Source organism: Engystomops pustulosus, chromosome 10 (genome assembly GCF_040894005.1).
Source record: "Engystomops pustulosus chromosome 10, aEngPut4.maternal, whole genome shotgun sequence".
Classification (NCBI taxonomy): domain Eukaryota; kingdom Metazoa; phylum Chordata; class Amphibia; order Anura; family Leptodactylidae; genus Engystomops; species Engystomops pustulosus.
In genome coordinates this window covers 32,132,156-32,234,282 of record NC_092420.1, presented here as the reverse complement: position 1 = coordinate 32,234,282, position 102,127 = coordinate 32,132,156, and the positions used below count along the sequence as shown (strand labels likewise).

General features: G+C 42.0%; 3 protein-coding genes across 8 annotated transcripts; 1 reads left to right on the top strand and 2 right to left on the bottom strand.

Annotated features, from left to right (window-relative positions):
- Nucleotides 1–15,397: 15,397 nt before the first annotated feature.
- DMC1 (DNA meiotic recombinase 1) lies at nucleotides 15,398–47,484 on the bottom strand. Its single transcript, XM_072127897.1, has 15 exons — nucleotides 47,264–47,484; nucleotides 42,989–43,077; nucleotides 42,251–42,295; nucleotides 40,699–40,845; nucleotides 38,400–38,482; nucleotides 35,018–35,070; nucleotides 32,010–32,051; nucleotides 30,540–30,583; nucleotides 30,397–30,441; nucleotides 28,998–29,118; nucleotides 26,342–26,415; nucleotides 23,203–23,317; nucleotides 20,811–20,871; nucleotides 17,499–17,615; nucleotides 15,398–15,889 (listed from the first exon to the last, which is right to left on the bottom strand). Exons 2-15 carry the CDS (start codon nucleotides 43,043–43,045, stop codon nucleotides 15,820–15,822), a joined length of 1,074 nt encoding a protein of 357 aa, XP_071983998.1. The 5' UTR covers nucleotides 43,046–43,077; nucleotides 47,264–47,484; the 3' UTR covers nucleotides 15,398–15,819.
- Nucleotides 47,485–51,735: 4,251 nt separating this feature from the next.
- On the bottom strand, nucleotides 51,736–92,643 carry FAM227A (family with sequence similarity 227 member A). Of its 5 annotated transcripts, XR_011850279.1 has the most exons (15): nucleotides 92,510–92,584; nucleotides 90,162–90,291; nucleotides 89,701–89,786; nucleotides 88,447–88,552; nucleotides 84,205–84,308; nucleotides 78,539–78,682; nucleotides 76,352–76,450; nucleotides 74,983–75,087; nucleotides 72,974–73,103; nucleotides 72,515–72,610; nucleotides 70,744–70,853; nucleotides 62,948–63,032; nucleotides 61,982–62,046; nucleotides 59,623–60,818; nucleotides 51,890–51,963 (listed from the first exon to the last, which is right to left on the bottom strand). XR_011850279.1 is itself a non-coding variant. In XM_072127667.1 (14 exons), the coding sequence occupies exons 2-14, from the start codon at nucleotides 90,283–90,285 to the stop codon at nucleotides 51,784–51,786; spliced, it is 1,434 nt and encodes a 477-aa protein (XP_071983768.1). In that variant the 5' UTR covers nucleotides 90,286–90,291; nucleotides 92,510–92,584; the 3' UTR covers nucleotides 51,736–51,783. The 5 variants fall into 5 exon arrangements, 4 of the variants coding, with proteins under 4 accessions (XP_071983768.1, XP_071983769.1, XP_071983770.1 ...); XM_072127667.1 differs by lacking the exon at nucleotides 59,623–60,818 and having other exon boundaries at nucleotides 51,736–51,963; XM_072127668.1 differs by lacking the exon at nucleotides 59,623–60,818 and having other exon boundaries at nucleotides 51,736–51,963; nucleotides 92,481–92,550.
- Nucleotides 92,644–92,926: 283 nt separating this feature from the next.
- CBY1 (chibby 1, beta catenin antagonist) lies at nucleotides 92,927–96,896 on the top strand. 2 transcript variants are annotated; one of them, XM_072127741.1, is made up of 5 exons: nucleotides 92,927–93,085; nucleotides 94,073–94,210; nucleotides 95,003–95,108; nucleotides 95,671–95,783; nucleotides 96,591–96,896. In XM_072127741.1, exons 2-5 carry the CDS (start codon nucleotides 94,133–94,135, stop codon nucleotides 96,669–96,671), a joined length of 378 nt encoding a protein of 125 aa, XP_071983842.1. In that variant the 5' UTR covers nucleotides 92,927–93,085; nucleotides 94,073–94,132; the 3' UTR covers nucleotides 96,672–96,896. The 2 variants fall into 2 exon arrangements, with proteins under 2 accessions (XP_071983842.1, XP_071983841.1); XM_072127740.1 differs by having other exon boundaries at nucleotides 92,934–93,154.
- The last annotated feature ends 5,231 nt before the right edge of the window (nucleotides 96,897–102,127 follow it).

Genomic DNA, 102,127 nt, shown 5'->3' with positions numbered 1-102,127 from the left:
GCGGGACCTGATAACTCTATGGAGAAATCTATAAGTAACTCAGCCTTATGTAGTTTACTGCATAAATACATTGATGTGAAATATATCATTCACAAATATTCAACATTGAGAGTTAAAGGGGTTGTCCTTATGGGGGTTACCTTACCTTTTAATCACCAATATTGAGTTGATGTATTTGGTCTTTGTTGATTATATCATTACAGTTTATTGGTTTTATCTCCTTCGGAGCGTCTGCTGACCTTAGATTAGTGATGGGAATTCCGGCTCTTCTGAGTGAGCCGGATCATTAGGCTCCACTTACTAAGAAGAGCCGGCTCTTCTGGCTTCGCAGCCCTATCAATCACCCACTCCACTTTTAACCTGATTGTATAGGGCTAAAGTAGGCGTGGTGAGACGGTTAGAGGCGGGGTTAAATAACCCCTCGACTCATTGACGGGAGCCGATTCCCGTCGTTCCCAAACTACACATAACTACTTTAGATGTCAGTGAGTGCAATACTGAGTCTGCAACGTCGTCTTTCATTGGGGCAGGAGCGGGGCTTCAGCCATCAGACAAAGCTGGAGACCCTAGGGAGAAGGCAGGAGTGTTTTATTACCGCTTCTGCCTTCTCCTTTCTTCCATGCAGTGAATAGGCAGGTCTGCAATGGTCTAATCACACCCAGTACAGCTCTGATAAAACATAAACCCCCACGGGGTCACTTCCCCTTGTAACTGATGTCTTATACAGAGGAAAACTAGTAAGTGAAAAGGAAAAAAAGGTGGAAATGTCCCCCCATGGGTCTTTTATGAATTCAAGTGAGGAGTAAAAAGTAAAAAAAAACACAAAAAAATAGTAATAAATATTAAGAAGAAGCGCTGACCCCTCCTCTATAGCACACCTGCCGTATTCCCGACCAGACCCAAACTGACCCATTGATTTTAACGGGAAATACCTTATATACTTGTGTATGAGCCGAGTTTTTCAGCACAAAAAAATATACCGAAAAGCCACACCTCGGCTTATACATGAGTCAATAAAAAAAATTAACTTACATACTCACCTTCCGGCGCCCCCCATGCTTGGCGCAGCACCTCTTATGTCTTCTACACGATGCTCCGGTCCCCGCAGCCAAGCGCTCTGTCAGCCGCATCTCTGTCGGCTGTTACACCAGACACAAGAGGAGCCGCGGGGACCAGAGCATTGCGGAGAAGACAGAAGAGGAGCTGCGCCGAGCATCGGGGAACCGCGCCCAACATCGGGACCACCCGAAGGTGAGTATGTAAGTTTAATTTTTTTAAGTGCTTGGCAAACTGGGGACTGGCTGACTAATAAAGGGGGCTGGCTGTATACTACAGGGGGATGGCTGTATACTAAAGGGGGCTGGCAGGATATATACTAAAGGGGGCTGGCTGTATACTACTGGGGACTGGCAGGCTATATACTACAGGGGGCGTGCTGGCTATATACTGGGAGGCTGTGACCAATGAATTTCCCACCCTCAGCTTATACTCAAGTCAATAGGTTTTTCAAGTTTTGATAGTAAAATTAGGGGCCTTGGCTTATACTCGGGCGGGCTTATACTCAAGTATATACGGTACAACTATGTATCTGATCACCATATTTCTCACCGAAACGTGAATGGGCTGTCAGACCGCACTGCGGTTGCGCCATTGAAGTCTATGGGAGTGCAATGTAAACGGTCTGGGTACTGTGCTCTGTTGTACTTTATGGGAGGCATCTAGATTTTTGTCCAGCTTCTCCCCAATTCTGTAAAATAGTTTAAAATTTAACCAGCAGTTCCGAATATCCGGATCCCTCCCCATGTACAGAGGGATTTGTGGAATCTTGGGCAGAGAAGTGTCTAATGATGGTTAATATATTTATATGAGACACTTTTACGCTGATGTCCTTGTCCTTTTTCATGACCTTTTATATATTTATTTGCATATAAAAAGTTTATTTTATAACTATGCTAATTTTCTTAAGCCTTACAGGACTCAGCCCTTTTTTTTTCAATTCTGTTTTTTATTACCCTCATTCCAAATGAAACAAGTTAGGGCTTGTTATCTACTTTACTTTTTAGTGGCACCATTTAATATTCCATGCAATGTACTGAAAAGCTGGAAAAAGTGCAGAGATATTGACAAAAAAACACACTTGTAGCGTTTTATTGTGGGCTATGTTTTTACAGGTTTTATTCTGCAGTCCACATGACACTTCCCCTTTATTCTGTGGGTCGGTACTATCACAGGGATATCAAATTTATATATATTTTATTAGATTTTAATAGGTTTTGAAAATAAAAATCTTTTGTACATACCATATGTACTTGAGTATAAGCCGACCCGAGTATAAACACCTAATGACTTCATACGCAAAGCCAATAAATCAGAATAAAAATATACAATAAAACATGGTAAACTTTATTACTGATAATCAATGTTACATAAAATACAGTAAATCTGCAGGCAGTGTGAAGGGACAGACAGACAAAAAAGAGTACACACAGTTCAATCAAGGTAACAATAGACACCAAGTGTTCCCAGGTAAGTATGGCTACGGAAAGTAAATGGTGGACACAAATAACGTCACCCACACCTAAATTCGCAGTAAAATAACATAAATCCAAAGTGGAGGCTTAGGGAAAACAAATATGCAATACAGACCAAGAGCGTGTGTACCACCCCACACGACCCGAGTATAAGCCGAGACCCCCAATTTTACCACCAAAAACTGGGAAAACCTATTGACTCGAGTATAAGCCGAGGGTGGGAAATGCATTGGTCACAGCCCCCCCCCCAGTATATAGCCAGCCTGTCCCCAGTAGTATATAGCCAGCCTTCCCCCAGTAGTATACAGCCAGTCCATTCTGCCCCCAGTAGTATACAGCCAGTCCATTCTGCCCCCAGTAATATACAGCCAGTCCATTCTGCCCCCTGTAGTATACAGCCAGTCCATTCTGCCCCTTGTAGTATACAGCCAGCCCATTCTGCCCCCTGTAGTATACAGTCAGCCCATTCTGCCCCCTGTAGTATACAGCCAGCCCATTCTGCCCCCTGCAGTATACAGCCAGCCCATTCTGCCCCCTGTAGTATACAGCCAGCCCATTCTGTCCCCTGCAGTATACAGCCAGCCCAGCCTGCCTCCAGTAGTGTACAGCCAGCCCATTCTGTCCTCTGTAGTATACAGCCAGCCCTTCAGCCCCCTGTAGTATACAGCCAGCCCAGCCTGCCCCCTGAAGTATACAGCCAGCCCATTCTGCCCCCTGTAGTATACAGCCAGCCCAGCCTGCCCCCTGTAGTATACAGCCAGCCCAGCCTGCCCCCTGTAGTTTACAACCAGCCCATACTGCCCCCTGAAGTATACAGCCAGCCCATTCTGTCCCCTGTAGTATACAGCCAGCCCAGCCTGCCCCCTGAAGTATACAGCCAGCCCAGCCTGCCCCCTGCAGTATACAGCCAGCCCATTCTGGCCCCTGTAGTATACAGTCAGCCCATTCTGCCCCCTGTAGTATACAGCCAGCCCATACTGCCCCTTGCAGTATACAGCCACCCTGCCCCCTGTAGTATACGGCCAGCCCATTCTGCCCCCTGAAGTATACAGCCAGCCCATTCTGCCCCTGTAGTATACAGCCAGCCCACTCTGCCCCTGCAGTATACAGCCAGCCCAGCTTGCCCCCTGCAGTATACAGCCAGCCCATTCTGCCCCCTGAAGTATACAGCCAGCCCAGCCTGCCCCCTGAAGTATACAGCCAGCCCATTCTGCCCCCTGAAGTATACACCAGCCCATTCTGCCCCAGTAGTATACAGCCAGCCCATTCTGCCCCCGAAATAAACAGCCAGCCCAGCCTGCCCCCAGTAGTATACAGCCAGCCCAGCCTGCCCCCTGCAGTATACAGCCAGCCCATTCTGCCCCAGTAGTATACAGTCAGCCCATTCGGCCCCCGAAGTATACAGCCAGCCCAGCCTGCCCCCAGTAGTATACAGCCAGCCCAGCCTGCCCCCTGCAGTATACAGCCAGCCCAGCCTGCCCCCTGCAGTATACAGCCAGCCCATTTTGCCCCAGTAATATACAGCCAGTCCATTCTGCCCCCAGAGTATACAGCCAGCCCAGCCTGCCCCAGTAGTATACAGCCAGCCCATTCTGCCCCAGTAGTATACAGCCAGCCCAGCCTGCCCCAGTAGTATACAGCCAGCCCATTCTACCCCCTGTAGTATACAGCCGGCCCGGCCTGCCCCCTGAAGTATACAGCCAGCCCATTCTGCCCCTTGCAGTATACAGCCACCCTGCCACCTGTAGTATACGGCCAGCCCATACTGCCTCCTGAAGTATACAGCCAGCCCATTCTGTCCCCTGCAGTATACAGCCAGCCCATTCTGTCCCCTGCACTATACAGCCAGCCCATTCTGTCCTCTGTAGTATACAGCCAGCCCATTCTGCCCCCTGTAGTATACAGCCAGCCCAGCCTGCCCCTGAAGTATACAGCCAGCCCATTCTGCCCCCTGCACTATACAGCCAGCCCAGCCTGCCCCCTGTAGTATACAGCCAGCCCAGCCTGCCCCCTGTAGTTTACAGCCAGCCCATACTGCCCCCTGAAGTATACAGCCAGCCCATTCTGCCCCCTGCAGTATACAGCCAGCCCAGCCTGCCCCCTGAAGTATACAGCCAGCCCATTCTGCCCCCTGCAGTATACAGCCAGCCCATTCTGGCCCCTGTAGTATACAGCCAGCCCATTCTGCCCCCTGTAGTATACAGCCAGCCCATTCTGCCCCCTGAAGTATACAGCCAGCCCATTCTGCCCCTTGCAGTATACAGCCACCCTGCCACCTGTAGTATACGGCCAGCCCATTCTGCCCCCTGAAGTATACAGCCAGCCCATTCTGCCCCTGTAGTATACAGCCAGCCCACTCTGCCCCCTGCAGTATACAGCCAGCCCAGCTTGCCCCCTGCAGTATACAGCCAGCCCATTCTGCCCCCTGAAGTATACAGCCAGCCCAGCCTGCCCCCTGAAGTATACAGCCAGCCCATTCTGCCCCCTGAAGTATACACCCAGCCCATTCTGCCCCAGTAGTATACAGCCAGCCCATTCTGCCCCCGAAATAAACAGCCAGCCCAGCCTGCCCCCAGTAGTATACAGCCAGCCCAGCCTGCCCCCTGCAGTATACAGCCAGCCCATTCTGCCCCAGTAGTATACAGTCAGCCCATTCTGCCCCAGTAGTATACAGTCAGCCCATTCTGCCCCCGAAGTATACAGCCAGCCCAGCCTGCCCCCAGTAGTATACAGCCAGCCCAGCCTGCCCCCTGCAGTATACAGCCAGCCCAGCCTGCTCCCTGCAGTATACAGCCAGCCCATTCTGCCCCAGTAATATACAGCCAGTCCATTCTGCCCCCAGAGTATACAGCCAGCCCAGCCTGCCCCAGTAGTATACAGCCAGCCCATTCTGCCCCAGTAGTATACAGCCAGCCCATTCTGCCCCAGTAGTATACAGCCAGCCCAGCACTTAAAAAAAAAAAAAAAAGCTTGCATACTCACCCTCCGGTGGCCCCGATGCGCAGCGCTGCTCCCCTGATGTCATCGCGGCTCCTCTTTTGGCTTCCCGGCTCCTCTTCTTTCTTTCCTAACAGGCAGCAGGACGCGGCCATGTTATCTGCCAGCAGATACCTAACATGTTTATGATTTTTACTGTTTTTTTACTGTATTTTTTTTTTCACACTATTTCAGACCCTATTTCAGGTACTTTAACCCTGCAGGGTCGGAATACGCATACCATATACTGCAATACTACTGTATTGCAGTTAATAGCAATTTTACTGCTAATTTCTAATAGCCTGCCATCTGCTGGCTACTAAAAATCATTACACATGGCAAACCTACAAGTCTCAATGAGATGGTGGTGCCCATGAAATGGTAAGTTAGGTGCTGCGGTCGGGTTTGACCACTGCACTTAACAGGATTCCTGCCAGCACCGACTACAGCAGTAACAGGCAGGTGTCAGCTGTATTATACAGGCAACACCTGCTGTATATGGAGAGAGCTCAGCCTGTGAGCCCTCTCCATACACCCCCTGCAGTACCAGGAAGTTATAGTACTGTACTATAGTTAGTACTGTAGTTATATTACTTTGCAATATTCTTAAGCAGCCATTGTAAGACACATAAGGAACTTGGAGCCACAAAGTCTGTATCAATTAACAATTCCATTCGAGGGACAGAGGAAATTAATTAACATTTTCAATTAATGGGACAGAAAAAAGACAGAGGGGGGGGGGGCAGTTAGTCTACGGACCAAGAATTAATTACGTTATCTGACAAGGCAAAGGTGATTTCCCCACAACACATAACTAGCAAAGAAGGCGCCTCATAACCCATAATTTATTACAGTAAGTGGCCAGGTGGGGGCTGCGTAAAAAAAATTAAACATTTACTTACCTCCGCAGTTCCTCCCGATGTCCTGCATCCCCTAGGTTTACAGTTTAGTATAAGAATAGCTGCATTAAAATTTCATTAAAACATACAAATACCTGAATGTCGAGTACAGAGCTTTTTCTAAGTACTCTGTATATAATGATGAGGAAACCTTTTCCTTGACTTGCACACAATTTAATAATTTGGTTGCCCCTGGATACGACCGAAAATTTTCTGACTATGGTCAGAGTCTTATTAGGAATAGCTTCTCTTGTCTGCACACTGCAGTGCTCTCAGCCTCCTTCCGCCCCTGCATTACAAGACCAACTCAGACACAGGCACTTCCTGCCCGCAAGCAGCAGGGTGCAAAGACTTACTCTAAAAATTACAGGCAAGATGAGGTCTTTTTCCAGGAGGGAGGCATATAGCAGAGCTGACTCTGTGCATGTTATAGATTGCTAGCAGAACTGAGAGTGTCATTGTGTTTCATATGCATCCCATGGATCTCATCATCTCTGATCTGTCTTATCTCTTTTTTTCTCTGTGTCAGATACTAGTAGAATGCTCAGAAGCTTAATAAAAGTGTATATAAACCCCATACCCTGATTATCAAAGCAAATTGACTGCAAACAGCATCTCATAGCACAGAGGAATCATGAAGTGTCTGCTTAGAGAGTTCCTTCCCACTCCCTGGAATTTTACACTGACCGTCACTGAGTTCATAGGAGCTAAAACAGCAATAAAACTAAGTAAAATTGTAAAGTAACGGGGTTACAAACGATCTTTATTGTGTAAACATCACTAGGGGATTTAAATGTGAGAACTTTCTATTATGGAAGCATGCATGCCTATCACATCTGAATCAGGGCTGTAACTAGTAGAGGCTGGGCCCCAAAGCAGGAACAGGAAACCCATTCCCCTTAAAAATATAGAGATATTAGTTGACACACATTTATTTACACACACATAAAGCTCTACTCTCATACACATACATTTATACACTCATACATACAGTGAACAAACTCATACAGTATATACACACAGAACTTACACATCCATACAAAGATACAGTATATACGCATCAAGCACATATACTGTACACAATGACCAAATATGATGGGCTCACTTACCAGCCGTTTAAAGGAGCACACCAATCTAAATACTAACCAAAGATGACTGTCTGAAACCCTAATAGGGAGGGACGATAAAAACCCATATAACCCCAAACAAATCATGGCGCCAACATCTATAGCCCAAATACCCCTGATGAAGCCAGTGAGCTGGCGAAACTTGTGACAAGAAAATAGATAGGAGATTAATACTGACATCTAGTGTCAATACTGGGGAAGTGTGTCACAGTGTATCCAATAACATAATTGACTAACTCTCTTACACAGTGATTTTCAACCTTTTTTGAGCCGCGGCACACTTTTTATACTTAGAAAATCCTGAGGCACACCACCAACCAAAATAGCACAAAATGACACTAAAACAGTCATAAAAGGCCCCCTTTACTAATAAAAACCCCCTAGCGCCCTCCCTTTACTAATAAAAACCTCTAGCGGCCTCCCTTTACTAATTAAAAGCCCCTAGCGGCCTCCCTTTACTAATTAAAAGCCCCTAGCTGCCTCCCTTTACTAATCAAAAGCCCCTGGCGGCCTCCCTTTACTAATTAAAAGAACCTAGCGGCCTCCCTTTACTAATTAAAAGCCCCTAGCGGCCTCCCTTTACTAATTAAGAGCCCATAGCGGCCTCCCTTTACTAATTAAAAGCTCCTAGCGGCCTCCCTTTACTAATTAAGAGCCCCTAGCAGCCTCCCTTTACTAATTAAGAGCCTGTAGCGGCCTCCCTTTACTAATTAAGAACCCGTAGCAGCCTCCCTTTACTAATTAAGAGCCCCTAGCGGCCTCCCTTTACTAATTAAGAGCCCCTAGCGGCCTCCCTTTACTAATTAATAGACCCTAGCGGCCTCCCTTTAGTAATTAAAAGCCTCTAGCAGCCTCCCTTTACTAATTAAGAGCCCATAGCGGCCTCCCTTTACTAATTAAAAGCTCCTAGCGGCCTCCCTTTACTAATTAAGAGCCCCTAGCAGCCTCCCTTTACTAATTAAGAGCCTGTAGCGGCCTCCCTTTACTAATTAAGAACCCGTAGCAGCCTCCCTTAACTAATTAAGAGCCCCTAGCGGCCTCCCTTTACTAATTAAGAGCCCCTAGCGGCCTCCCTTTACTAATTAATAGACCCTAGCGGCCTCCCTTTAGTAATTAAAAGCCTCTAGCAGCCTCCCTTTACTAATTAAGAGCCCCTAGCGGCCTCCCTTTACTAATTAAAAGACCCTAGCGGCCTCCCTTTACTAATTAAAAGACCCTAGCGGCCTCCGTTTACTAATTAAGAGCCCCCGCGGCACACAGGTTGAAAATCACTGCTCTAACACACAATAAATGCCTCCAGTTACATTGAACCATATAAGTGAACATCACAAAAAAAGAAAACTCTCCACACAACATTGGGTTTTTTAAAATGTTTATTTGCACCAAGTAGCTAATTAAGTTTTAAATGTCACAATAAAAGTTATATTTTATTGACACCTGGATATGGGTAGTCTAATTTTGCCAGAGGCAATATTCTGTAAAACAGCAATATCAGTATAACATAAATTAATGGTGCATACATATGAATATAATATAATTATGTTATTATACTGATATTGCTGCTACCAATCAGATTGTACGTAGCCCCTTAAGAGTGATGCATGATTGCACGTCGGTAAGCCCCAGAAGAAGACATCCCGGGGTGAGGTACAGAGCGTGCAAAGAAGTTTTTGATACTTAAGGCCTTTTTACATGCAAGTTTTGTGAGTATTTACAATAAAAAAATATTACAAATGATTGCAAACCCTGTTGCACTATTGCAGTCTTCCCTTTTTCTTCGGGAGTGCGAGCAAAGGTGTCCTGGAACTAGAAGTGGAGAGGTGTATTACCTAGGTCAGGAGATCTTGCATCCATACCAGAATCACCGGCGAGACCAGCCACCCCAGCAGGATGGACGCCGCCCAAGAGAAGTGAGATCATAATAGGAGACTGGAGTTACAAAGGTTCTGTCTTATCCTTACTATCCTGACGCATATCGGAACATTGGAGCACGTAGAAGCGGAAAAAACATTTATTTATTTGATCATTTGGTGGTATTTTTTGGACTTTTCTCCATTTTATTTCCTGCACCATTGCCTCCTAACCTGCTTTAGGGTTTGTAGGTATATTAGTGTGTTTTTTGTCTATTTTGGGTTCTGCTGGTAGCCACTAATCACCTGCCATTTTGTCTTTTAGGCTACTGACAAGTTTCTATCTGCAGAGGGTCCCAAGCTCAAGTAATATAATAAATAAATTATAATAAATAAATGTAATCTACAGGAATAATATTATAATCCCGAGACCATCATATGTACATTTGGTGCAAATCCCCCCACCAATCTTACTTACTCTAATGCTCCTCGTCTCCCTGCGGTTTCCCGGTAGATGGCCAGAGGCACTTCTGTGCCCGCTGTCACTGCGCGCACACTATGATGCGGCCAATTACAGCATAGTGTGTGCACACGGCAGGGCACATAGAAGTGCCACTGGCCATCTGCCAGGAAGCCGCGGAGGAAGAAGAGCCTGTAGCCACAGGGAAAAGAGGAACGTTGGAGGTGAGTATACAGTTTTTTTTTATTTTAAGGTCTTTTAAAGAGCGGGTGTTGGGCCACAGTCCGGTGGTTGATCCTGGTGGTTCACCACTGCTTTAAAGAATGAGCAGAGGTACACAGAGAGGTAGTTATACAGATACCAACCATTAGTTCTTTCTCTAAATATAAGAGACCAACATCACAAGCATTTCTATACAAGATAGAAATTTGGATTGGACTAAAGATATGTCAATCATTTTTACCTGAATAAGAAGCGCAAGAAAACGGGAGCGAACACCCCCAGAGGAGGCCACATGGAGGCTGTAAAGTTTCATTAGGGCAAGAACTCTTGAATGGATACATTAGGAAGTAGGCATAGGACACTCTGAATCAATATCCAGACAGAACGAGAGCTTATCAGCACAATTATATCACTAGTGCTATTAATGTGAAACTAGTACACGTGAGTGCAGCGACTAAGAGAAACGTAGAAATTGAAATAACTGTGATAAAAGATTGCAGTATAGAATAGGCACACCACTGCCGCTGGCTTGATGCGGCTGATACTGGAGAGCTGTGATATAAAGTACGAGCTAAACACTGCAATCTATTGCTGTATATTAAAGAGTTACAAAATAGGATACAGTTTCACAACAAAACTACAATGTATTTAATGAAGAGATAGGTTGTAACAACATTATCGAAGTGCATAGATCTGTGGAAAGACAAGAGGAAACTCCTATACTGCAAAGACATTACTAATAGAAGTGGGAATTTTGCCTTAAAATATAACCACAGAGTATAAGTCATGTGTGGACAAATAAATTATGATTCTAGAGCTCCACACTATAACAAGAGGAGAAAATAGCACTCTTAATTTATTCCTCTCATTAAAGGAGTTTGCCGATGCAAAAAAATTATCAAACTACAATCCTCTTGTGATATTTACACAATAAAGATCATTTTTACCCCTTACTTTTATTTATATTGCTGTTTTAGCTCCTATCACTCAGTGATGGTATGTGTAAAATTCTATAGTGTGGACAGGGACTCTTTAAGCAGACACTTCATGATCCCTCAAGTGCTGTAAGATGCTGTGTGCTGACAATGTGGTTACATTATCAGGGTACAGGTTTATATACACTTTCATTTAGCTTCTGACCATTCACTAGTATCTGACACATTGAAAGAGAGATGAGACAGATCAGTGATGAGAGATGATGAGATCCATGAGATGCACAACGACACTCTTAGCTCTGCTAACTCACCTATAACATACACAGATCTGCTATATACCCCCCCCCCCCCTCCCCTGGATAAAAATCTTATCTGTCTGTAGCTTTAAGCCCCTTCTACACTGGCGTTTTTCACGCGCGAGTTCTGCGCGTGCATTTGACGCGCAGAACTTGCATTGCACTCTGTCCCATTGTATTCAATGGCTCTTTCTCCATTAGCGTTGTTTTTGACGCGCGTGCTTGCGTTAGTTTGCACGCGCGTCAAAATCGCAGCATGCTCTATTTTTGCGAGTCACGCGCAATTTTCACGCCCCATTCAAGTCTATGGAGATGCATCAAGAACGCATTGCACTCGCAATCATTGCAAGTGCAATGCGAGTGCAATGCGTTTTAAACGTAAGGGTTGCTAGGTGACCAGAATAACAGTATTTCCCCTGCTCGAGAACGATCATTTAATTAAAAAAACACAATGAAGAACAGTGAAGAATAGAATAAAAACAGTGAACACAGTGAACACAGTGAACACAGGATCATTTAAGAGAAAAACACAGTGCAGAACACAGTGCAGAATAGATTACAGATGTTCGGCACATCTGCTTACTTGTCGGGAGATACGCGCGGAACGGTGCGGCCAAAATAGCATGTGAAGAACAATATATATGTGTGAAGAACACATTGCAGATGTATTTAAACATCTGCAATTTGTTCTTCACACACATATATATTGTTCTTCACATGCTATTTTGGGCGCACCGTTCCGCGCGTATCTCCCGACAAGTAAGCAGATGTGCCGAACATCTGTAATCTATTCTGCACTGTGTTCTGCACTGTGTTTTTCTCTTAAATGATCCTGTGGTCACTGTTTTCACTGTGTTCACTGGTTTTATTCTATTCTTCACTGTTCTTCACATCTGCTAACTTGTCGGGAGATAATATACACGGGGAACAGTGAAGAATAGATCGCAGATGTTTGCAACTTATCAGAAGACATTATTTTTTAATTAAATAACCCATTTTAATCCCAAACCATGGTCCCTTTGAAAAATGCTCGATTCTCCCATTGACTCGCGCGTGAAAAATGCGCCGAAAACGCAAAAAAAACGCTAACAACACGCGCGTGAAAAACGCAAAAACGCTAATTACTCCAAGGAAAAATGGAACAAAAACGCAGCCAAAAACGTCAGTTTTTCACGCATTGCACCCTGACGTGAAACGCAACGCTAGTGTGGAAGAGGCCTTACTCTCCTCATGATGTGTTGCTTGCCTGCAGGAAGGCAGTGTGTGTGTAAGCTTGTCCTGCAATGCAAGGGTGGGGCTAGAGGCAGAGAGGAGATCAGTGCAGCCTCAGACAGAAAAACAAGAGGTTCGCTCCATCGTCGGGTCTAGGGGCAACCAAAATTTACAACAGGACTGATAGAGACAGGTTGGAATTATACCTGTGAAATTATGACTTTTTGTTAACATTGAATTAGAGAATGTGTTATTTTGTTATCCTGAGTACATTTAAGAAACTTGTCTTCATAGGAATACCTTGTTAAGTAAGGAGAAATATCTATATATTTTTTAAAATATATAGTTATTTCATTTTTATTTTTTCTTGTGTGTATACATTAAAAGAAAAGAGAGATTTTAAGCATAAAACTATAAAAGTTATATTTTATCCTTCTGAATATAACCCCTTCCCCTACTGTGAATGGCCCTCAAGTAGGCCTCCCCTGCCTTTCTTGACTGCTCATAATTCTCCATCAGGCCGCTGCTTGCAAACCATTAAGGCAGCATGCCTGTGGAAAAATTATCATCAATGTCATCTGTCTATGCTGTACTCCTCCTACAGTGTTGGGAGACCATGCCCTCCTCATGGCTCCCATGAGCCTGATGTAATTCTCTGTGGTTTGACCTGCCTCATGTAGGGTTGGTCCCCTTCCTTATGCCATTGGATTTAATACCACCTGAGGAGACTTCATTACCTCCATTTTCTCTACTACAACCCTTCCGGGGCTTCCTGCATATTGGGTTACTCGACTATGAGCCCCTTCCAGAACAAGAAGTATAATCCTAGCCACAGGGCAAGGGCCAGAAAATCCACAAAGACCCTGTCTTCCTCCTCCCTGCCTCACAACCAATCCTCACCATCTTCCTTCTTCAATTATCACACTGACTGCTTGGACTCCTCGCCACCAGTTGCGCCCCCAGGTTATGTTAAGTAAGTACAATTTTCAGAGGAGCACTATACGGCACACTACTTGCAAGCAAATTAGGAAAGCTGTTAAAAAATAATCCTACCCCTGCATTTACAGGAATAAGTTATGAACTAGCAAAGAAATACCAAGCTAGAAATTACTGTACAGAGGAATCCTCCTTTTATGGGGATGAACATCTTTCTACATATTTAGCAACACAGATCAGAAAATATTGCTGTGTGCTAGCTTCCAGGTCTGGGCCAGTGAGAATGACTTGAAATCTCATGCTTTGTCCTGGGTCCTGAAGCCTTATGTATAAAAGGAGCTAATTCCTGCTGCAAGTACAGGCGGACCCCTACTTAAGAACACTCGACTTACATACAACCCCTAGTTACAAACGGACCTCTGGATATTGGTAATTTATTGTACTTTAGTCCAAGGCTACAATAAACAGCTCGAACAGTTATCACAGGCGTCTGTAATGAAGCTTTAGTGTTAATACTGATTCTTATGACAACCCAACATTTTTAAAATCCAATTGTCACAGAGACCAAAAACGTTCTGGCAGGGATTACAATGATAAAATATACAGTTCCGACTTACATACAAACTCAACTTAAGAACAAACCTACAGACCCTATCTTGTATGTAACCCGGGGACTGCCTGTACTAGGAACCAGCAACTGGAGAGAACAGTGTAGCAGTGATTACTCTGATCAATGCAATGTTATGTCTGGAGCAAAAATAGGAGCCAGGAGAGATTACTGTAAAGTTGGGTCTGAATTAGTGATTGTTGCTCTGTCTGGGGTCTGTAATAAAGTTTTTTGTACTGTCTAGGGTCTGTTTTATTACCTTTTGTATGGAATAGGGCATCTTTGTTATATATTGCGTTGGGATGTTATTTATTATATGGTCTGGTTTTTGGGTAATGAATTGTATTATCTGTTTGGTGTTGCTGGGTTGTTACTTCATGCAAATCTATTTTTTGGTGTTTCATTTTGTGATGATGGATACATGTGCAGTTGAGCACAATGACAAATCCAAAACAAAGCACCCAGGATTTACAGAATATGACACAAATGTCAGTTTGATGAGGGTCCTGAATTTATCTCTACAATGAGATACCTTGACCACCTTCACCTCTGGTGAAGTGACTGCTGTGAAAGGGGAACTGGTCTTCGGAAATTTCTCCTAGTGTATATGGTAAAAGGCTACCATCACTTAAGCTCTGTTGAAGACACATCTGTTGTATATATTTCATATATGTGCCTGAAGATGCACGCAAGGAGAGTTCTTAGAGCACTATCAGCCACATGATGCAATTCATGGTGATACCCCACGCCATAGATCCTGCTACTGCAAATGTACATCTGATTGCATTGCTGTGTGTAGCTTTAATGGTCAAAAGCAGGAGTTTAATGTTCCACTGCATACCGCCATAACAACAATGCAAAAAAAAATGTTTGACTTTCTTTCATTAAAATCGATCGGAGGATTTATCACCATGCCATGTTGTCTTTTTTTGTACTACATTTTGAAAATTTGTCTCAACTGAGACAAAAAAAGTTTAAAGAAATACTACACAAAACCAGAAAATGTAATAATAATTCCTTTATTTATATAGCGCCAACAGATTCCACAGCGCATCACTGAGCTTGCAAGATCAGACCTTGTCCCCATGGGGCTCGCAATCTAATCAACCTACCAGTATGTTTTGGAGTGTGGGAGGAAACCAGAGGACCCGATGTGGTGATAACCACCCCCTTCCCCACCACACTTAATTTTGTCCTAATCTTACTTTTACACCATTGCAACAGAGCTGTGATCACCCAGCTATTCTACAATATCCCTTTATGTTAATTTATATGTGAAAAGCCCAAAAGAGACTGTAAATCATTTGCCAGGCAAAACTTTTTATTTTAACAATTTTATATATTATGTATATAATATTTATTATATTTTATCAGTTTACCAACAATTGTTTTAATAATTAAGACAAAGAATCTTTAACAATCCCAAATACCTTAAAGCATTACACCTCCTAATAAATAGTATAGACTTCAGTCAAAAATCTATTTATATTAATTTAATTTTAATTGTTTGGTTACTGAATTCCACAGCTTGAGTTAGTAACAATTAGTAATTTTACCAAAGCTTTGCTGGAAAACTGCAGCATCCATGGCTAAACAGTAAGCGAATGTCTGAAAATAATTTCTACGTAAGGTAAGAAAACAGAACCAATTCTTCACATTACCTTTAACATTTCTGCAATGGCTACATAGATACCAAATAAATTATTTCAAACCAGGTATTAGATACTAAACATGTTTTTGTTTTTCTTTTGATTTTGTGGATAAGGTATCACTCCTTTGCATCGTTAATACCACCTGAGGTGATCGCAAATGTGGCTTCGTTTTCTGGCATCTCAGGGCTGTTAACAAGAAACAAAGTAAAATTTTATGATAAAATGTTTTTATGTTACCTCGCAGGAGTGAAGATTATCTCATAGGTAGGTAAAACACTTGAAAGAGTTGTCCACTTTAAGCACACAACAGTAAATACCGTATATACTCGAGTATAAGCCGACCCGAGTATAAGCCGAGGCCCCTAATTTTACCACAAAATACTGGGAAAACCTATTGACTCGAGTATAAGCCGAGGGTGGGAAATGCATTGGTCACAGCCTCCCCAGTATATAGCCAGCAAGCCAGCCCCTGCCCCAGTGTATATAGCCTGCCAGCCCCTGCCCCAGTGTATATAGCCTGCCAGCCCCTGCCCCAGTGTATATAGCCTGCCAGACCCTGCCCCAGTGTATATAGCCTGCCAGACCCTGCCCCAGTGTATATAGCCTGCCAGACCCTGCCCCAGTGTATATAGCCTGCCGCCACGGCCGGACAGATCGCACAGAAGATATACAGGGGTCGCCGGAAAGGTGAGTTTAGATATATTTATTTTTTTGACCCGAGTATAAGCCGAGTTTGGGTTTTTCAGCACATTTTTTGTGCTGAAAAACTAGGCTTATACTCGAGTATATAAGGTAATTGATATTGTTTGTTTCACAAAGCTTGTATAGCTTTATTCCATATCGTGCCAGTTTGGAAGGGAGATATTGGAGGAAGCGGAGTCTGCCATGAAAGCTCACAACGAAAAATGTCATTCACCTGTTCAACAAATATTTTTTCACCTGTTAAGTTAAGTAAACTACACCAAAAACCACCTAAAAACTGATTGTGATGCAGTTTTAACTGAAATGTGTGACTGCACCCTTAGGGCGATGCCACACGTTACGTTTTTGCACCTTTTTTAAAGCATGTGTTTTCAGTCCGCATGCGGTTTACTGTGTGTGCAGTCATTGACGTAGCGCCGTAAATACATCATACAGTGGACTTCAAAGACGGCGGGCTGTTAAAGTATCCTTTATGAAATTCAATAGTACAATACCTATAAAGTATTATTTTATCTTACAAAGTCTCAGCGGATGGGGTGGAGCTCCATTGCTCCATTTAATTGCTCCATTAGGGCATATGGATATAACAGACCCCTTGAAGGGAAATCTACCATCAAAACCAGAGACATTTACTCATTGATCCAGGCACTGTCACTGTGATAATCTTCTCATATTTGTTATCCATTGCTTTCTTTCTTCTAAAATCAACTTTTATAATTATGGTAATGAGTCAGAGCCCCTTAGTTCTAGATTCACAGGCTGTTACACTGTCGACTTCCCCCCTCAGACTGTGTGAAATTATAACAGGGAAAGGGAGGGGCTGCAGGTGAAAGGAGGAGATGGAATCCTGCACAGTGTAACAGCCTGGAAGGGCTACAGCATGGAGGGGCTCTGATAACACCTCCCATTGCCCATCTGACTCATTAGCATAATTGCAAATGTTGATTTTAGAAGGAAGGAGATCAAGGATAACAAATATAAGAAGATAACAAGAGTCACAGCGCCTGGATCTATGAGTAAGTGTCTCTAGTTTATCTTGCTTGATTTTAATAGTAGATTTCCTGTACACTTCCTGTGACACCTCTGATAGTACCTGTCATAAATTTTAGCTATACGCAGTTCTCCTCTTCCTTTTCTTAAGCTGATTCTTGTTGTGGAAGCATGTGCAAGTATGTGACCTCCAATAGGTTTTTTGGGATCAGCCTGAAAACTAGAACAAGACAAAAGGAAAAAAAAGCTTTAGGGTTTAGATAGCTCCATTTGTGAAATGCGGGTGGTTACAGTACTAGGAAAAACTTTTGAAATTCACATGAAAAACATATTGAATAAGCTGTGGAAGGCCTTGTTTCTAGTGTTTTGAATGTGGTACCATGTTTTAATATTTCACTTGGAGTGGAAGGAAACTTTCCTTTTTATTACACTTTTTATGGTGTGTGTTCATCATACAGATTATGGGGCAGATTTAGTTACCCGGTCCATTCGCGATCCAGCGGCGCGTTCTCTGCGCTGTATTCGGGTCCGGCCGGGATTTAATAAGGCAGTTCCTCCGCCGTCCACCAGGTGGCTGCGCTGAAAAGCATCTGAACCCAGAGTTCACCGGCTCGGGCTGAGTGAAGGTAAGCGCGTCCCGAGCGACACATTTTCCGTTCTTAAATGCGGCGTTTTTTCCAAATACGTCGGGTTTTCGTTTGGCCACGCCCCACGATGCGCCACAATCCGATCGCGTGCGCCAAAATCCCGGGGCAATTCAGGTACAATCGGCGCAAATCGGAAATATTCGGGTAACACGTCGGGAAAACGCGAATCGGGCCCTTAGTAAATGACCCCCTATGTGTCGTTTAATTTTTATGTTTAGAGTCATTGTAGAAGTAAAATACACTGCTCAAAATAATAAAAGGAACAATCAAATGACAAAACCTAGATCTGAATGAATAAAATATTCTCATTGAATACTTTGTCCTGCACAAAGTTGAATGTGCTGACAACAAAATCACAAAACTGGAAATGTAAGGCCTCCACATGCCTGTATGACCTCCCTACAATGCCTCGGCAACCCACACTAGTTTCTCAGGTAGTGCAGCTCATCCAGGATGATATATCAATGTCTCTGCATTTGTGAAAGGAGGAACCTGAGGAGCACTGCCAGAGCCCAGTAAAATGGTCTCCAGTGACCACTTATGTGCACATGTCAGTTAGAAACCGACTCCATGAGGACGGTATAAGGGGCCGACGTCCACAGATGGGGGTTGTGCGCACAGCCCAACACTGTGCAGAATGCTTAGCATTTACCAGAGAACAGTGGGGCTCATTTACTAAGGGTCCGAATTACGTTTTTCCGCCGGGTTTCCCGAATTTTTCCGATTTGTGCCGAATTGCCCTGGGATTTTGGCGCACGTGGTCGGATTGTGGCGCATTGGCGCCTGCTTTCACACGACAGAAATGGGGGAAGTGGCCGTCGGAAAACCCGACAGATTCGGAAAAGCTGCGGAATTTAAAAAAAAAAATTGTGTCGCAAAAATAGCACTCACATACACCGTGACGCAGGAGGTGATCTCCGGCGGACTTCAGCGCAGCAGCACACCTAATGCTTTCTGGACCAAACACTTCCCTGTGACCCAGTCTATAGCATTAGGAGTTCTGGGTATAAGAAAATAATCTCCAAAGTAGGAGGAAACAGAGGCACTCACCATAAAAAGTTAAGCCTTTATTAAAAGGGGTTGTCCACTTTCAGTAAATAAGTGATATTATTTGTGTATTGAAAAGTTATACAATTTTTCAAAATACTTTCTGTATCAATTCCTCATGGTTTCCTAGATCTCTGCTTGCTGTCCTTCTATAGAAAGCTTCTCTATTTACTTCCAGTAGTAAGAATCTGTCTATGGTCATGTGATGGACATGCAGGTACATGATCCTTTATTATCACAGAGAGTAAAAGGAGATGTGTGATTATAGCAGCTATGCATCTGCATGTCCATCACAAGACCATGGACAGATTTCTATCCACTTAAAGTACAGAAACTTTCTAAAGAAGCACAGCAAGCAGATATCTAGAAAACAGTGATGAATTGACACAGAAAATATATTGGAAAAATGCATAACTTTTCATTTAACAAACAATATCAATTATTTGCTGAAAGTGGACAACCCCTTTAAGCCTTCTTTAACATTTCCATGCAGCTTTGAGGAACTGCAGGAGGAAAGGAGTCCACACAAGCGACAGCTGTTTCTCGCACAATACGCTTTGCTCCTGCGCCATCTCCCCATAGCTGCATCGACGTTTTAAAGAAGACTTCATAACGGCTGAACTTTTTATGGTGAGTGCCGCTGTTTCCTCAGAATTTGGAGATTATTTTTGACTGAAAATTCTTTCATAATTCAGTAATGCACCACCTTATTTATACACCATCTGTGTTGGATCCGGTACAGTTAAAGAAGGCTTCCTTCGCTGTTTGCATAGTGGTGGAGTAGTGCCTCTAAAAAACATTATGGGGCTTATTTACTAAGGGTCCCGTGGCCGTATTTCCATCGGGTTTCCTGACTTTTCGGGGATCGAGCCGGGGATTGTGTCACATGTGATCGGATTTTGGCGCATCGGTGCCGTCTTTCATGCGACAGAAATCAGGGGGCGGGCCATCCGATGGATTCGGACTAAGCACAGGATTTAACAATCAAATTTGTGTCGCATCCAGTCCACTTACATATACCGGGAGGAAGATGGTGAACTCCGGCGGACCTGATCGGGAAGCGACACAAGCAGGAAATCGGGCGCACAATCTTCTTGAATCGCGGCAGGTGTTTCTGGCACACATTCCGTATCGGGGATCGTGCAGGACCGGGTAAGTAAATGTGCCCCTATGTGTGTTGTTCTGGGTAGTAGTCTGGCGGGACTCCTTTCTCCATAGATGACCTGCACAATATTAGGTCTATTTTTTGTTTCGCTAGTCCTTATAGTACTGTTTTTTCAATAGGACCTACTATATCTTTTGCAGAGCGGCCATTCGGCTTTGTCATGGTTAGCTGAGACAAGGTGTAAGAGACCTTGAGGGGGAGCTTTGATCTGGCCACAATATGTGCGATCAGATCATGGCCACCAATAACGTCATTTTTATGTAGCCTCAGTATGATAAGGCCATGAACAGTATGACTACAAACCCATTCAAATTCCCTTCCTGGATAGTTGATTTTATTCTTACATTTTTATATTTATGTGAATTGTACATTACATGAATTGTATTTTTTAAATACACATTATGGTGAATTTATATAGTTTTATATACTATCAGAGAACAGTAAAATCAATTTTAAAAGCCTATTATCTGTGCCAGCGTCACATATTTGTTAGTTGTTCTCTTATAATACAAATGTGGCATGTGTCATTCTAGTTGGAGTAACATTTGTTACTTACGTCATTGTCGCTCCAGGATCAGCAGTCATTTGATTTGTAATAAATACAGCAACATTGTACTCTAAGGAAATATATAGTGAATGAAAATTAGAAGAGAGGATACACGGTAGCAAAATCTCAGTTTTATATTAGCATACGACTCAGGTGCATAAGTTAGACATGAACAAAGTGACCCTTAAAGGCTGTACGTATAAGCTGTATAGATCACTAGTAAAGGATATGCTGGATAACAGGCTCTTTGGGATGGCATATGTATACAACCTCATAATACACACCTCAGCTGCTGCTGCAGAACCTCACTATACACACCTCAGCTGTCGTACAATATAGACTTAAGAACCTCATTATACTGACCTTAGCTTCTGCAGATCCTCATAATATACACCTAAGCTGTTGCAGAACCACTTAAATCACCCCTTTCTTTAACATCCTTCAAAAACATACTCCTGTGCCTTCCAGCCCACACAGCTTTATCTGTTCACACGCAGCAAAAAGCTGATGTTCCAGCTTACCAACCTCCAGTGATGAATATCTGCATGCACGGATCACCCTACTGCCAGGGCACAACAATATGGAAAAACAAATCGGATCCAGCTCGGAGAAGAAAATCTTCTTTATTGCGTTTGTAGTGATTTTCTGATGCTCTGCGGCATCAGTGTCCATGGAAGATGGATACTACTGATACTACTGATGTACTAAACACAGCTGTGCTAGCTGAAGTGATTGGTGATATCAGTCATCAGGGCCACATCTGCCATGAGGCGAGATGAAAATCTCGCCTCAGGTGGCAGAATGCAGAGCCCTTTGGTAAGCGGCATTATTTTCAACAATATGGTGGGCGATTTGGGCGCCCTTTAGCGCCCTAATCGCCCACCAGGTAAATCCATTGCACCTGTCTCAGACAGCCGGAAAGGCGCTGCGTCGTTCCGTATGATGCAGTGACACAGGTGCGGGTGATGACGTCACTCCGCCTGTGTCTCTTTGCGGAGCCAGGAGAAGCCGGGAGCGGGACAATACGGTACGGAAGACTGGAGCCGGGCGTGGCGTGAGAATACGGGAGCCGTAGAAGACGGGAGCCACGAGTGCCGGGAGAAGACGGGAGCCGTAGAAGACAGTGTGGGAGGAAATGGAGTGTATGTAAGTATAAGTTTTATTATTTTTATTGGCAAAGGATGTATTAAAAGGGGGGTATGGGGTCTATATATATTTATATACACCTTAAACTGGATATTAGACTTGATGGGGGATTTCTATTTGGCTCTAAATAATATAAATAAACAGGTGGCTGTACTTTAAGCTATATGTATATATACTTTGAGGGGGGTACTGAATATAATAACACTAGGGTGGGAGAATATGTATGGGGCAAGTTAATTAATCTAGGGGGGCTATATAGCAGGCTGTATATAGTAAAATTGAGGGAGGATCAAAATATTGGGGCGGCATATTAATTAAACTGGGGTACTATATGGTAGGCTGTATATAATTAAACTAGAGGGGGGCTATATATTAGGGTCAGATACTAATTCAGCTGGGGTGGTGGACTATATGGGAGACTGTTTATAATTAAACTAGTGATTTCTGCATATGGGGCAGGATTTTAATTAAACTAGGGGCGTCTGTTAATAGGGCACAGAATATTAATAAGCTGGGAGGGCTGTATATGTGGGGTCAGATTTTTATTTAAGCAGGTCTGTATATAATTTAATTGGTGGGGGTATATTTTGAATATATTAGAGGGGGGCTGTATATGCTATAATTCCAGTTGAATATATATATATATTCTAGGGATGTTTTATATGTGTGGGGAGTGTGGTCAGTTGTGTTGTGAGGGGTATATATTATTTAGGAGCACAGTGTTGTTATCCAGGAGACTTTATACTGTAAGTGACAGTGGTATTTTTAGGGACTCCAGGTGGAGATTCTGCACGGAGCTAAAGGTATCTGCCCGTGAATTTAGCTGTGATACATCATGGATTGGAGAACCCAGAATAAAGTCCTCCTGATGGAAGAGACTGTCATCTATAAGGTACTAGACGCCAATAACATTCATTAACATAATGTTAACACATGCGTTCACTCAAGCGTTAACATTTGCGTTTTGTAAATGCAAGTGTTAACAGCGGTTTAATTAGGTAGATCTTTCTTCAGCAGTTGCAATGCCTTTTTAAATGTATGCGTTAAACGCAACGTGTGACCGCACCCTCAGTGATCCTGCCTGTGGGGTTGTTAATTGTTAGTAAAGTTTTCAGCATTTACTGAACCTGGTGTGGATAATGGAACAGGAGAGGCTACTGAAAGGGGGGGGGGCAGCATTTTAGTTTTCGCCTCAGGCAGCAAATATGCTAGAATCTGCCCTGTCAGTCATTGTATAGAAAATGTAAATATTCACCTTCAGAAATTTTCTGTAGTCTGGACAACATCTGAGCAAGCTTCTGCTGTCTCTCAGCCAACTCTCCACGTCCACTGAAATCCACTCGAAAGAGAGCCATTATAGAATCAATAATCTAACAAGAAAATAATCTTTAAGTATGCAGCATTTCCTATCATGTTAATATATTATTATTACCGTATATACTCGTGTATAAGCCGAGTTTTTCAGCACAAAAAATGTGCTGAAAAACGTCCCCTCGGCTTATACACGAGTCTATAACAAAAAAATTACCCACTTAAAAAAAAAATAAACTTAAATACTCACCCTCCGATGTCAGCGCGGCTCCCCGATGTCGGTGCGGCTTACCGATGTCCCCGATGTCAGCGTGTCCCGTCTTCTTTCTTCTCCGCGGCTCCTCTTCTCTCTTCTATCTTCCGGCATGGAGGCGGCCATGGTTTCTTAGTGGCCGCGCATACTATGACGTCAACAGCGGCCGCGTCATAGTATGCGCCTGCTAGAAGAAGAGATGGCCGCGTCCATGCCGGAAGAATGAAGAGGAGCCGCGAAGAAGAAAGAAGACAGGACGCGCTGACATCGGGAACATCGGTAAGTCGCGCTGACATCGGGGAGCCGCACTGACATCGGAGGGTGAGTATATAAGTTTCTTTTTTTAAAGGCCGTGGGGGCAGGCTGGCTGTATACTATTAGGGGCTTGCTGTATGCTACTAGGGGCTTGCTGTATACTACTAGGGGGCTGCTGTATACTACTAGGGGGCTGCTGTATACTACTAGGGGCTTTCAAATATAATATACTGCCTGTATAGAGGAACATTTAAAACCAAATTTTTATTAAATAATCAATAAAATTATGTGTGCTGGAGCTCACACTAACAATAAACATGGATGCCCAACAGACATCTAAGTGTCAAAAAAAACAGGCTTGGATATATTGAGAGCCACTACTTCCATACTGTCAATGGTCTGCCATTTCTTGTTAAATTTCGATGGTGGATATTGGGATCACATCCACCTACCACAATATAATCTTTTAGGCAGAGTATTAGGGAGTTCCTATATTTGTAACACACTGTGTTGACAATAGGAGGGCTCAAACATATATATCCACTAATTTGGTACACGACCAATTTCTTAGTGTGTCAGGGGGTAATAAGGGAACATCGGTAAGTCGCGCTGACATCGGGGAGCCGCACTGACATCGGAGGGTGAGTATATAAGTTTCTTTTTTTAAAGGCCGTGGGGGCAGGCTGGCTGTATACTATTAGGGGCTTGCTGTATGCTACTAGGGGCTTGCTGTATGCTACTAGGGGCTTGCTGTATACTACTAGGGGGCTGCTGTATACTACTAGGGGGCTGCTGTATACTACTAGGGGCTGCTGTATACTACTAGGGGCTTGCTGTATACTACTAGGGGCTTGCTGTATACTACTAGGGGGCTGCTGTATACTACTAGGGGCTTGCTGTATGCTACTAGGGGCTTGCTGTATGCTACTAGGGGCTTGCTGTATACTACTAGGGGGCTGCTGTATACTACTAGGGGCTTGCTGTATGCTACTAGGGGCTTGCTGTATGCTACTAGGGGCTTGCTGTATGCTACTAGGGGCTTGCTGTATACTACTAGGGGCTTGCTGTATACTACTAGGGGGCTGCTGTATACTACTGGGGGCTGGCAGGCTGTATACTACTGGGGGCTGGCAGGCTGTATACTACTGGGGGGGTTTGACCAATGCACTTCCCACCCTCGGCTTATACTCGAGTCAGTAGTTTTTCCCAGTTTTTGGTGGTAAAATTAGGGGTCTCGGCTTGTACTCGGGTCGGCTTATACTCGAGAATATATACGGTACATATTGTTATAATACGTTATTTTCCTTCAAACTTAATATTATTATAATGTATTATTATAATGATTGTACGTATCAAACCACCCTCAGGACTTTACATGCAAGTAGCTGGAATAATTATAATCTGTGTCTTATAACTATGTTAAAAGTTTAAGAGTAATTGAGAAAGAACTCTGTAGGGGTTTGAAATCTCTCTTACAAATAAAGATTTAATGAACTTTTAAAACACTCTAAAAAACATTAGTTATATGTGATGCATATTTAAGAAATCTCCCAACCGGAACCAAAAGAAAAAGAGGATCCAGAATAGCTCTGTGACAGCAGGTATCTAATAGAATACTTACCAAGAGAATTTCATATCTACTATACTGTTGTGTGAAACAAGGTAAGCGAAATGTACACAGAATTGTGTTTCGACATGCAAAATACAGCCGCAACACAATACTAGGGCTGGCATTTTATAAATACATGTGCAACTATGCAAATAGGGTATAATGGCTATATATTAGGGGGCTGCTGGCTATATACTATGGAGCTGCTGGCGATATACTGGGGGACATGGGCTGCTGGTTATATACTGGCCTAGATACTGGGGGTCTTGTGCTGTCCGGCTAGATACTGAGGGGCATGTGCTGGCTGGCTAGATACTGAGGGCTGGCTGGCTAGATATTAGGGGGCAGGAGGCTGGCAAGCTATATACTGGGGGGGGAGACTGAGACCAATGCATTTCCCACCCTCGGCTTATACCTCAGTCAATAGGTTTACACAGTTTTTTGTGTTAAAATTAGGTGTCTCGGCTTATACTTGAATTATACGGTAAGTAATTACGACAGAATAGTTATATGTTCTCAATCTACAAATTTTCCTACTCAACCATTGCTACATAATATTTGAGAGTGTTTGGGAGTATGTATGGACTTTACTCCCCTTGTTGCTGCATCAGGTGCCTAACTCCAGGGGTAGCAGCCATAGCTATACTATATGCAGCATAACAATGCACTTCTTCTACAAAACACACCCGAGCCAGCAGCACCTATAATAAATGTACAGGAGGGGACAGCAGGGCTAGGAATCTCTCATCTCTACTTTCTGCCATCTCCTTCTCACATGTGGTCAGCATCTACTGGGCTTTGTCATAAGAAAGGTACACCGGCTTATCCTTTTAGCTGTCCAAGCTGGAACCTTGCTTTTCCTTATTACAGATAATATAGTAATTCCAGAATACAAACAGAGCTTAGACAGACAAAACATTCATAGTTAGACTTGTATTTAATTTTAGTCTTAAACATCATGCTTACCAAAAGCTTAAAAACACCTGGTTCTTCATGAAATTTAGCTGCTACATAATCCAAAAGTTCCATTTGATGTTCGCCTATAGGAAAAATCAATAATCGACCAACTGTTGCTAAGCACTTTTACATTATTACAGTGGGGAAAATAAGTATTTGATACACTATCAATTCTGAAAGTTTTACCACCTACAAAGAACGGAAAGGTCTGTAAATTTATAATTGGTGGATTTCAACTGTGAGAGACTAAAAAAAAATCTGTGAGAATCTAAAAAAAATCCAGAAAATTACATAAATGATTTGATAACCTGCCAAACTAGTACGAATTCTGACATTCTCAAACTTGTTAGTTTTTCTTTAACCCCTTAATGACCACACCCTTTTACGTTTTTACATTTCCATTTTTCACTCCCCACCTTTTAAATTCTATAACTTTTATTTCTCCATGTGAAGAGCTGTGTGAGGGCTTGTTTTCTGCGTTACAAATTGCACTTGATGGTAGTGACGGTATTTAATATTCCATGCCGTGTACTGGGAGGCGGGAAAAAATTCCAAATGCAGTGAAAAAAAGCATTTGGGATTTTACAGATTTCACTTTGCGCCCCAAATGACATATCTCCTTTATCACACAGATACACAATTTATATAGCTTTTATAATGTTTTCATACATTTACAAAAATTAAAGTATAAACTTTACGGAGCTGTGGGTGGGGTCATTCTTTGCAACTTTTGATGAAGTTTTCAATGCTACCATTTTAAGGACTTTTGATCACTTTTTATAGAATTTTTTATATTTTTAAAAATGGCAAAAAAGTGTCATTTTTAATTTTAAATTTTTCGTTACGGGGTTCCCGAGGGGAATTTAACCCTAGGTTGTCTGATGGATCCCACCATATACTGTAAGCAAGATCTATCAGGCATTTACTGTCAGCAGCCTTGGGGTCCTTCATAGGACCTCAGGAGTACCATGAAAGCAATTGGCACCTCCGTGGTCACCATGTTAACAGCAACTATGAGGTTAAACTGCTGAGTTTGCAAGTATCGCAATCTAAACTGTTAGTGCGCTAGCCTGGCTTTCACATACAGTGTGGGCATGGGTTCTAAATCTGGGCAACCACGGAAACGTACATGTATGACCGGATGCAGCAACGGACCGCATTCTCGGATGTATATGTACGTCTTATTGCGCCAAGGGGTTAATCCTCTGCTGCAATATAAAGTTCTAAAAGATCAAATATTAGGAATCAGCCCAGAACTACACGGGAGCACCTGGTCATCTTTTGGCATATGAACCTTTATAAGTGGTCTTTTTTTGCAGGACATGATGATGACATTTACATTGCTACCATTTTGGGGACTTTATGACCTTTTAATCACTTTTCATTTCAGACATTTGTGCACTATTTTCCGTTAAGGGGTCCACTGCCAGGAATAACTGTTTTTATACGTTGATAGATTAGGACTTCTGGGACATGACGATACATGTTTATGATTTTATTTGTATATTTTTAAATCAGTTCTAGGGAAGGGGGGGATGATTTGAATTTTTTGTTATTTTTTTAATTTTATTATTGCTTTCACTACTTTTTAGACCCACTATATACGTTAATACTACTACGTATTTCAGTATTTGGAGAATTTCCTAGGCATCTATAACACTGTGCTTTGGTTTTATAGATTTTTCCCAATGACAATTCCTGGAATGTAATACAGTCTTCAGGCTGCCATGGGAATGGATCGACACTCCCCAATGATTTGATAGGGAGTTTACATTTACCTGCCGCCCACAGCTTTGCTTTGCATAATGCAGCCAACAACCACCATGTATGAAGAAGGGTCACCCCATGAGCCCTCTTTATACATCCTTAATGACATTAAGGCATACATCTACATGCAAGGTCCCCCTGCTCAATACAGCACATGTCTAAATACCATCTGGATGATTCAGAAGAGGCATGGGAGAAGGTCATGTGGTCAGATTAGACCAAAAAAGTTAAAGACTTAAAGGTATGTATGCATGTGTCGCTTCCCTGCTCAGATCTGACGGAGTTCACCTTCTTCTTCGTGGTGTATGTAAGTGTTTGATCTTGCAACACAATTTTAGTTAAATCCCGCGTTCAGTCCAAATCAATCGGATTGTCCGACAGCCAGCCCCCCCACCCCCATTTCTGTTGCATGAAAGCCAATCCCAAAAAGGTCTGAAAATCCGACAAAAGTGCGGCAGCGGATCCTTAATAAATAAGCCCCTCAGTCTGACAGTTGAATTGTACCTATGATGAAACAATTGCAGACATCTCCATTCTTCGTAAGTGGGAAAATCATCTTTGTATCAAATACATATTTTGCTCTTATATGTGGCAGAAAGTTCTGCTAAGTGACTCTCTTCTGCTTTTTCCTAACTGATAGAATAGGACAGTCAGGAGAGGTCTGACTCACCACGACTGCCCCCTTGTCAAAATTTAATTCCTGGAAAACTTCTTCTAAAGTGAATCAAGTGTCCAGCCTCAGGTAGGTTATTCAAATTCAATAGAACAAAGCACTTATTCGTGATGCATGTGGTACTTCGCTCTTGTCTGTATGTAAGGTGCCAAACAGCATTTATATTTATATCTATACTAAAAATTGCATTTTAGTATAGATATAGTTTAGTCATTTGTTACTTACTTGTATAAGCTCGGGCATATAACACATTATCGAGCATTGCATCATGGTCTACTCCAAATCGATCAGCTATATCTCGGAGACGATCTGGTCGGCTAGACACATTATTAAGGAAAGAGCATTTCTAAGAGAATATTATTATTACAATAATAAATAGAATTTATAATATATGTAACAAAATATCTCACTAAATGATTTGGACCAAAAACAGAGGAATATAACTAAATTGTGTGAAAAAATTAATTGAAATATAAACCTTAAAAAATACTCAAATACAAGAATTTTAAACAAAATAATTACACCTGTAATATTTCTGCGTTGTTTATGTAAGGAATATGCAATGAGGGGACCATGTTCAGGAACATAGATAAGATAGTGATAAACCCCCAAAAATGGACCCCCCAAAAACCAAAAACTCTACCTGCTTGCCTCACATACCCTAGGTGGTATGGGACAACTGGTCGACAATACCTCTCTACACCAAAGTGCAAAACATGCAGACAAAACAATACAATTAGATAAGAATGATTGCAAAACCAGGTCGCAACAGTGAGAGCAAACAAAATACAAAATAACCAATACAGAAGGGAAGTCTGAACAGGAGCCGTTATCATGATACCAGGAACGAAGTGAACAAGGTCCTAAAAAAGGTATGGAGCTATCAATACCTATAACAATTCTGAGAAACGAACAAATATCACTTAGCCTTGAATAGACGCAAGGATTCCAATACTAAATAATGTAGCCAACCGAAGAAATCCAAGACAGAGCACAAATTACTTTGTTAGTAAAAGCATAAGTTTATTAGATAACAAACATCTAAACCCACATAAAAAAGAGGAACAACACACAGAATATACAGGGCACACATTGTCACATACAAGGTCACAATGTATACTAACAAAATATATGTGGAGACTCACTCCTATGACACTGAATCCAATAGCCTACTACACTGATTCCTGTATATCAGCAGAAATCCTGCTCGGTAGACAAAATCAAACAGGGCTGAGCAATAGGGCAGTGTGAAAGTATATTAAACACTATTAAACATAAAGTTATTACCAGAAATGCAGTTTTTTTGTCTCACCTCCCAAACAATAAAATTAAACAATGGTCAGTAAGTGGCATGTACTCTAGGATGGAGTTAAAACATGCTAGTAAAAAAGTGATTTCTGAGAAAATCAAAGGATTGTTTGTGCACCTTATAGTCCGAAAAATACGGTAATCCCCATTGTGTACAGTTTTGGGCACCAGTATATAAAAAGGATATAGTTGAACTGAAACGGGTTCAAAGGAGAGCAACCAAGCTTCTTAAGGGAATGGGTGGACTTGAATACATTGAAAGATTGGGGCTATTAGGCTCACTGTGAATGTAATGGCTGATAATTTGAACATATACCTGGTGCCTTTCTGGAGAGTAATAACTTTTAATACATGAGGTCTTCTGTGCAAAAAAAAAAAGAAGTCGTGTCACAGCATGTAACATAATAATTTCCACTGCTATAAAGGATTCAATGTGTTTTCTGTATCCACAAATATGACCTTCCCTCCAGAGTATCCATTGTGTCCTGAAAGCTGGGCAGTCACTGGGGATATGGAAATAATACATTAGTATAAGACTAAAGAGATTGGGTACACTTTAGGCTTGATGTCTTAATGTCTGGCTAATTAATCCAATGTATGCATTGTAAAAAGAATATTTACAAACTTTAACATTTTTATAGGATTCTATCTTAACTGTTCACATAGCTACAGAGTTGGTGTAACCACACTGTATATCCATATAACCATGATAGCCAATCACTGGCCTCACCGTATATTGTAGTCAAGATGGTATAAATAAGTAGAGACCGAAGCTGTGGGTAAGTGATGCTTCCCTAAGGCAATTGTAGTGAGTGTTCTCTATGACCAATCGTGATAATAATTAGCACTGTTTTTCACTGTTAAAATATTCCAATCCTTGGAATTGACCACCAGTTTGTGCAGAAACTTTAGGTGTCTGCATCTTTCTACTTGCCATCTATTTTCAACTGAGTGTATTTTTTATACATCTTTTCACATCAGCTCTCATTGTGTTATTGCATGTTTGATCACATATTGGCTACATTGGAGGGCCCTGTTCTTCTGAACATTTTTCTTGCTGTTTATTAGATGGTGTGGCTAGGATTTGTTACTATATTATACTGATTCATTGTGGCAGGGAATGGGGAGCATATATGTGGGACATTGCCTTGTACCCTTCTTTGTCCCCATGTAGGTGCTGATGGTTTGTGCACCTTTTTAAGGGTTTTTATAGTTTGTGTTGTTGTATTGTGTGTACTTCATGATTTAATGAATTTTCATATAGGTCACTTTGTGCATCACTTTTTCTTAGGAAATTTTTGAATCATGGTCTGATGCACGGCCTTTTCCATTTTTCAGCAGTGCCTGCCTCACATTGTATGTGTTGAAAGGTCTATTTTATTATTATTAATTGTCTGAACTGAGGCGTGTATTATAATTCTGGTCTATCCTGAATTCTATATTATAATTAATATTGTCTGGTATCTGTATTATTTATTGTCTGACATTTCAAGGGTGTTGTTGTGTGAAGCACTACATTATTTATCATTTCTACAAAGGTATTTGGTAGATATTGTGGTGGTTAATGATAAAACCCATTTAAGATGAAAAATATGATAATCTGTCCCTCAGGCAAAAAAAAAGTTGTACACCTCTGCCCAATATACAGTACTAGAGAAATCAGCAATAGTAGGAAATGAGCAGCACTGTGACAACAATGGATCTTTGCTTAGGGGTAGGGTGCACACTTCAAAAGCTTCAATCAGCCTCCAATTTGTGTAAACCACAAATTATGTATGAGAGGAAGCAGCACTCCAGTAAAAGGTGATCAGTTTATTTACCAACTGTGAAAAAGATATCTCTTTTTACTGGGGTAGCTTCCTTGGATTTCTCATCAGGGCTAGATAAATATATTTTTTTAAAGATAATGTAAAAAAAACCAAAACATACCACATAGTGTATGTGACAGCTGCGTTTTCCCAGTTCGGAATTCTACAAAATTATATGAGAGAAATAAAAACTGTTGAAAGGTTACACTTGATTAGTAATAGTTTCATGTGATTTTTGAACTATTTTTGCGAAGGTGTAAAAGTGGCCATAAAGACAAATGAGGGCAGTAGACTTTAGCAACAGCTTATATCTCACAGAACAAAAGAAAAAGCTAGATGACCATGATCAAGATAATACTTCACAGAGAAAAATGGACGAGTTGCATCCTTTTTAGTTTTAGGTGGGCCCCTGGTCGCATTAGGCCTTGCTACACTTGTTCCTGTCCAAGGGTATGGTATAACAGTTAATATGATAGCGATGCTGACACTGATACTGTAGCAGGTGCACTGCAGTGGTCGGGAGAAACTGCAGGCCTCTGTACAAAAAGATTCAACAGTGACTGACTGTGCCATGAGTAAACGGGAGAGATGAGAGTATAAGCTGTTTATTATTTTTAAAGCCTCCCAGCCATATATAAAATATTTTAATATCTGGACAACCTCTTTAACTGTATGTGTTATGGATGCCTTTCTTGTTGGTTTAGGTTGCAAAGACAAATAGGTTTTCACATTAATGAATGTGTTTCCCTAGCCTGTGAATAGGGGAAAAATTACTGTTTGTGAGGAGTCTGATTGCCAGGACCCACTGCAATCGGCAGAACAGGCGCCCCCTATTCTCCCTTAGCTCCCGTGTACTGACAACTTCAAACATAGGCCTGTCCCATAGCAGTCTATACAATGCTGTACAAAACATTTATGTGAGCAATATAAGACAAATAAGGCAGCAATTGTTACCATGAACATTCAAGTTTAGATTTATACAGCAGGCAATAAAAGGACTGAGATAAAATCATGTTTAACCCCTTAAGGACGCAGGTTTTTTTTCCGCTCATTTCTCGCTCTCCACCTTCAAAAATCCATAACTTTTTCATTTTTACGTGTACAGACCTGTGTGAGGGCTTATTTTGTGTGTAACAAATTTTACTTTCCCGTATTGTTATTTATTTTAACATGCCGTGTACTGCAAAGCTGTAAAAAAATTCCAAATGTGGAAAAATTGAAAAAAAAAAACGCACATCACGTTCTTGTGGGCTCAGTTTTTACGACTTTCACGCTTCGCTCCAAATAACACGCCTACTTTATTCTTTGGCTCGGTGCGATCACGGTGATACCAAATTTATGCAGGTTTTATTATGTTTTAATACATTTTCAAAAATTAAACGAATGTGTACAAAAAAGAAAAAAAAAATTGCCATCTTCTGAAGCTAATAACTTTTTCATACTTTGGCGCACAGAGCTGTGTGAGGGGTCATTTTTTTGCGAAATGAGCCGACGTTTGCATTGCTACCATTTTGAGGTCTGTGTGACATTTTGATATTTTTTTATTCCATTTTTTATGTGATGTAAAAAGGTGTAAAAGTCGCATTTCGGACATTTGGGCGCCATTTCCCGTCTCGGAGGTCACCGCCGGCCATAACTGTTTTTATATTTTGATAGATCAGGCATTTTGGGACGCGGCGATACCTAATGTGTCTGTGATTTTTACTGTTTATTGTTTTATATCAGTTCTAGCGAAAGGGGGGTGATTTGAATTTTTAATATTTTATTAATTTTTTTTATTTTTTAAACTTTTTTTTTCACTACGTTAACCCTAGATGGTCAGATCCCTCCTACCATATACTGCAATACTTCTGTATTGCAATATATGGCATTTTTGCAGTTCATTCATTACAATCAGCCACTGGTTCATTGTAACGAATCTGCAGAAGCCAGATAGTCTCGGGTCAAACGCAGACCCGAGGCTACCATGGCAACTGATCGCCGCCCCCCGCTGACGTTCGGGGGCGCGGCGATTGTAATAAAGATGGCGGCACCCACGCGCCGCCGTCTTTTAAATGCCGCCGGCGAGTTTGCCGGCGGCAATGAAAGGGTTAATAGCCGCGAACGGTGCAAGCACCGACCGCGGTTATTAGCGGTGGGGGTTTGCTGCAATATACAACAACCCCCACCTTTGTATGAAGAGAACTCAGCCCGTGAGCCCTCTTCATACATTCCCTGTACCTCTGCGCCGTAGAGCTACCGCGCAGAGCGTTAAGGGGTTAACACCTTGTAGTCCCTTTCAGTCCTAAATGTGATACAGTTTATGATCATAAGGCTCCATGCACACGAACATGTGTTCCTGTGGGATGCAAACGCAGAGCCGTTGTTTGACATAGTGTCAATTCCGAGAGACTAACTTCACTGTTCACTGTAATAATTCTTAGACATGGACACTGAATATATCTGGATCTTTCATCCATGCTATAATAAAAGATTAATCACGCTAACTACAAAAGCTTACTTCTTAACTACCACAATTTTCAGCAGTAGTTTCCCTTATTGACAGTTCTTGAGCCTATGTTTATTCTTTGGCTGTATTAGTATACCTATAAAACATGCAATTATGGTATCCCACAAAATACTACTCTGCACTGAGCCCACATTGTGATCATAGAGCTTTTGTTTTAAAGGGGGGCTCTGTGGGCCGCACCAAAAACGTGCTGAGACACCACATGCTGCCATGATGTTGCGCCAAGTAGCTGCTGACACAACCTTTTGGAGACCTAAACTGTAGAAGGTGTGAGTGAGCTGGATGCTCAGATTGGTGCTGCCTCTGTGTAGCGATCATGAAACGAATATGTGTCAGTGGATTTTATTCGTTAACAATAACATCCACTAGAACACCCAATGATGTTGTGGTTATTCTTTTACACATAGGCAACGCCACGCTGAATACCAAACTTTTTCAGCCTATCTACAATGCACTAATGTTACCCCTGCAGATTTTGGTATGTAATCAGTCCATTTCTGCAATGGAAAATGCTTTCAGTTTTGTGCCATATGTAATTTAGGTAAAATTACATTTGACATTGTTTGTATGAGTTTATTAACCCAAACACATGAATGCGTAGTTATTTGTTAAAAAGTTACCTCCAAAGGTCTCGGTTATTGCCATGCTTTCAATACCCCCTCCTAATAGCTTGCTGAAAGAAATCATAGAGATGTGACATGAATGTACTTAAACTTGTGTAACATAATACGATGATAGTTTAACACTTTAACAGACATCTATCGATTTTCTTTTTTATGTCAGCTGTAACTTCCTAGTCATATATAAACAATTTTGCTGCAGCAGGTCAGATGCCAAAACAGCAAAGCACCTGTTAGAGAAGGCAAAGGAAAAGTTATAACATTCAATCTCTGTATACTCAATGGGGCACATTTATTTTGGCTTGGTTTTTTCTTTATTTGCCCCTTTTTATTGGCACATGTGTACTTTTGTGAATTTGTTTGCGCTAAAGATACTCTCACATCAAAGTTCATCATGGTTGAGTTCTCTGCAGTATTGGCTGCAGTGCGTGCACAGACTTCTACAAGCTACAGATAAAATCTTGTAGCAGGGGAAGGAACCATGTAGCAGGGCTGTGTGTGTTATAGCTGACTTAGCAGAGTATCATTGTGTTATATCCATCTCATGGATCTCATCATCTCTCATTATCTATGTGTCAGATACTAGTAGTATGTTCAACTAAAAGTGAAGATAAACCTGGACCCTGAAAATCTAACCAATTGTCAGCACACAACATCTCATAGCACGGAGGAATCATGAGGTGTCTGCTTAGGAAGTCCCCGCCCACACTCTGGAATCTTACACTGATCATCACTGAGTGATAGGAGCTAAAAAGCAATAAAACTGAGGAAAATTGTGAAGTAAGGGGTTAAAAATTTTCTTTACAGGCAGTCCGCTACTTACAGACGACCCGTAGTTACAGACAGACCTCTCTACACACTGTGACCTCTGGTAAAGCTCTTTGTATGGTTTATGATCAGCTGTAAGGTGTCTGTAATGTAGCTGTATTGATAATCCTTGGTCCAATTACAACAAAAAATTGTAAAACTACAATTGTCACTGGCGCAAATTTTTTTTTATCTGGAACTACAATTATAAAATATACAGTTTCTATTTACATACAAATTCAACTTAAGTACAAATACAGGAGGTCCCCTACTTAAGGACACCCAATTTACAGACAACGCATAGTTACAGACAGACCCCTCTGACCTCTGGTGAAGCTCTCTGAATTCTTTACTATAGTCTCAGATTAATAATCAGCTGTAAGGTGTCTGTAATGGAGCTTTATTGATAATCCTTGGTCCCATTACAGCAAAAAATGTTTAAACTCCAATTGTCACTGAGGCCAAATTTTTTTTTGTCTAGATCTACAATTATAAAATATACAGTTTCGACTCAAATTCAACTTAAGAACAAACCTCCGGACCCTATCTTGTATGTAACCCGGGAACTGCCTGTACTTATCTTGTATGTAACCCGGGAACTGCCTGTATTGTGTATACATTACTAGGGGGTTATAATTTGAAAACTTTCATTCATGGGCAAACCCCTTTAGGGTAGATCTGCTGGTAGGTTTCCAGTAATATCCCTAAACCCTAACTATGCTTCCCTAACCCTATACCACTTTCTAACCTAATCTACAGTTTATCTAGCTAATATGCTAATTTTCCAGCAAAGACTACTAGGGCATGGAATAGCCTCTCCGAGCAAAGGCTACTCCAAACATGTGCGTGGCCATGTCAAATCTGGTGGTCGGGCGGCTCCTAGAGCTTTGTGCTTGTACATTAGCTCTGGCTTCAGTGTATATAATCACTCCAGCTAGAGCGCAGAATTCTGGAAGTTACATTTTAAGCTTCTTCTACCTGTGGAAGGAATAGATGGAATGTAGATAGCGTAATTACTTTGGTAGCAGCCATAGAAGCTGTAATGGGGTCTGCAGTGTCAGGCAACCCCGGCATCCAACCTGACACACTAAAGAATGGAGGATGTGCACCACTATATACGTATTATACTTCAAATTGTACAGTATAATAAGTATATAACAGTTCACATCTTTCACAGTATACAGCACATACTTGATACGCACACATTTATACACTCATATAGTATATACATATAATATACACACATACAGTATATACACATTGACTTTGACACATACTATATAGTACATACACATTATATTCACATTTATAGTATATATACAGAATTTAATTAGACATACAAAATATAGACAATATTTATACACATGCTACAGTATAAACACACCACACACTCATACTGCATATACATAAATATAGCATACACACATACATACAATATAAAGACATCATACACACATACTTACAGGATATGCACAACGTACATCATAAACATGCACACACAGTGTATGCACAAACATACAGTATTCACACACATATTGCATATACGCACATAAATAGCATGTACACATTATATACACACACACATACAGCATATTCACGCATATACACTCACAGTATTTACTATCATACAAATATATACACACATACAATGTATACAGAATGTAAACGTATGCACACACATACAGCAAATATACAGCATTAACACACCATATACACTCACACAGCATGCACATACACACACACATAAAGCATATTCACACATATAGCAGATACACACACATTTATGCACTCACACCAGTATGTATCTACTTACTGTCAGGCCGGCTTCTGGGGCCCAGTAGCTGCTGACCACATGGAGGAAGAAGACAGCAGGAAGTAGAGTTGAGAGCTTCCCAGTCCTGATGTCCGCTCCCTATACATTTCTTATCTGAGCTCCTGACTCAGATGTGTATTATGGAAGATGTGCACTGTTATATACATATTGGGGCAGATTTACTTACCCGGTCCCTTCGCGATCCAGCGGCGCGTTCTCTGCGCTGGATTCGGGTCCAGCCGGGATTCATCAAGGCAGTTCCTCCGCCGTCCACCAGGTGGCGCTGCTGCGCTGAAGTTCCCTGAAATGCTCTGAAGTTCACGATCCTATCCTGGATGAAGGTGAGTACAAGCTCCGTGACACAATTTCCTTTTTTTTTCCGAATCCGCCGGGTTTTCGTTCGGCCACGCCCCCCGATTTCCGTCGTGTGCATGCCGGTGCCGATGCGCCACAATCCGATCGCGTGCGCCAAAATCCCGGGGCAATTCGGGTATAATCGGCGCAAATTCGAAATATTCGGGTAACACGTCGGGAAACCGCAAATCGGGCCCTTAGTAAATGACCCCCATTATCCTGTACCATATGCAGCATAATATATATGTAATGGTGCACATCCTCCATTTTTAAGTGTGGCAGGTCAGGGGCTAAGCCCCCTTACACTGTGGGCCCTGTAGCAGCTGCTTTGGCTGTTACCTCTGTTGTTACGCCTCTGCATGAGATAAGTACCTAGAGTGAAAAAACCCATCAAAAGTTAAAAATTACTCAAGTTCCTGGCTTCCTGAAGATATATGAAACACCATCTTTCTCTTCATGCTGTATTCAAAGGCAGTAAGAAAACCAGGCTCCTAGAAAATATAAACAAAGAATACTATGACAATTATTTTATTAAAAGGGTTATTTGGCATTATACATTTTTTATATATATAGATGGGGGTCCCAGTCTCCCACCACAGCGCTCTTCACTGCTGGCTTCTTATACAAAGGACGGCAGCAACGTGCGTCTACAGCTGCTGTTTACAAGCATTGGCTGAAGGTGATGACCTCTTTGCCTCATGTTTTTTTGTAAAGCCCCGGGTTAAGACATATCTTTTACCTCATCAGTTGTCCTACCTGCCTTCCAGGATCTTAAGTGTATATTTATGAATACTATTATAATGTCCTAGAAGATCCATCATGGACATTTATAGATATATGACCATCCATCTGTGGCCATTTTTATGGACAGCAATAGTAGCTGATGAAGAAAGTGGTGTAGAACATTTAGATGTAAATCACACACCAGTATAGTTATAACAAAGTATTTTTTAGAAAGTCACATATAGACTGAGCCATCAACAATTTAAAGGAAATCTACCACTCAGGTAAACACGATTTAAACTAAATACACTTACTGGCTGGCCTGTTTTCCTGGACTCCGGAACATATTTTGTTTAGCCCGGAAACACCTGTATAACGCAAAACATTTAACTTTTTAAAATATGCTAATAAGTGTCTATTGCTCCTGTGGATGACACACAGGGAGTTCCTACCTGTCACGGGCACCCCCCGGTGCGAGGTATGGATCGCGGGTGCACCCGTGCCCCTCTCCGCTGCCCCGGCCCCACTCCTGTGCACTCATCTCCCCTGGCTCCCGCTCCCGTCCGGACTAGGGCGCGCGTGCGGCAGTGCCTCCAGATTTAAAGGGCCAGCGCACAGGTGATTGGCGCTGGCCACTTCCTGTTCTGTATTTTAACCAATGGCTCCCATCATTCCCTGCCGGATCTTTGTGTGTATTCCATGGTGAAAGCTCCCCTGCGATATTCCTGCGTTCCTGTCTATTTCTGCGTTCCTGTGTTTCCTGCGTTACCAGAGTCCCTCCGTGTTGTCGTGTTACCTGAGTCCCTCCATGTTGCTGTGTTACTGTGTCCCGTGTGCCTGTCCTCCCGTTCCCTCTTGCCTGGACCTCCTGTTGCTGACCCCGGACTTGGACTTGACTTTGCATCTCTGCCGCCTGCCCTGACCTACTGCTTGGACCTGACCACGAGTCTGTCTTCCGCTAAGGTACATCAACCTCGGCTGCCACCGCGGGCTATTCACACCTGTGGAATGACCTGGTGGTATCCTGCCCCAGCAAGTCCATCCTGCTTTGCGGCGGGCTCTGGTGAAAACCAGGTGCAACTTGGACTCCGGTCCCAGGTGTCGGCTAGTACCATCTCCCGCGGTGGTCCAGAGGATCCACTGACCCTGACACTACCGTAATTATGCACGCCTACTGCACGCCATCATATCTACCCACTTCCATCCCTCTATCCAAGAGGCAATGGCGTCATCCGGCTCGTTAGAGCGCCCCGGCTGATTAACAGGGAGAAGCGCTCATGAGAATTCTCTAGAGCTGGGTGATTTCACTGACTCTTGGGCAGGGGGATAGGTAGATATGATAGCATACAGTAGGCGTGCAGGGGAATCGAAAGAGCGCTGAGTGTCCGGCAGTAATTAGCATATTTTAAAAAGTCTATTTTTATTTTTGCGTTATACAGGTGTTTCAGGACTGATTAAGATATGTTCCGGAGTCCAGGAAAACAGGCTGACTAGTAAGTGTATTTACCTGAGTGGTAGATTTCCTTTCCTGTGTAAAATTTTTAATACATACATAAATATGATGGGAGGCGTATCCTCATATCTTAGTAACCATATACAACAGTCTCATGGAAATAAGTGAACCAAATGCAGAGAAAAGGTCCAGCGACCTTACAAAAACCAAAGCATTACCAACCAGAGCACAGCACAGTGTAACAGAATAAAGTGAGGGACCAGGATTACACGACTAACACAGCACACAGAAGATTGTTTCTCCATCAGTTTCCCCAAGGGTGTCATTAAAAAGACCACAGGCTAAACATGGAGGATCCTGGTGATCTGACTAACAGAGATAGCCATCCACTATCATGTGGAGAGACACTAAACTTTTAAACACTGAATCTTTATTTAAAAACACACAGTACATAATAAAACACTGTAAGCATGGAAAACATGTAAGAAATGACTGTATATGAATGTTCATTTTTATAATCCCACAACTCACTATTAATTTGTTGGCTGCCTCCTTTATCTTGTCAACTTTAGCTTCAGAGAGCCCCTTGATGTTGCACAAAGCTTTTTTTGTTGTCATCTGAATACCTTTTACTGTACATATTCCTACAGATTTAAGTTTTTTAATATCTGCAGCATTCTGTGAAGCAAAACCATAGTGAAAATAAGCAAAGGAAATATTTAACCCTGTCCCAAATAAAGAAAAGAGTCTTTATAGCTTAACAAGATATAACAGGAAGATTAGTGTATATAACCCTTCTCTGAAACTCCTAAATTAATACAGACTCCTGAGCATACACAGACCTTTGACTAAAAACTCTAAAATAATACAAACGCCAAATCAGGACCATAACCCTAAGTAAATACAGACCCATCCTCTCTATATCAGGGATATTCAATTACCTGTATATACTCGAGTATAGGTCGACCTGAGTACAAGCCGAGGAACCTAATTTTAACACAAAAAACTGGGAAAACTTATTGACTGGAGTAAAAGTTGATGAGGGGAAATGCATTGGTCACAGCCTACCCAGTATATAGGCAACAAGCACATGCCCCAGTATATAGCCAGTAGCCCTCTGCCCCTTAGCATTTAGCCAGCTCCCTTGTATATAGCTAGCAGTCCACTTGTATATAGCCAGTAGCCCCCTTCCCCCAGTATATAGCCAGCCAATGCCCCCTAGTATATAGCCAGTGCCTGCCCCCCAAGTATATAGCCAGTGCCTGCCCCCCCTATATATGCCCAGTGTCTGTCACTTGTCTATAGCCAGTGGCCCCCTGCCCAGCCTAACAAACCCAAAAACACTGTCCCCAGCAGGTCCTCTTCTGTCTTCAGCTCCAACTCGGTCTTCGGGTCCCGTAGCATATACCAGGACATCAGCCACTTGCGGTGTGTGGCGATGGCGGTGACGTACACTATATGATGTGGGCAAGCGGCTGGCGTCATGGTGTGTGCGACGCAGCAGTGGGGACCTGAAGATGGAGCCGAGCTGAAGACAGAAGAGGACCTGTGGTGGGGCGTCGGAAAGGTGAGTACAAATTTTTTTGTTTTTAGTAGACTCGAGTATAAGCCCCATATGTCCCACCATTTGAGAATCCATACCCAACATGAATTCAAATTCCTGACCGGTCCCACTAAAAATAATCCAATAATATACAGAAATATCTAAAAACTAGCAATATATACAAGCCAACTGTGGCCAGTTCCCTTCTCATTTATTTTATCAGTATTTTTGCAACAATTATTGTAAACCAAAGTCAAGTGTGGAGAATACACAGAGATAATAAATAATGCAAAGATTTATGCCTGTTCTGGTGGTAAACCACAAGTGGTGTTGGTTCAAAATAACCGGTGCAAAAAAAAAAAAAAAAGATGAATGAATGAATGAAATAAGATGTATGTTTCACTACCAAGCACGTGGGATTCCTACAATACCCATTCAGTTTACTGTAACAATCCAAAATATTATGGAATGTTTCTATTTGATCAGTAATTTTTGGTATAACCAAATACAAATGAGCGAAATTAAGTAGTAAATACTTACAATACCATGCTTTTGTAGCATATCAATATCTTGGAAAAAGGACTCCTAAATAAAATTCAATGGTTATCATTTTTTAAAATATTTTATAAACATACGTTTTTTTGTTTTTCTTTATTTATAAAATGTTCAAAGACAGAAAAACAACACATACAATGTACAGCATAGATAAATATACATAACTATAACAAAATATGCCTGAAAATAAAGTCAGTGTGTAAAGAGTCCAAGACACGGGTATGTCGATACAGCAAAGGGAGGTAACTCCAACCTGGGAGAGAGCTAGGTGTAAGGTCAAGGACCCCTACTGTGCGCTGGAACTTCCTCTGCTGCAGTGAGATTGCATCAGATAGAGTGAGGGGGAATGTCAACAAAAGCAGGGGACAGGGTGAGATACTCTAACACCCTGTGAATCTGTAGCATGGAAGGGCACTTGGGAACTTTCGGCTCATATGCATAATTATAAAAAACTGATTTTAGAAGAAGGAGGTCATGGATAATAATTATAAGAAAATCCCCACAGTCATGGTGACTGGATCTATGAGTAGATGCCCCTGCTTTATCATGGTAGATTCCTTTTAATATAGAAGTTTATGGGCAAATACAAATTTAAAAAATTTGTATTGTTGCATATTTCATGCAGATTGGTTTAGCACATTCCGGGCATATACAGCAAGAATACACCATATATTGGTCTTATGTACTATAGTAATTTTTTAAACAAATATTAAACATAGTTACCTCATCATCGTGAAATCCTATTTCCTCATCCACTACTTGATCCTCCATTGATTTCATGCCAGCAAAAGAATAAAAACAGATAAACAGACCTGTATGAAATAAATAGATATAAGTAAAGCCTGTATTAGTGATAGAGGTGCTGATGTATCGTGCCTTGTGTGCCAGCTTTTTGGCATAAAACACATGAAAAAGTCACAATTTCTCACCCATGTAGTCTGTATCGTATGCTACATAACTCTGCTATTGTATATGCTGTCTAGTAGGAGTAGTAGAAAAACAACCGGGTAGGTGCTAGACGCGCTTCCCAATTATCCACTGCTGTCTGGCAGGCTGTGCGCTGTACGCCAGGCAGCAGTGGACTACAGACCAACCAAATCCCCCTGTTGGTCATAAGAAACATCACCATACTTACCCTCCTAGCCCTGCCACCCAGCATCCCTCACGGACCTGATGAAGGGAGTGGACCACCCCCGAAACGCGTAGTCCATTTTTACCTTATGAATAAAACCTTTTAAACCCAAGCAATATTTGTTGGATCACTCAATAATTGGGAAGCGCGTCTAGCACCTACCCGGTTGTTTTTCTACTCCTCCTCCTCGATTTCATCATTCGGCACTACCCAGTACCGGAATCCGGATAGACGCTGCATACCCTACCCATAAACACCCGGAAAAACGACAATCTCGATATCTGCTCTATACGCACAAGACACAAGGTGTCCCAAGGTGAGCAGATATCTCTTTCAGGACTTAACACCTAGAAGTAACATATTGCACTAGGGGCGCCGCCTGTGTTTTCTTTTTATTTTCCATTGTATATGATGGACATGTGTCTTCAGAAATACATTAAAAATGTTTGTCTAAGGCCTCTCCTACACTTGCGAGTGTGATGCGAGTTCAGCCAGTTCTGTCCTGGGGGGTCCTCTCTACACAGTGCAGGTGGTAGCTGAGAGGAGGACACTGTGTAAGTTGAAGTCTATTCTGGAGAATAGCTCCCATTCCTTGCATGACACTGTGGTGGCTTTGGGGAGCACCTTCAGAGACCGACTGCTTCACCCCAAATGTGAAAGGGAGCGATATCGTAAGTCATTCCTCCCCGCTGCCATGAGGCTGTTCAACAAACAAGGTTCAAACAGAAGTAACCTGCGCCCCCCACCTAACCAGTCCCTGCAGGTCCCATCCACAGACTAAACATCAAACTGCCGATCATTGCTTGTCTCTTTTTTTGTCTTTCTATCCCCCTTTTCTTTTTGTTCATTTATCCCTAATATTATTGTTGTCATAGTTTGTACTTCACTCTCTGTACCCTCTCTGCTGCTGTAACGCTGTGAATTTCCCCACTGTGGGACTAATAAAGGATTATCTTATCTTATCTTATATAGGATATATATGCATCACACCCCACTTGTACACAGTATTCTTTGATAAAGCCTCTCTACATCACAAAAACATAGGCTAAATTCACACTGCCGTGAGCCCGCCGCACCGTAGCACGGCAGGCACACGGCAGCGCGAGGAGAGGAGGAGGAGGTGAGCGCAGCTCACCCCCGCCCCTCTCCATAGGAAGTAATGGCGCAGGGCGCCGTAATACGGGGAAAGATAGGACATGTCCTATCTTTCCCCGGGCTACGGAGCGGTACGGTGCCGCACGTGTGCTGCACCGTACCGCTCCCGTACAGGGCCGTGAGCCCATAGAAGTGTATGGGGGACGTATATACGTCCCCCATACTGTAGTGTGAATGTAGCCTTAGTCCGTGTGAGCAGAACAGAGGCAGAACTCTGACAGCTAGGTAACTAGTCCTCTCACAGTAGAAAACAGTAAACAGGTTTTCTAACCAATTAGGTTAATCAAAAGATTCAAGGGTGACCCGCTACTCAGACCATGGTACACCACCTCCTGTATTGCCTCCCAATCCAAAGAGGCCACTTATTGGCCTTTTTTTTTTTTCTCAATACCAGAACACTCCATGAAATAGTTTCCTTTTTCATCTTGGAAATCTATGAAATATACCCAGCTGGGTCAAATATAGTTTAGTGCATATGCACAGCCACTTTCCGTTATGGTCTATGGGAGCATTGGAAAATACCCACTGTCTATTTTGCCACTCCCAGTCAGAGGACCTCATCCTCTATATAGGTGCATCTATGATGTATTGATAACATATTCTGTGGATCTTTTGAAACTTTTTTTCATTGTGCTTTAAGTCCTCAATAACAGAATAGTAAATGTCTAACACCCAACATCCCTTTTACTCATCTTATATACAGCTTTAATCAAGTGCTGGTGGCCATGCCATGTTTTATTTCTACATCAGGTCCTACCTGGCATAGAAATAGCCTGAGCCAGCAACTCCTCAGCGGGGATAGGGATACGCTAGCATTTGCGATTATTTCAGGGCTTCTACACCAGAAGCCTTGATAAATAAGCACCTATAGCTTTGTTTGGTACTGCAGGTCAGCATTTTATGCTTTATTGGGAGCTACAAATGTGACCGATGGTTATCAAAGGCCTGTGAAAGGGAAAGAGAACTCAGTGCTGCGATTGCTTCAGTTGATGGAGGTTTCAGGTGTTAGACTCCCTCCATTCTGATAAACTATCCTAAGCACAGGTGATATGCAACAAAAAACCCTGCTTACGTGATAAAGCAGTGACTGTGGGGGCTGGATGTCCTCAGTGTAGCATCATTAATTCAACCCCAAATCTTGTGATGTCAAGATGCTCCAACTCTTGGTAGGGGGAGGCCATATGATCCTAAAGGTGCGATCACATGTACCGCTTTGATTCCATTTGCAAACAGAGCCCATGGGGGCATGCCGTTTATATGAGAACGTGTTTCTATGAGAACGCATGGTAACCAGCACCCAATGTCTTGTGCTGGTTACCAATCACATGGGTTTCTATACAAATACATATGCAGTTGGGCCATTGCATCCCCCTAGCGCTTTGATTCTGAGTCAAAGTGCTACATGTGCTGAGAGCATTACTGCCAGGCAGTGGAAAGGCACTGCGTTCTTGCTCCTGATGAATGATTTTAAAATTGGAGCAACATATAAGTGAGAAACCAGCTAGTAGAGTTGCTAGAAGAGTTGCAGCTACAGGTGGAAAGCTCCACATGGGAACTGACTGAAGTCTTATGAGTCAGAATGAGGATGAGGTTCCTCTGCTAAGTCTAGTTCTAAATCTTATACCCGCCTAGTTCGGTATAGGGTGTTGACTGATCACAAGTACCCTAATCCAAGTGTCATAAAGATCAGTGCCATAAGGGGATCAATGTAATTAAATGGTATAAATCACCCTTTAACGTAATCATGCTGTTACATTGGGCTGCTTACACACTTTGAGGGAGATTTATCATAATTCTCTTACAACAGAACTGTTTTAGTTGCCCGCGGCAACCAATCAGAGCTCAGCTTCAATTTTCCAATAGCTGTTTATAAAATTAAAGGAAATCTACCACCAGGACAAAGGATTGTAAACCAAGCACACTGACATACCGGTGTATGCCCCATCTGGAAAGATTTGCTCTTCTTTAAGCTTTTTCTGGACTTGTTTTTAAGAAAAAAAGGCTTTACAAAATATGCAAAGGAGCCTGTGGAGCTCCAAGCTCTATTAACACCTATGGAGCCTGGGGCCCCTAAGGCTCATTTGCATAATTGTAAATAGGCTTTTTTTTTTTTTTTTAAACCAAAGGTATAAGAAGCTAAAAGAAGAACATATTCTGCCAGAGTGGGAACATACCTGCATGTCAGTGTGCTTGGTTTACAATCCTTCATTCTGGTGGTAGATATCCTTTAAAGCTGAGCTCGGATTGGTTTCCATGGGCAACTAGAACAGTTTTACCTCAGAAATGTAATGATAAGTCTCCCCCTTTGCTCTTCTTCCTTTTACATTACTTCAAGCAGCTTGTAGGTAGAAAAATCACCTCAGATTCACATGCAAATAAGCCGACAAATGATTCATCTTGTGTTTTGAGATGGATGCAAGGCTCTGGCTCCATTAGCAGGCCCATGTGCATGGAAATCTAATGCCATTTTTTTGAACAAAGAAGCTGCATGTAGCTATATAGAAGGTAGAAAAGTAAAGTGTGTAATGAGCCTAATGTAACACCAAGATTCCCCTTTACATTTATTCCTGGAAGAGAAGGTAACACTGCAAGTGTGAGGCAGCACCCAGTCAAAGATTACACATAGAAGACCCCTCACAGTGTCCTTATTCTCACAACAGGAGAATAAGGACACTGCACAGACTATAACACTGCCTCCTGTGTTTCCTCACCTGAATTACAATAATTTGACTTTTTAATAATGATTTAGTAATTATCAGTGAGATGCGAGCACGGGGCTGTCCTGTACGATGTGACCGCGAAGAATGCGAGAGAAAAGAAACGTGTAACGTGACTACAGAACAGAATCTCTGCTTGGTTTTCCCGCGCTTACGCGTCACCTCAGGAGCTCTGTGCTGCGCGCGGTGACGTCACTAAGCCCGGGCGGAGATGATAGACAAGTTGTATCAGTAGGGGCGTGTCTGGAATGTATGTCACCGGAAGGGGCTGGGCTTATCGGTGCATCTTCTTACGTTAGAAGATCGCAGTCGCACGATTGTTACATGAGACTATAGGAGTGCAATGAGTGAACGCTATTCTTATCAAGATAAATGCACTGAACTGATCCATGTCAATGTCCTGGGATCCTAGCCCAGTAGCTGTAGCTTCTTCAGCTCATAATACAGCAAATATTATTATTTTCTAAATATACCTTTATTTCATGCAACAAACCGAATTATTCAAGCAATTAAAGGGAACCTGTCATCATGATCCCTTTTTCTGGCTCCCTCATGCCCCCATAGAGAATACTGTGCACATTGCCATTGTTTTTATAATAAAACTGTCTTTTTCTGATAAAAAGAAAAGTTAGCTGAAAGTTCAGTCTCTTCAGAGCAGTGTCCCATAAGATTGGCCAGTGAGAAATGGTCCCATCCCACACCCTGGGAAAATAGCTCCGTCATGTATCTATTTAAAGTTTTTAAAACGCCCATATCCCAACTATTTGAAATAGATGCATGACGGAGCAGTTTCCCGAGATGGGGGGGGGCTGCTTCTCAGTGGCCATTCCCATGGGACACAGCTCCGCAGAGAGGAAGGTAAACTTTCTACTAAGGCCGGCGCCACATTTAATGCAAAACACCGGCGGCTTGTTCCTGATCGCAGGCGTTTCCATGGAAAGCGAGCCTGCGACAAAGCGCTACGTGTGGCGCCGGCCTAAGGCCTCTTTCACACTAGCGTTGCAGATCACGTCAGAGTTTGATCAGTGTGCGATCAGGGTTTGGTCAGTGAAAAACTGACATTTTGCATCAGAGTTCAGTTTTAGGTCAGAGTTTGTTCAGTGTCTCAGTTTTTCATGCGCATTTTCAGTAGAAATTTCAATGCGTTTCAGGACTCAGGACTGAGCTCTATCTTTTCTATGGCAATTGATACGTGAAAAACGCATTGTACTTGCATGTGTCTCAGAGTGCTATGCATTTTTGATGCATCTCCATAGACTCGTATGGTGCGTTTTTTACACACGTGACTTGCAAAAGTAGAGCATGCCGAGATTTAAACGTGCGTGAAAAAAATGCAAGTCTGAAAAGACCCATTGATTACAATGGGTCAGAGTGCAATGCAAGTTCTGCACGTCAAAAGCACGCGCAGAACACGCACGTGAAAAATGCAAGTGTGGAAGGGGCCTTATTCTTCTTTTTTTTCAGAAAAAGCCAGTTTTATTTATACAAATGCTTTGGCAATGTGCACACTATTCTCTATGGGGGAGCCAGAAAAAAGGTTCCTGATGACAGGTTCCCTTTAATATACTTCTTTGTCTCCACCTGCACCATGTAGCAGGTACGCTCTTAAAGTTATAGTTAAACAGGTTATCTTCCCCAGCCATGATGACGGTACAAGCGGATCTCCAGCAGGAAGGACGCACCTCCCCCCCCCCCCCCCCCGCGGTAGGGACCCACTAATCACATGGTTTGTTTTCATGTTTTTAAAATGTTGCAAGTAAAAAATACATGTTATTGAACACTATGCATCGTTGGATTTGAGCGGGATCATTTTTCATCTTTGGTGAATGGTTCTCAGGTGGAGTGAGGATCCTACCATTGGCGTTTCCTCGTGGTAGAAGCTGAACGCCACCCGATTGTATATTCCCCAGCACATGTTAAAGGACAAATACAGTATGTACTCAAGTATAAGCTGAGGTTTTCAGCACAAAAATGTGCTGAAAAACCCTAACTTGGCTTATACTAAAATCATTCTTGGGCCGTTTTTACTAAGTGCGTTTCCAGATCGTTAAAAACGCATCAGTTTTTCATTGCGCAATTTTGGAAACCGGACAAAAACGCATGCGTTTTTTAACTCATGCGTTTATAACGATCTGAAAACGCACTTAGTAAAAACGGCCCAAAAACGCCATGTGTGTCTTCACCCTAAGGCTCCAGGCCGTCATAGCAACTTATTCCCGCCACTCGATGATGTTGTAGTGGTGGCGAAGCATGGATCAAATCCAATATGGAGGCCGCAATGTAAATGTCAGTTGTCAGGCATTTAAAGGGGTTTTCCAAGAGTAGGCAAAAAAAACCCCTTGTAATTACCTAGTGCGACGCTCCAGGTTTCCCTCGCTGGCTGCCCGGAAGTTGTTAGCGCGGGACTTTAATGCTCCTGTAAGCAAACAGGGGCACGACACAGAGGGACTGTGGCGCGGAACCGCCGGAAGAGGAACAACAAGTTTATTTTTTTATGCAGCTTCTTCCTGGTCACCTTGCTAATTATTTTATACTCTCAGACAACCCCTTTAAATAGTTAACAGCCGTGGTCAGTGCTGGTGTAAGCGGTAGGTGTTTCCTGAATATGCACCCTGTATGGAGAGGGCTCAGCCTTTTGAGCTCTCTCCATATACCTGTTCCCGACACAAACGCAGTAATAGTATGGCATGTGTCAGGAAGGGGTTAATTCTAGAGTTGCAATTAGTTAATGACATGATCATACTTTATTCATGCTCTTTACTATCCACCATTTGACGTCTGAAACCTTTTCTTCTCCGCAAAAATGTAAGGTCTCACCACTCAAAGTAAAAATTAAGCATCTAAGCCTCTAAAATATTGTTGTGCCATATCTGGAAGTTGTGTGGACAACTTTAAATCGCTTCCTGCCGCTCTCAGAACCCATGCGTTCTGGGTGTGTCTAAAAAGGATAACTAAAGTGATCTTGCGTACCCTTCAGGGGTCCAAATGTCACAGTTTCCTAAACAGGTATCATAAGTGTGGAGGCGCTATAGAAAAAGAGGCATAAGAATTGAGGTTCCAGAGAAAGTGGCATTTTAAGTGGCAATAAATAAGGGGGTGTTACAAAAGTAAGGTTACAAAAAAATGAGGCTTTATAGATGGGGGGCACTATAGTAGGGGGCCAAGAAGTAGGGACTAAAATGAAGGGCAACACTATAAAATGTTTCAGGAATTTACCTCTTGTACTGTTTATTAGCGTCACTCGACCCAGGGCTGGCACACATAAGACTCTACATAAGGAATCCATGGGAGTGAGGGTATACTAAGGGTATATTTAATTAATTTTACTAGAGTCTATGCATTTGTCAGACAATGCTGCATAACAACTAGGTTTCTGGTACTTGTCATTGCACCTCAAAATGATACCAAAACCTGCCCTCCAAAAGCACATTAGCCCACTAGCCCTTCTGTCCTCTGCCAAGTGCCTAAAGTTAACGCAGTTAACGTGAATGTTTACATTTTAGGGCTAAATAAATGTTTATTACCATGTATACGCGACTTTAAACTGAGTTTTTCTGCACAAAAATGTGCTGAAAAACCCTAAATCAGCTTACACTCGAGTCAAGAAAAAAAAAAAGTGTACTCACCCTCCCCACGCGGTCCATCACAGGCATCGTGACGTCACCCGTACGCTGATATTCTATTGTATGCGCTGGCATCGGCATACAGTTTGATGTCAGCGAGCGGCTGACGCCATGGTGCCCGCAACGGACTGCGCGGGAACACGGAGCCGATACCGCGGCCACACTGCATAGGAGAGGACATGCGGGGGAAGGGCGGGCGTCGGAAGGTGAGTACACTTTTAGTTTTTTTCCTACAGGGAAAAGGGGGCGGACAGGCTATATACTGGGGGGCAGGGGCTGGCAGGCTATTTACTACATGGTCTGGCTGGGTATATACTGGAGGGGGCTGGCAGGCTATATACTACAGGGGGCTGGTAGGCTGTATACTACAGGGGGCTGGCAGGCTATATACTACAGGGGGCTGGCAGGCTATATGCTACAGAGGGTTTGCAGGCTATATACTACAGGGGGTTGGCAGGCTATATACTACAGGCGGCTGGCTGGCTATATACTACAGGGGACTGTTAGGCTATATACTACAGGGGGCTGCCAGGCTATATACTACAGGGGGCTGGCAGGCTGTATACTATAGGGGGCTGGATGGCTGTATACTACAGGGGGCTGGCAGGCTGTATACTACAGGGGGCTGGCTATATACTGGGGGGGGCTGTGACTGATGCACTCTCAGATTATAGTAGAGTCAATTGTTTTTTCCAGGTTTTTTGTGGTAAAATTAGGGGTCTCGGCTTATACTCGTTTATATATGGTAATAAAATGCTGCAGTATTTTTTTCTTATATAGAAATTGGACTTATGAAAGCAGAATAAAATAGTATTACATCTTTTTTTAAATGAACAACTTTATTTCAGAAGACATTAGTAACAATTAAGCCAGGAGGAGGACAGAAGATCTTCAGCTCTTTATGAAAGGAGACGATATCTGCTTCTGTATCTCTGTCCTGTGGACTAGAACACTCACTCCTGCTTGTCCATCCACTTTTCGCTTTTCCAAGTAATATTGGACCAGAGGACTGTGTCCACTCAGGTTGAACAGCATATGTATGGAATTTAGTTTATGACAAGCTGGCTGAGACTGAAAATAATAATAATAATAATTAAAACATAATGTGGTTAGAGAAATTCTGACAAAGCATACATTTTTTTTATATTAGTATGAGTAAAATGTCTCCATATTTCCTTGTATTTTGTTTCAGGGTACGGGTGCTGTTACACCTAATGTATGCCATAGGAAGCACCATAGGAATAAGGTGCTCTGCCCCGGATCTTTTGGCCAGTGCCCCAAATCTCCTCGGGTCAGCAGATCATCTGCCCCCCTGCCCGGGAGATTCCTTCCCTCTCGTTCTCATCACGATCTGTGTCCTCAGATCGTGATGAGAAGGAGTGCAGGCGCTGCTTTCCCCTGCAAGGACCTAGCCTCCGGGAGTTCCAGAGGCTGAAGGACCTGTGATGATGTCATGATCACATGACCTGCAGGGGAAAGCAGCGCACAGAAAGAGAGAGAGCTGCATCTGTGAGGTGAGAAACATGATAGGGACTAGGGAAGGGGGAGAACATTGTGAGGCACTTTATTTCCTGGGGGGCTGAGTGAGGCACATTATTTCCTGGGGAGCTGTGTGAGGCACATTACTGACTGGGGGGCTGTGTGAGGCACATTATTTCCTGGGGGGCTGTGTGAGGCACATTATTTCCTGGGGGGACTGTGTGAGGCACATTATTTCCTGGGGGGCTGTGTGAGGCACATTATTTCCTGGGGGGCTGTGTGGGGCACATTATTTCCTGGGGGGGCTGTGTGAGGCACATTATTTACTGGGGGGGCTGTGTGAGGCACATTATTTCCTGGGGGGCTGTGTGAGGCACATTATTTCCTGGGGGGCTGTGTGAGGCACATTATTTACTGGGGGGGCTGTGTGAGGCACATTATTTACTGGGGGGGCTGTGTGAGGCACATTATTTCCTGGGGGGCTGTGTGAGGAACATTATTTCCTGGGGGGCTGTGTGAGGCACATTATTTACTGGGGGGCTGTGTGAGGCACATTATTTCCTGGGGGGCTGTGTGAGGCACATTACTTACTGGGGGGACTGTGTGAGGCACATTATTTACTGGGGGGACTGTGTGAGGCACATTATTTACTGGGGGGGGACTGTGAGGCACATTATTTCCTGGGGGGCTGTGTGAGGCACATTATTTCCTGGGGGGCTGTGTGGGCACATTATTTACTGGGGGGACTGTGTGAGGCACATTATTTACTGGGGGGACTGTGTGAGGCACATTATTTCCTGGGGGGCTGTGTGAGGCACATTATTTCCTGGGGGGCTGTGTGAGGCACATTATTTCCTGGGGGGCTGTGTGAGGCACATTATTTCCTGGGGGGCTGTGTGGGCACATTATTTACTGGGGGGCTGTGTGCGGCACATTATTTACTGGGGGGCTGTGTGAGGCACATTATTTACTGGGGGGCTGTGTGAGGCACATTACTTACTGGGGGGCTGTGTGAGGCACATTACTTACTGGGGGGCTGTGTGAGGCACATTACTTACTGGGGGGCTGTGTGAGGCACATTACTTATGGGGGGGCTGTGTGAGGCACATTACTTACTGGGGGGCTGTGTGGGGACATTACTTACTGGGGTGCTGTGTGAGGACATTACTTACAGGGGGGCTGTGTGTGAGGCACATTACTTACAGGGGGGCTGTGTGGGCACATTACTTACTGGGGGGCTGTGTGTGAGGCACATTACTTACAGGGGGGCTGTGTGGGGACATTACTTACTGGGGGGCTGTGTGAGGACATTACTTACTGGGGGGCTGTGTGAGGCACATTACTTACAGGGGGGCTGTGTGGGCACATTACTTACTGGGGGGCTGTGTGAGGCACATTACTTATGGGGGGGCTGTGTGAGGCACATTACTTACAGGGGGGCTGTGTGGGGACATTACTTACTGGGGGGCTGTGTGTGAGGCACATTACTTACTGGGGGGCTGTGTGAGGACATTACTTACTGGGGGGCTGTGTGTGAGGCACATTACTTACAGGGGGGCTGTGTGGGGACATTACTTACTGGGGGGCTGTGTGAGGACATTACTTACTGGGGGGCTGTGTGAGGCACATTACTTACCGGGGGGCTGTGTGAGGCACATTACTTATGGGGGGGCTGTGTGAGGCACATTATTTACTGGGGGGCTGTGTGAGGCACATTACTTACTGGGGGGCTGTGTGAGGCACATTACTTACTGGGGGGCTGTGTGAGGCACATTACTTACTGGGGGGCTGTGTGAGGCACATTACTTTTGGGGGGGCTGTGTGAGGCACATTACTTACTGGGGGGCTGTGTGGGGACATTACTTACTGGGGTGCTGTGTGAGGACATTACTTACAGGGGGGCTGTGTGTGAGGCACATTACTTACAGGGGGGCTGTGTGGGCACATTACTTACTGGGGGGCTGTGTGTGAGGCACATTACTTACAGGGGGGCTGTGTGGGGACATTACTTACTGGGGGGCTGTGTGGGCACATTACTTACTGGGGGGCTGTGTGAGGCACATTACTTATGGGGGGCTGTGTGAGGCACATTACTTACAGGGGGGCTGTGTGGGGACATTACTTACTGGGGGGCTGTGTGTGAGGCACATTACTTACTGGGGGGCTGTGTGAGGACATTACTTACTGGGGGGCTGTGTGTGAGGCACATTACTTACAGGGGGGCTGTGTGGGGACATTACTTACTGGGGGGCTGTGTGAGGCACATTACTTACTGGGGGGCTGTGTGGGCACATTACTTACTGGGGGGCTGTGTGAGGCACATTACTTACAGGGGGGCTGTGTGGGCACATTACTTACTGGGGGGCTGTGTGTGAGGCACATTACTTACAGGGGGGCTGTGTGGGGACATTACTTACTGGGGGGCTGTGTGGGCACATTACTTACTGGGGGGCTGTGTGAGGCACATTACTTATGGGGGGCTGTGTGAGGCACATTACTTACAGGGGGGCTGTGTGGGGACATTACTTACTGGGGGGCTGTGTGTGAGGCACATTACTTACTGGGGGGCTGTGTGAGGACATTACTTACTGGGGGGCTGTGTGTGAGGCACATTACTTACAGGGGGGCTGTGTGGGGACATTACTTACTGGGGGGCTGTGTGAGGCACATTACTTACTGGGGGGCTGTGTGGGCACATTACTTACTGGGGGGCTGTGTGAGGCACATTACTTATGGGGGGGCTGTGTGAGGCACATTACTTACTGGGGGGCTGTGTGAGGCACATTACTTATGGGGGGGCTGTGTGAGGCACATTACTTACTGGGGGGCTGTGTGAGGCACATTACTTACTGGGGGGCTGTGTGTGAGGCACATTACTTACTGGGGGGCTGTGTGTGAGGCACATTACTTACTGGGGGGCTGTGTGTGAGGCACATTACTTACTGGGGGGCTGTGTGAGGCACATTACTTACTGAGGGGCTGTGTGTGAGGCACATTACTTACTGGGGGGCTGTGTGTGAGGCACATTACTTACTGGGGGGCAGTGTGGGCACATTACTTACTGGGGGACTGTGTGAGGCACATTAATTACTGGGGGGCTGTGTGTGAGGCACATTACTTACTGGGGGGCTGTGTGAGGCACATTACTTACTGGGGGGCTGTGTGTGAGGCACATTACTTACTGGGGGGCTGTGTGAGGCACATTACTTACTGGGGGGCTGTGTGTGAGGCACATTACTTACTGGGGGGCTGTGTGTGAGGCACATTACTTACTGGGGGGCAGTGTGGGCACATTACTTACTGGGGGACTGTGTGAGGCACATTAATTACTGGGGGACTGTGTGAGGACATTTCTTGGAGCGTGTTCACACATGGCACTAGGACGGGCCTTGGTTTGATCACATATACTTTCCAGTAATACACATGTGATGGGTAACACGCACCTGGTTTTGTTTAAATGCAAGACAAACGTGTGAGCGCAGCCTTACAGTATTTGGGGAGATTGTTAGGGGCGGCAGCAGGATAACACTGCCAGGGAACCAAGATGTAGGGACAATGAGGAACATAAGATGTGGTGATGGGGATTTCTCCTTTGTTCTCTGTAGCTGTATATACCAGAAGTAACCTTGTTATTGGCACAACCACATGTGAGGGGGTTATGTACAGAAGGGGGCATTACTGAAAGTGCAATACACATGCATTGGGGCCCGTGCCCCGGATCTTTTACCACCCTAGCAACGCCCCTGCTTTGGGACATATATCGTCTGTAAGATACGTCCCACAACAGTCGTGTGAATGCAGCCTGTTCTATTAATTGTGATGGGATTTGTATAGTTACTATATTTGTGGAAGAATATATTATGTATTTGGCGACCATTTGCACCCCATTTATTTTTTTAGGGATTGGAACCATGGTCGCTGGAAAAAAAATTGTGCACCCTTCAAATATACAAGAACACAATATTTAGAGCAGAGACAATGGGATCATAAAGTAATTGTACACAAGTGTGGATCCCTAGGTATTGCACCTGAAAAAGTAGCTGCAAAGACTAAACATAAATCCTATTGGGGAGGGTGCCATCCCGGACTGTGGAGTGCGATCCTTTCTGACCAGGGTAAGACATTTACAACAGTGTAACTTCATGTTAGGCGCATACCTGATTTAATATGTATTTCCCTTGATATCTTTGGAATGTTCGCCAACATTTAAGTGTGTTTATCCCCTTGTACACATATATCCACTGGCCTCCATGTACTGTCCGGTGATGTCCCCTTTACTCCTCCTCCCTCATCACCTGATGTTTTAATAATTTTAAATTTATTGTATGTAATAAAGTTCTTTAGATCTTTCATACACTTTTTTCAGTCTGCTTTTTTCTTCATCCTGGTAAGGGATTTTTCCTTCCAGGACAATAGGATTTATGTGTACCCTTCAAATATACCATATCTAACCCCAACCCATTTAATGTGTCATTTCCTGCAGCCCCCAATCTAAAATGCCCCCTTTTTTATGTCACCCCCCCCCTTTATAGTGCTCTCTTTTATGTAACCCTTTCTTGTTACTGTAGCCCCGTTTATAGTGCTACTTTTTCTGTATCCCCTCCCTTTTTTCTATTCCCCTTTATAGTTTTATGTAGCCCCCTCCTGATAGTTCTCATTTTTCTGTAGCCCCTTATTTATACCACAAATGCTTGAGTATAATTCAACCTGAGCAGAAGCTGAGGCACCTAATTTTACCACAAAATAAACTGGTAAACTTATTGACCTCAGTATAAGCCTAGTGTGGGAAATGCCGCCGCTTCTCATTAACAAGGGAAAAGGGGGACTTATGAGAGTGGCTCACCCTCTCCCCACTTTACTCCTTTAATAAAATAATTTAAAATACTCCCTGTTCACAGTATATTTTCTAGGTGAACAGTTTGTTATAAATGTATTTTGCAGATGTGAGTTACCTTCGTGTCAGTGCTTCCAATGTTATTAAAATCTATAATCTGCTTGGTTTGACCCCATGCAATTGCTCCAATCATAGATCAGTTACAAGACTGTGTTGAAAGTGAACGTCTTACCGGGCTGAGCCCCCTCCATACAAGGTACTTGTTTGCTGAATATTGCTGCAATCACCTACTGTTAACATCCACAATTGGTGATGGCAATGATTGCGGTTGTTAAAGGGCATCTACCAGCCGGATGAAGGACTCTATGCAAATGAGCCTGAGGAGATCCATTAATGTTAATGGAGCCTAGAGCCCCCCCAGGCTCATTTGCATACAGCCTTTCATCCTGGTGGTAGTTTTCAATAAAAAGCCAATAGTGCATGGGCGCCGCCATCTTGCCGAGGATCAACGCTCCCCGTGACATCATCAGGTGGGAGCACATTGTAATGAATGAGGAGGAAAATCCCCATATACAGTACTGCCATACTGTAGTATGGCAGTATATGATAGGATCGTACAGACAACCTAGGGTTAATGTGCCCTAGGGAGTCTGAAAAGTAAAAGTAGTAAAAGTAAAAATAAAAAAAAGTTTAAAAAATTATAATAAAAACCCTAAAAATTCAAATCACCCCCCTTTCCCTAGAACTGATATAAATATTAATAAACAGTAAAAATCATAAACACATTAGGTATCGCCGCCTCCGAAAATGTCCGATCAAAATATAATAACGTTTTTTCACTGCGTTTAACCCTGTAACGGAAAACAGCGCCCAAAGTCGAAAATGCCACTTGTTTGCCATTTTAAAAAATATTAAAAAATCAATAAAAAGTGATCAATAGGTCGCACAGTCCTAAAAAATTATAGCAATGAAAACGTCATCAAAACGACACCACCCACAGCTCCATAAACCGAAGTAAGCAAAAAAGTTATTGTCGCCAGAAGATGGCAAAATAAAAAAATTTATATTTTGGTACAGGAGGTTTTAATTTTTGTAAATGTATGAAAATATTATAAAGCCTACAAATTTGAACCCTGTAATTGTACGGACCTAAAGAATAAAGTAGACATGTCATTTGTGGTGTACAGTGAAATCTGTAAAATCCAAGCCCACAAGAAAACGGTGCAAATACGTTTTTTTACCATTTTCACTGCATTTGGAATTTTTTTCCAGCTTCCCAGTACATGGTATGGAATATTAAATACCGTCACTAAGAAGTGCAATTTGTTACGCAGAAAATAAGCCGTCGAAGAGCTCCTAAGGGGTTAACAAAAATGCAGCATTTCACAGATATAAGTCCAATCTCTCTCTATCAGTCCTGCTGTACACAATTTCAGTTTTCCCTAGACACGACCCCAGTAACTTCTCACTTAGGGTCGGCAGCCATCTTGGATTTTTGTGAGAGATCGTACAGTTGAGATTTCTGCCTCTAGCCACGCTCCCTGCACAGACCTCACACTAAGACACAGACACTCGCTGCCTGAGGATCGTGAGGAGAGAGAAGGGCTGCAAACAACAAGCTACAAGAAGATACGTGACCCGGGGGGAGGGGGATGCAGGCAGCATATGGAGTGATAGGAGCTAAACAGCAATAACACGGAGTAAAATTGTAAAGTAAAGGGTTAAAGTGATCTTTATTGTGTTAACATCACTAGGGGGATTGAAATGTGAGCATTTTCTTTCATGGGAAAACCCCTTTAAAGGGAACCTACCACCACAAGCGCGCCCTCGTCCGGCGATCCTGCCGTCTGCGGATGCGCAGAAGAGCAGGCCCGCGCCTGTTTCGGAGCAGTGACCACGCAGGCACGGGCCTGCTCTTCTGCGCATGCACAGACGGCAGGATCGCCGGATGAGGGCGCGCAGCTACGCGTAGCTGCGCGCCGAAGATGGGTGAGTAGGAGGGGAAAAGAGGCTACCGGGGCGTGGAGTAGCCACCTCGTGTAACCTCAGATGCGGCTACTCCACGCCCCAGTAGCCGCATAAGTAAATTTGAATATATATCTAATAAAAGTTATCAAAAAAGTGTGGGGACGTGAGGATTAGCCCTTAAAAGGGCTATCCTCACGTCCCATTGATCCACCTACCACCCAATCTACCTTTATAGTTGCCCTTTAAATCTTTCACTTTTTGTTTCGTTACTGCCACTTGGTAAGGTAACAAGTTATTTTTCTTGCTCATTAATGTACACTCTGAACCCCATAATATCTACATTTGTAGAAAAATTGAAATATCACATGGTCATAAGTATTCAGACCATTTGCTCAGTATTGAGTAGAAGCAAGTTTGGAGCTAGTACAGCCATGACTGATGCAACACACCTGCATTTGGAGACCCTCTGCCTCTTCCTTGCAGATCCTCTCTAGTTCCCTCAGGTTGGATGGTGAATGTCGGTGGAAGCCATTTTTAAGTCTCTCCAGTGATGCTCAATTGGGGCTCTGACTGGTCCAGTCAGGAATGGTCACAGAATTGTTCTGGGGCCCGTGCTTTGTTATTTTAGCTGTGTGCTTAGGGTTGTTGTCTTGTTGGATGGAGAACCTTCTGCCCAGTCTGAGGTCCAGAGCTCTCTGGGAGTGTTTTTTTATCCAGGATGTCTCTGTATTTGACCGCATTTCCTTAAATTGCAACCAGTCCTGCCCCTGCATCTGAAAAACGCCACCCATAGCCTGATGCTGCCACCACCTGGTGTCACTGTTGTATTTGGTAGGTGATAAGCAGTGCCTGGTTTTCTCCACACATATTGCTTAGAATTAACACCAAAAAGGTCAATCTTTGTGTCATCAGACCAGAGAATCTTATTTCACATAGTCTGGGAGTCCATTATGTATTTTTCTTTGCAAACTGTATGCAGCTTTCATACTGTATGCCGGGAGAGGCTCCCGTCAGCACACTGCCATAAACTCCCAATTGGTGGGGGGCAGCAGTGATAGTTGATTTGTGTACCTTTCTCCCTACTGCATCTCTGGAGTTCAGCCACAGTGATCTTGTGGTTCTTCTTTAACTCTCTTACCAAGGCTCTTCTCCTACGATTGCTTAGTTTGGCCAGGTCGAGGAAGAGTTGTGGTCGTCCCAAACTTCTTCCAATTAAGTATTATGGAGGACACTGTGCTCTTGGGTACCTTGAGTGCTGCATAAATTCTTTTGTAACCTTGGCCAAATCATCTGTGCCTTGCGACAATTCTGTCTCTGAGCTCCTTGGACAGTCCCTTAAACCTCATGACTCTCATGTGCTCTGACATGCACTGTGAGCTGAGAAGTCTTATATGTGCTTTTCCCAATAAAGTGCGAGCACATTACTTAAACGCATCTGGACTCCAATGAAGGTGTAAAATCATCTGAAGAAGTATCAGAAGGAAATTGATAGCATGTGAGTTAAATATAAGTGTCGCAGCAAAGGGTCTGAATACATTTGGCCAAACGTACGATAGCTTTTTCTGTAACAGATTGCAGAAAGGACATAAATTTATGTCATGGCAGTGGCCAACTTCAAACTGCTGTACCTCTTGAACCCTTGCATCTAGAAACACAAATCTGGTGTCAATTAAACAGGAGACAATCTGCTTCAGAGAACTAGAGATATCCACTATTAAATTTGTACTAAAAATGTAGATTTTTGTGTACAGCTCTCTATTGCCAATTGTAACTTTAACGGGAACCTGTAACCACGTTTTTCACAAATACAGGTAGGGGCAGGTTCCTATAGAGTCGTAGTAACTATCTGACCCACTTCTTTTAGCTAAAAATTGTTTCCCTCAGATCCCCATAAATTGCCTGGTATCTAGCGATGGCGTATGCTTATGTCATGTGACCAGGATGACATCATCACAGGTCCTTTAGCCTCTTAACATTAGCAAAGTGTATCCCATGCACACATTTGACCACAGGCTGCTGTGGTTTCATGTGATATGATATGGTGTGATTTCATGAGATATATGCTTGGGGTACAGTTTGCTGCATGCAGATAAAGCATGGGGAGTGGCTGCTGGATACACCCACCTCGACTCGCTATTGACATCCTTGGATACCAGGTAAAATTTTAAAGTAAAATGCTTTCACTTTTCATTATTGCAGAGGTACAGACACCCTCTGCATCTGTAGCTGAACCTGGGAAAGGGTGATGGAATAATGCTGCACATATTTATCACATAGCTTGGTAAAGGTTACTACTTTTTAAAAAAAACACTTGTGGGAAAATGCGAAAAAATCTTATTTTTTTCACATTTGTAGTCAATTATTGGCAAATCTAAAAAATGTAATTACTAAAACTATGGTATCAAGATAAAGTCTTAAAAAAAAAAAAATTAAATTTTGCACCGATCTTGACTATTAACTCCTCTGATGCCGCCAGCAATGCTGCTGGCAGTATTTAGAAGGTGGCGGCGCCATCTTGAATTGGATCGGATTGTCGCTCCCCCGAACATCATCATTGCCGGCGGTGACCCCCCATAACGGAAAATAGGGCCCAAATGTCAGAAACGCGACTTTTACACCAAAGTATGAAAAAATAATTAGCTGATAAACTTTCTGGTTACTTACTTGGCCAAACAATGGCAACAATCACTAGATGAATGATATCTTGTATATAACCGTGTTAAATAAAAAAGTTCCAACATAAAATGTTTCACAGACGATAAATAGCCATGTCATCTTACTACAGTATGATACGTTGCTTTCCTTTACCTCATTATTTAGGGTTTCTTTGGATCGCGTTTCTGTCTTCAGTTTTTCAACTTTTTCTTCTGAATCTATATTGTTTAAATTAAAATTAATATAGCATAAAATAGAAATATATTTCTATTTACAAAAGATCACTTACATCCCCATATATTGGAGCATATAATCATTTTTATCCAACCTCCAGATTTCATAATATCTTGTTTCCCCCATTGTCTTTGTAGGCACCCTATTTTTTTTTTTTAAAACACCGGTGGCTACACCATTTGCCACGGCTGACTCCATCCCCGCAGCCCACTGTTTTAGGACTTCCTCCATACTCAGATACTCTTTTAAAAGGATGATGGTGCAGAGAGATATTATCTCTCTGCATCATTACTGTTTCCCTTCTGCAGTTTTTTTGTTTTTTTAAAGACTCGTAGACATGATGTCATCAAGTCTGTGGGCATTACTGCACACAGCAGCAGCAGTGGAAGAAGAGAATAGGGGAGCTGCTGGTGAACGGGGATAGGTAAGGAAATAATATGTGGCCACAATATAAAAGGGGGGCACGCTATGAGGGCGGGATAAAGGAGGCCTCAGTAAGAGGGGAAGATGATGGACCACAATATGAGGCGAGATAAGAGGGACCACAAAATAAGGGGGGATACAATATGATACAGATGGGGTTTTTTTTCTAAAATATTGCTAGGCAACTGACTGGGCAGGGCAAAAAGTAGATTAGAAACCCATCAGTTTTTTTTTTTTTTTTTGCATATGTGAAAAAAAGCTTGACATTGAAAAAAACATGCAGATACAATATGGACTTCACACGTTCACAGTTTTTACAAATGCGCAGCAGACACACCCATCTGAATAAGCCCTTAGTTTTAAATAATTTGACTTTCCAATAATTTAGATATCAGTAGAAATCCAGTCCCTCTGATGTTGGATTGAAGGCATTCAACTGTATTTGTTATTTTTCATAATTACCTGACGAATGGTGAAAATGTTTATTTGAAATAGAGAGAGCCGCCTCTTTCATGTGTGAAGAAAGATGATTGGCAGCTGAAGAATTCTAAAAAATAAAATGACCATAAAATATTAAAACAAAAGGCAATAACACTAAACTAATTTGGCACAGATAACAAAAGCTCTTAAATGGAGTCTAAGCAGCTCCCTAATTACCACATAATTAATCATATGTCTGAAAATCTCATTATCCGCTCTACATGTGATTCCCTTCCTACAGATGAACTTTTTCATTTTTCTTAGTCCATTTTTTTGCTGTCATCCATAAAAATCCATACCTTTTTTATTTTGCCATGTACAGGGCAGTACAAGGGCCTTTTTTTCCCCTGTGTAACAAATTGTACTTGCTATTGGTGGTATCTAATATTCCATGGGGTATACTGGAAAGCGGGAAAAAATCAAAATACTGTGAAATTGACAAAAAAAAACCATTTTCGCCATTTTATTATGAGTTCTATTTTTGCAGCTTTCACTGAGCGCTTCAAGGTTCAAAACCTCTCATGCATTTGAGTCAGTACAATGATGGAAATACCAAATTTATATTGGTTTATTAGGTTTTAATAGAACTTTTCATACAAAAGGTTTTCATTTTTTAAAGTCTTTGTTTTTACATCTACCTGTGTAAAATGTGGGACTAGCTAGGATTTTTATTGCTGTTCATTGCCATTTTGGGGACTTTACAAACTTTTTATAAAAAATGTATGAGTTGTAAAATGGCAAAAACGTGGCTTTTTTCATTTAAACTCAATTACAGCAATTGGTGGCAAGGGGTTCATTTTTGTCATGTTATCATTCTAATCACCTCCTGTCTTTTGAGGGAGATTAACCCCTTCATGAATGAGTGTCATTGGCACTTGAATGTCCCAGTCAATTTTAGCTCTTCTTTAAATTACGATATCTTTAGGACTGCTTTATATCAAAACAACTTTTAATTATTTTTTTTCATGACATGTGAGACTTTAAATTGATAGAATAATTTTATTAACCCCTTAACGCTGAAGCCACTTTTCACCTTCCTGACACGGCCCATTTTTTAAAATCTGACATGTGTCTATTTAAGTGGTTATAACTTTGGAACGCTTTAACATATCCAGTTGATTTTGAGATTGTTTTTTCGTGACACATTGTACTTCCTGTTGGTTGAGAAATTTAATCAATATATTTAGTATTTATTTATGAAATAAATGGAAATTTGGCAAAATTTTTGAAAAAAACAATGTTTTCCAAATTCAAAATTTTCTACTTTTTGGAAAGTTGGTCATATCACTAAAATAACTTGATAACTAACATTTTCCATATGTCTGCTTTAACTTGGCATCATTTTTCAAACATCTTTTCCTTTTTTTAGGATGTTAGGAGGCTTATAACTTTAGGTGCAATTTTTCAGATTTTCACGAAAATCATCAAAACCTACTTTTGGAGGGTCAATTTAGTTAGAAGTGACTTTATAAGGCCTACATGACAGAAAACCCCTACAAATGACACCATTTCAGAAATTACACCCCTCAAAATATTCAAAACAACCTTTGGGAATTTTGTTAACCCTTTGAGCGTTTCATGAGGGTGAAAGATAAATGAAAGTGAAATTACAGAAATGTAATTTTATTTTACTATAGATTCATTGAACACTAAAATTTGCACCTTCACAATGGGTTAAAAAAGAAAATGCATTTTACAATGTTGAGGGCAATTCCTCCTGAGTATGCCAATACCCATTTTGTCACTGTACCCTGCTGTACGGACACAGTGGGGCACCTGGAAGGGAAAGAGCGTTGTTTCGTTTTTGCAGGGCAAATATGGCTGAAAAAGTTTACATGTGTCAGGATGCATTTGGAGAGCCATAATGGTACCAAAACAGAGGAAAGCCCCAACATGAGACACCATTTTGCAAAGTACACCCCTTGGAGAGTTTAGCAAGGTGTAATTTGTGTAGTTGCCCCAACAGGTGTTTGATTCAATTAGGCCCCAAAAGGGAAAAAAGGTGAAAATTTTCTCAAAAAAGTCACTTTTACCCCAAATTTTTGTAAGCCACAAGGGATAAAAGATTAAACAACACCCATAAATGTGTAAAACTATTTCTCCTAAGCACAGAACTGCACCACTTTTTCATATAAAGTGTTGCATGGGTACACAGTAGGGCTCAGAAGGGAAAGAGGGGCGTTGGCCTTTTAGAGGCCAGATTTGACAATCATCCTTTACATGTGTCAGGATGCATTTGGAGAGCCCTAGTGGTACCAAAACAGAGGGGAACCCCAACAAGTGTCACCATTTTGGAAAGTGCACCCTTTGGAGAATTTAGCAAGGTGTAATATATGTATTTTCCCCTACAGGTGTTTGCTTCAATTAGGTCCCTAAAAGGAAAAATATGAACATTTTCCCAAAAAAGTCACTAGAACGGCTAATTTTTGTATCCCACAAGGCATTAAAGATAAAACAACCCCAAAAAATGTGTACTAGCATTTCTCCCGAGTATAAAATTGCCCCACACATGCAAATAAAATGTTGTATGGGTACGCAGTGAAGCTCAGAAGGGAAAGAGGGGCGTTGGCCTTTTAGAAGCCAAATTTGACAGACATCCTTTACATGTGTCAGGATGCATTTAGAGAGCCGTAGTGGTACCAAAACAGAGGGGAACCCCAACAAGTATCACCATTTTGGAAAGCACACCCCTTAGAGAATTTAGCAAGGTGTAATATGTGTATTTGTCCGTAAAGTTGTTTGATTTCATTAGGACTTAAATAGGAAAAAGGTGAAAATTTTCTTATAAAGGTCATTGTACCCCTAATTTTTTATAGCCACAAGGGATAAAAATATGTAATAACCCCCCAAAATGTGTAAACCTATTTCTCTCGAGTGTAGAAGTACCCCATATGTGTATATAAAATGTTGTATGGGCGCACAGTAAAAGGGAAGGGGGATGTTTGCCTTTTAGAAGCCAAATTTGACAGAAATGTTTGACATGCATTTGGAGAACCCTAGTGGTATAAAACAGAGAAGAATCCGAAAAGTGACCCTAATTTTTGAACGCACACCCCTTAGAGAATTTTGCAATGTGTAATATATGTATTTGCCCCTACAGGTTAATGATCCAATTAGGCACTAAACATTAAAAAGGTGAACATTTTCCTATAAATGTCACTTTACCCCTAATTTTTGTAAGCTACAAGGGATCATATATTAAATAACCCCAAAAAAGGTGTAAAACTATTTCTCCCGAGTGTAGAAGTACCCCACATGTGCATATAAAATGCTTTATGGGCGCACAGTAGAGGAAAAGAGGGATGTTTGTCTTTTAGTGGCCAAATTTGACAGAAATCCTTCACATGTGTCAGGATGCATTTGGAGAGATGTAGTGGTACCAAAGCAGAGGAAAACCCGAAAAGTGACCCTAATTGTTGAATGTACACCCCTTGGGGAATATAGCAAGGTGTAATATGTGGTGTAGGGTAATACACATCGTGAAATGAGAATTTGAATATATAGGTGGTTTCCAAATATGATGTGCAACGGAGTCCAAGATGGAAATTGCAATTATTTCTGGAAAGTTCAGTGCCCATTATGTGGCGCCCCTTATGAAATAATGGAGGGGCATAGGGAGCAATGTGACCTAACAGTTGTTACAATTATTCATTTTACCTAAATGAATTCACAACAGCTTGGGCGTAAATTGTGAATGTGTTGCGTATAAGGAGGTAGAATATACCAGGGGACCAACTAAACTTTTGTCACACTTGGAGGTGTCGCAGGTCTATTAGTAGTATGTAGTGTCCATCCTAACTCCTCTTTTGGAACAGACTCTTTATTGAGTCCTACCTTTAGAAGCAGCAGAATTCACCGGGAAAATGCTGTCCTGGCAAAACACAGGAACATCTAAACCAGAGATAATGGGGCCCCGTCCTTCTTGTCCCAATATTAGTTTCCTAATATCTTCCTCTTGAAAACGGAGAAATGATACGGCAGGACCTGCACATTGGAACAGCTCATAAGAGTTGTACAGCGTAATCTGTACAATGTACACGGCCAGCGCTTTTGTACCATATCTTCGTTTTCTGTAGGGAAATTATCGCCAAGTGTTGCTCTTATTCACGCTAGCGATGCCCATTGTGACGAATATTGCTGCTTTTGGCTGGACCAAATCGACCAGCCAATAGCAGCAAACATGGACAGAGGGGCGCAACAAAACCCCTCTGGACCGCAAGGCACAATTGGTGGCTGTCAGGAACAGCTGCCACCCTGCCCCGATCACCGTGGCTACAGACATAGTGACTGGTATTACTGACGTCATAAGTAAATTCGCTTCTATTGGCTGGTCTGAATTGATGAGCCAATAGCAGCGATCATGAACTGGGGGTGTGGGGGGGACGGAACCCTTCTGGTCCATGGGGCAGGATGGATGGCTGTCAGGAACAGCCGCCATCTTGCCCCGATCACTGTGTGTGAACAGTGTTGGCAAGTCACTACCCGCCGCACCGTTCTATAACAACGCGCGTTGGGAATGGGCTATACAATCTTTATTTATTTTTTAAGCAATTTAGTAAAATAAGGGATTATTTTTTGCAAGACGAGATGCACTGTAAAAAAAACCTTTATTTTAGAGGGTGTTTAGCTTATCGAAGCAATTTTATTAACTTTTTACGTGTGGAGGAAAATAAAATCATCAATTTTTGTTTTGGATTTTTAGCATTTTTTTTGGGGGGTGTTCGCTGTAGCATAACAATAATATATTATCTTTATTCTACGGATCACTACGATTACGGTGATACCTCATTTATATAGTTTTATTTATATTTGTCCAATTTTATTGAAGGAAAACTAGAATAGAAAAAATTACATTTGTTTTAGTATTGCCATTTTTATAGCGGCATAACTATAGTATTTTTTGGTTGACGGAGCTGGTTGTGAGCTTATTTTTTGCGTGACAAGTTGTTCTTTTCAGTGATATCATTTTGGCGCTTATAAATTTTTCGGATCACTTTTTAGAACATTTTTTGTAAAGCAATTTGATAAAAAGTTTTAATTTTTGGCAAGATTTTTTTTTTTTTTTTTTTTTACCACGTTCACCTAGAGCAGCGATGGCGAACCTATGGCACGCGTGCCACAGACGGCACGCAAAGCCGTTTCTGTTGGCACGCGTACCGTCGCCAGTAAGCCTCTGCCCGCAAAAATTTGGTCTATGCGAGCGGCGGAACTACGCGCCGCTCCATAGACAGAACCGCAGAGTTTTTGCGCATGCGCGGTAATTTGGGAAGCGCTGAAAGTTTCAGTCGCTCCCATAGAAACCGCGCATGCGCATTAATTATCCCGGGCCGCTCCGCTCTGCTCTGCTCCCTCCCTGTCCGCTCTACTCTGTCCCGGTCCGCTCCGCACTGCTTTGCTCCCTCTGTCCCGTTCCGTAGCCCCCCTCTCCTCCGCTCCGTAGCCCCCCTCTCCTCCGCTCCGTAGCCCCCCTCTCCTCCGCTCCGTGGCCCCCCTCTCCTCCGCTCCGTAGCCCCCCTCTCTTCCGCTCCGTGGCCCCCCTCTCCTCCCTCCGTAGCCCCCCTCTCCTCCGCTCCAGGTGGGAGTGGAGAATGCATACAGCGTAACCTGCATGCATTCCTGGAGAACCTTCCTGTAGAATAAAAGAAAAAAAAGTAAGTTTATCTGTGTATATGTATGTAATATGTATATGTATGTAATGAGTATATGTATGTGTATATGTATGTAATGTATATATGTATGTGTATATGTATGTAATGTGTATATGTATGTGATGTGCATATGTGGGTGTATTTGTATGTGATGTGCATATGTAGGTGTTTATATGTGTATACATATATATATATAATATATATATATATATTCTGTATGTATTTTATACTACATGGCGATAAGCTGTATGCATTTTATACTACTTGGCGGCATTCTGTATGCATTTTATACTACTTGGCGGTATTCTGTATGCATTTTATACTACTTGGCGGCATTCTGTATGCATTTTATACTACTTGGCGGCATTCTGTATGCATTTTATACTACTTGGCGGCATTCTGTATGCATTTTATACTACTTGGCGGCATTCTGTATGCATTTTATACTACATGGCGGCATTCTGTATACATTTTATACTACATGGCGACAAGCTGTATGCATTTTATACTACATGGCGACAAGCTTTATGCATTTTATACTACATGGCGACAAGCTGTATGCATTTTATACTATATTACGTATATGGGGGGGGGCGTCTCTCTATGGCTCGTCTTCTCAATTAAAACCTTGTTATTCTAGTTAAATTTTTGTGTTGGCACTTCACTTCAAGTCAGAAGGGTTTGGGTTGCATTTTGGGCACTCGGCCTCTAAAAGGTTCGCCATCACTGACCTAGAGGGTCCAATTATGATTAGGATTTATTGTACAGATTGTTACGGACGCGGCGATACCAAATAAGTGGGGTTTTTTTGTGATTTAGTGTTTTTTATACTTTATTACTTGTGTACAGGGAAATGTGGTGTTTGGGGGGACTTTCACTTTATTTTATTATTTATTTTTATTTGAAAAAACCTTTATTTATTGTTTTAACTTTTTTTTACAGGTAATGACATCTAAGCTTGAACAAGTGATCTTCTGATCACTTGTTCAAGCTATTTTACAGGTTACACAGTGCAATACAGATGTATTGCACTGTGTAATGTAAGACACTGAGCATGCTGCGCATGCCCAGTGTCTTACAGCCGGGTCCTGCCAGAAGGCAGGGACCCGGCTTCCGGATGAAGATCTCGCAGCCCCGGGCACCGGCAGTCCCGGGGCTGCGATCGGAGCAGCGGACCCCCCCCCCCCCCGGTAAGCGCCGCGGGGGGGTCCGATTCACTTTAGCTTTCATTTAAATGCCTCTGACACAGTGCGACCGCGGCGTGTTAGGGGTTAACACCCGCGATCGGAGAAATCTCTGATCGCGGGTGTTGGAGGCGGTTGTCAGCTATAATATATAGCCGACACCCGCAGCTACTGGCGCCGGCTCCGTTCAGGAGCCGGCGCCAGAAGCTTGACGTAATAATACTGCATTTTGCGGGAACGCACCTCCCGCCATGCAGTACTATTACGTCAAATGTCGGGAAGGGGTTAATAACACTTTTTGCCACTGTGTGCCACAGCTGTCTATGGCGATGTATATCCGACAGATACACATCCCTATATGAGTAATATGATAGAGGCCTTACTCATAATAACAAGTGCTCTGGGTGGGTGTTACCAGAGCCTCTCCATTCTGTTGCGTTTTTCATGCCCTATTCAAGTCTATGGAGATGCATCAGAAACGCATTGCACCCGCGAGCATTGCAAGTGCAATGTGAGTGCGATGCTTTTTAAATGGATGGGTTGCTAGGTGATGTGAAAAAAAAGTCAGGAAGTACCAATTTAAGAATCGTGAGATTTGAAAAATGCACCGAAAACGCAAGAAAAACGCAAAAAGGAACTCCAAGGAACAAAGGACCAAAAACGCAGCCAAAAAGTCAGTTTTTCACGCATTGCACCCTGAAGTGATCTGCAACGCAAGTGTGGAAGGGGCCTTAAATGCACCAAGAAGAAGAAATTGAACCCCGTTGGACCTGAGCGGGGAAGCGACACATGCAGGATATCGGGTGCACGATCTTAGTGAATCACGGTGCATTATCATCGGACAATGCGCTTTGGGTGAATTCCGTTGGACAGGTAAGTAAATGAGCCCCAATAGTCTTAGTGTTTATACAGTAAGAAACATTAACTTGATAGAATTTCAACAAACCTTTCTAGATGGTTTGAATACAGAATATTTCCTGGATCTGATACTCAAAGGGGTGGAAATTCCACTTTTCTCTTCTGCATTTAATAAACCAAACCAAGAGGCTCTTGAATCTGAAAATTGGAAACAAATGGGTTAAAATGTATGTCATATACGGCCGTCCCTGGGTTATGTACAAGATGGGTTCTTTAGGTTTGTTCTTAAATTCTTAAGAATTTGTATAGTAGTCAGAACTGTATATTTTAAAATTGTATCTCCAGACAAAATTTTTTTAGTACCAGTGACAATTGCATTTTTAAAATTTTTGCCTGTCATGGGAACAAGGATTATCAATAAAGCTTCATTATAGACACCTCATTGCAGGCTGGGACTAAAGTAAAGCATCCAGGGAGCTTCACCAGAGGTCACAGTGGGCAGACAGGTTCGTCCGTAACTAGAGATCGTCTGTAAGTTAGGTGTCCTTAAGTCAGGGAGCACCTGTATTTTAACCTTGTGATGCAAATAGTGTACTGCAGCTTGAAAACACAATGCAGATGCTAAAACTCACAGCAAAAATGACATGAATTTATTAAGAAGATCTTATAATAGGTTCCTGTAAATACACTTTAAAGGCAACACATTATATACACAATGGGCCTTATGTATCAATCCTGTCTGAGAGTAAAGCTGTTCTAGTTGCTTATGGCAACCAACCAACCAACAACGAGTTCTGCTTTCATTTTATTAACTGCTGTGGGAAAATAAAAGCACACCTCTGATTGGGGATGAGGGGAATTTATTAAGACTGGCCCAACATGTGCTTGTTTTAATATTTCCAGCACAAGGTACCAGATATACTAAAAGGCTCCAAATCATGGAGAATGAATTCTACACCAGGTTCAGAAAGATTATTTATTAAGCCAAATTTATGACTTTCTGCAAATATTAAAATTTACATAAACTAACATTACTGTGTCTTTAAACAATCATGCCATGATGATGAGTTAATTAAAGATACACCTGTGGATGTATTTTAAGGCACACCTGAAACACACTAATTATTTGTGTAACATCATGGAAAAGTCTAAGAAATCAGCCAATATCTCAAGAAGAGAATTGTGGACTTGCGAAAATCTGGTTCATACTTGTGTGTGGGACTTGTTTAGTATTAATTTCTCAGTCCCCAGGCTATTTTGCTGTGTTTGCCTGTGGATCCTTCTTCTATTTATATAGTAAAGTTACAGGTTATACATATTTTTCACATAAAACTATAAATCAATCTGTATATAAATCAGAGCGATTTAAATCCCGGCGGCACCATATTGGATTTGGCGATTGGTTACTATGACATCCTATGTCAGAACTGATACTGTCTCGTTTTATCCCATCTATTACAATGTGTGATTTGCACATTATAATATGTGATGTGGAAAATCTCCATACATTGCTATACTGTAATAAACGTATGAAAACATTATAAAACCTATAGAAATTTGGTTTCACAGTGATCGTACCGACCTAAAGACATGTCATTGTCACAGTGAAAGCTGTAAAATCCAAGCCCACAAGAAAATGGTGCAAATGCATTTGGAATTTTTTCCCGCTTCCCAGTACACATCATGGAAAATTAAATACAGTCACTAGGAAGTGCAATTTGTTATGCAGAAAACAAGCCCCCACACAGCTCTATACATGGAAAAATACAGAATTTATAGATTTATTTTTAAGGTGGGGAGCAAAAAATGGAAACACAAAAACAAAAAATAGCCAAGTTGTTAAGGGGTTAAAGACTTACCTCTTTTTTGCTTGACTTTGTTATTTACTGCATCATCTTTTGGCTCCAAGGTTTTAAAATCCCAATTGTTATACACTCCACACCTAGGATGTATTCCTTTTATGAGTATTTAAGACCAATTAAAAAAAGAAATAACTGTTGAGATTTCTAAATAAAACAAATGGTAGATTCATTTTTGAGTCACCTATAGATAAAGATAAACACTGCAGGGTACGTGCAGCGATCTCCAGCAATCATATACAGAGCGGCAGTAATTGGGTCAAATGGGATTAATGGAAGCCATTCTTATCACCAGTGGGGGCCCCCACATCCACTTAATTTCAAAGTTTCCACAACCCCTTTAATTGTTAAAAAAAAATGATTTCTGTTTGATAGAATCTCATTTACGATCCTGTTACTGTACAATGTTAAAGATTGGTGACTTACATAATGTAAATGGCAACACCAGACAATTCTCACCTCCAGTCCATTGCCACAACAAACTGCAGATCTTCGCCTTAAAATCATCTGATTGGAACTGACTTAGGGATTGGGGAAAAGCAAAACAAAAACTGCAGTACACGGCCTGACTAAGCACAGAAGGAAATATCTGTATGCAAAGAAGAAAAACATTTAAAGGGTTCTGTCACCTGTGAAAAGATATACACAGTACCTTATGCATTACTGTACATGTGTCCTATCATTGCTAGTCTGGTTACTATGCGCGGGACTTTTGATGAAAAAGCAACTTTTATTCATCCCATGGTGTAGCAGGTAGATCTCCAGAAATGACAAACCATGGAGTGTTATGGGCTGTCACGGATAATATTGCCCTCCAATGATGTCATGGGGAGAAGATTCATTCAAAGATGCAGTTCTTAACGCTGGGTGTTTGCTACAGGATGCAGCAAACACACTGTCTGAAACAGTCCTCTCCAGATCTCCTTAACGAAACTGTGATGTTACATTACATATTGTGATAGTACATTACATGTCGTTAAATGGATAATTACTTTCTAGTTACAATGAAAATAATGCCCTGAATCAGGGTTATTCCCAGTAACCTAAATAAAATGGTTACTAATTTCACATGAATCAGCAGTAAAAATGAATACAAGAATCTTTGTCATATATGTAATCAGAGTTGATCAATGTTCTTATTTTGGTTGTTCTAAGACAGTTCCCAGGCAACTTTAGAGATGCTGCTCTCAGCGCTATTATAAAGCGACATTTCATTGGCTGTTAGGAACTGCGGGAAAAGTGAGAAGGTGTTGGCAGAACTGCAATATCTTTGGAGTTCATCCTGCTGGACCCACCATTCTTCCTCTACAGAGAGACCCTGGAGAGAAGCTACAAGGAGAGTCTGAATTTGCCCTTCTTCTTTCAATTGGTTTCCTCTTTATTGGTTTCCTCAGGGGGGCGATACAAGTGAAAGATGTGGATGAACAGGTAGCAACAGCTTAAAATGCCATGTTGGCACTTCACGGTAAATAATTGTGTTTTGGTTGTAGTTTGGGCACTCTGTCTTCAAAAGGTTCGCCATCACTGTTCTAAGACATCCTCCTTCTAAGGCTATATTCAGATGAACGTATGCCTGCCTGGAATACATCCGGCGCGCTGGAGAGGAGGAGAGATGACCCATCCCCTACCCATAGAAATGCACGGCCATGCACGCAGGGAAGATAGGACATGTTCTATCCTTTCCCCATGTATAGGGTTATACCGGGGACATATGTATGGCTGCAGGCTTGTGGCCAGATAGTCCCCCATATGTCCATGTGAATGCAGCTCCAGTCTCCTTTTCACTCTGAGATTTCCTCTGAACTCCATCTTCCTAGTAAAACAGACAGAAGGTCACTGAGATGTTTGATTACATAGGAGAAGCTCGATGGAGAAGAGATGAGGAGCTTGAGTGACAGGAACAAAGTCTCCTCCCAGAGTCTTTGAGACACCAACAAACTCACATACACTACACAGATGAAAGCTGCTACAATATTAAGATAACAAGAACAGGGTTACACCTCACATACACACACTAGACTGCTGATTCCAGCAAAGCTTGTTGAAAGATTAGGTAAACTTTAATAGAAACTTCAATAAATTGTCATTATATATACTTCTTAATATCTTTTGACTTATTTATCACTCATGTAAAAATCTATCATCTAGCACACAGTAAGGGTTCATTCACATGGACATATGGGGGACGCAAGCTTGCTGCCGTCCACACATCTCCCTTAGACAGCAATAGGTGCATGGAGCGATATGGTGCTGCACGTGTACCGCTCCATACACAGCAAAAAAGATAGGACATGTCCTATGTTTCCCTGTGTGCACAGCCGCACGCCGTGCATCTCTATGTAGAGGGGAGGGGTTACCCCTCCTCCTCTCTAGCGTGCCGGACTTGTGGCGGGCATGGGTTTGTGTGAATGTAGCCTAAGTGTGTAGTAAGTATTAATGGTTTTATCTTCCCCATCGCACAAACTTACATTAAGGAAAGAATCTCCATTATACGACCCTCGACACAATGTAAGCAGCTGGATGTAATTCTCTGCAACTCGGCCAAACAGCTTATCCTGGCTGTCTGCATCTGGCTACAAAAACAAAGTCTAATCACACACTTTAGGCTAAAAATATTTGGACATTTGACAGCTACATGACAATATTACCTGATATCCATTCACAAATTCCTAAAACATAGCTGACCATAGCTAACTAGTCCTTGCCTTGGACTGTTTTGGTCTTAGGAGCCCTGTCAGTAACCTGCTGACTGGCCTTTGATTTTAACTTAACTCTGAGCCAGAAATACATGTGTGACATCTGTATCAGCATCATCTTTGGTCCCTGGTGTGCGACTTGCTTATTTTCTGCCATATAAACATAGATTTACTTGCTGTACTGATTGGATAAATCACCACACCAGTTTCTTTCCTGCAGCTTTGTGACTATTGCACTTTAGCATAGGGAGGGGTAACCTTCTAGTTGTCCCGTACCACTTAGGCTGCATGAGGCAGACATGTCTTTTGTGTTCCTGTATCTGCTTTCCACATTAAAACATGCCCATTAGGTAGCAGGCCTCAGACAGTAGAAAAATGCTGCAATGTGAATAAGCCCGACATCGTGACTGAGAGGGCCCAGGGATGAAGGATTCTGATTGGCTAGACATTGCATTTTTATGTCCTCTCAGACATCCAATCCATCTACAGCATCAAAAAATTAACTGCAGAGATAATGCCAGATATTCTACCCATATTCATACAGGGTGGTTGAAACGCTATGTGCTAAATATCTGTATAATGTTACTGTGAGGGCTCTGCACAACTTATGCAGGGCCTAGGGGGCCTATTGGTGGATTCACCTGTGGACCAGTCTGAGTCTCACGGTTGTTCAAAACTGTCATTGTATTCACACTGTTTTGGAAGTGGCACAAATGGCACTTGCTAGTGGCCAAGGGAATATCAAGTGGTTGGAGATTAAAAGGTTAAAGTCAACATTGTATTTATAGAATAATTTATTGGGTTTACACCACTTCCCGGCTAGGTAACATAAAAGTGTATACTGTAGGTATGTAACATAAATTATATTTTAAATACGGACATACAGAAGCATCGTATAGTGCTTATTGATGTTCTGCCATGTCAATGATGACATAAAAAAGAGATTTGAAATGTTTTCAAATTCAACAAATAATTAAAATTTTTATACAGTTTGTTTCAGTTAAAATAATGTAATCTAAAATATGCGAGTGTTATAATTTTTCTTGCTATCTAAATTATATTGTAGAGTGTAACGACGGATGAGATATTGTAATCTAATAAGAAAAGTGGATTCCAGACGGTAGAGTTTCTTTAACCTTACTTTATAGCTATGTAGAAAGATCCACCAAAAGCAGTCCAGAAGAATCTTCTTGGCAACAGGAGTGTGCAGAATTCGGAGCAGTTCCTTAGTTGGACAAATCTGTCAATAAGAAGGCAGATAATACTCTAATTGATTTTGAAGGAGGGTTCAGGCACATGTAGCCTGTAATATTTAGAAAAACAAGCAAATATAGCTCCACATTCTTCATATAGTCAGACCGCTTTTCTACTAAGTTAAAAGGATCACTTTTGTATTTACAATAAAAGTTTACATTACAGGTATGGAATTGAAGTGTGTCATCCACACAACAAAGCATATTTCTCCCTTAGATCTGATAAAATGCATAATCTATGAAATAATAAACAAAAAATACAATTTGATTCCATAAATTTCCATGTGTGGACCTCCTGCCCTACCACGGAAGACCATCCGACACCTTCCACCCATCCCCTAGTCTGGCCCCAATCCAGTCCACCTACTAGTACCCCATTGCTAAAGCAGTCCAAGCCTGTATGCCGCCTAGCCTTGGTCCCTGCAATGGATACTTATTGACAAATGGATCTGATGGACCAGTGGGTCTGAATTTGAAGAAAGAACATTAGTAGTTTTAGGCTCTGAGCCTCTGCCCAAAATACCCATATGAATATCTGTCATTGGATATATCTGCCCCACTGTATTTTCAGATTTTTAAAGAAGTCTATCAGCTCCCAAATCACCCTACAGGTAAAAGTGGCATTGTGTTGAGTACATTGCACACTTTATAAACTTTCCAGGTCGAATTTCTTGTTTTCCAGCCATTTGTCATTTGAGGGTACTGGAGGTGAGGAGGAGGTGACCCCTCCTCCCTCCATAGGAAATAGCGGCACACGGCCGCACATCCGCCGAAAGATAGAGCTTGCTCTATCTTTTTGCGGTGTGCGGCCCGGATCGGTGCCACACATGTGTGGCACCGGATCCCCGCCGTGCCGCTATTGCCGGCTATGGGGACGTACATGCGGCCGCATGTACGGCCCCGCAGACGGCAGTGTGAATGAGCCCTTAGTAAAATTTCTATTACTGTATTTACTCAAGTATAAGCCGTCCCGAGTATAAGCCGAACTACCTAGTGTAATTCTAACACAAAAAACTGGGAAAACCCATTGATTCAAGTATAAGCCGAGGGTTTGAAATGCATTGGTCACAGCCTCACAGTATACCAGCCCCTGTAGTATATAGCCAGCCCCCTGTAGTATATAGCCACCAGCCCCTTGTAGTATATAGCCTGCCAGCCACCTGCAGTTTATAGTCTGCCTGCCTACCAGGATATTGCCTGCCAGCCCCTGTGGTATATAGCCTGCCAGCCCCCTGTAGTATATAGCCTGCCTGCCCCCTGTAGTATATAGCCTGCCTGCCCCCTGTAGTGTATAGCCTTCCAGCCCCCTGTAGTGTATAGCCTTCCAGCCCCCTGTAGTGTATAGCCTGCCAGCCCCCTGTAGTGTATAGCCTGCCAGCCCCCTGTAGTATATAGCCTGCCAGCCCCTTGTAGTATATAGCCTGCCAGCCCCTTGTAGTATATAGTATATTCTTCAGAAGCAGAAGAGGACCTATGGGGGATGTCAGAAAGGTAAGTGCAGTGTTAATTTTTTTTATAGACTCGAGCATAAGCCGAGTAAGGGTTTTTCAGCTGAGTATATACGGTATTTTTGTTTCTCTGTACCAAGGTTGGGGCTGTACCTGTTTTGTTCTTTTTGCAAGAAGATATCAGTTGATACAAATCTGTGGTTCTGGTTGGTCCTGGACAGTATTAAAGGTGTTTGTCCATGCTAAATTCTTACATTTTAATCCCCTAGTGATGTTTATACAATAAAGATCATTTTTAACCCCCTTACTTTACAAGTACTGATAGACAGATTGGAATTATATCTGTGAAATGCTGTATTTTCGTTAATAAATGTGAATAAGAGAATGTGCTATTCTCGTCTTTGTGGGAATACCCTTTAAATGAGGAAGGAGGATGCACCAGCCAGCAGAGCCTTGCATTTGGTGCCCCGCGAATTTCATTTGCATTAAATATAAAAACTGAAATATATCTAAAATGTCAAGTAACTGGAAATCAAGAAAGTTATATATGTAAGGCTCTAAAGAAGCAGAATTACTATATCACATTTGTTATCACTGTATAGTATGGAGTATGATATGCAGACTTACCTTTGCCCCAGTGTTCATATGAGCCGACACCACTTTTCCTATAATGGTATTCAGTGATATGTCATAAGGGAGAGGCAAAGGGCCTTGATATGAAAATCCCGGGAATTGGTATAATTCAATTAGTTTGGGCTTTGCTTTTACTTCCTGATAAAACATATGATATATTATCACATTACAATTGTTTTACTTCATCATTTACTGTTATTTACAATTCTCCTACTTTGATCTGCCTGCATCTGAATTCTAAAGAAAATGAATTTCACAAAAGTAAAACATATATATATATATGAATATACATATAGTATATGATATGTGTTCCATTTTTCAGAGACAAATTCGGTTTTGTGAAGAAAGAGGCTACAAGGCTATCTATATAGATTACATTATGTGGTACATGTCATGTTACTTATTCAATAGTTGGTGCTGTAATTTATTGCTATATTTAAAGTACAGTGGGCATAGTATTCAGACCCATTTACATTTTTCACTTTTTTCTACATTGCAGGCAATGGGTAAGATAAAAAAAGTTCTTTTTTTGGCCATTAATATACAATCTGCTCCCATCGTGAGAGGAAAAAAACAGAAATGTAGATATTTCTGATAATTTATTAAACAAGAAAAACTGAAAAAACACATGGTGATAAGTATTCAGGCCATTTGCTCAGCATTGAGTAGAAGCAGCTTTGCAGCTAGTAGAGCCATGAGTCTTCTTGGGAAAGATGCAACAAGTTTTTCACACCTGGATTTGGGGATCCTCTGCCTTGCAGATCCTCTACAGTCATTTGAGAGATGCTCGATTGGGTTTAGGTCAGGACATGAGAGCACAATGCTGACGAATGATTGGAAGATCTGGTGAATACTTCGGCTTCTGTTTCCTCACAGAAAATGTTGACAGCTATAAGCTATAAGAAGAATGTGATCCTCTCTTTTTAGTTTTTAATGGCCGTTCTTCTGTTGGTTTTTCAGGTACCAGATCCGTAAAGACTTCATGTATATTTTCAATGTGGCAACACAAATGTCAATTTTCTGCAATTATCCAAATCAAATGCCAAATCTCAAAATGCTCAGATGCCAAATCTCTGCAATTATTGGTGATCTTGGCTTGGAAGTTGACCTTGAACACAGCTCTATTTTGAGGTAAAGTACAACAGATGGGTCTCGCTGGAGAATTTTGTGTATAAGTCTATTCACTTCCATATCATTGATCTGCAGCAGCTCACCACCATCGATCCCTCCCCACCGGCGACTGTCATAGCTTCTCCTAACTTGGATGTCGAAGTCTTAATGTACATGCAGATTCACCCTGAACTCCCACCTTTTACTGTATGCCATGGCTATGAGATTGACTGCCATGTATACCAGTGCTCAGTGTGCCAAGCAGGGTTACTTTACACTGGGTCAGCATAGTGCTTTGTATATAAACTTGGGGCTGGATATTGTTGTTTTCTTCCCATTCCTCTGTTATTTAACCCCCTAGTGACCAAGCTCATTTGCACCTTGATGACCAAGGCCTATTTTTCAAAACTAGCACATATCACTTTATCCGGTTATAACTTTAGAACGCTTTATCTTACCCAATTGTTTTTGAGTTGGTTTTTCCGTTACATTTTATACTTCAAAGTAGGGGAAAATTTTGGTTGATATATTTAACATTTACAGTATTTATGAAAAAAGGTGAATTTGGTAAACATTTTGAAAAAAATTGCTATTTTCAAACATCAAAATGTTCTAGGTTTTCAAACTTATTCCCCAAATTAGTTACTAACTAACATTTACCATATCTCTGCTTTGTGTTGACGTCATTTTAGAAGTGTCCTTTTGTTTTATTATGACGCTAGAAAGATCACAAAGCGAACAGCATTCTCTCAAATTTTCAAAAATTTTTTAGAATCAATTATTTTAGGGACCATTTAAATTTTATAGGGGTTTTGGAAGTTCTGTTAATAGAAAGCCTCCACATATCACCCCGTTCTATTAACTTCACCCCTCAAACTATTCAAAACAGCAGGTAGGAAACTTGTTGACCCTTTATGCATTTTACAGAGATTCTAACAAAATGAAGGTTTGACTTGGAATTCACTAAAATTTATCATTAATAATGTGTTTAGCCGCAAAATTTACCCACATAAACTGAATAAAAGTAGAAAATGTGTCTAATATATAGAGCAGTTTTTTTCCGACCCCACACCCCACATGTGGATGTAACCCGCTGTCAGGGTACATGGGCGTAGAAGGGAATGAGGGCCATTGAGCTTTTGTAGGGTAGAATAGTTTTCAGGTGCAAGGACGTGTTTGTAGAGCCCCTGAGGCCGCGTCCACATGTGCCATTTTGTTTGCAGGCTCCACCTGCGATCGCATGTTGAGGTAAGATTGTATTTACTTTGCGTTTAGTTAATGTGTTGGAAACACGTTACCAAAATATGTGATCACTACTGTAGCCTTTGGATTGCGTTTCCAAACGCAACCAAAATGCCACATGTGAATGTGGCCTCAGGTACCACAAACCCTTATCCCAGAGAATTTGAAAAAAGTTTTTTTAAGTGGTATAGGGGGTATGTTAACCCCTTGTCCCTGATGGGATTTTTCCATTTTACTTTCTGTTTATTGCTCCACACATTCAAAATCAATAACTTTTATTTTTCAGTGTACAGAGATGTACGAGGGCTTATTTTCTGCGTAACAAGTTGTACTTCCTAGTGACTGTATTTTGTAATTCCATCCCTTGTACTGGAAAGTGGAAACACAATTCAAAATGCGGTAAAATTGACAAGAAACCACATTTGTACCATTTTCTTGGGGGCTCAGTTTTTACGTCTTTCACTATACATTCCGAATGGCATCTGTAATATATTCTTTGGTTTGGTATGATCACAGGGATACCAAATTTATATAGGTTTTTTTAGGTGTTAAAAGATTTTACCAAAAATTAAAAACTTATGTACCCAACAAAAATTATTACTTTTACCATATTATGTTTTTTATGTGTTGCGAAATGGCAAAAAAGTGTTAATTCTGACATTTGAGCACATTTTTCCTTTACAGGGTTCACCGCTGGGAATAACCATTTTTATAGATTGGACATTTTGGGACGTGGTGAAACCTAATATGTTGTGTTTTTTTTTCTACTTTTTTTATTATTTATTGCTTTATATGTGTTTTTGGGACATTTTTATTAATTTTATTTTTCAATTTATGATTTTTTTTTTCTCACATTACTAGTACTATATGAACTAGCGATCATGTGATCACTAGTTCATACTGGTGCAGTGCAATAACCATGTATTGCAGTGCATTAGAAGTGTCAGCCTATGCTGATGGATAGGCTGACAGACATCTGCTTAGTCCAGCCAAGGTCATGTGCCGATGGCAGACCCGGGGACCTTCATTAGGTCCCCAGCTGCTCGGCACTCAAAACGGCACCCCGCAATCACATTGTGGGGTGTCGGGAGGAGAGGGAGGGAGCTACTCCCTCTGCAAGTACAACGATCCTGCTATGACAGCATTGACCGTGTGATCAAAGGGGTTCTCCGATTCCGATCCGGACTGTTAGAGCTGGGTCCCAGCTGTTATAAGACAGCCAGGGCACTGCTCTTCCCTGCACAGGGGGCCCATGCAGTCCTGAGGATAGGCCTACGGAGAAAACCATTGGCCTAGCCTATGGCCCCTTAGTGACCAACAGAGAAATTCGTATGGGAGGTCATTAAGTAGTTAAGTAAGTTTGTCACCATCATTGTAATCTTAATTGATATATTGATTTCAGCAGTCAGATATGGTGGGGGCTTTATAATTGATATTGGGGAAGCTTGTACACTTAGGAGATGTCTTCTATGTATTATTTGTCTCCTATCTAGATATGGACACTGCACAGCTTTCAATGACAAAAATATATAAATAATTATTACGGGTGACAGAAAATGGCGCCCAAATGTCCGTTTGCCAGGTTTTTTTAAATTTTCGGAACATATATTATATATTACATATAAAATATATTATATTTTTACAAAATGTGATCAAAGGGTCAGCAATGAAGACATCAGCTTGTCCTGCAAAAATGACATTTTGTACTGGTCTGGATACCATAGTATTATTGGTGTCAGAATATGGTGAAATTAAGACATTTTTTTTCATCAAAGGTTTTAATTTTTTGAAATCTATTAAAACACTGTCATTTGGAGCACACAGTAAACCGTAAAAGCAGAGCCCACATTTTTCACCAAATTCCAAAAAATGTGGAAATTTGGTAGGCAGAAAACAAGCCCTCATACAGTACTGTATACATAAAAATTAAGTTATGGAGGTTTGAAGGTCGAGAGCAATAAAATGAATAAACAAAAACTAAAAAGGACCAAGTCTTTAAAGGGTTAATGACATCAAAAGGGACATATTTTATAGACTTCAAAGTAGATTATAATGGATCGTCCTTATAGGGGTTTTCAGGTGAATCGGAGCTGAATTTAAGTTTCCTGTTGCCAGTGCTACTCAGTGGATGTAGCTTTTGCTTCCAGCCTCTTCCAGAGTTTAGGTTCTTGTACATTATGTAAATTCAATGTAAATTAGGTGCAGAGGCTAAATTTTTAATTTGAAACTAGTACCGGAGGCGGCTGCTGGTCCACCTGTACATTGTATTTAGTGGCTATGACAGATTTGCATTGTACACAGAAATGTATTTTCTTTCAGTATTTGTATTCTAAACTCAGGAATTAAATATAATCTACCACCAGGATACACTCTTCTTTAAAGGAAACCTATCAATTGATTTGATGCAGTATGAAGCAAACGTACCTTGAGAATGCTGTAGCTACACTGATGCAGGATCATATCTTGGTTAATCCGTGAGCTGTGTGGTTTTGCTGAAATAACAGTTATAACATTCAGGACCTTGGGAAAGCTGGGTCAGGCTAGTTCCTACATAAACACATTACACACAGAACTTGTCATTACACATGGAGGTTAGTCAAGACATGACTAATCAACCTGAGCTGGATCACTCGTACTCACGGCACCTGGGGGATGGTGCAGCGATCGATTATTCTGCCTTCAGCCATAACCCAGTGATTACTTCATCCTGTTGTGCAGTGAATAACTAATGTGCTAGGAGAAGTGTTGAACCATAGATGCAAGGACAGCATCATTATCATAATTTTATAATAGTGTTATAAGCAAATTGTGTTATAAGCAAATGATCCTGCATCAGTGTAGCTACAGCATTCTCAAGGAATGTTTGCTTCATAATGCATCAAATCAAATGGTAGGTTTCCTTTAAGCTTCTGACAGGATCCACTCTTCTTTAAGCTTCCTATGCCCTTGTTTTTAAGAAAAAAAGGCTTTAAAGTATGCAAATGAGCCTCAGGAGCTCCAGACTCCATCAACACCTGGAACCTGGAGCCCCTCGGGCTCATTTGCATAATTCGAACAGCCTTTTTAAAATTGGGCACACACCAGTATGTCAGTGTGCTTGGTGTACAATCTTTCATCCTGGTGGTATATTTACTTTAAACACACACAGAGAATAACTAAAATTTAAAATATTTTCGGCTTATCCATGTTTATTTTACACTCTTTGTTTTGCTTTTAAATACCGATGCAAAATACCGACTAGAACACTGCTGTGTAAACACGGCTTGATAGATTTATGCAGCATGAAGAGTTTAACATTGTTTTCTTACTTTCTTTGTGCTGTTTTGTGTTTTTGGATATTTAGCGAATTCTGTTTTTGTCATCGACAACTGGTATCTGTGAGTGAATTTCTGCAGATCTTTCTTATTTTTTTCTGTCAAACAAATAATAATAAATGTACTAAAATGTACAAATACATCACTATAATGTAACAAAAATGAATAATTTACAAATTACTGTTTTGTTGTTTTATTATCTGCACAGTCTTAGAGGAAGAGTCATAAAAACTGTCAGGCCGCACTCACATGTTGTAAACACAGCATAAACACAATTTTAACATAATGTAAACACATTGGGGGAAAATTTTTAGGCCTTCTCCCCACCGCACCACTAGTTCTGTGGATTGTCGCAATTGTCGGATTGTCTCCGCTCATCCGGATCTACTAAATCTATTATTTATATAAAGATTAAAGTTAAAATGAATCAGTTTAGCTGTTCATACTAAAGTAAGCAGCTCCCTAGCGCTCCCCCAGTTTTAACACTGTTAAATCTGTAGCTTTGTCAGAACATACCGAAAAGCTATGAAACGCTGCAGTACGTAACGGTCCAACCATCGGACCTAGTTTAAAGCGGTCCGGCGTATTCATGATGGGTGGTCCAAGGCGCTTCCCTCTCTTCAGCTTATCCACGGGGGGGGGGGGCTCGAAAGCAGATAATCTGTTTTATTCAAATGACGTTACACATCGCCTCGGTGAAAGGAGAGGGCTCCCGTGCTGAGCCCTCTCCATAGCCTGTAAGTCTTTGCTGCATATTGCAGCAAACACTTAACGATAACACACGGGATCGAAGCTAGCCTGTCAAAACGGCTCATGGGCGCTGCCATCTTGGTGAAGATCTGACATCATCGTGGCGGGGCGAACAGTCGCCATGACAGTTTTGGGTCTTCCAAAAACCTGAGGCTGTCTCGTTTTAACCCATTTATTACACTGTGCGATTTTGGAGGAAAATCCCCATATACCGCCATACTGTAGTATGTCAGTATCTGATAGGATCGATCAGACAACCTAGGGTTAAAGTACAGTCAAAGTAAAGTCAAAGTAAAAATAAAAAAATGTCATATTAAAAAAACGTAAATATTTAAATCACCCCCCCTTTCCCTAGAACTGATATAAATATACATAAACCATAAAAATCATAAACACATTAGGTATCGCCAGGTTCGAAAATGCCCGATCTATCAAAATTTATAGGAAATGATCATCAGAAAGGTGCATTTCCTTTTAAAAACATGCAAATGAAAAAATGTATATACAGGCGGTCCCCTACTTAAGAACACTCGATTTACATACGACCCATAGTTACAAACGGACCTCTGGATATTGGTAATTTATTGTACATTAGTTCTAGGCTACAATGATCAGCTGTAACAGTTATCACAGGTGTCTGTAATGAAGATTTAGTGTTAATCCTGATTCTTATGACAACCCAACATTTTTAAAATCCAATTGTCACAGAGACCAAAAAAGTTCTGGCTGGGATTACAATGATAAAATATACAGTTCCGACTTACATACAAACTCAACTTAAGAACAAACCTACAGACCCTATCTTGTATGTAACCCGGGGACTGCCTGTACATGGCAGATTAGTTAAATTTGGTCACTGCTGCATCTGCAATGCATGGAGATCTCTCTTTGAAGTGCAGCTTAACTCAGCTAATGAGAGAGACAGCGGGAACAAAGTTTCCTCTGTCATCCCCCAGGTACACTATTGTGGGGTGCCAGGGTGTTGGCATGTTTGCCAGAGGTCTTAACAATACCTATGTGATTGCCATCTACTGGGTCTAATAGGCAAACTATCAGTGTAAAACAATACATTACAGTACAGAAGTACTACAATGTATGGTAGAAGGGATCATGATATCACTAATGTAAGTCCCCTAGTGAGACAATATAAAAAAAATTACAAAAAACACCCAGAAATTTTCCCCATAACTAACTGTGTAGTGTTTTAAAAATGTAAAATGGGTATTTTTGCCTCTGTAGCAACCTTCGCTAGATATTAAGTTACTATACACTCAGGCTACATTTAGACTAAAGTAACAGATCATGTGCTCGCCTGGTGGTAGCCCAGGCAAGCACACGTCAGCGCGCTGGAGAGGAGGTTGGATGGGCACTGCTATCCCTCCCCTCTGCATAGCAAATAGCACTGCATAGAGCATGCGCTATCTTTTCCCCGTGTATGGTACCCGTGTGGCACCGTACCACCGCCGTGTCACCATAGGCGTCTATGGGGACGTATATCTGCCCGCAAACTTGCAGCCGCATATGCGCCCACACAACAGCCGTCTGAATGAGAAATGATTGCTCTCTATATCCACTGTGTAGTGAGCTAATCACCCTGATAGACCACGCTGAGCTAATATCCACTAAAAAAGGGGGTCTCCAATAACTACATACAGCAGAGATAAACAATCCCTAATCCCTGTAAATTATCAGTGTGATTTAATAGCCCCTCAGAATTAGGAAGGAGGTGTGCCCACACACCCTATTTGGGTACTACACCTACCAGTGACTTATAGACAGTTGTAATCACAGAGTCGTCCCCCCTCTCCCTTTATAGGATATATGCAGCCATGATATATCACTACCAAGAGGGAATCAGACCAACACCCCACTGTTACTACCTAATGTGAACAGGGAATTTACATAAATGTCCCAGCTCACACTAAACTCTACTGACCATATGCACCTACATGAGAGTATGTGACTCCCACATTGGTATACCCGGGAATACCCCTGACTTGTTTATTTCTGACATACACATATAATGGCACATAGTGTTCTTAACTGTTCTACCATTACTATGAATTTTAACTACCGTATTTTTCGGACTATAAGGCACACAAAAAATCCTCTGATTTTCTCAGAAATCAAAAGTGCGCCTTATAGTCCGGTGCGCCTTATATATGAACCGTACTTACAGACAACAGCTGCTTTGAACTGTGCACAGATCTGCCACCTGCTGGTCATTCATCATTATAATCAGGTGCGCCTTATATATGAACCTAGACGTTTAGCAGGCATTTATTGATGGTGCGCCTTATAATCCGGTGTGCCTTATAGTTCAAAAAATACGGTAGATAAGGGCAATAAAAGTTACATTTTAGTACTTGGTTATGTTATAAATGGGTCAAATGATAACCTCCTACTGTTTAGTATATTATTGAACCTACTAAGTAGAGATCCTTCCACATTTTTGTTAATATATTAACAAATCTCTGCATCCCTGTGACATCACTGTGTGAATTTTCTTTGCACTGTGATATCGCTGTGTGAATTATTCCTGTACTATGACAACAGTGTGTACATTATCTCACATAATAGTTAGACCCCTGAACAGAGCCTTCATTTATTGTGTTTCCTCTTGTTTGTCAGGGTCACATCAGATGTTAGTCTTAGCTTGTTACAGAGCTGTAACCATAGATACCTAATCCACTTGATCAGATGGTCAAGTGGTCAGTTAATCTAGGATGATTTTAATTCCAAAGTAGAACAAGTAACATATTTCTTGAATACAATTCTGTGACTGTCCCATTCTAATCGGGACTGCAAAGCTGGATATATTACTATTCCTATATGTAACAACTTGCAAGAGTAATGAGTATTTGCAGAAATATATTTCAAGCCTTTCACTAAGAAGTTCATAACATCCATAAAGGATTCTACAATGTAGTGTAAATAGAAAAATAGGGATGTACACCTGTAGAAATTGGATCTGGATTTTACCTGGATCTGGATTTTTTTTAAGTTTAACACCTGAAGGACACAGAACTTTTCTGTTCTAAAAAAATTAAAAATGCTCAATAAAAAAAGGGGGTTGACAGAGGAAACAGAGAGATATCCATCCATTGCAGATGCAGCAGGGACCAAATTTAATTAATCTGCCATGTATATACATTTCTTCAATTGAATGTTATTTAAAAGAAATGCACCTTTCTGAAGATCATTTCCCATAAATGTAGGGCAGCTTTGAGTGGATATGTCTACTGCTGCAGTGATTTTACAAAGAGATTGATAGTTTTCTCAAATGAAGCAGGCGGGAGTCACTGCATGTCCCACAGCTATCCTGTGGCAATGAACATAGGATTAAAGTGGTCGGGCGCCTCAAAAGTGCTGGGGTGGTTGGATCCAATGTTAATATAGTTTCCCATAAATGTAGCCATGTTGTCCATTGAAAACAAGATAGCCGACCTTGGATACTACCACCCTTGTGTGCTGCACATACAATACCTCTATTCTTTTTCTGAGTTTGTGTCCTTTGTTCCATAGAGTTATACCATGGTGTGAAACGTCCAGCATGCATTGATGCATCGTGCATCTCTTGAGATTCAATTTCCTGGATTAATCAAATGATGCCAATTATAAACTGGGATATAGCTTTCAACACACAACAGAACTAAGCATCATCAAAACAAATGCCATCTTGTAAATTTAATAAAGGAGGGGTTTTCTGTGCTATAAATATTCATGCTCTTTCCAGCACCCAACACCTTCAAATATCAGCTGTTCAAAGAGAATGAAGCTGGAAACAGACAGCTCCGCTTCATGTGCAGTGGTTGAATCAAGTCATCGCAGTTAAGCTCCAAATAAAATGGGAGCAGATCTACATTAACATTTTGGCCACTACACAGGAAATGGAGGTGTTTTCTTCTTGTTCTATTTTCAGATTAGAAAAAAATTAACTGCCTATAAAACTACGGTATTAAAGAAAAATCCTACCTGTGGAGTGGTGAAATCAACTATGCCAGTGGTGGCGAACCTCTAGCACGTGTGCCAGAGATCACACTTGTAGCCCTCTTGGTGGTCACCCAGGGCATTGCTCTAACACAGTGTTCACCAGACAGAATCTTTATGCAGTCCCAGGCAACTAAAGTCATGCTGCTTTAAGCTCTATTTTAAGGTGAGACTCCAGGAAGATTGTGAAGGTGTGGGCAGAGCCAGATTATCTTTGGAGGTCCTCCTGCTGGCCCCAAAATTTTTTTCAGTAAAAAAGACCATGGAGAGAAACTAAAATGATAGTCCGAATTTGTCCTCCTTCTTTCAATGGTGTTGTGGTCCTATGGATGCCAATATTATTGGGAGTTGTGGGAGAACAAGGAGCAATAGTTTACTGCTTAAATTGCTGTGTTGGCGATAAATAAATGGGTTGTAGTTTGGCACTAAGCTGTAAAAGGTTCGTCATCACTGCCCCATGTGGTTGCCGCATCTGGTATCTGCAGATCAACTCCCAGTCACTTATATAGAAACTGAGATGCAATTACATGGCTCAGGCACTACATGTAGAATGGAGCTACCTCCTTCTCTTATATTACTAGTAGTGCACTGACCGCAGGTAAGAATAGCTGATTATTGGGAGTGCCAGATGTCAGAGCCCCACCAATATGATATTGGACAGGATGGTTGTTATTATTAGTCCAGAAAACAACTTCAATACGTGTTCATGGGAATACAGAGTTATATTAAAATGAATTTACTTAGTATTACCAGATCATCTGTGTGGAAACTCTTTAGCTGCTGCTCCAGATGTGCAATCTTTTGGCTTATCGATTCCATAGAGCCGACACGGAAGGCTGAGAAGTGCATTAAAGATAACAATTTATTTAAATACACACACAATGTGTGTGTGTTGTCAATCTTTTGCCTTATACCTTATGTACGGTATGTAGGATAATGAGTCATAGATACTACATGTAGTTGCTACTGCTGAAATTTAGGTGAATGGAACCGTCCCGGTGGCTGAAGCTGCTGATTGATAGTGGTGCTGATTTTAAAATCCTCACCAATCTAATATTGAGCTATCCCATAGACTGATCATCGGGGTCTTTTACTGATAGAAGTGCAATAAAGAAAGGAAAGAGAATGGAACCATCACTTGAAGACAAGAAAGGTAGGATAAGAATGAATTGAAAACATTGCTATATAATTATTATTTTTTTCAAGGATACAAACTGGGGCTTCTTGAACTGATTTTTGTGCCATTTCCCTTCTTCTCTTAAGCTCCAAAGGATGTTCTGTTAAATCCTCCACACACAGAGCCATAGGGGAATTCAGACGATTGATTGAATCCATGATTTACTATAGAAAAATTATGAACATTTAAAGGGGTATTACTCAATAAAGCTTGATTGTTTTGTTTTAAGAAGATATATACTTTAATATTTACAAAGAACAAACGATGTCCGCGCTTTCGGGGATATGCAAATAAAATCAAGTTCCTTTATTATGTGCAATTAAAATCCAGAATAGACAGATAGCATAGGTGTAAAGGTCCAAGTATGATGACCAACGCGTTTCGCCCTCTCTCAGGGCTTAATCATGGTCTGTAACAGTCATTTTATTAATTGCTACTTCACAATAGAAATGTGTCCTGGTCACATGGGCCATTGGCTCATTAAAATTACAGTAAGGCCCAAACTAGTAATATGCTCTGACAGGCAAATTCCAGTCGATCTCTGGACTAGCTGCCATTGCCAGTGACGGCACTGATCATGCCAGTCCACATTGTGAGAAGAAGTCCTTGGGCTAGAACGATGAAGGACCAGTATGAAATTACCACCCTGCACTCTCTAGCTACATAAGAGCCAAGAAGCTTGAACTTCAAAGTAGATCAGAAAAGCGCATACAGAGTTGTCCAGACACTTTACTTCCCACCTCAAGCATAACCATTGCTCCTTCAAGTCCGGGAACCATGGGAATGGAGACAACAATGCTTTGAGCAGAGGAGGGGTGGAAAGAGGGGTAAATCTACTGGGATGGAAGTTTGGTGATGCTCATTGGTTTTGTTTTGTGCTCTTCGTTTATTTTTGAACGATTGAAGAAATCTAAATTTTGGTGTCATTTTAAAGAAGAGAATCTCCCTTTTAATAATAACACCAGAACTGAGTTTCTAGGTGCCACAGTTCAGAAGATATACAGTACCTGTATGTAACAGCTGTATGTGGGCTTACTTTTGGGGTTGCTGAAAACTCATGCTAGGGCTTATTTTCAGGGTTGGTCTTATTTTTCAAATAGACACGCTCTATTCAGCCATTATAAACTTTTGGGCAATACTGTATTTACTATCTTCTTTGCCGGTTAGTTGATATTTAGGTACATTCACAACTGTTTTGGTGGTTCCGTTGGAAGACTTTCTCGGGGATGACGGATACGACTGTCATTTAACAAAAGAAGTATGAATTTGCCAAACCTTAAAAAGGAACCAGCAAACATACAGCCAGTGTCCTGTGTCTGCTCAGCACCAAAGAGGCAGATCTGTGTCTAAATGGATCCATTCACACAGGCTTGTATGTTCCAGGTCTGCTTTCAGTACATTTTTTTGGCATCTGTTGAACCTTTTTGTCCCCCGTCCGTAAAAAAAATAAACGGTTTGCAAAAAATGATTGCCAATACACCAGGTTCCCCAGCATCATCTGTAAATAAATCAGGCTTCACAAATGTCATACGTATGCTGTCTGTTTTTTTCAGAACATATTGATGTCTATGAAAGTCTGTCGTCTACTAACGTGAATCAAATTGTGCGTGCTTCAATTTTCTTACAGCGGAGCGCAGATCAGTAAAAGAACCGACATGTGAATACCCACATAGACGATAATGGGTCAGTATGCTGTGCTAATCATTAGTGACATGAAAACCTAATGTGTGAATGATCCCTATAGCATAGGCTTCTCCTGGTTTATCTTCATAGCCCCCCACCCAGTGGGGTAACTAGGAGAGCCAGGGCCCCATAGCAGACTTCTGAAGGGGACCCCCTGCCGGCTTAAAAAAAAATATATATATATATTACATTCCTATATACATAAACATACAGTTCATCACTCATATATACACATTTACACGCTGTTAGACACATATAGAGCATATACACCTCACATATACACACATACAGTGCCATATACAGACATACAGCTTACGTACACACATAACATACTGTATATATACCCACCATACACCATATGCACATACAGCATATACACATCACAGATACACACACATAAACAATATATATACCACAATGTGCACAATGTGTAACATGTATATAATGGTGCACATTCTCCATTCTTTAGTGTCAGGTCGGATGATGGGGCCCCCTGACACTGTGGGCCCCATAGTAGCTGCTACTGCTGTCGTAACGCCCCTGTCCCCACCCCTCATCTTGTCTCACTGTAATATCAGCCGTGGGCAGCTCACTCTTTCTTACTGCCCTTTACTGGACTCAGTAAAAACCATATTTTTATAACTGTTCTCCTCCTCTCACAAGTCCATACCGTCTATAAGCCAGAGCGGAGCTCATTACCTCAGAGCTGCCAGTCCACCTTTTACCATGTGGCGTCCCTTTCTACCAAGGTAACCTGGTGGACCCTACCATTCTAGACAGGGGGGTATAGTTCTGTCTTGGATCGTTCATATTTTAATATTACGTTTCCCATCCTACACCAATACGAAATAAATATATCACACTCCTCTCCTAGTCACTTCACTGACTTCACATTTTTTTACCTCCCTCAGTATTATTTACAAAATGGTATGATCCAAAGTGCAGGGCAGTTGAGCTTCGAAGCGTTGTTATAGCAACGAAAGCTTGGATTGAAACCATACGTTTAGAGAGGGGTGGCGCTACATATAACCAAGCTTTTATGTATCGTGGCGTTGTTATTCTGCATAGTTGAACATTGACCGTGCAGAATTATTTATTAAATGCATTGTACTAATATCGCAGAATATAACGTTGTTTTCAGGCAGTTACTGTGGACATTTTACCTCCACCCCCCTTCTCTTTTTTAGTGGTTAGATCCATAACTGTGCGCGCATGCGCAGTGTGTACTCTAGTTTAAGCTCGTTATTTGTCGGTGCACCGGGAGCCGGGAATAAGGTGCTGGTCCATTACTTCACTATCCAGTAACCTGCGCCGCTGTGTTGTGTGTTACTCGTGTGGGGTCAGGTATTTGTGCTGGTTTCTTTTTCCATTACATCGGTAGATGATGTACAGTGAGACGGAACTTAATACTCGTCCGTCTGTCTGCGCCATCCGTTTGTGCGTTTTTGTGAAAGGAGTGTAGATGTAGCTCTGGGTGAGATTCACACGCAGCAGACTTTGTTGTAGATACTTTGGTGAGATTTTGTAATTTTAGGACATCCCTCCAGTCTCTATTAAAGAAACACATTCAGATAAAACCGATTTTTTTTCAGGGGTAAGAAATATTCACTCATCCATTGTGTTATGATTTCATCCCATATCATCAAGACTCTTATACCGGTAAAGCTTTCACTATGTTGCAAAATTGGGCTTATTGCTGCACTCTTTAAAAAAAACAGATAACGGGGTGTACCCACTGGTAGTGTAGCAGTGCAACTTGTACGTAACTACTACTACAGGTTGACAATGTTGTATCGCAGCTCTGAAACCCACCAAGATTGGGTTATAGACTCATGATCTGGACAGATCTGTCACTTTGATGGGAAGAATATTGCTGTATGCAAATATTGTCAGATCTGTCAAATAGGGTCTATGTATTTGTTTGAGTAGTTTAAACTTGGTTTAAACCCAGTTATTGGCTAAAAGACACAACCACACTTGGTTCCTGTATTCTGGGCCTTATGATGATCAGATTTCATAGATCCAGCACAGTGACCGGGACCGGACTCCAAGTATCATTGTGATATTTGATGCAAGGAGTCCCTGCATAACAAAAGAATTGCATTGAGAATGGAATAACAGTTTAGCGCTGTTGTCTGGAGGCTTTCTTGTGTCATATATAAATATGATGCTTGGAGTCCCATCCTATCATAGTGATTGATCTAGCCTTATGTCAGGAAGGTTCTTTTATCAGCACTAACTTTATTTCTTTGTCTATTGTAGGAAAATATAAGCTGTCACCATAGTTAATCCGCTCTGGAATCCACTTGGAAAATAGGCAAAATGCCTCTATTTGGGAACACTTTCAGTCCAAAGAAAACGCCGCCTAGAAAATCTGCGTCACTTTCCAACTTACATGCAGTATGTGGTTTATTTTTTTTTTTATCTGTTATGCAGTCAGTGAACCTCAGTGTATACATGGCCTTAGAGGGGGGCTTTAAAAATAATACACATTTCTTAAATTGGATGTTATTAAAAAAAAAATGTTTCTGTGTGAAGATAATTTCTCACATATGTAGCCATGTTGTCTCTTAGAAATGAGATGGCTTCCTCGGATACGACCACCTCACATTTTTGGCAGGGGTGGCCAGACATGCGCTATTGAGTCCTGCCCGACCACCTGGAATCAGAGTTCATTACTACAGGGCGGCTGTGGGTCATGCAGTAACTCCCGGACATTTCATGTACAAACACCTTTTGTGTCTTTTTACGATCACTACAGCAGGGGTGGTCGTATCCAAGGAGTGGGTCTTGTTTCTATGGGACCATATGACTACATTTATGAGAAATTATCTTCACACAGGAAATTTTATTTTTTTTAGAAAATCTAATTGAAGAAATGTGTGTGTGTGTGTGTGTGTGTATATATATATATATATATATATATATATATATATATTGGCAGATTAATTAAATTGAATGTGAATGCCGAGACAAGAATACCCCTTTAAAGGAAAACTAACAGTCTTCATTCCTCCATTTCATTCTGATACTGGCACTTGTCTTCAGTACTACAAGCTCGTAATAATTCTCAGGGATTTCTCCAAGGGAAAAAAAGAGAGCAATCTGAAGACTACACTTATGCATTCTCCTTTCACTAGCTGCATCTCCCCATTAAGGAACACAATACACATTTTTTTTTATCTCTTCTAGCTGGACCGCACGACTAAGGAAGTGGAGCTCGGTCTGGATTATGGTGCCCCTAGTATTTCTATTGCAGGGCAGAGTCTCAAGTTTGAAAATGGCCAGTGGATAACTGGTAAGTAAGTTGTAAAACTGAAGACAGTATTAGTATACATCAGTGGTGTAACTAGGAGAAACTGGGCCCCATAGCAGACTTCTTCATGGGCCACCCATATCACCAGCCTGTTATCCAGGACAGTGACAGGATCACGATATTTACTTCTATACTCTGGCAGATTGAGTATTGCACAGAAAAAAAACTTTGAATGCTACTTCCAAAGGGCAGAATAAGTCATAGTGGCCTGACCCCTCCTGTCTCATAAGTCATGTAAACCATCCAAAATTACCGTCCGCAGCTGCCAGCCTTCCTTGTGATGATATACATCCTAGCATGACATTCTTTGCCCCGTGACTCCTAACATGTCATTGGTGTAGAGCTTTCTAACATCTATTTCTGTGCAATGCTGGAATATGGCATCCCTGTGATCATGACACTAACAATAACACTTTTTTGGGGTCTATTTAAATGAATTTCTTTAAAGCAAGTTATGTAAATAATCCATGCATATTTTTTTATTTTTTTTAATTTTAACAATGTTTACTGCTGAAAATTAAATGACCGTATGTACTTCTGATAGAATCCGGGGGCACTGCATCACAGAAGGAACTCCAACGTCTTAGAAAGAGAAATCTGCAGTTGGAGGAGGAAAATAACTTGCTCCGTCTTAAAGTAGAAATCCTTTTAGACATGGTAAGAGAAATACCCTTAACATTGGCAACAATTAAACAACATACATGTAATTGTCGTTAAAACCAGTATTCCACTTTCTCATGTTATTCAATGGTCTGAGGAGATGCCATGATGTTGTGTCAGACGGTGGATGGAAACGCAAGTGTTTCCTTGAATTGACAGGAAGGGAAGATCTTTATAATGATGATAGGTTGTAAAGTATATTAGAAAGTGACATCATATTTCTTTCCCACTATTTTAGAATGGGTTCTATGTTTAATGAAAGGATAGAATATCCTTGGTTGGTTTGTCAATCGAATCCTTGCTGATCAGATTATTCGTGCAAGGTTTCCTTGAACCATTGGATAGGACATAACTTCTAGATTAGGTGTGAACGTGAGCCCTGTGTCCTTTGTATAAATGCATCTGGCAGTTCATAGAGAATTAGCTTTTTTCATTTGATAAATGGTGGTGAATACAGGGGATGCATGAGGTTCTCAGTGGACAAACCCTCGCACATCTTTCCTTTATAAACTTCAGAGGATATACTGGGCAGTAAATTGAAATTGTCCCCTTAAAACTTTATTAACATTAACTGGAAAATACCTGCAACCTTAGCCATACATTGAGACACATTTGTTCAAATGACCCATGTTAATTGGGGTGATTAGGAAATTATATTTCCAAGGCAAAGTAATGGCTGTCTCTCCTGTATAAATAAAATACTGCTTGTCTAATCATATCCAGTCCATATCCACACAGTGGTATGGGTTATAGTTTATGGGATTATTTTACATTTTCTGTCTTTCTCTCTCATTATAACAAAAGCACTCTGAAGCAACAGCTGAATCTCACCTAAAGGATAAGGAACTTGAAGAAATGAAGAGCTTAAGTGGGCGAAGGAAATGAATGGAAGAATATTTACAAAGGACCCTGATTGATCCAGGATGAGCTCATGGATTAGCACCTGCAGCCTACAGAAGATTAGGACTGCACCAGTCTGGTGGACTTGATCTTACTGTTCACTTTAGGGACAGTCAACAGGGCTGTAGTAATCTGTAATATCATTCCTTATAGATGACAGGTTCAGCTATTTATTTGTAATTGATAGTAAAGGCAATGTTGTACTTGTAAGATGTTATCTCACTCGAGTTACGGTAGAAGAACGCTTTTTGATTGTCAATTTCAGTTACTGTAGATATTAAAGGGAACCTGTCACCAGGGACCTCATTTTTCACTAAATACAGATTGTAAAAGCCCATGACACCAGCAGTGCAAATCTGCCTTTTCTAAGCATATGCATTACAATATAATTGTGTGTTATAACTTACCTTACTCCCTGACAAAATCCTGGAGTAGTCACAGGGGCTGGACTTTGGTTTGGATGGATTTCAAAAAACAACATGTGGCTTGTCTGTGTTACCCACTCCTCAGAGCTTGGCCCCCACCTTTGTGCTCCTTTCTAGCTTCACCTCTTGCTCCTTTTCAGAGGTCACAGCCTGGTGAGATGACATCAGTGGGGGAGGGACAAGCTGTACAGGAGCACAAACATGGAGACAGCCTGCAGCTCAAACAGGTCACATGTTGTTTTTTGAAATGCATGCAAACCAAAGTCCAGCCCCTGTGACTACCCCAGGATTCTGTCAGGGAGCAAGATAAGTTATAACACACAATTATAGATTTGCACTGCTGGTGTCATGGGCTTTTACAATCTGTCTTTAGTGAAAAATGAGGTTCCTGGTGACAGGTTCCCTTTAAGACTTTGCAGAAAGAAATAAGAAATCATAATCTTAGGTATATATTTTTGTTTTTGGTAATACCGCATTTTAATATGGAAAAAAAACTTCTGAGGATGTAAAAAAAATTTTTCGCACTTGTTTTTTTTATATATAAATTATAAAATAATTTTTAATAAAATATTGTTTCCCTGAGCCGCAATTTAGATTATGCACAACCAAATGCACTCCTATTGTACAAGTAGTTTGATTAGAAACAACCAGAAGGTGATGAGTGTTAGGCTCGCTCCTATGATGTACTTAAAGACATTGGGGCTTATTTACTAAGGTCCCGCTGCCGCATTTCTGTCGGGTTTTCTGAAATATTTGGGGATTGTGTGGCACGCGATTGGATTGTATCTATAACACGACACAAATCGGGGGGCGGGCCGACAGACGATCCCACGGATTCGGACAACGCAAGCCAAGCACTTACAAACACCAGGAGGAAGATGGTGAACTCCGGCGGACTTGATCGGGCAAGTGACAGATGCAGGATATGGGACGCACGCTCGTAGTGAATCCCGGCAGACTTCATCCTCGTCGTACATTCCAGATCAGGGATCGTGGAGGGACCAGGTAAGTAAATGTGCCACATTTTTGTTCCTTTAACAGACTTGGAGAGGGGGCACATACTTGGACTGAGAGAAGCTGCCAGGCTTGTAGGTCATATTCTCCTAGCTTTTAGTTGGTGGCAGTGGTTACGTGAAAGCATACACTATAAACGGGCCCTGGAGGAGGAGATTGTTTGTTTGTTTGTTTGTTTGTTTGTTTGTTTTGTAGAGAAGTGTAAGCAGCTCCCACAGTTTTCGTGGTCCACTACTTTGGTATATGTGGCACCTTCATTTATCACCACATTTGCTGCATGACTGATTTCAAGTGCTTAAAGGCTACATAGACTTTTGCCAACTTTTTTTTATTATAAATAATAATATAAATAATAATAAAAACCCAAATCTTTTTACTAATAGGGATGCATTAAAATTTATCTACCGTCTTGTCAGTGAACTCTTGTTCTCCCCTTATGCACAGGCCTCAACCACCCGCTTCCCATCTCACAGCAGCCAGCTCAGTCTGATGCAGCACAATCCTGCTGCCTCACTCCTTCAGCTACACCCCTTCCCGACTGCGCCGAACACTTGCTCACTGCCCAGTCTTTCCTTTCTTATTTCTAGCAGTATCAATAGTTTCACCAAAAATCTTGTGATAAATATCTATGTCTGCGTATATCAATATTAATACCACATTTTCCCCTTTCCTTTATCTATTGATATAGTAGCTATGGCGTTGAAGCAGAGCAAGAACTATACAATTTGACAGACGGCAAATAAAATGTGACCATTGTTTTCATATGATGTCACCCATGCGGTGTTGTCATTGTCTAAAAACCTGTACTGGTATCGTAATTTATGTTTTGGATTCTGAGAATTAAGTGCTTAGTAGAGGTTAAAAAGCTGAACGCTGGTATATCGTATATATTCAAGTATAAGCCGAGGTACCTAATTTTACCACAAAATACTGGGAAAACCTATTGACTAGAGTATAAGCCAAGGGTGGGGAAATGCATTGGTCACCGCCACTAGCCAGTATTAAGCTGTCCACCCCTATCCTCCCCAGTATAGACCCCCGTTTATACTGGGGGGCAGCTAGCCCCTGCCCCTTTCAGTATATAGCCTGCTCGCCCCTGCCCCCCCTCTCCAGTGTATAGCCTGACAGCCGTATATACTGGGGGGAAGCTAGCCTCTGCCCCCCAGTATTTAGCCTGATAGCCCCTGCCCCCAGTATATAGCCTGCTAGCCCCTGCCCCCGCACCCAGTATATAGCCTGACAGCCCGTGATGCCCCCCCTACCATTATAGCCAGCTCATCGTCCTGAGCACGCCATGCCTATATATATATTTTTAAAAAATGAACACTGTACTCACCTTTCCAATGCCCCCCCGCAGGTCCTCTTCTAGCTTCGGGTTTCAGGATCTGTCTTTGGGTTCCTCTCCAGGTTCCTCCGAGTCTAGTCTAACTCTGCATTTTAGGACACTTTTTATAAAACTGCCCCAATGACGTTCGCCGCTTGCCAACGTCATGTAGGGGCCCGAAGATGGACCCAGAGCACCCGAAGCAAGAAGAGGACCTGCAGGGGATGTCAGAAAGGTGAGTACAGTGTTAATTTATTTATAGACTGAAGTATAAACCGAGTTAGGGTTTTTCAGCACAGCTTTTGGCTTGTACTTCAGTATATACATTTTTTTATTTCTGAAAGATAATAGCCTGGTGTTTCTTTGTAAGAAAACAAAAAAAAAACTTGCATGTAAATTAGCCCCCCTGTTCTCTATCCTCCTCCAGCCTCCTCCTCCTGTCCCCCAGTCTCTGCCAGCATCCTCCTGTCCTCCAGTCTCCTCTAAGTCCAGAATCATCCTCCTGTCCAACAGCCTCCACCAGACAACTTGTCTTTGTCCTCCTCTTGCTTATCCAAATTCATAGATTTTCCCCAGGAGTCTAATTTTATGTACTAACTAGAGATGAGCGAGCACTAAAATGCTCGGGTACTCGTTATTCGAGACAAACTTTTCCCGATGCTCGAGTGCTCGTTTCGAGTAACGAGCCCCATTGAAGTCAATGGGAGACTCGAGCATTTTTCAAGGGGACCAAGGCTCTGCACAGGGAAGCTTGGCCAAACACCTGGGAACCTCAGAAAAGGATGGAAACACCACGGAAATGGACAGGAAACAGCAGGGGCAGCATGCATGGATGCCTCTGAGGCTGCTTAATCGCACCATTATGCCAAAATTATGGGCAACAGCATGGCCATGACAGAGTGACCGAATGAGGCTAAATAGCATCTAAAACATCCAATAATTGACCCTGACACTATAGGGGACGGCATGCAGAGGCAGCGGCAGCAGCGGCAGGCTAGAGAGTGTCATGGCAACATACCCTAAATGGACTCAGGCTTCAAACCAATGGGTGGCAGAGAGGAACCAAAGGAGGTGAGCAAGAAGCGCTCAAATAATATCGGTACATGATAAAAGTTTGCCAGTATATTTTGTGGATTACACAGCAGGGTGGCGACAAAGTTAACATGGAAGCCATGAAAACAATCCAAAATTCTGCCTGACACAGCTCGTTTGATAAGGGGACCATGTATGGAGGCAGTGAACTAGTAGTAGATTAAAGGTGCTGCAGTTAAAACTATGTTAGTTGGATCTTGGCATGGAGCTGGCGCTCCGCTGCCAGGCGAGCTTTCGCCAATCCAAGCCCCTGTCTCTAGGCTACTCCCCAAACAGCACTTCTAAGAACCTTTTGTATAAGATCAAGTGTAGTAGCGTTCTTATAAGTTTGGGATATGGCGGGTGAGGGGAATGTAAACATCTGCGCAAGAAGCGCTGAAATAATATCCGTAAATGAAAAAAGTTTTCCAGTATATTTTGTGGCTTACACAGCACGGTGGCGACAAAGTTAACAAGTTTGATGTGGAATGCCCTGTAATAGCTCTTGGGCGGTGTGCCTTTTATCACCTAGGCTCAGCAGTTTGAGCACCGCCTGCTGTCGCTTAGCGACGGCACTGCTGCTGTGCCTAGAGCTACCGACTGATGGCGCCATGCCCACGGATGGTAATTCGGAGGAGGAGGAGGAGGAGGTGGAGGAGGGGTGGCAAAAGCCTTGTAAAGCGTACCCTTGCCAGTGCTGGACAAGCTGCCTGCTCGCCTACTCTCCCTCGCTACTTGTCCCGCAGAACTACGCACTCTGCCGCTAGCGCTGTCAGAAGGGAAATACTGTTTCAGCTTGTGCACCAGGGCCTGCTGGTATTCATGCATTCTCACACTCCTTTCCTCTCCAGGGATGAGAGTGGAAAGATTTTGCTTGTACCGTGGGTCCAGGAGAGTGAACACCCAGTAATCGGTGCTGGAATAAATTCTTTGAACGCGAGGGTCACGGGATAGGCAGCCTAGCATGAAATCTGCCATATGCGCCAGAGTACCAACGCGTAAGAATTCACTCCCCTCACTGGCCTGACTGTCCATTTCCTCCTCCTCCAACTCCTCCAACTCCTCTTCTTCTGCCCATACACGCTCAACAGTGAAGGACTCAACAATGGTCCCCTCTTGTGTCTCGCCAACATTCTCCTCCTCATCCTCCTCCACCTCCACCTCCTCCGATATGCGCTGAGAAACAGACCTAAGGGTGCTTTGGCTATCAACAAGGGAATATTCTTCCCCCGTCTCTTGTGAGGAGCGCAAAGCTTCCGACTTCATGCTGACCAGAGAGTTTTTCAACAGGCCAAGCAGCGGGATGGTGAGGCTGATGATGGCGGCATCGCCACTGACCATCTGTGTTGACTCCTCAAAGTTACTCAGCACCTGACAGATATCAGACATCCACGTCCACTCCTCATTGTAGACTTGAGGAAGCTGACTGACCTGACTACCAGTTCTGGTGGAAGTTGACATCTGGCAGTCTACAATCGCTCGGCGCTGCTGGTAAACTCTGGATAACATGGTCAGTGTTGAATTCCACCTCGTGGGCACGTCGCACAACAGTCGATGAGCGGGCAGTTGGAGGCGGCGCTGCGCTGCCCTGAGAGTGGCAGCATCTG

Bases quoted from the DNA above. Each gene is read 5' to 3' on its own strand.
- DMC1 (XM_072127897.1), bottom strand. From the start codon at position 43,045: ATGAAATCAATGGAGGATCAAGTAGTGGATGAGGAAATAGGATTTCAC. The intron at 40,846-42,250 runs GTAAGTATTTAC...TTTGCTTCACAG, and splicing joins TGCTACAAAAGCATGGTATT to AATGCTGCAGATATTAAAAA. The intron at 26,416-28,997 runs GTAAGTAACAAA...TTTTTCCTATAG, and splicing joins ATATGCCCGAGCTTATACAA to GCGAACATCAAATGGAACTT.
- FAM227A (XM_072127667.1), bottom strand. From the start codon at position 90,285: ATGGATTCAATCAATCGTCTGAATTCCCCTATGGCTCTGTGTGTGGAG. The intron at 89,787-90,161 runs GTATCCTTGAAA...TGCACTTCTCAG, and splicing joins AGTTCAAGAAGCCCCAGTTT to CCTTCCGTGTCGGCTCTATG. The intron at 73,104-74,982 runs GTAAGTTTGTGC...CTTTGCATACAG, and splicing joins ATGGAGATTCTTTCCTTAAT to ATATTTCCTTCTGTGCTTAG.
- CBY1 (XM_072127741.1), top strand. From the start codon at position 94,133: ATGCCTCTATTTGGGAACACTTTCAGTCCAAAGAAAACGCCGCCTAGA. The intron at 94,211-95,002 runs GTATGTGGTTTA...TATCTCTTCTAG, and splicing joins CACTTTCCAACTTACATGCA to CTGGACCGCACGACTAAGGA. The intron at 95,784-96,590 runs GTAAGAGAAATA...TTATAACAAAAG, and splicing joins TAGAAATCCTTTTAGACATG to CACTCTGAAGCAACAGCTGA.